The following is a 144,179-nucleotide window of genomic DNA, read 5'->3' on the forward strand; positions in this document are numbered from 1 at the left end:
GTGCTGTATGGATGATGTAACATGTATGTGGAGTGTGCTGTGCTGTGTGTGTGTGGAATTTATGAAGTGTGTAAGGTGTGTGGCATGTATAGGGTGTGTAGGTGTTTACAAAATCTGTATGTTGTGTACGTATGGTATTACGTGGTGTGTGTGGTGTGTAGGCTGTCTGTGGTGTGTATGAGATATATCTGTGGTGCGTAGTATGTGTGGAGAGGACATGGTGTACATGAAGTATGTGTGTGGGGTCTGTGTGGTGTACATGGGTTAAGTATGTGCTGTGTGTGAGGTGGGCATGGTGTATACGTGCTTTCTGGTGTGTGAGGTGCATATGATATGCGTGTTGTGTGTGGTGTGCACGGGGTATGTGTGTGAGGAAGGTATAATATGTGTATGGTGTGTGTGTGAGTTGGGTATGATATGTGCGTGGTGTGCATGATGTACGTGGGTTAGGTGTGTGGTGTGCCTGAGGTGGGCATGGTATATATGTGGTGTGTGGTGTGTAAGGCGGGTATGATATGTGTGCAGTGTACCTGCGGTGTGTGTGAGATGGATATGATATGTGTGTGCTTTGTTTGTGGTGTACAAAGGTTAGTGTGTGGGGTATGTGAAGTGGGCATGGTATATATGTGATGTGTGTTGCATATGGGTTAAGGGTGTCTGATGTGTGAGGTGGGTATGATATGTGCATAATGCGTGTAAGGTGGGCATGGTAGTATGTGTCGTGTGGGTGGTGTATATGCATTAAGTGTGTGGTCTGTGTGAGATGGACATGGTATATAAGTGGTGTGTGAGGTGGCTATGTGTGTTGTATGTGGTGTGTACGGGGTATGTGTGTTAGGTAGGGATGATGTATGTATGATGTGTGTGAGGTGGGCATGGTATGTATCTAGGGTATGGTGTAAGAGGTGGGTATGATATGTGTGTTGTGCGTGGTGTGTACGGCGTATGGGTGTGGTGTGTGTGAGGTGGGTATATGTGTGGTGTGTACGGTGTGTGTGTGGTGCGTATGGGTTAAGTGGCTGGTGTTTGTGAGGTGGGCACGGTACATACGTGGTGTCTGTGACGAGGCTGTCATACACATCTGGTGTGTGTGAGGTGGGTATATGTGTATGGTGTGTGTGAGGTGGACATGGTTATGGGGGTGGAATGTGTGTGGTGTATATGGCTTGAATGTGTGGGGTGTGTGAGGTGGGCACAGTGTATACGTGCTGTGTGGTGTGTGAGGTGGGTATGAGAAGTGTATGGTGTCTACGTGAGGTGGGTATGATACGTGTGTGGTGTGTGTGATGTACATGGGTTAAGTGTGTGGTGTGTCTGAGGAGGACACGTATACATGTGGTGTGTGGTGTGTGAGGTGGGTATGATGTGTGTGCGCCGTGTGTGGTATACATGGGTTAAGGGTGTGGTGTGTGTGAGGTGGGTATGATGTATATGTGGTATGTGATGTGTGTGAGGTGGTTATGATATTTGTATGGCGTACATGGGGTGTGTGTGAGGTGTGTGAGGTGGGTAGGATATGTGTGTGGTGTGTGTGTAGTGTATATGGGTTAAGGGTGTAGTGTGTGTGAGGTGGGTATGATGTATATGTGGCATGTGGTGTGTGTGAGGTGGTTATGATATTTGTATGGTGTATATAGGGTGTGTGTGAGGTGTGTGAGGTGGGTATGATATGTGTGTGGTGTGTGTGTAGTGTATAAGAGTTAAGTGTGTTGTGTGTGCGAGGTGGGTATGATGTGTGTGGTGTCTATGGGTTAAGTGTGTGTCGTGTCTGAGGTGAATATGATGTGTGTGTGCCGTGTGAGGTGGGTATGATATGTGTGTGATGTGTGTGTGGTGTATATGGGTATGTGTGGTGTGTATGAGGTGGGTATGATATGTGTGTGGTGTGTGTGAGGTGGGTATGATACGTGTTGTCTATATGGGTATGTGTGGTGCATGTGAGGTGGGTATGACATGTGTGTGGTGTGTGTGTAGTGTATATGGGTGTGTGAGAGGTGGGTGTGTATAATGTATATAGGTTAAGTGTGTGGTGTGTGTGAGGTGGGCATGGTATATATGTGGTGTGTGGCGTGTGAGAGGTGGGTATATTATGTGTGTGGTGTGTGTGGGGGGATATGATATGTGTATAGTGTGTGTGTGGTGTATATGGGTTAAATGTGTGGGATGTGGGAGGTGGGTATGTCTGTTGTGTGTGGTGTGTATGGGGTATGTGTGTGGTGTGTGTAAGTTGGGTATGATACGTGCCTGGGGTGTGAGATGGGTATGATACGTGTATGTTGTGTGTGAGGTGGGTATGGTATGTCTGTGGTGTAGGTGTGGTGTATATGGGCTAAATTTGTGGGGTGTGTGAGGTGGGCATGGTGTGTATGTAGTGTGTGGTGTCTGAGGTGGGTGTGATATGTGTGTTGTGTGTGGTGTATATGGGTTAAGTGTGTGGGGTGCGTGAGGTGGGTATGATATGTGTGCGTTGTGTGTCGTGTGTACGGGGTATGTGTGTGCTGTGTGTGAGGTTGGTATGGTAAGTGTGGTGTGTGTGGGGTATGTGTGTGAGGTGGGTATGGTATGTGTGTGGTGTGTGCGTGCTGTATATGGGTTAAGTGCGTGGGGTATGTGACATGGGCGTGGTTATACGTGGTGTTTAGCGTGTGAGGTGTGTATGATATGTGTGTTGTGTGTGGTGTGCATGTGGTATGTGTGTGGTGTGTGTGACGTGGGCATGGCATCTGTGTGGTGTGTGTGAGGTGGGCATAGTATGTGTGTGGTGTATGCTGTATATGGGTTAAGTGTGTGGGGTGTGTGAGGTGGGCATGGTATATATGTAGTAGTATGAGGTGTGTGAGGTGGGTATGATATGTCTGTTGTATGTGGTGTGTATGTGGTGTGTGTGGTGTGTGTGAGGTGGGCATGACATATATGTAGTAGTATGTGGTGTGTGTGAGGTGGGTAAGGTGTCGTGTGTACATGGTGTGTTTGAGGTGGGCATGGTACATATGTAGTAGTATGTGGTGTGTGTGAGGCAGGTATGATGTGTGTTGTGTGTGGTGTGTGAGGTGTGTGTGAGGTGGGCATGGTATATACGTAGTAGAATGTGGCGTGTGAGGTGGACATGGTATATATGTAGCAGTATGTGGTGTTTGTGAGTTGGGTATGATGTGTGTTGTGCGTGGTATCTGGTGTGTGTGGTGTGTGTGAAGTGGGCATGGTATATATGCAGTAGTATTTCATGTGTGAGGTGGGTATGATATGTGTGTTGTGTGGGGTGTGTATGGGGTGAGTGTGGTGTGTGTGAAGTGGGTATGGCACATATTTAGCAGTATGTGGTGTGTGAGGTGGGAATGATATGTGTGTTTTGTGTGGTGTGTATGGGGTGTGTACGGGGTGTGTGTGGTGTGTGTGAGGTGGGCGTGGTATGTGTGTGGTGCGTGCACGTGTGTACGTGTGTGTGTGTGTGTGTGTGTGTGTGTGTGTGTGGTGGCAGGGCATCCTTGAGGGTGAGTGTGTGCGATATACTGTGTATGATGTGTGGTTGTGGTGTATGTGATGCATGTCTGGTATGTGTGGAGTGTGATGTAGTGTGGAAGGGTTGAGTGTGTATGTTTCGTGTGTATGGTGTAGTGTGTGGTATGTATGGGGTGTGTGTGGTGTGTATCAGGTGTGTACGGCATATTTATATATGATATGTGGTGTGTGTGGTATCTGTGCAGTGTGAATAAGTTGTGTAGAAGGTGATGTGCTGTATGGATGATGTAACGTATGTGGAGTGCGGTGTGCTGTGTGTGTGGAATTTATGAAGTGTGTAAGGTGTGTGGCGTGTATAGGATGTGTAGGTGTTTACAAAATCTGTATGGTGTGTACGTATGGTATTACGTGGTGTGTGTGGTGTGTATGGTGTGTGTGGTGTGCATGAGGTATATCTGTGGTGTGTAGTATGTGTGTAGAGGGCATGGCATACATGAAGTATGTGTGTGGGGTCTGTGTGGTGTACATGGGTTAAGTATGTGCTGTGTGTGAGGTGGGCATGGTGTATACGTGCTTTGTGGTGTGTGAGGTGCATATGATATGCGTGTTGTGTGTGGTGTGTACAGGGTATGTGTGTGAGGGAGGTATGATATGCGCATGGTGTGTGTGTGAGTTGGGTATGATATGTGCGTGGCGTACATGATGTACGTGGGTTAAGTGTGTGGTGTGTCTGAGGTGGGCATGGTATACGTATGGTGTCTGGTGTGTAAGGTGGGTATATGTGTGTGGTGTACCTGGGGTGTGTGGGGTGTGTGTGAGGTGGATATGATGTGTGTGTGCTTTGTGTGTGGTGTATAAAGGTTAGTGTGTGGGGTGTGTGAGGTGGGCATGGTATATATGTGGTGTGTGTTCTATATGGGTTAAGGGTGTCTGGTGTGTGAGGTGGGTATGATATGTGTATAATGTGTGTAAGGTGGGCATGGTAGTATGTGTGTTGTGTGTGGTGCATATGCCTTAAGTGTGTGGTCTGTGTGAGATGGACATGGTATATATCTGTTGTGTGAGGTGGGTATGTGTGTTGTATGTGGTGTGTATGGGGTATGTGTGTAAGGTAGGGATGATGTATGTATGATGTGTGTGAGGTGGGCATGGTAAATATCTAGGGTATGGTGTATGAGGTGGGTGTGATACGTGTTGTGCGTGGTGTGTACGGCGTATGGGTGTCGTGTGTGTGAGGTGGGTATATGTTTGGTCTGTATGGTGTGTGTGTGGTGCGTATGGGTTAAGTGCCTGGTGTTTGTGAGGTGGGCACGGTATATATGTGGTGTCTGTGACGTGGTTGTTCTACACATGTGGTGTGTATGGGGTATGCGTGTGAGGTGAGTATGATATGTGTATGGTTTGTGTGAGGTGGACATGATATGTGGGTGGAATGTGTGTGGTGTATATGGGTTGAATGTGTGGGGTGTGTGAGCTGGGCACGGTGTATATGTGCTGTGTGGTGTGTGAGGTGGGTATGAGAAGTGTACAGTGTCTATGTGAGGTGGGTATGATATGTGTGTGGTATGCGTCATGTATATGGGTTAAAGGTGTGCTGTGTCTGAGGAGGACAGGTATATATGTGGTGTGTGGTGTGTGAGGTGGGTATGATATGTGTGTGCCGTGTGTGTGTGGTATATATGGGTTAAGGGTGTGGGGTATGTGAGGTGGGCGTGGTATATATGTGGTGTGAGAGGTGATATATGTTGTGTGGTGTGTATGGGGTATGTGTGTTAGATGGGTATGATACATGTATGGTGTGTGTGAGGTGGGTATGATATGTGTGCTGTGTGTGTGGTGTACATGGGTTAAGGGTGTGGGGTGTGTGAGGTGGGCATGGTATATATGTGGTGTGAGAGGTGAGTATTATGTGTTGTGTGGTGTCTATGGGGTATGTGTGTTAGATGGGTATGATATATGTATGGTGTGTGTGAGGTGGGTATGGTATGAGTGGTATGTGTGTGGTGTATATGGGTTAAGTGTGTAGGGTGTGTACGGTGGGCATGGTGTATATGTGGTGTGTGGTGTATGACTTGGGTATGATGTTTTTTGTGTGTGGTGTGTATGGTGTCTGTGTGTGAGGTGGCTATGGTAAGTGTATGGTGTGTGAGTGAGGTGGGGATATGTGTGTGTGCTCTGTGTGTGGTGTGTATGGGTTAAGTGGGGTGTGTGAGGTTGGCATGGCATATGTGTGGTGTACATGGGTTAAATGTGTGGGGTATGTGAGGTGGGCATGGTATGTATGTACTGTGTGGTGTGTGAGGTGGGTATGATATGTGTGTAGTGTGTGGTGTGTATGGGCTATGTGTGTGGTGTGTGTGAGGTGGGCATGGTATGTGTGTGGTGTGTGTGCTGTATATGGGTTAAGTGTGTGGTGTGTATGAGGTGGGCATAGTGTATACGTCCTCTGTGAGGTGGGTACGTGTGTTGTGTATGGTGTGTATGGAGTATGTGTATGAGGTGAGTATGTATGTATGTGCGGTGTGTGTGGTATACATGAGTTAGGTGTGTGGTGTGTGTGTGGTGTGTATGGGGCATGTGTGTGGTGTATGTGAGGTGGGCATGGCATGTGTATAGTATGTGAGAGGTGGGTATGATATGTGTGTGGTGTGCATGGGGTATGGGTGTGCTGTGTGTGAGGCAGGTATGGTATGTGTGTGGTACGTGTACGTATGCACACGCATGCATACCTGTGCACTGCAGATGACAGGCAGGCCAGCAGCCCGGGATACACAGCGGTGACCAGCTCAGCCAAGGTAGGGCTCGGGGTGGGAGTGGCCAGGCCCCTGGCAGCTCAGGATCTTGGATGCACTAAGAGCCTAGGAGGAGACAACAAGCTGTGTCACCATCTCCTCCCAAGTTTATCACTACCATGAACCTCTAAGATGCACTGAAACTGTTCCACTTCTGATTAGAACCAGAAACACTCCAGATGGGCTCAGCACAGCCAAAGGGCGGGGAACTGTCCTCAATGTTCTCCTTCACCATCTGCAGCCAGATCTACCACCAGCAGCCTTGCCAGGCAGTGCGTACCTTGTGAAAGGGGCCCGGCCCAGGGGCAGGTCCCGCCCTCCCCCGCCCCCCGTGCCCCCAACCCGGTGCCTGCGACCCAGGAGCAACGGGGTGTGAGGTCTTTTAATTGAGAAGTTTTTCTCTCTGGGCTTTATTATAAAGGAAAAGGGAAGGGGGCGAAGATCCAGGCTCAGGTTCTCCGGGGACAGCGAACCCAGAGGCGACCCAAACCCAGTTGCCACCCAGCACTGGGACTCGATGCCAGCGCCAAGGGAGGATGGAGGAATGCACCAGCCACCAGCGGCCCACCCAGCCGGGCGGCGGGACTCGAGTACCCTCCAAACCCCAGACACAGCCTCTAGCCGGCACCAGGTGGCCATTCGCTGCCAGGCTCCCCCACCCAACCCAGGGATGCGGGAGTCGCCGCCTAGTACCCGCTGCACGCCCCCTCCACCGCTCGTGGGAGCAGGAAGTGGCCCGTAGGAGAGGAGTGGGGCCGCTGGGCTGCTCCCCTAGATCCCAGCAACAACCACCCCGCAGCTCCGCCGAGTACACAAGGCAGCGCTCCGGAGAACTGGGGCCGCAACCTCCGGCCGCCCCCGACGCGTCCGGGTGCCTGCAGCACCGCGGGACACCCCACGCTGCCGCCGCCTGCGAGTCCGGCAGCCTGAGGCCCCCAGCTTACCTGGCCAGGGTGCGGAGCTGCTGCAGCGCGCTACCGTCGCGCGGAGTCGCCGCCCGCTCCGTCAGTAAAGCCGACCTCCTCAGCGAGGCCGCGCGAAGCCGTACAAACCGTCTGCAGCGGAGCGGCCGCCGGCGCGTCCCGGAAGCGGCGTGGGCGCAGGCGCGTCCCGGAAGTGCGGACGGCAAGCGCGCAGGGCCGCCTCTACCGGGCGCATGCGCACTGAACTGAGCCTGCGGGACATGCGCGGCCAACCGCTCGCGTTTCACGCCGCAGTGATCCAAGAGACGGTGGGGTGAAGCGGCCAGACTGGGCGGCCGTTCTGGCAGCCTCAGGTGAGTGCGCGTGTGCCAGGTGGACGAGGCCCTGCGGGCTTGCCGTAGGCCGCTTCCGGGACGCGCCCGTGGTTCTGCAGCTTCGCGGCTCCTTAGCAGTTGGTGTGTGATGCGGGCCCCTGTACATGGGGCCCGTCCTCCCTCTGTATCGTGGTGTGATGTGGACCTCTGGATACGGGGCCTGTCCTCCCTCTATATCCTGGTTTGATGTGGACCCCTGGACACGGGACCTGTCCTCCCTCTATATCCTGCTGTGATGTGGACCCCTGGACACGAGGCCTGTCCTCACTGTGTGTCGTGCTGTGATGTAGATATGTGTACACAGGGCGCAGCCTTCCTCCCTCTATTTCCTGGTGTGACGTGAACCCCTGGACATGGGGCCGGTCCTCCCTCTGTCTCCTGGTGGGATGTGGACCCCTGGATACGGGGCCTGTCCTCCCTCTATGTCCTGGTTTGATGTGGACCCCTGGACAAGGGACCTGTCCTCCCTCTTTATCCTGATGTGATGTGGACCCCTGGACACTGGGCCTGTCCTCACTGTGTGTCCTGCTGTGATGTGGATATGTGTACACAGGGCGCAGCCTTCCTCCCTCTATTTCCCGGTGTGACGTGGACCCCTGGACATGGGGCCGGTCCTCCCTCTGTGTCCTGATGTGATGTGGACGTGTGGACACACGGCTCACCCTTCCTCCCTCTATGTCATGGTGTGATGAGGACCCCTGGACATGGGGCCTGTCCTCCCTCTGTGTCCTGGTGTGAAGTGGAACCCTGGACACGGGGCCTGTCCTCCCTCTGTCTCCTGGTGTGATGTGGACGTGTGAACACAGGGCCGAGCCTTCCTCCCTCTATTTCCTGGAGTGACGTGGACCCCTGGAAATGGGGCCTGTCCTCCGTCTGTGTCCTTGTGTGATGTGGACCTCTGAACACGGGGCCTGTCCTTCCTGTGTTCTGGTGTTACGTGGACCCCTGGACACGGGGCCTGTCCTTCCTCTGTGTCCTGGTATGATGTGGACCCCTGGACACGGGGCCTGTCCTTCCTCTGTGTCTTGGTGTGACATGGACCGCTGGACACAGGGCCTGTCCTCCCTCTGCGTCCTGGTGTTATGTGGACGTGTGGACACAGGGCCCAGCCTTCGTCCCTCTATGTCCTCATGTGACGTGGACGCTTGGACACGGGGCCTGTCCTCCCTCTGTGTCCTGGTGTGATGTGGACCTGTGGACAGAGGGCCCACCCTTCCTCCCTCTATGTCCTGGTGTGATATGGACCCCTGAACACCTGGCCTGTCGTCCATCTGTGTCCTGGTGTGATGTGGACCCCTGGACACAGGGTCTGTCCTCCTTCTATGTCCTGGTGTAATGTGGACGTGTGGACACACGGCCCAGCCTTCCTCTCTCTATGTCCTGGTGTGACGTCGACCCCGGGACATGGGGCCTGTCCTCCTTCTGTGTCCTGTTGTGATGTGGACCCCTGGACACGGGGCCTGTCCTACCTCTGTGTCCTGGTGTGATATGGACGTGGGGACACAGGGCCCAGCCTTCCTCCCTCTATGTCATGGTGTGACAAGGACTCCTGGACATGGGGTCGGTCCTCCCTCTGTGTCCTGGTATGATGTGGACGTGTGGACACAGCGCCCAGCCTTCCTCCCACTGTGTCCCGGTGTGACGTGGACCCGTGGTCATGGGGCCTGTCCTCTCTCTGTGTCCTGGTGTGATGTGGACCCCTGGACACGGGGCCTGTCCTCCCTCTATGTCCTGGTGTGATGTGGACCCCTGGACATGGGGCCTGTCCTCCCTGTGTGTCCTGGTGTGATGTGGACCCCTGGACACGGTGCCTGTCCTCGCTCTGTGTCCTGGTGTCACGTGGACCCCTGTACATGGGGCCTGTCATCCCTCTGTGTCCTGGTGTGATGTGGACCCCTGGACACGGGGCCTGTCCTCCCTCTGTGTCCTGGTGTGATGTGGACCCCTGGACACAGGGCCTGTCCTCCCTCTATCTCCTGGTTTGATGTGGACCCCTGGACATGGTCCCTGTCCTCCCTCAGTGTCCTGGTGTGAAGTGGACGTGTGGACACAGGCCCCAGCCTTCCTCCATATGTGTCCCGTTGTGACCTGGAACCCGGGACACAGGGCCTGTCCTTCCTCTGTATCCTGGTGTGACATGAACCCTTGGACACATGGCCTGTCCTCCCTAGTGTCCTGGTGTGATGTGGACGTGTGGACACATGGCCCAGCCTTCCTCCCTCTGTTTCCTGGTGTTTTGTAGGCCCTTCGACACGGGGCTTGTCCTCCCTCTGTGTCCTGGTGTGACGTGGACTCCTGGACATGGGGCCTCTCCTCCCTCTGTGTCCTGGTGTGATGTGAACATGTGGACAGAGGGCCCACACTTCCTCCCTCTATGTCCTGGTGTAATGTGGACCCCTGAACACCTGGCCTGTCCTCCGTCTGTGTCCTGGTGTGATGTGGACCCCTGGACATGGGGCCTATCCTCCCTCTGTGTCCTGGTGTGAGGTGGACCCCTGGACACGGGGCCTGTCCTTCCTCTGTGTACTTGTGTGATGTGGACCCCTGGACACAGGGCCTGTCCTTCCTCTGTGTCCTGGTGTGACATTCATGCCAGGACACAGGGCCTGTCCTCCCTCTGTGTCCCTTTGTGATGTGGATGTGTGGACACAGGGCCCAGCCTTCCTCCCTCTATGTCCTGGTATGACGTGGACCCCAGGACACGGGGCCTGTCCTCCCTATGTGTCCTGGTTTGAGATGGACCCCTAGACACGGGGCCTGACTTCCTCTGTGTCCTGGTGTGATGTGGACCCCTGGACACGGGGCCTGTCCTTCTTCTTTGTCCTGGTGTGACATTCACACAAGAACACAGGGCCTGTCCTCCCTCTGTGTCCTGGTGTGAAATGGACGTGTGGACACAGGGCCCAGCTTTCCTCCCTCTATATCCTCGTGTGACGTGAACCTGTGGACATTTGGCCTGCCCTCCCTCTGTGTCCTGGTGTGATATGGACGTGTGGACAAAGAGCCGAGCCTTGCTCCCTCTATGTCCTGGTGTGACGTGGAACCCTGGACATGGGGCCTGTCCTCCCTCTGTGTCCTAGTGTGATTTGGACATGTGGACACCGGGCCCAGCCTTCTTCCCTCTGTGTCCTGGTGTGATGTGGACCCCTGAACACCTGCCCTGTCCTCTGTCTGTGTTTTGGTGTGATGTGGACCCCTGGACACGGGGCCTGTCCTCCCTCTGTGTCCTGGTGTGAGGTGGACCCCTGGACATGGGGCCTGTCCTTCCTCTGTGTCCTGGTGTGACATGCACCCCTGGACAAATGACTGGTCCTCCATCTGTCCCAGTGTGATGGGGACGTGTGGACACTGGGCCCAGCCTTCCTCCCTCTATGTCCTGGTGTGGTGTGGACGTGTGGACACAGGGCCCAGCCTTCCTCCCTCTTTGTAATGGTGTCACGTGTACCCCTGGACATGGTGCCTGTCCTTCCTCTGTGTCCTGGTGTTACATGGACCCCTGGACACATGGCCTGTCCTTCCTCTGTGTCCTGGTGTGATGTGCAAGTGTGGACACACGGCCCAGCCTTCCTCCCTCTGTATCCTGGTGATACGTGGAGCCTTGGACATGGGGCTTGTCCTCCCTCTGTATCCTGGTGTGATGTGGACCTCTGGACGTGGGGCCTGTCCGCTCTCTGTGTCCTGGTGTGATATGGACATGTGGACACAGGGCCCAGTCTTCCTCCCATTGCGTCCTGGTGTGATGTGGACCCCTGAACACCTGGCCTGTCCTCCGTCTGTGTCCTGGTGTGATGTTGACCCCTGGACATGGGGCCTGTCCTCCCTCTGTGTCCCGGTGTGATGTGGACATGTGGACACTGGTCCCAGCCTTCCTCCCTCTATGTCCTGGTGTGACGTGAACCCGTGGACATGGGGCCTGTCCTCCCTCTGTGTTCTGGTGTAATGTGGACGTGTGGACACAGGGCCCAGCCTTCCTCTCTCTATGTCCGGTGTGACTGGGAACCCTGGACAAGGGGCTTGTCCTCCCTCTGTGTCCTGGTGTGAGGTGGACCCCTGGACACGGGGCCAGACCTATATCTTTGTCCCGGTGTGATTTGGACCCCTGGACATGGGGCCTGTTCTCCCTCTGTGTCCTGGTGTGATGTGGACCCCTGGACACCGGGCCTGTCCTCCCTCTATGTCCTGATGTGACAGGGACGCCTGGACATGGGGCCTGTCCTCCCTCTGTGCCCTGGTGTGATGCGGACATGTGGACACAGGGCCCAGCCTTCCTCCCTCTATGTCATGGTGTGACGAGGACTCCTGGACATGGGGCCTGTCCTCCCTCTGTGTCCTGGTGTGAAGTGGAACCCTGGACACGGTGCCTGTCCTCCCTCTAAGTCCTGTTGTGACGTGGACCCCTGTACATGGGGCCTGTCGTCCTTCTGTGTCCTGCTGTGATGTGGACCCGTGGACACGGGGCCTGTCCTACCTCTGTATCCTGGTGTGACCTGGACCCCTGGACATGGAGCCTGTCCACCCTCTATGTCCTGGTGTGACATGGTCCACTGGACATGGGGCCTGTCTGGCCTCTGTGTTTTGGTGTGATGTGGACGTGTGGACACTGGGCCCAGCGTTCCTCCCTCTGTGTCCTGGTGTGATGTCGACCCCTGGACACGAGACCTGTCCTCTATCTGTGTTCTTGTGTGATGTGGACCTCTGGACACGGGGCCTGTCCTTCCTGTGTTCTGGTGTGGTGTGGACCCGTGGACACGGGGCCTATCCTTCCTCTGTGTCCTGGTGTAACTCTCACCCCTAGACACAGGGCCTGTTCTCTCTCTGTGTCCTGGTGTGATGTGGACGTGTGGACATAGGGCCCAGCCCTCCTCCCTCTATGTCCTGGTGTGTCGTTAAACCCTGGAAATGGGGCCTGTCCTCCCTCTGTGTCCTGGTGTGATGTGGACATGTGGACACAGGGCCCAGCCTTCCTCCTTCTATGTCCTGGTGTGACGTGGACCCCTCAACATGGGGCCTGTCCCTCTGTGTCCTGTTGTGATGTGGACCCCGGACACGGGACCTGTCCTCCCTCGATGTCCTGGTGTGACATGGACCCCTGGACATGGGGCCTGTCCTCCCTCTGTGTCCTGGTGTGATGTGGACATGTGGACACACACCCCAGCCCTCCTCCCTCTATATCCTGGTGTGACCTGGACCCCTGGACACGGGGCCTGCCCTTCCTCTGTGTCCTGATGTGCCATGGACCCCTGGACATATGGCCTGTCCTCCCTCTCTGTCCTGGTGTGATGTGGACGTGTGGACACACGGCTCAGCCTTCCTCCCTCTGTGTCCTGGTGTTACGTGGAGCCTTGGACACGGGGCTTGTCTTCCCTCTATATCCTGGTGTGACATGCACCCCTGGACATGGGGTCTGTCCTCCCTCTGTGTCCTGGTGTGATGTGGACCCCTCAACACTTGGCCTGTCCTCTGTCTGTGTCCTGGTGTGATGTGGACCCCTGGACACGGGGCCTATCCTCCCTCTGTGTCCTGGTGTGACATTCATCCCTGGACACAGGGCCTGTCCTCCCTCTGTGTCCCGGTGTGATGTGCACGTGTGGACACAGGGCCAAGCCTTCCTCCCTGTGTGTCCTGGTATGACGTGAACCCATGGACATGGGGCCTCTCCTCCCTCTGTGTTCTGGTGTGGTGTGGACGTGTGGACGCAGGGCCCAACCTTCCTCCCTCTATGTCCTGGTGTGACGGGGAACCCTGGACATGGGCCTGTCCTCTATCTGTGTCCTGGTGTGATGTGGACCCCTGGACACGGGGCCTGTCCTACCTCTATGTCCTGGTGTGACCTGGACCCCTGGACATGGGGCCTGTCCTCCCTCTGTGTCCTGGTGTGATATGGACACCTTGACATGGGGCCAGTCCGCTCTCTGTGTCCTGGTGTGATGTGGTCCAGTGGACATGGGGCCTGTCTGGCCTCTGTGTGTTGGTGTGTTGCGGACATGTGGGCACTCGGCCCAGCCTTCCTCCCTCTATTTCTTGGTGTGATGTGGACCCCTGGTCACGGGGCCTGTCCTCCGTCTGTGTCCTTGTGTAATGTGGACCTCTGGACACGGGGCCTGTCCTTCCTGTGTTCTGGTGTTTTGTGAACCCGTGGACATGAGGCCTGTCCTCCCTCTGTTTCCTGGTGTGATGTGGACGTGTGGACACAGGGCCCAGCCTTCGTCCCTCTATGTCCTCATGGGATGTGGACCCTTGCACACGGGGCCTGTCCTCCCTCTGTAGCCTGGTGTGATGTGGACCCTTGGACATGGGGCCTGTCCTCCCTGTTTGTCCTGGTGTGATGTGGACCCCTGGACATGGGGCCTGTCTTTCCTCTGTGTCTTGCTGTGACATGGACCCCTGGACACAGGGCCTGTCCTCCCTCTGTTTCCTCGTGTGATGGGGATATGTGCACACAGGGCCCGGCCTTCGTCCCTTTATGTCCTCATGTGACGTGGACCCTTGGACACGGGACCCGTCCTCCCTCTGTGTTCTGGTGTGATGTGGACATATGGACACAGGGCCCAGCCTTCCTCCGTCTATGTCCTGGTGTGACGTGGAACCATGGACATGGGGCCTGTCCTCCGTCTGTGTCCTGGTGTGATGTGGAACTGTGGTCACGGCACCCAGCCCCACCTCCCCCTCTGTGTCCTCGGCCGCTGGTTGTGGGCCGACTGCGGGCGGGGACCTCCAGGGGGCTGACTGATGTCTCGTCCATGCCTTGGCCCTGCCTCTCGTGTGAGCCGAGGGTTGTGAAAGGTGCTCGAGTTAAGTGGGCTGAGTGTGGGGCCCTGGAAATGCTGGGACTTCCCTGTTGACAGTGCCCTTGTGTGCTGCAAGGTGTGTTTGCCAACCCCTCCTGATGCCCGGCATGGAAGCTCTTGGTCGGGGTGCTACCTGTGATGCAAAGCCCTCTTCTCCACTGGAACATTCCATCACCCCGTGATTGAGTTTCAAATACTGAGGACGGGGAGCACCCCCTCCAATAGCAAGGAGGGACGCCAGGTGGAGATAAATGTTTATTTTATTTATTTATTTATTTATTTTGATATGGAGTCTTGCTCTGTCACCCAGGCTGGAGGGCAGTGGTGTGATCTTGGCTCACTGCAAACTTTGCCTCCCAAGCTCAAGAGATTCTCCTGCCTCAGGCTCCCAAGTATCTGGGATCACAACAGCTACCACCACTCCTGTCTAATTTTTTGTATTTTTAGTAGAGATGGGGTTTTACCATGTTGGCCAGGCTGGTCTCAAACTCCTGACCTCATGTGATCTGCCTGCCTCAGCCTCCCAAAGTGCTGGGATTACAGGTGTCAGCCACTGTGCCCGGCCTGAGCTGGCTTCTTTTAAACCATCACCAATTCCATTCCCCCTCTCCTTCCTGAGAAGCAAAAAGGATACGGACTGGTGTCTCCGAAGGTGGGTCTTACCCCTTTACTAGAGAAAAGAGACAACTTTGAGAGGCCGAGGCAGGCGGATTCCTTGAAATCAGGAGTTCAAGAGCAGTATGGCCATCAAGGTGAAACCTCGTCTCTGCTAAAAAAATACAAAATGTAGGCCAGGGTTGGTGACTGGTGCCTGTAATCCCAGCTACTCAGGAGGCTGAGGCAGGAGAATCGCTTCGACCCGGGAGGCAGAGGCTGCAGTGATGTGAGATCGTGCCACTGCACTCCAGCATGGGTGACAGAGAGACTCCATCTCAAAAATAAATAAATGAAGCTGGGCATGGTGCCTCACGCCTGTAATGCCAACACTTTGGGATCACAAGGTCAGCGGTTCAAGACCAGCCTGACCAACATGGTGAAACCACGTCTCTACTAAAAACATAAAAAATTAGCTGGGTGTGTTGGCGGGTGCCTGTAATCCCAGCTACTCGGGAGGCTGTGGCAGGAGAATCGCTTGAGCCCAGGAGGCAGAGGTTGCAATGAGCCGAGGTGATGGCATTGCACTCCAGCCTGGGTGACAGAGTGAGACTCTGTCTCAAAATAAATAAATAAATAAATAAATAGGACAGGCACAGTGGCTCAGTCCTGTAATCCCAGCACTTTGGGAGGGCGAAGCAGGCAAATCACTTCAGATCACGGGTTCAAGACCAGCCTAGCCAACAGGGTGAAACTCCATCCGTACCAGGTATATAAAAAATTAGCCAGGCATGGTGGCAGGCGCCTGTAATCTCAGCTACTGGGGAGGCTGAGGCAGGACGATCACTTGAACCCAGGAGGCAGAGGTTGCACTGAGCCGAGATGGTGCCACTGCACTCCAGCCTGGGAGACACAGCAAAACTCCATCTCAAAAACTAAATAAATAAAATAAAATAAAGCACTGAGCTGGAGTTAGGAAGTCAGGGATGAAGGGCAGAGTCAGGGATGAGGGCTCCTCATCCCGATCCCAGCTGCACTTGTCCACCTGCTAATCATTTATGCTCCAAATCCGCATGCTCAAAATCGTAACACAGGCCTTCGAATACCAAAATCACCTCTGATCAGACACACAGCAGGAAACTCACTTGACTTTGTATGGCATTCTCAAAACACATGCATGTGAGGAGACACCACTATTCAACATTAAAATAGATGACCATTTTCCACCGATCAAGTAAGCAGAGATTGAAATACTAGCACTGCAGGAGGCCTAGGCAGGCAGATCGCTTCAGCCCAGGAGTTCCAGACCAACCTGGGCAGTGTACCCAGCCCCTGTCTCTACAGAAAAGATAGAAATTAGCTGGGCATAGTGGCGTGCACTTGTAGTACCAGCTATAGCAATGTCACACCTCCTCCTGTACTCCCAGCTACTCTGGAGGCTGAGAGGGGAGGATCACTTGAGCCTGGGAGGTCAAGGCTACAGTGAGTTATGATCACACAACTGCACTCCAGCCTGGGCGACACAGTGGCATCTTGTCTGTAAAAAAAAAAAAAAAAAAAAAAACATGAAAAAACTTCATTGAGATACCATCTCACACCAGTTAGAACGGCGATCATTAAAAAATCTGGAGACAACAGATGCTGGAGAGGATGTGGAGAAATAGGAACACTTTTACACTGTTGGTGGGAGTGTAAATTAGTTCAACCATTGTGGAAGACAGTGTGGCGATTCCTCAAGGACCTAGAAATAGAAATTCCATTTGACCCAGCAATCCCATTACTGGGTATATATCCAAAGGATTATAAATCGTTCTACTATAAGGACACATGCACACGAATGTTCATTGCAATAGCAAAGACCTGGAACCAACCCAAATGCCCATCGATGATAGACTGGACAGGAAAAATGTGGCACATATACACCATGGAATATTATGCAGCCATCAAAAACAATGAGTTCGCGTCCTTTGTAGGGACATGGATGAACCTGGAAACCATCATTCTCAGCAAACTGACACAAGAACACAAAATCAAACATTGCATGTTCTCATTCATAGACAGGTGTTCAACAAAGGGAACACATGGACGCAGGGAGGGGAGCACTACACACTGGGGTCTGTTGGGGGGGAGTGGGGGGGACAGCAGGGGGTGGGGAATTGGGGAGAGATAGCATTGAGAGAAATGCCACATATAGGTGAAGGGGAGGAAGGCAGCAAATTACACTGCCACGTATGCACCTATGCAACAATCTTGCATGTTTCTAACATGTACCCCAAAACCTAAAATGCAATTAAAAAAAAAAATCAAGGAAAGGAAAAAAGGCCAGGCATAGTGGCTCACACCTGTAATTCCAGCACTTTGGGAGGCCGAGGTAGGCGGATCACATGAGGTCAGGAGTTCAAAACCAGCATGACCAACATGGTGAAACCCCATCGCTACTGAAAACACAAAAATTAGCTGGGCGTGGTGGTGAGCACCTGTAATCCCAGCTTCTCGGGAGGCTGAGGCAGGAGAGTCACTTGAACCCGGGAGGCGGAGGCTGCAGTGAGGTGAGATCGCACCACTGCACTCCAGCCTGGGTGACGGAGCAAGATCCCATCTCAAAAAGGAAAAAACAAGAAACTTCTATCTCCAATATTTACGGTTCCTGAAATTGCCTCCTGACATATTTTCAGTTCGGCCTAAAGGTTTCTCTGTACACAGTGAACTGTGAGGTAACAGAAAGTGTAAACAGACCAGAACCTACTCTTCTGCTGACCGCTGAGTTTCAGCCAAAGGCAGCCAAATGTTGAAACCGGGTTCAAATAAGGTAAATGCCAAGCTGCCACCAATGTGGCTGTTTCTGTGCCTGGCTTCTGCCTCCCCTCCCTCCCTCCCTTTTTTCCTTTCTCCCTTCTTCCTTCTTCCTTTTTCCTTTCCCTTCCCTTCCCTTCTTCCCTTCCCTCCCCTCCCATCCCCTCCCTTTCCCTCTCCCCCTTCCCTTCCCGGCTTCCCTTCCCTCCCCTTCCCTCCCCTCCCCTCCCCTTCCCCCTTCCCTCCCCTCCCCTCCCCTCTTCCCTCCCCTCCCCTTCCTTCTCCTCCCCTTTCCTCCCCTCCCTTCCCCTCCCCTCTCCTCCCCTCCCCTTCCCTCCACTTCCCTACCCTTCCCTACCCTCCCCTCTCCTTCCGCCTTCCCTCTCCTCCCCTTCTCCCCTTCCCTCCCCTCCCCTTCCTTCCCCTTCCCCTTTCCCTCCCCTTCCCCTTCCCTTCCCTCTTCTCCCCTTCCCTCCCCTCCCCTTCCCTCCTCTTCCCCCCTTCCCTCCCATCCTCTCCCCTCCCCTCTCCCCCCTTCCCCCTTCCCCTCCCGTTCCCTTCCCCCTCCCCTTCCCTCCCTTCCCCCCTTCCCTCCCCTCTCCTCTACTCACCTTTCCTTCCACCCTTCCCTTCCCTGTTCCCTTCTTTCCTTCCCTGCTTCCCTCCCCTCCCCTCCCCCTTCCCTCACCTTCCCTCCCCTCCCCTCTGCTCCCCTTTCCTTCCCCCTTCACTTCCCCATTCCCTTCTTTCCTTCGCTTCTTTCCTTTCCTTCTTCCCCTCCCTTCCCTTCCCCCTTCCATTTCTCCCTTTGCCCCTTCCCTCCCCCCTCTCCTTCCCTTCTCCCCCCAACTTTCTTTCCTTTCCTAAGATGGAGATTCTCTCTTGTCACCCAGGCTGGAGTGCAGTGGCACAATGTCAGCTCACGGCAACCTCCACCTCCCGGGTTCAATTAATTCTCCTGCCTCAGCCTCCCGAGTAGCTGGGATCACAGGCACGTGCCACCACACCCAGCTGATTTTTGTCTTTTTAGTAGAGACGGGGTTTCCTGATATTGGTCAGTCTGGTCTCGCAGTCCTGACCTCAGGTGATCCGCCTACCTCGGCCTCGCAAAGTGCTGGGATGACAGGCGTGGGCCACCATGCCTGGCCAAGAACAGATTTTAATCAGCAAGAGGGATGAGGGTCTAGTGTGCCCTGATCTCACCCTGGATTCATGCAGGGCTGAGTGGGAATTTCAAAGAAGGACGCTTGGCACAGTTGGCAAAGAAGGAGTTAAAGGTTTTCTTGGTGTAATTCCAGAGACAGGCATCTGGGAGCCAAAGACATCAAAGCATGCTCTGCTCTCAGGAGGCCCAACTCAGAGGAGAGGCTTTCAGACATGCCTCAGCTGAAAAACGTCTCCAAGGGTTGGAGGGAGGACTCGACTTTAGCACCTTTCTGTAAACGCTCTGGGAGAGGGTGGTGGGGTAGGTGGTGTCTTGGCCTTGGCTGGAACAAACAGCAAATTATTTTGGAAAGTCTCTGGCAAGAACTTCCATGGGGCCTGGGGCCACCCCAGCAGTAAGGCCTGACCTGAAGCTGTTCATGTTGCTTCACGTCCTTTTTTGTTTTTGAGATGGAGTCTCACTCTTGTTGCCCAGGCGGGAGTGCAGTGGTGTGACCTCAGCTCACTGTAACCTCCACTTCCCAGGTTCAAGCGATTCCCCTGCCTCAGCTGGGATGACGGGCACCTGACACCACGCATGGGCAATGTCTATTTTTAGTCGAGACGGGGTTTCACCATGCTGGCCAGGCTGGTCTGGAACTCCTGACCTCATGATCTGCCTGCTTCAGCCTCCCAAACTGCTGGGATGACAGGTGTGAGCCACTGCACCTGGTGGTTTATATCTTTTACTGGGGTGCAGGGAGGTGGAGATGAAATGCTCTGTGCTGGTGGAGGCTGAGGTCTGCTCGCAAAGGGCCTCGGGGGCACCTGGTGGACATTTAGAGGAGGGCAGAGTGTCGCAGGGACAGCAGAGGGCTCACCACGGACTCCATGAATTCAAGTCTGCCAAGACCAGGAGTGCGTGCAGTGGCTTCTGGGTGCGTTTGAAAGAATCCGCCCAGCCGGGCACGGTGGCTCGTGCCTGTAATCCCAGCACCTTGGGAGGCCGAGGAGGCCGGATCACCTGAGGTCAGGAGTTCGAGACCAGCCTGGCCAACATAGTGAAACCCCGTCTCTACTAAAAATACAACAATTAGCCAAGAGGTTGCAGTGAGCTGAGATCTTGTCACTGCACTGTAGCCTGGCCAACAGAGCAAGACTCTGTCTCAAAAAAAAAAAATTAAGAATTCACCCTATGGACATTGTCCTTAGACCCAGCAACCCCCACTGTGACCCCTGTGAGCCCCGAGAATCTGCGACAGGTCTCAGTTAATCTAGAAAGTTTTATTTCACCAAGAGTCATGACATGCACCCGTGACCCAGCCTCAGAAGGTCCTGACCACAGGTGCCCAGGGTGGTCGGGGCACATCTCAGTTTTATATGTTCTAGGGAGACAGGAGACATGAAGATGCAAGGTGAACATGATTTGGTCAGGAAAAGCGGGACAGCTGGAACAACAGAAGGAAGACTGGAAGCCGGAGGGAGAAACTCTTTTGAGTTTCTGATGAGCCTTTCCAAAGGAGGCAATCAAATATGCATCTGTCTCAGTGAGCAGAGATGAGAACAGAACAAGAGGCAGGTTGGCCCTAATCAATTGCCAGCTTGAATTTTATTTTTAACTTCATGATTTGGGGATTTGGAAACTTCTTTTTCTTTCATGCTTCCAAAACTACAGAGCCAGACTTGGTCTCAAAAAATAAAAAAATAAAAAACTATCTTGCCAACCTTTGACTGCCGTAAATACCACTGCAGTGCACACTTTGAAAAGGCAAGCTGACATTATATAATTTCACGTTGAATGATTAAAAACAAAAATGCCGCTGGGCGCGGTGGCTCATGCCTGTAATCCCAGCACTTTGAGAGGCTGAGGTGGGTGGATCACCTGAGGTCAGGAGTTCAAGACCAGCCTGGCCATCATGGTGAAACCCCATCTTTAAAAAAATGAAACAATAAAAATAAATAAATGCAAGTTGAATGCAAATTTCAGTAATTAAATTGCAACTGAATGATTAAAAATAAGTATTGAGTATGAACAGGTTACCTTTTCTGGAGAATAGGTGAGGTAAAAAAATAATTATTTTTCCTTTTTTACTTTACAAACATTTTTGTTTTTTGAGACGGAGTCTCGCTCTGTCACCCAGGCTGGAGTGCAGTGGCGTGATCTTGGCTCATTGCGACTTCCACCTCACAGGTCCCAGTTCAAGCAATTCTCCTGCCTCAGCCTCCAGAGGAGCTGGGATGACAGGCACGTGCCATGATGCCCAGTGAACGTTTTTGTATTTGTAGTAGACATGCTGGGGTTTCAGCATATTGGCCAGGCTGGTCTTGAACTCCTGACCTTGTGATCCACCTGCCTCAGCCTCTCAAAGTGCTGTGATTATAGGCGTGAGCTACCGCATCCGGCCCTTATAAACTTATCTTTACTGTTGAACTTTTTATTTTATTTCTTTATAGTTATTATTTTTTGTAGACACGGGACCTGACTATATTGCCCAGGCTGGTCTCTAAGTCTGGGGCTCAAGCCGTCCCCCACCTCAGCCTCCTAAAGTGCTGGGATTACAGACATGAGCCACGTCACTGCTCTGTTTGCTTGCATCAGCTTTTACATACAAATTAACTAAACATAACCTCAAGTGACACCAGCAGGAATTGTAGTCTCCGCTCTCTCTAGGCAGCCCCCAGGAACACATAGGGACTGCATGGTAACCCCCAGAGACCCCCACCCCTGGGTCCCACAGGGTGGGCCAAGCAGGGAGGGGAACCAGGGACCTGGTCAGTCCCACAGGAAAGGACCTGACTCCCTGAGACCAAAACTGCCTTTGCAAATTATTATTTTTTTTTAATTTTGAGACAGAGTCTCACTCTGTCACCCGGGCTGGAGTGCAGTGGCATGATCTCCGCTCACTGCAACCTCCACCTCCCAGGTTCAAGCAGTTCTCATGCCTCAGCCTCCCAAGTAGCTGGGATTACAGGCGCCCGCCACCGTGCCCGGCTAATTTTTGTATTTTTAGTAGAGACGGGGTTTCACCGTGTTGGCCAGGCTGGTCTCGAACTCCTGACCTCAGGTGATCCACCCGCCTCGGCCTCCCAGAGTGCTGGGATTACAGGCATGACCCACCACACCCAGCCCTGCAAAAATTTTAAGTGAGAAGTTTAGGGCAGTGAGAGAGATGTGACCTCACCCAGCCCCTCCTGCTTCTCACCTCCCAGCTGTCCTTTTTCACTCCTGGGTGTGCGCCACAATATCTTTGTAGTTTAGCTTTGAAACAAAGATGATAGCAGCCCTTTCCCCAAACAAAGGTCCTTCTTGCCTGGGGACGACACTGCCTTTACAGGAGGAACATATTGGCCACAAATAATTACAAATGATGGTTTAGGAGTTAGGTACCTGTAGCTGCATGATTCTGACCCTCAGCTGGGCCCGCATGGTAGCTGTCACCTGTAATGCCTGCACTGTGGGAGACCGAGGCAGGCGGATCACCTGAGGTTGGGAGTTCGAGACCAACCTGGGCAACATAGTAAAATCCCGTCTCCACTGAAAATACAAAAGTTAGCCAGGCATAGTGGTGGGGGCCTGTAATCCCAGCTACTTGAGAGGCTGAGGCAGGAGAATCCCTGCAACCTGGGAAGTGGAGGCTGCAGTGAGCCGAGATTGTGTCACTGTACTCCAGCCTGGGCAATGGAGAGAGACTCCATAGCAAAAAAAGAAAAAAAATAAATTTAAAAAGAGATTCTGGGCCAGGCATGGTAGTTCATGCCTGTCATCCCAGCACTTTGGGAGGCTGAGTCAAGTGGATCACAAGGTCAGGAGTTCGAGACCAGCCTGGTCAAGATGCTGAAACCCCATCTCTACTAAAAATACAAAAATTAGCTGGGTGTGGTGGCAGGCACCTGTAATCCCAGCTACTCGGGAGGCTGAGGCAGGAGAGTCGCTGGAACCCGGGAGGTGGAGGGTGCAGTGAGCGGATATTGGACCATTGCACTCCAGCCTGGGCTACACAGCAAGACTCCATCTCAAAAACATTTTTAATTTAATTTTTAAAAAGATTCTGGTCCAGGCGAGATGGCTCACACCTGTAACACCAGCAATTTGGGAGGCTGAGGCAGGTGGATCACGAGGTCAGGAGTTCGAGACCAGCCTGGTCAAGATGCTGAAACACCATCTCTACTAAAAATACAAAAATAAGCTGGGCGTGGTGGCTCACACCTGTAACCCCAGCTAGTCGGGAGGCTGAGGCAGGAGAGTCGCTGGAACCCGGAGGCAGAGGCTGCAGTGAGCAGAGATTTCACCATTGCACTCCGTCTCAAAAGTAAAATAAAATAAACACAAAATTAAAAAGATTGTAACTCCCCTCAAATTGCTCCTGGGGATCACATCACCATTGTGAAACGTTAGGTCGGTGCTGAGGTGTATCTCAGATCCTGAAGGGTGAGCTGGCAGGTCCCAGATGATAAATCAGCTGGCCTGGTCTTGTGCCCCACCCAGGAACTGACTCAGCCTCCAGGACAGCTTTGACTCCCTATGATTTCATGTCTGCCCCAACCAATCAGCACTTCCCATTGTCTGATCTGCTACCTACCAAATTATCCTTGAAAACTCCAATCCCAGGGTCTTCGGGGAGACGGATTTGAGTCATAGTGAAACTCTGGCCTCCTGCACAGGCAGCTCTGATTTCAGTTCTGTGGTCATGACAAATGAGCTCTGTCTGTCTAGGCGGCCAGTGAGGTGACAGGAGGACCCAGGAGCATTAAAAAAAACCCAGCTCCTTGGCCAGGCGCAGTGGCCCATGCCTGCCATCCCAGCACTTTGAGAGGCCAAGGCGGGTGGATCACCTGAGGTTGGGAGTTCGAGACCAGCCCGTCCAACATGGTGAAATGCTGTCTCTACTGAAAACACAAAAATTAGCCGGGAGTGGTGGCGGGCAACTTTCATCCCAGCTGCTCAGGAGGCTGAGGCAGGAGAATCACTTGAACCCAGGAGGTGAAGGTTGCAGTGAGCCAAGGTTGCTCCACTGCACTCCAGCCTGGGTGACAGAGCTAGACTCCAAAAGAAGAAAAGAAAAGAAAAGGGAGGAGGGGGAGGGGAGGGGAGGGCAGGGCCTAGCTGGTCAGGGGCCCAAGGATAGAGGCACGGCTCAGAGGGGTAGCAGGATCAGGAGGTGCCGGCCTTGGAAGGGAGCAGGTCAGATTCCATGGACGCCTCCGGAGTCCTGGTCCCATGCAGAAGCCATGTACCCCCTACAGGTGGTGGGAAGAAAGGAGATATTTTGCAAAGGCTGGGGCACGTCACCAGAGGTTCACAGGCGCAGGGGCGCTGGCTGACCCAGAAGAGGGGTCCCCGGACCCCGCAGGTGCACGTCTGGGCCGGAGCCTGCCCAGAACCATCTCCTCGCTGATTCTCAAGGTGCTGTGTGTCCCAGAGAACTGCTTGTAATCCCACAGAGCCTCACCATGGGGCCCACCTGAAAGCACTCCCCTGGGCTTCATGAGGTGCCATTTGAGAGCCTTGGGTCTCGTTAGGTTTTTTTATTTTTTTGAGGTGGAGTTTCGTTCTTGCCACCCAGGCTGGAGTGCAGTGGCATGATCTTGGCTCACTGCAACCTCCATGTCCCGGGTTCAAGCAATTCTCTGCCGCAGCCTCCCGAGTAGCTGGGATGACAAGTGCCCGCCACCGTGCCTGGCTAAATCTTTTGTATTTTTAGTAAGGATGTGTTTTCACCATCTTGGCCGGGCTGGTCTTGAACTGCTGACCTCGTGATCCACCCGTCTCAGCCTCCCAAAGTCCTGGGATTACAGACGTGAGCCACCAAGGCCAGCAATTTTTTTGTATTTTTAGTAGAGACAGGGTTTCTCCATGTTGGTCAGGCTGGTCTCGAACTCCCGACTTCAGGTGATCCATCTGTCTTGGCCTCCCAAAGTGCTGGGATTACAGGCGGGAGCCACTGTGCCTGGCTAATTTAGATTCTTAGAAAGAAATGCTTAGCAGGGAGGTAGGAACAGAAGCTGTGTCTGGAAGGAGAGTGTATCCTGGTCATGTGCACGGGCCCAGGGCTTCTCCCTAGGGAGGAGCAGGCAGAGCAGTATTGATGGGGGAGGACCCTGAGGGTCAGGGAAGGTGTCTCAGGCACAGCCATGTGCACCTGCTTAAGGGTAGGGTTTATGGTCCTTTGACCCAAGGGCAAAATGTAAGGTCACTCCGGATAAAGTAGCAATCTTTTTTCTTTTTTTTCTTTTTTTTTTTTTAGACGGAGTCTCACTCTGTCACCCAAGCCGGAGTGCAGTGGTGCAATCTTGGCTCACTGCCACCTCCACCTCCCTGGTTCTAACAAGTCTCCTGCCTCAGCCTCCTGAGTAGCTGGGATTACAGGCGTGTGCCACCAAGCCCAGCTAATTTTTGTGTTTTTAGTAGAGATGGGGTTTCTCCACGGTGGTCAAGCTGGTCTTGAACTCCTGACCTTGTGATCCGTCCGCCTCAGCCTTCCAAATTGCTGAGATTACAGCCGTGAGCCACCGTGCCTGGCCAGGCTTCTGCTTTTCAAAGTTTCCCACAAAGCAGCCAGCGCCAGCAATCTTCAGAAGGATGCACTGGCTCCTGTTCACCAAAGAATGCTCCACCGTCCTGCCGCCCTCTCCCCACCATCACTGCAGCTTCGCTCCAGCATCTGCTGACTGCTCAGAGTGATCGTAAGCAGAAAATACTGCGGGAACCTCAGCTTGGGGCCTCTGCTGCCTCCACTACAGGTGATGGCCCCGGTCCCACATCCATTCTTAATCTTTTTCTCATTGCTTTGTCTCCTCCAAACTCCGGGTACCCAAGGGGTGGGGGGTGGGGTCTGGTTCCCTGCACACCTCACTCCCACCCATCCTTGCTCACAGCAGGGAGGCCCTCTGTCCTCACTGCCCACCCTGAATCAGCCCCACCAAGCCCTGGGCTCCGGGACACTGCCTTGCTGGATGGCTGCCGGCTAACACCATCGCCGGCAGTATGGCCGGGCATCGTCCACTGGATGAGGCCCCACCGTGGGATGCTGCGTGGCACCCTGCGTGGAGTTCCCGTGAACTCAGACTGCCTCGATCCCCATGGCCAATAGAGGCCTCGCTTTCTTAGACCAGAAGCAGCTCAGTCACTGCGGACATTTGCCATTTTCCGCCTCCTCTAGCTTCCCCGGTCGGTGTGACAGACACCGAACCGGCCACATGGGCCTTGCTGTGACCTCATGGTGGGATGTCCACACGCAGCCTGCTTGGCTCACCCCACCAACCCCCACACCCCACGGGGACTGTCAAGACGCACATCAGGGATCCCTCTAAACCACCAGCAAAGCCCCACCCCCACCCCAAAGACCCACCACTAGCCAGTAACACCCTGGACCTAATGCGAGTGGGGCCCACAGGTCTCCCCCTCCCTCCCTCTCATTCCCTGTCTCTCTCCCTCTCTCTCTCCATCTGTCATTCCCTCTCTCTCTGTCTCTCATTCTCTCCCTCGCTCCCTCTCCCTCTCCCCATGGCCCAAGGGCTGGGGCTTCCCCCTGCCTCTGCCAAGGCCCTGCTCCTGCCGTCCTGGGTGTTTGCTGTGTCACCTCCTCTGTGCTCCCCCCACCCGCACACCCGACCTGACTCTCCTCCCTTACCTGGCTCTCCTGAGAGTAGACATTGTAGGAATTGGTGCCATGTGGGCCACAGAACAGCTCCCAGGGCGCCTGCCAGAAGAAACCCATTTCCAGTAAGAGGGTCACCTGGTCATCTGGGCACGCTGCGGTGAGGCCATCCTCCAGGATAGAGGGGCACCCTGCGGAACACAGAATCCACAGCCCAACCCCACCCCCAAATCCAAATCAATCCCCCAGAGTCCCAATTCTACAAGTAACCCCTTCAAAACCCAAAATCCACCATCAGCCCCCCAAACACCCAAATCCACAAACAACCCACACCCCTGAGCCCCCAAATCCACAACCATCCCCCCAAGCTGCCAAATCCACAACCAACCCCTCCAAGCCCCAAAATCCACCATCATCCCCAAATCCACAAACAACCCACACAAAAATGACATGGTGTAATCCCTAAATTTACAAAAATGACATGGTGTAATTCCTAAATTAAGATAAGCCTACCCACAGAATATAAGATATGTGGCTTGCAGAGTCGAGGCGCTTTCCAATGAGTGGTAACTTTTTTTTTCCTTTGGTGTGGTAGCTACTATAACCATATTTTCTCACCCCATGCCCTCCAAAAAAATAGGAATTCATTTTTTTTTTTTACACACAACCAAAACTGATGCTACTTTTGGCAGGGCAATCTGTGATGCATGAATCATTTGCTAAAACTTCAGCTGTAGTGTGGGTACAATGAGCATATTTGAAGAACACGTAGGACATCGTGTCTTTATACCTGTATGAATCTGACTAATCATGTAACAGATACTCAATAAAGACTCATGTTACTCGAAATTGCAACTCAGGACCAAGAACTCTTCAACCTTTAGCACAATGAACTTTGGGCTGTCTCCTGTTAGCACATGCCTGCTCCCCTGGCTGTGAACGGAAGCACTTGGGGAATGTCACTTCTCCAGTGCCCATCAAAGCCCGACTCTGATTAGGGCTCTGAGGCCACAGCAGACTTGTGTTTGAAAGTATATCTGCACTAATGAGAATTTTTTCCTCTTCAGTTAAGCTATCGTGAAACTATACGTTTGGCTTTAGAGAAAACTGACAGTATGCCAGGAGTGGAACACAGAAAATATGACAGTTTTAAAAATACTAATTACATGGATTTGAGATGACTCTATAAATATGAACATCAAAAAGAGATGAGATAAAAGTTAAAATATTCAAATGAGGACAGTGGGGAAAAGGAAATGTCAAAATGGCAAAGATAAGATATTGTAAGTGGTTAGCATGCATGATACACATTGTATATTTAGTAAAGGCATAAACAAATTGGGCTCTAAGCTATTCAGCATCCAAGCCAGGAAGAAAAAAAAGAAAAACTGGTATAACTTTAAGGCAAGATGTAAAAATAGGCTAGAGGAACAGAAAGTATTTATTCAGCCACTCTTCCATTTAATCATAATGTAAATTCTATGCAAAAGGTGTTGGCTTCCATTCTGAAGATTAGGAAACTGAACGTCTAAGCTGTGTTAAGAAATATTCTTAAAATGTTCTCAACCATTATGTATAAACCCACGTATCTAACACCAAGGATCATTCTGTTTCTATTACAGCACACTCCAAGTCCCATCTAAGAAAGCCTTGATTTAGGAAAATTAAGCAAAAATGTGTTGTGTGCTTAGAGCAAGATATTCTCCCCCTATTTCTCTTGGTGGATCCCTTCTTAGAGCAAAGACTGGGTATTCTCAGAAACCCCATCAGGCTGGTCATGTGCTCTAAAATCATTTCACCTTCCCAGGGTGGCAGGAACAGGTGAAGACACATTCTGTTCTAGTTACTCCTTCTTGACCCATGTGTGGCCGTGAATGGAGGGAAGAAAAGATAACAAATGATAGAACCCAAGGTATTTCTGTAGAAAGCTTAAGGCAATCAAATTTTAAAATTAATACACACTAGAGGAGGAGGATAATGAGTTGTATCTAAAGGTATCATGAAGAGACTTTCTCTTCAATTTCCTGGTAATTACTATCCTCACTGTCAGTGAGTTACCTTATATTAATTAATTGTATTTATTGTTGTTGGCAGTGACTATACAGTAAATCAAGTAATTAACAGCCTCCCAGATTACACACAGAAGAGAGGTAACAAGATGCCAAACAGATTAATTTCTTACCTGGTTTTCATTCAGCACTTCTCTTTTCAGTGATTTGGCCTTCGTGCTGTTCCTAATGTGGGAATTTGGACAGCATAGGTGAAGATTTGAGGTCCTTCAAGGAGTAGGATTTGGCAGCTGGAAGGTCCAATGGTCTCAGTAAGGAGGAGCTGAAGGCAGACACTGGGGGTAACAAACATGAAGCAACAGGTTGAAACAGGAAATGGGGAATGATCTTAACTAGTCTTGTTTCTTTTGTTAGAACGTCAACCTTATTTCATAGATCACTATCCATTATAGGAAGACCCTCCTCTTCCTACTGATTCAAACTGCTAATAAGAAATTGGAGTGTCCAGAATTTTTTGATTTCTTTTTTATCTTTGGAGTCGGGTTCTAGCTCTGTCGCTTAGGCTGGAGTGCAGTGGCATAATCATGACTCCCTGCAGCCCTGACTTCCTGAGTTCAAGCAACTCTCCAACCTCAGCCACCCGAGTAGCTGGGACCACAGACAAACAACACTATGCCTGGCTATTTTTTATTTTTTATTTTTTTGTAGAGACAGGATCTTGCTATGTTGTCCAGGCTGGTCTTGACACCTGGGCTCAAGCGATCCTACCACCTTGGTCTCCCAAAGTGCTGGGATTACAGGCATGAGCCACTGCACCCAGCCTGGATTTCTTAAAAACTAGAGTAACTGGGCCATACTGGAGGCATATGCGACTTTAAGAAGATGAGATTTGCCCATCTTCTGGAAAACTCTCTCCCTGTGGATACAGAAAATCTCCATGGTCATCTTCTAATTAGTTGAGTTTCCTCGGTCATATAGTGAGGTCCCAGCTTGTGACAACTCTGCTTAAGCGTCTATCACTTCACTTTAGGTGCTGCTTAAATTTAGACTGACTATTGAAAGGGAGAAAATATCAGAATTCTCAGCTCACTACAGAATTCCCCAAATAGATGAAGGGGGTTCAGTTATTGTGTGGTTAAACAAATTGCCCATTAAATGGAAACATAGGGTTCCATAAAGAAAATAAACATTTCATCTGGTGGTTTGCATGAGTTTCACATAATATTTTTCCCAAAAGTGTGGTTCTCTGCCAGCATGTGTGTATATGTGTTATAAAATCCCTGGAAGCCTATCTTTGAATAGTTTCTAGTTTCTATCACAGACACACACACACACACACACACACACACACACACACACACTCATCTAGTTTTTTCAGAATATCTTCATCTAGCGCTACCATGGACTTGATGTCCCTAGCATTCTTCTTGTCTTGCTTTTAAAAGCCAAACCAAAAGAGACATCTCATCAACCCCAGACCAAATGCACCTGGTACTTTCCAGGCAAAGCTGGGTTTGGGAATCACCCTGGGGAAGAGACAAACTGTGAAAGTCTGGGATTTGCAAATTGCTGAGTCCAGAGCCTTGGCTGGGGATGGTAGATCTCAATCAGTGACAAGGTACAGCTCATAAGTACGCATGTGCTCGCCATATGCCAAATGTTTTCTGACTCAGATACCTCTCTGTGAGTCTGCGAGGCTCTAATGGTTGACAACAACTGATACAGACAAATCGGCTTAGAAAAAGGGAATGACAGCTCTTAATGACCCTATTCCAGGGCCTTGTTGAAAGGCATCTAATCATCCTGCTAGTGTGTGAGAAGAGGCTGTGATGAGTGGCACATGTGATATCTGCCATGTGGCAACTGCTTGCAGCCAATAGGAGGAGGTGGTGATAGAGGTGGAGGCTTGTTTAGAACAGATGGGGCATGATAGATACATGAGAAAAGCATGCTGTGGAGAAGTGGGTGGGGTGGGTCAGGAGTACAATGGCCCCGGAGTGGAGGCTCATATGCCAGGTGCTGCCTTGCTTTCTAATACTTCAAGTCTTTCTATCCAATCACCAAAACATTTACAGCCTAATGATTATATGGCTGTCAAGCTGTTTTCCCTGGTCTGTGTGACAGACTTGGCTGGGTCATCTGAGCACTTAGGTGTCTCATCCATAGTGAGGGAATTTGTGGACAGTGTCTGGCCTCTTTCCTATGAACATGTTTAGGAGAGTAGAGACTGGGGAGGGGGTTCATGCTGACCATGAGGGCTGACCCTAATTATGCCCCATCACCAAGCTGGACTCGTTCATCTGGCTTCCCTCTTCAACCTTTCCTCTCTCCCTTTCCATTCTGTGCCACATTGCTCCATCCGCATTTCAATGCCAGACCCCTCCCCTAAGGAATAAATCCCCCATGGCAGTCCTGGGCTTCTGATCTCCAGAAGCAGGCCAGAAAGTGAAGTGAGACTAATTTCTGGACCATGAATGATCAAGGTCATGTACGTCCTGGAGATGGAATATTTTGATGCCTGGGAAATGCATTCACGTAACAAATAACATGTTCAAAAACACTTCAAAAAGCTTAATTGTTGTTTTTGGAAAACCTCAAATCATTCTTTAAATATTGGCCTTTATGACATAAGAGATGTTGTTTGAGATCAACTATCTTCTATTCATTCTCATTCCCTCCCCTTTCTATTTTCCCTTCTCATATCCCTGTCTCCTGTCCTCTCCTCTCCCTTCTCCTCCCCTCCCCTCTCTCCTTCCTTCCCCTTCCCTTTCCTCTTCTCTCTCTTCTCCTTTCTTCTCTCCTTTTCTCCTCTCCTCCTCTGTCTTCTACCCCTCGCAAATCAAACCTTTCCTTCAGTGAAGGCCAAGTTCTGAACAGCCTGCTCTAACTGGCATGGACCGGGACACTCTGAGTTCCAATCTGTGGCTTAGCACCAAGGTTGCCTGGATACATCTCCTGCTGACAACTGGCCCCTGGCTTCGACTGCTTATGCACATAAACCATGCAGTGAGCATCTCTGTTCAGAGGGGCACTGGGCCAGAACCAACTTCCACAATCTCCTTTTGAACCACCTGGGTGGTGGTGGGAAGGGGAGCTTGTTTTAAAGGAAAAGAGACCTAAATTTTTATGCTGTGCTACAGGTAAGATTTTGCAGTGATAAAGAAGACACTACAGAGTGATAAATAGAATCAAATTTCCTGTTGACCAAAGCTCCGGAACTGACTTCATACCAATATATAAATGAGTCAAGGGAAATGCAGTCAGACTCTTAAGAGGAAAATAATTTCTATTCTTTGCCCTGTGAATTTTCACCTGTACCTGTGATTTATATTAAGAAAAGAAAATGTTGTGGAGTGTGTGTGTGTGTGTGTGTGTGTGTGTGTGTGTGTGTGTGTGAGGGTGAAGGGCGTATGTGAAGGGAGGTGAGAAGAGAGAAAGGGAGAATCAACATAGGATATTTTGACAAAAGCCCAGGCAAAGTAAAGAACTGGAGTCTCGTAAATCTGTTTTAGTTCTTTGTAAATTCTGGATATCAGCCCTTTGTCAGATGGGTAGATTGCAAACATTTTTTCCCATTCTGTTGGTTGCCGATTCACTCTAATGACTGTTTCTTTTGCCGTGCAGAAGCTGTGGAGTTTGATTAGATCCCATTTGTCTATTTTGGCTTTTGTTGTCGATGCTTTTGGCGTTTTGGTCATGAAGTCCTTGCCTACACCGATGTACTGAATGGTTTTACCTAGATTTTCTTCTAGGGTTTTTATGGTGTTAGGTCAATAAAAAAGCAAACAAGCCCATTCAAAATTGGGCACAGGATATGAACAGACACTGTACAAAAGAAGACATATATGAGGCAATCATACATATTAAAAAATGCTCATCATCACTGGTCATTAGAGAAATGCAGATCAAAACTCCATTGGGATACCATCTCACACCAGTTAGAATGGCGATCATTAAAAAATCTGGAGACAACAGATGCTGGAGAGGAAGTGGAGAAATAGGAACACTTTTACACTGTTGGTGGGAGTGTAAATTAGTTCAATCATTGTGGAAGACAGTGTGGCGATTCCTCAGGGATCTAGAAATAGGAATTCCATTTGACCCAGCAATCCCATTACTGGGGTATATATCCAAAGGATTATAAATCGTTCTACTATAAGGACACATGCACATGAATGTTCGTAGCAGCACTGTTTACAATAGCAAAGACCTGGAACCAACCCAAATGCCCATTGATGATAGACTGGACAGGGAAAATGCAGCACATATGCACCATGGAATACTATACAGCCATAAAAAACGATGGGTTCGTGTCCTTTGTAGGGACATGGATGAACCTGGAAACCATCATTCTCAGCAAACTGACAGAAGAACAGAAAATCAAACACCACATGTTCTCACTCATAGTTGGGTGTTGAACAATGAGAACATATGGACACAGGGAGGGGAGCACCACACACTGGGGTCTGTCGGGGGGAACTAGGGGAGGGATAGCGAGGGGTGGGGAATTGGGGAGAGATAGCATTGGGAGGAATGCCGGATGTAGGTGATGGGAGGAAGGCAGCAAATCAGACTGCAATGTGTGTACCTATGCAACAATCTTGCATGTTCCTCACATGTACCCCAAAACCTAAAATGCAGTAAAAAATTGAACAAATAAATAATAATCATAAAATAAATTAAAAGAACTAGAGTCTCTGTGCATGAAGACACCAGGTAGATAGAGATGGTGCTTAGAGTTTGCAGAAGCCATAATTCCATGGACTTCCCAGACATCCCCTCCTGGATCTGTTTGGCAATGACTTCTTCCACCACCCCATTCTCAGTTACATCCAGAATCCACTTGCGCCTAGAAACCTTAACTCAACCTCTGTGTTCCATTGTGTCAGAGAGACTGTGGTTGGGGATGAGAAGGACAAGGGAGAGATGGCTATGGCTGGAATGGTCTGCAGTGGTGAGAGTAAGATCAGTCTATGCAGGACACTCGGCCAGTGATGCATAAACAATTCTAGCAATCATGTTCTGGAGAAGGGAAGCCATGGGAGAGTGCTGAGAAACAAGACATAGGGCCAAGATGAAGTGAGATTCGTCTTAGTTTTGAGGAATATCCTCACATCCTGCCTGCATGTAATGTGTTAGAGTGGAAGAAAGCTCAGGGATCATCTAGCAGGGTGGGTTGCACACCTGGAAACTCATCAGAGTTATGTGAGAAGCTTGTTATAAATGGAGATTCCTGGGCCGTAGCCTCAGATATTTTGATACCATGTCTTAGGAGGGCACTGGGAATGTTATTTTTTACATGTCTTTTAGGGGGTGTACCCTTTAGACCTTCCAAAGATAAGGAAACTAGCCCCAGATGGGAATTGTTCAAGGTTCCATAAAAGTTTAGCAAGAAAGTTTTTTGTTAATGTTTCTCCCCCTCCACCTATCTCATGCATCAATAATAGACCTTGGTAGAATCCAAAGGAGAAAAAGGCAACCTTAGTCTCTATGGGAAAATTTCCCTGTTTGACTTCATACTAAAGAACTCATCACCAGGGTCAAAGAAGAAGTCCTCAGACACAAGAGGTAGGCAGCTAGAGCACCCATCTAGAAGGGATGTACCCATGTTTCCTTAATCCTTATCATTTGGACCTGTTGAAATCCCAACTCTTTATAAGGATTTCAGTGTCTCCACCTGCTTCCAAGTGTGTTGGAACTCAGACTGTGGACAGAACACAAGTTTGGTATTACAGAACCTAAGCTCTGAACCCAGCTCTCCAACTCCTCAAAACTGGGTGACTTGGACAAATCATTTGCCCCTTTTAAGCACAGCCCTTCATTTATCATTAACAGGGCTGTGATTTGATACAAAGAAACATGCACCAATGGTTTGCTCAGACATCATCTGGTCATAAGGATGGAGCAAGGAAGGAGTGCTGCTGATATTGGTAAAAGCCATCTCAGTTTTCTTCTCTGCTGTACACACCTCTTCTCTCCCAGTAATTCCCTCCTTGGGAAATAATCTCCACACTTAGGTGGTGCAGGTGCAAATTATGGGCACAGGAGGGTACGCACCACAAGTCATACTGTGAAGTCCATGGGCTGACTTTCTGATTCGGCACGAGCATGGTACTATCTTACAGCCATAGGTTGTGAAGTCTGGTGGGGGGCAACTGAGGTCATCTAGTGATTCCATCTTTCTTTTCCTTTTCTGAAGCCCAGAAATGTGAGCCCTACTCAATGCCACATCACTAAAACTCCTCCCTTCTCCCAACGTCAATCCCAATTCTCTTCCTCCCTTCCTTGCCTGCCCCATCTCTTTCCTCTGTGGACTCTTGCACATTCTTGTCAGGCACACACCACCAGGATGTTCTTTACATGCAGCTTTTTCATTCCTACACATGTTGTCCCTCTGATGAGGCCGTCAGCAAGGCAGGGACTGTGCCATTTGTGTGTCTGCTGTATGAAAGGCTTCACACACAGTAGATGCTGAATAAAGACATATTAGCTTAAAAATGCAGTGGTGAATATTTCTTTTGGCAAAGAAAGAAAAGTGCTGTAGCAAGCATGTGGAGCATTAAGAGAGGTGTGCATGTGTATTAAACTCTTTAAGTGACATCAGCATGCTTCTCCCCTGCCGTGCTTACCCCTGCCAGTCCCCTTGAAATGTCATCCTCCACCCTACATTTCACCTTGCAGCTCATTAACCGCTTTTCCATTCCCTCCCTCACGCCGTCTTCGCCCTGTCTTGCTTCTCAGTACTCTCCCATGGCTTTCCTTCTCCAGAACACGACTGCTAGAGTTGTTTATGCATCACTGGCCGAGTGTCCTGCATAGACTGGTCTTACTCTCACCGCTGCATACCATTCCAGCCATAGCCATCTCTCCCTTGTCCTTCTCATCCCCAACCACAGTCTCTCTGACACAATGGAACACTAAGGTTGAGCTAAGCTTTCTAGGCACAAGTGGATTCTGGACGATTCTATTCTCTGGGTGTCCTCATCTAGAAGAGTAGTAGGAGAACAAGAAAACAGCAAATTTAAAGACAAAAATTCCCTGGGACACAGTTTTTTTTTCTTTTTAAGTTTCACGCTTAGTGAGATAGTATTACTTCCTGGCATTGGGCCATCGCTTGTAAACCAAATTGGCTGAACCCATATTGCTTTTTGTGTTTATTTCCTCTTGTATTCCCATACCCTTTGGCAAAGTCTTGCATGAATGTTTCAGCCTGGTTGCAACTGTACCGTAAAGTATTATGGATTCAGTTAAACAACAGCTGGGTTGCGAGGGAGAAGTACTGCCCCATCTCCACTCCCACCTCTAGCAGAGGTCAGAATGATGAGGTCATAATCAATGAAACACTCCAAGAAGCTCAGATTCTGCAGTAAGAGGCAAAGTTGAATACCTAGTTGTCCTCACCCCAAAGAGATTATTTTGCAGCTGTTTGCCTTGGAGGTCACGAAGTATATTTTCATTAATAAGATATAAAATCATGGCCCTTCCTTCTAGAAAATCCCAGAGGAAGGAAGTGAAGATAATCTGAGCTCTTCTGCCTACTGAGGAGACACTGGCATGTCAGGACATGGATTGTGACCTTGAAAGAGTAGAGAAGAAGTTCTTGTAGTTGATAGATGCGGCCTGGGTCACCGGGATTGAGCCTTTCACAGAGCATAATGCAGGTGAGCAGGTAACTCACCTGAGGTCAACACACCTGTGCTGTTCCTAAGCCACAGTCTGGAAAGCCCTGAAATCCACACTGAGACAGCCATGCTACCACCCTACCCAAGACATGTTCCAGATTTCTCAAAGAAAGAGAGACCTTTTAGAAATAAAAATGAATCTCTCTGATGAGAAGACAGAGTAGTTAGGAGGAGGCTGGCTTTCTTCCCCAAGTCAGGGGAATAATGATGGCTGTGATGCAGACCAGGTATGCTCAAACCCACATCAGGCCCGGAAAGCAACAGCCAGAAGCTGGTACAGCTCATGATCAGGATTATTGGAATGGTCACTATCAGAGGAAAGATGGGATTTGGTGGTATGCAATTGATGATTAGAAATCCTATAACTGGCCGGGCATGGTGGCTCTCGCCTGTAATCCCAGGACTTTGGGAGGCTGAGGCGGGCAGATCATGAGGTCAAGAGATCAAGACCATCCTGGCCAACATGGTAAAACCCCATCTCTACTAAAAATACAAAAATTATCTTGGTGTGGTGGCGTGCACCTGTAGTCACAGCTACTCAGGAGGGTGAGGCGGGAGAATTGCTTGAACCTGGGAGGCAGAGGTTGCAGTGAGCCAAAATCATGCTACTGCACTCCAGCCTGGTGACAGAGTGAGATTCTGTCTCAAAAAACAAACAAAAAAGAAATACTGTAACTTTGACTCTTCCATAGTTTTCCACGTACTCTGTGGCAGTAAAGCAAACTGGTAGTTCTACGATTCTTTTCCATGATTCTCCTTGGTCCTGAGAAGGTGGTTGTCCCAGCAGAGGGAAGTTCTTTGAGGAAGGCCAGTGAATCACCAGTCATAGGCAGTGCAGTCTCTCTGCTGTTGGCCATCACCTGTGATGGCGTTTGTGAGTATGTGTGCATGTGAATGCCCAAGCACGTGCCTCTCTCACATGCATGCACCTGTGCCCACATGGCGGGTGCTCCTGGCTGCGGTGCCAGGTGCAGTGTCTGCCATGCACAGATAATGAGGCACATGGGCCTGCCTTCTGCTCAGGGTGTTTTTCCTCCTTTATCATTCACATTAAACGTTACAGGCACTTGACTTCATGACTTCTTCATTCTGCATATTAAGCAGCTGACACAGGCAGCCCTCTCCAGATAGCAGTCTGTACAAGCCTGCAGCATTATTTAATGTTCCGTCTTGAGAAATATGAGACAGAAAGGGTCTTTCATGTCATGCCAGGGAGCCCCTTAGACCTCAATAGGAGTCCTCCCATCTCAAAGCTGCTCTTTTGTCCGGGAGTTGGGAGGGATAAAAAAGAAAGAATCGGGACCTAAATTTCTTGCCACTTCCACACAGTGGCACAACCAGCTACTCAGCTGCTATCAGCTGCTATCTTTGCTGGTTCTCTTAATAAGACCTGAACTGCATGTTACCTAGGAAGGTCAGGAATGCTTTTCAAAGCAATTCTCATCCTGCTGTTGGATGTGACAGCACCAACATAGATGAAAGGCAACAAAGCCTCCATCAGGAAAGCTGCTCTTTGCCAATCGCAGGTTGGGAACTGATTCTGGGAAAACAGAATTCCTTCCCTCATCTTTCTCTCTTTCCCTTCCTCCCTCCTTCTTTCCTGTTCTCATCTCCTCCCTTATCTGCACCCCATTTGACTCTCACTTTCTCCCCTTAGTATCTCTTCTCCTGTTCTCTGACCAGGATTGCCTCTACACTTGCTGATGAGGAATTCTGGACATTCTACACTCTGAGTTGAGAAATGAAAGAAGGGCCAATTTCACATCTCAAAGGCAAAGAAAGGTGCTCAAAGTAACAAAGGGCCACTCTTGCCAGATGTTCGTCCTTTGGTGTGGATGTTTTCCCATCTGACCTGCCATTCCCCCTCTACCTTAGCCTGCCTGCATCCTTAGGCTGCCTGGTCCTCACTCTCCTGCCTAGTTCCATGACTGCTCAGTTTGTGTTTTTACAAATGTCAAGTGTGATTGAGAGGCTTGGGGACCAGCTGCTGGGGAGGCATTCTTGCTTTGCATTCCCACTTCCCTTCTCTCCTGGCCCAGCAAGCAGATATGAAAACAACAGTGCCCTAGGTTTACACAGAACCTCTCATTCAGGAAATCTCAAAACACTGTTGCCAGCTAGTCTGATTACATTCATTTTTTCTGGTGGAGGAAATTATCTTTTCTGGAAGTGAAAATTGCCAGAGACTGTTCTAACTGCCCCTGGAAGAGCTGCAGGGTGGGCCCAGACACTGTTTCCACTGGCATCCTGGGTCTCTTTGGGCTGGCCCTGTGCTACCTTTGCAGGTATGGATTCAGATAATGGGGACCATAGGAAAAAAGGTTCTTCCAAAGCCAGGATCTCAGCCCTGAAACCACAGGATGAGGCAGCGCACGGCATCTCCCTACATAGTAGTTCCTTGTTTTTCTAGTTAAGCAAAAGATTAATTTATGAGCAATTAGAAACTTCAAGGCCACTATTCTCACAAGATTCCATTCAGCTAAACTCCATAATCCTGAGAGAGAGGTCTTCCCTCTCATGAGCACTCAGTGTCTCCCCGGATTGTTATTCTCTTGTTACTCTGGACAGCCCAGGGGCAATGCCAGAGTCTTTCTGTTCCTTTTACAGGAGCATAAACACTCCTTAGATTGCTTCCCTGTGGCCAGCCCTACCACTTCAAGCTGAGAGGATAAAGGCCTATGCATTTTGGGTGAAGCGAACCTTGTATGTTTGCACTCATAAGTGGGAGCTAAGCTATGAGGATCCAAAGGCATAAGAATGATACAATGGACTTTGGGGACTTTGGGGACTTGGGGGAGAGGATGGGAGCGGGTGAGAGATAAGATTACAAATTGGATTCAGTGTATACTGCTCAGGTGATGGGTGCGCCAAAATCTCAGAAATTACCACTTAAGAACTTACTTATGTTATCAAACACAGCCTGTTCCCAAAAACTTACAGAAATAAAAAGGATTAAGGAAAAAAAAAAAAAGCCAAGGAATAAGGAGGAAGAGAAATAGAAGAAAGAGGAGAGGGAAGAGAGAGGAGGTTGGAAGAGAAGGCAGCAGAAGGGGAAGGGAGTGAGGAAGAGGAAGGGCCTCCAGTGAGAAGCAGGTGGAGAGGAAGTGGGAGGGAGAGGCAGGGTCCCTGTATTTCCAAGGATCATGCTTGATCCTATGCCAAGAGTTTTAGACAGTCTATTTGTTTGCCAGGGCTGCACCAAGTACAACAGACTGGGTGGCTTAACAGAAATTTATTCTCTTATAATTCTGGCAGCTGGAATTCGGAGACTAAGGTGTCAGCAGGGTTGGTTTCTATTGAGGTCTCTCTTTGTGGCTTGCTGGCAGAATCTTCTCTCTTATTCCCATGGTCTTCCTCTGTGTGTTTCTGAGGCCAAATTTCCTCTTCTACTAAACACACCAGTTCTTTTGGCTCAGGGCCCACCCTAATGACCTTATTTTAACTTAATTGCCTCTGTAAAGACCTATGTCCAAATCATGATCACATCCCGAGGAGGGTTTAGAATGTCAATATACACATTTTTGGGGGGTTAGAATGACAACATACATTTTTTAGAGGGAAACACAATTTATTCTGTAATAGACATATTATTTCTAATACTTATACCTCTCAGGGGTATAAACTGTCATCCTCATTTTAAAGACAAAGAAAATGGCAAACAGGAGAAGTTGGACATGGTGGCATACACCTGTACTGTACGTACACCTAGCTACTTGAGAGGCTGAGGTGGGAGGATCGCTTGAGCCCAGGAGTTCGAGGTTACAGTGAGCTATGGTCATGCCACTGTACTCCAACCTGGGCAACAGATCAAGACTCTGTCTCTAAGAAATAAATGAATAAATAATATATTAATCAATTCAAAATAAGATAAATTAGCATGCCCAAGGTTTTTCAGTTAGTAAGCAACAGAGAATCACTTTAACCCAGGAGGCAGAGGCTGCAGTGAGCTGAGATTGTGCCATGGCACTGCAGCTTGTGCAACTGAGACTCTGTCTCAAAAATAAAAAATAAAATAAAGGATAATCAAAGGTATCTCCTAAGTCTAAAGATTGATTTCAGGGTGCCATGGCATAGTTGAGGTTCAAAATGAGATAAATCCTAGAGAAACCCAAGGGTTATCATCCCTAGCATCCTATCTCAAAGAAGTCCTCTAACCATGCTGTGCATATAATGTTCCAGAGTCCAGAGTAACTCTAGTTCCTAATGTTCTCTACAGGATGATCTGGGCCCATCCCAGGCACTGGCCATGACCCACTACAGAAAACTGGTAACATCTCCAGCTACAGAAAACTAGTAACCTGCAACTCAGATGCCTTTAGGGCTCCTGTGATTCACTCCCAGTGTTAGGTTGCTTAGAAAGGTATTTTAAAAACCTTTCCATTTAAAAGGACCTTTGAACAAGGTCCTTGGGTAAATATAATCAGGAGGTGGCATGATAAAGTGGTTTCTTAAGTGGGCAGCCCAAAGCAGAGCCAAAGGGCAGCCAGGAGTCTGAAAGAGCTTCTGGAACAGTCACTTTCAAGAGAAATGCAGTTTGGTGCAATCTTAAGTGGCAGAATCTCACCTCACACTTACTCCACTGAGCACAGCTCAGTGTCTGGGGGACATTTTCTACCTTATGTAGAAATGTACTCTAATGGTACATTCTCCCTAACACACTTCTGAGGTTTGGTAAAGTGGGACATGACCAGATAGAATGATACTTAGGTAAGGGATTATACATGCACGGTGACAATAAAATAGTTATCCATGTGTTTATCTCTGTGTTTGTTAAGAATATGCATCTCTTACAAGAACTGAATGTGAATATACTCTGGAACTACAAATCAGACACATCATTAACCCAGTAATAGTTGTAACATTTGCAGATCAAAGAGTGAGCCTTCCACTTCTGCTTCTTTCAACGTGAACTTCAGAGAGTCACTTAATCTTTCAGAGTAGCCACTTTTCATTTACAAAAGTGGGGTTAATGACCCTTCCCTCAAAGGGTTTTGGTGATGAATAACAGAGATGATGTACTTGTACTTGGCAAGTAACTTTTCAATAAGTTAGCTTCATTTCATGCAACGGGAATGATGGAAACAGATATTGTCAGTGTTTTGCAGAAACTTGACTATGCGAAAGCCTGGAAATATGGGGATTCTACACCTGAAGGTTTAGCCTCTGGAAAGGGGAGTGGAGACCACAGCTGTAGTTGTATTTGCTCACATGGATTTTGATCCTTCCATTGATGATGTCTGAGGAGCAGGGCAGAAAATGAGGTCTTCACAGCATCAGCAGCAGAGGGGCCCTGGTGGCCACGGAGAGCGAGAACAAAGAGAGGCAAACAGAACCGGGTCCCAAAAAAGCCTGTGGGCTCTGGCAGTGGCTAACTTGGTAACTGCATCTTGACAGCTTAGGACACAGTCTTTCTGCAAACCCACCCAGACTCGTGCCTGTTCTAGTAGGTAGGCTGGGGCCACAGCGATAGAATCCCATGTTTGGAAGAGGTGTCAGACCTTGAATGTTATTTTTTATATACCACCTCTTTGACATCTTTTTCTTTTTTTTTCTTTTTATTTTTTTTTTGAGGCAGAGTCTTGCTCTGTTGCCCAGGCTGGAGTACAGTGGAGTGATCTCAGCTCACTGCAACCTCTGCCTCCTGAGTTCAAGAGATTCTCCTGCCTCAGCCTACTAAGTACCTGGGACTACAGGTGCCCACCACCATGCCTAGTTAATTTTTGTATTTTTAGTAGAGATGGGGCTTCACCATGGAACTAAGCTGTCATCTTCAGGGCCAAGGGGTGAGAAAAGTGCAAGAAATAAGCAGCAGCACACACAGAAGAGAATCTCAGGGTCTCCCACTGGGCTTGAGTGGACTAGAGGGATTTCCAGGACCGCCATGCTGGAAGAGTACTGTGTGTATGAGCACATTGCAAATCTCTACTGACAGTGGACATGATGCTGCCCACAGCGCTGCTCTCTTGCATAAGGCCGAGACCAGGAAAGCTGTTCTAGTGACTTAGAGCTCCATCTTGACCCAGGAACTTGGTCCTCCCAAGGCTGGGGGTGTCCCTGTGACCCTTTCCTCAGCCAGTAGACTCAAAACCACATACTACCATCACCTGTGGCCCTATGCAGTAGAACACATGGGAAATGTCTGCTTTCTAGTTCCAAAGCTCTCATTATTTCTCCATAAACCCCTGCTCTTTCACTTCTGGCATTTCAGGTGACTTCACTCCCTGAGGCCCAGGATATTTATGCCATCTACATCCTTTTCCCTTATCCCAGCCACCTCTAAGGAGATGGCTCTGATCAATAAATTTGCCATGCGATATAAAAGACTAATAAGTTTAATAACTTGCCTCTCCCAGGAGGATTTGCATTTTAACAGGGGAATAGCAGCCTAAGCTATAGGAATTAGGCTGTAATGGTACAATTTCAGGCACCATTAAGCAGCTGAAAGAGGTGTTTTTTGGGAGGCAGAAGGACCTCCCCAGGACTTTAGGGACAACCCTGCTGGAGGCTGCCTCCTCCAAGGTCGGTGAGCTGGTCAAGAGGGAGACAGAGCAAGCATACCCGTGCCCTGAGCCCTTCTTACAGCTTCATTCTCAGCACACTCCCATCGGCTCATCTTTCCAGGGTGGTGTGCTCCTTCCATCCCCTTACTCTCTCATTTGCCTTTTGTTTTGGTCTGCAAACATTGACCAGGCCCTACCATGTGACTGGAGACATTCTATGTGCATTGAAATTTCCAGAGACCCAGCCATAACTTAGGGGCTGATAAAGTTTGACTGTTTGTCCCCTGATATCTCATGTTGAATTGTAATCCCCAGTGTTGGAAGTGGGGCCTGGTGGGAGGTGACTAGATCTTGGGGGTGGATCCCTCATGACTTGGTGCTGTCCTCATGACAGTGAGTGAGTACTTGTGATATCTGGTTGCTAGAACATGTGTGGCACCTCCCACTTTCTGCTGTCTCTCTGTGTCTCTCACTCCTGTTCTTGCCACGTGATGCACCTGCTACCACTTCACCTTCTGCCATGAGTAAAAGCTCCCCGATGCCTCCCCAGAAAACAAGCCGATGCTGGTGTCATGCTTCATGTGTAGGCTGCAGAATCATAAGCCAATTAAACCTCTTCTCCCTCCTAAAGTACCCAGTCTCCAGTATTTGCTATGGCAATGCAAAAACACCCTAACATACGGGTCAAGAGCACAGCTCTGCAGTCAAGCTGCCTGGACTCCTGGCTGATTCTGCTCCTTGTGACTGTGACCCTCCCCCAAGATCTTTCTCTGTAAAATAAGAACAATAACATTATTTACCCTAAAAATGAAACACGATTCTATGAGCAAAGTTATATAACCATTACTTGGTAAAATATTGGATATTATCATTAGCTCTGTATTAGTATCTGTAGATTTCAAGAGCCCACTACTCAGAAGCAGAGATGCAAATGCAAATAACTCCAAGGCACATAAGAATTTCCTCTCTGTCTTCCAGGCTAACCAGAGACCAAAGCCATGCTGCTGGAGTAGTTAAATCTGATGAGGGGCAGCAGTAGGAAACGTCCACAGGAACAGCAAATCTAGTGTCAGCAGAGCAAAAGCAGAGAGCAGGATGGAGGTATATTTCACACGACCTTGAATTCCAGGGAGTGTTCAAGGTCTTCTTAAACAGTTACCACCCCTGTGCTTTGAGAAAACAATTCCGGCAAAGTAGGAGATGAACACATGAATAAGAGAGCGGTGAGGTAATTGTTAGCAAATCGTAGGCCAGACACGGGCCACTTGATGGATGCAGGGATGGAAATGTGGGCAGATGAGCAAAGTGGGACTTTCTCATGAGGCTGCAGCTCCCTCTCCCATACTGTTTGAAACATTGTCCCAAAAATGCATTCATATTTAAAGACCATATTTAAAGTACACAGATGTGGTACCTATTTAAGGAAACCTTGAGTGCTTCTTGTAATTCAGGATCCTGCAAAATCTACCTCCAGTCTGCTTTCTGCTTTTGCTCTGTTGACTACTTCAGCAGCATGGCTTTGTTCTCTGGATAGCCTGGAAGAAGGAGAGGAAATTTCTACATGCCTTGGAGTTCTGTGCATGTCTGTCTCTGTTGCTTCTGGGCTATGGGCTCTTAGAATCTACAGATACTAATATTATAATAATATCCAACATTTACCAAACAATAACTTTACACATAGGATCTCATTTAATCTTTAAAGGTAAGTAATGTCATTACCCTTATTTTACAGAGAAGGATCTTGTGTGAGGGTCACACAGCCATAGGGAGCAGAATCTGCAGGGAACCCAGGCAGCTTGATCTCAGGACTGTGTGGAACTGAGTGCTAACGTGTGAGGGAGCTGTCTCCACTGAAAACATTTTAAAAGGACTTCCTTGTGTTCTCGAGAAGTCCCCATTCCCTCCACTCATGCAGCCCAGTTTGTATTGAGTTTTTCCTTTTCCTCACTCTTGATCTTTCCCATTGTTTGCAAGCTTCTCTCTGAAGTAACTTTTGGGCCAAAGTATGTATTTTTCAAGAGCTACCTGAAAATATACTTGTATGTGTTCCTTAGTCCCACTCAGTATGCCTTCTTCCACCCCAATTAACCTTCCCTTGGAGTTGGAGGCAACTCTACAAAGAGCATCTGCCTCTATTCCTAAAACTGGGTCCATCAGCTCCCACCATGCTTTTCTGAGTTCATGGGACCCTGCAAGGCCTTAGGAGCCAAGGGAGGGGTGTGGGGCAGCCCATGGGGTATATATAACAGCAGGGGCACCAACAGGATTTGGGACAGCAGTGACCCCCCATCCCCTTCCCAGTGCTGCTCTCACAAGCAAGATGATGGGTTGGAGAGATCCAAGTGGAGACTGAGATAAGGAAGTCTCCATTCAGCACAGAACACTCCTCAAATATTTCATAGTGTCATGGAAAATAAGGGCAGAGGGAAGTATTAAGGAGAGGCAGAAATCCAATGGGTTGCTCAAACCATCCCAGAGTGAGGACCACTCAAGGGCAAATGCTGGGGCTTGTGCATATTTCTGTCTCCACATCCTAGTACCTCAATGCCTTGCACAGGACAGGAATCCAAATGAGATCACTGGAAAGTAGGGGTGGGGTGGGAAAATATCAGTAACGTACATCCCCAGTGCTTTGCAGGGTCATTTAAAACTTTCATACCCTCACCCAGTGTCTAGGCCAATTCTGACCAGAAGAAGCAATCAATTAATCACCTGGGCCTGCCAGGGAATGAGATCTAGAATATTCTTATCAATATGAGCCAGGTTTCTGATCTATCTGGGGGGAGTCCTAGGCACTGGGTTGTTCAAACCCCCTAAGATTCTTGCTGTCTTTCCTTTCTGGGCTCACTTAGTCCCTGTGACTGGCAGCTTATTTTGTTTGCTGTCTGGCTATTTGGGTCCCCAGAGGGCCTGGAGGCCTTGCTATAAACCCTAGCCTTCTTGCTGGACCATGAATCTTTTTCTAAATAAAAAAATAGACTTGACCCTGTCTCTCATCATCTGAGCCACGAAAACAAACACCAGGCTCATCTGGCAGAGGACTAGCTTCCAATTCCAATGGCTGGATGCCTCCTACAGGCTCTGTTTTAGTCTTTATGGATATTGATGACAGCCCAAGTCAAGCCAAGGTCACTAAGTGTTGTGCATTTAACGATACATAATCCTACCTGGGTCCCAGCCCAGCTCACCTTCAGGGTCCTGCAGTGAGGCATGGAGCAGGCAGGGAGGGTTCTGGGAGGTGTGAGCCCCCACTCCCTCTAGTCCCCGAGAATCAGTGACAGCCTCTCAGCAGGGAGCAGTAATGGAGTTTTTATTACTTATGCTTCATTGCATTTGATCCTAATGCCAGGAGGTTATTGTTCTGATTTTTTTTCAGGTCAATGCTAATTAACTTTATTAATGCATTTTGGGGAAGGAGAAGCAATGGAGCTAAGTTGTGCTCACATTTGTTTGGCCCTTACCATCAAGTGACTTTGGACTTGCATTGTCCATTTAGAATCTGGAGCTAAGGGGCAGTGACCTTCTAGATGGTCCAGAAATGGAGAGTGGAACCCACAGGTTCAGGAGAGGGCTGTCTCCCACGGGAAGGAAGGAGGGAGGGGAGAAAGCAACACAAAAGAGAAAAAGGCAAAACCCCCTTGGTGAAATAGAAGGGAAAGCAAAGCACCACGCTGGAAGGAGCCTGGGTTCAAATCCCACTTCCACCCTATAAGCACCGTGTGTGCCTTTGGCCAATCACCGAGTTTTAGTTGCTTCCTCCATAAAATACTTGCCTCAAATTGTTGTTAGAAAGACAGGCATTCATGAAAGTGCAAAAATATAGTACTTAGCTTGCAGTAAGTTCTCAACATATGTTAGCTGAATTTTAATGGGACCTATAGGTCTGAGGTGTGGGCACCTAGGTTCATTCACTCTTTCTTTACATAAACATTTGCTTAGTATCTACCACGGACCAGGCACAGTAGTAACTGATGCAGCATAAGCCACAAAATCATCGATCCTAAGGTGCCCTTATACTCCAGAGAGTGCTGAGTACTAGCCCAGGATAATCTCATAAAAAGGACTTTTTACATTTTTATTGCTATTAGGCTTTACTTAATCACTATCTTCCCAGGTATATTTTTTTATCCCATAGGCTAGAGACCATAGCTTACACCCCACTATGTCACCACCTTGAGCCTCTGGTCTGCATGTAATGTATAATACACCCTCGATAAAAATGGACAGACTCCCTTCTACTAACTCCAGTCCCAAAACAGAGACATAGCTTCTGGCCAAGGAACCCAAATGACTTAAAATCCCTTATGAAGTGCCTGTATACCCAGCTACTGGGGAGGTTGAGGTGGGAGGAGCACCTGAGCTCAGGAGTTCGAGGCTGTGGTGAGCTAGGATCACACCACTGCACTCCAGCCTCAGTGACAAAATGAAATGTCATCTCTAAAATAAAAAGATCCCTCATGAAAGGCTCTTTCTTTGGAGGATGGCCTCTCCCATTTTGACCAAGTTCATTTCCCTGCAGTCAACCCACAGAAGCCCAGAACCAGTCCTGCTATCTCCAGAGAAGACGGCGTGGAGGTCAACTGAAGTTCAGAATCCTCATGTTCTCTCAGATGGGATCAAGACTGAGGTCAAGGCCTAGGTTTTAGAAGTCAGGGTCCACCATTTCAGAAGGGACTTGAGCTGCATGGGTTTGAGAGCCTTTGAGTTCTCCCAGACCATGCACCACCTGTGCCTTAGAGCAATTCCCTGAGAGATACTCGTGAGCTTCGTCAACAACCAAGCTGGGCTGGAGAGGATCTAAAATTCTTCTCTGCCTTGAGAGAGGAAAAGAGGGGCCTTGGAGGGCAGAAGTGATGGCTGTGAGAGAGGGAGGTCCCTGGTAAGAACAGAGTGCACCTCACTACAGGGCAACATCAAAACCAGGCACCTGTGGCTGCTGGACTCCGAGGACTAAGAGCTCTATGTCACTGTACATTTCCTTTTCCAGTTAAAACAAAGGATAACAAAGCTCAGGATTTCAGAAGTTACAGGACATTTCAGTAGGCACTTTCTCAGTATTTCACACAAAGTCTTTGCTCTCTCTTACCCACACACCCTCCTTCACACACAAATGCAGCCACTAGATCCCCCCATACAATTCCGCACAAACTATCCTCAACCCCAAATCTCATAGAGCATGAGACCTGCATGAGAGTGTGAGACCGATGTGCACACACACATCTCAGGCACACCCACAGGCAGAGCCTGGTGAGGAAATAGCCTTCAGGGGGCTCTGGTGCATTATTTCCATTTTTTTGGACAAATATATAAATAATAAAATCATAATAAAAACTCCATTACAGTTCACCTGCTGACAGAGAATGACTCATCCCTGTAATTCCTCTTCCCTTTCCTGAGAGGGTCCATAGATCACTGAACAGAATAAATGTCCTCCTCTGTGATGGAGCATTTGCACAGCTGAGGACTAACTGTGCACTGAAATGCCAGCCCTGCCAAGTGGCCAGCTACAATGGTGAGAAAGCGCATGGGCCTGTGGTCAGATGCCTGGGTTCAAATCCTGCCTCTGCCATTTCCACCTTCCTTAACCTTAGATAAAGCACTTGGCCTCTGTTCCCTGGGGTAGGAAATAGGAGTAAGATCTTGCCTCCTGAGGATTCAATGAGGTCATCTTTGTCAGTGCAAGTCTCCCGCATGCTAAACAAACTAACCTTCTAATCCTTTCCCTGTGCCTCTGAATAGTAACATTATTAACTTGGGGTCCTTTACTTGATTTCAACAGTTCTCCTTAAAATTGTAGTATTTCTGTTATTTGCTTAAAGCAACTAAAGATGAATTCTTTTGAATTATGTCAAACAGCTAAAAACACCATAGGGCATCTGAAAATTTAATCTAAGAAGATTAAAAAGCTCTGAAATCAACCTGTCACGGTGGCTCACACCTGCAATCCCAGCACTTTGGGAGACCAAGGCAGGTGGATCACAAGGTCAGGAGTTCAAAACCAGCCTGGCCAACCTGGTGAAACCCCGTCTCTACTATAAATACAAAAAATTAGCTGGGCATGGCAGCAAGTGCCTGTAATCCCAGCTACTTAGGAGGCTGAGGCAGAAAAATTGCTTGAATACGGGAGGTGGAGGTTGCAGTGAGCTGAGATCATACCACTGCACACCAGCCTGGGTGATAGAGTGAGATTCTATCTCAAAAAAAAAAAAAAAAGACTCTGAAATTGTATGGATCTAGATAATAATTCCTAATACTTGTATAGCAACTTTGCTTTTAAGACAGCTGCTCATGTCGTAGGTCCTCAAGACCCACAGTGAGGTGGGAAAGGTTTAGGCAGCCAAGCCAGAGAACTCACTCTACCCAGTCAGTGCCCCTAACAGACTGCAGAATCTGTCCTAGGGTGTCTGAGCCAGGGCAGAGTCGAGTCTGTCTCCTAGATTCATTCTGATTCCAGTAGACAATGCTTGCAGCAGGTGGATGGACTGCATTGGCCTTGTTTGGGCACTGCAGTGTCCTGTAGCACATGGGTCTACAGTGCTGCCCATCTCTGGGCACCAGCAGCTACAGTGCAGCAGGTTTGCTCACAGGAGGAGCCTGGAACACACCACCTACTGCCCTGTGGCTTCAGACGTCCACACACTTGCCAGGCAACTCACATGTGTCACTCTGAGTTCTTCTCCTTTAAATTCTACAACTCCCCCTACAACCCTGCCACACATGCCCTTTCTGTCTCTGTCTTTTCAGAAGTGGAATCTTGGATTAAGAATATGTTTAAGGCTTTGGATGGAAATATCTCAATTGCTTCTCCTAACTATCAGTGTATGAGTCTATCTCTCTCACACTCTCACCAGCACTGAGTGCCATTTGTGTGTGTTGGGGAAATGGAGTAGAAGTTGAAGAATCTTAATTAGGGTGCCAGCAGGGAACACAGCTGGGTGTGGCTTTCTGAACCCAGAGAGGAACATGGAAATGGAGACACGAACATGATCTCCTGACATGAAAGGACAAGATGTCACCAAAGTGCTGCATTTTTCTAGACCGATGATGTTATAAATGTAATTTGATGTAGAATTGCTGCTTTCAACTACAAGGATCATCATTTCACAATCAAAAGCTTTATGTATTGCTCAAATAATAGTAATAATAATAATAATTGTAATTTGGTGAAACCTAGATTATTCTCCTGGATTGGAGAGTTGGGGAGTGTGTACATAGGCTGAAAATAGCAAAATATATTCCCCCCCAGCTTCTCTGTCCCCCAAGCAGAGAATGATCACACTGGGGAAGTTGAGGCAATGCTGTTGTTTTCAAGTTTCTCTTCCTTTTGCTCTGTCTTTCAGGACCCTTTTAATACAGAAACATTTTGATTAGCTAGAAAGTGAAGAGATGTGTTTTCTGGTGATGTAATTTGCTGATTAATCAAGCATTTATTTTATTATTTAATATATGCTGGTAACATGTTTATGCTACGTCAGGTGCTGTGCTAATCACATTGCAAATATTAACCCATTTCAGCCTCATAGAAGACCTATGAATAGGTCCTGTTATATCCTATTTTAAAAAAGGTAAATCCAGGTACCTCTGTTTAGCTTCTCAACCAGAGGCCACATGGCTCATAAGAGTGAGTTGGGAGTTAAACCCAGTCTCCCAGACCCATGGCCCATGTGCTTAACATGATTCACAGGGCTTTGGCTAACATGTTTTGTTTTAGCATGAAATCACATTATTGGAAAGCTTTAAAAAATTTTATATATGCTTCAGGTAGTGAAGTAGGATGAGGAGAACAGAATGTGGGTGGCATGGCTTGAGAATCCCATAGGATGCTGAAGTCCGTCTGATGAATTCTGGGTCTCCATGAATTGGCCTGTAAATTGGCCAAAAATTGGTTCAGGAGCCTGGGAAAGGCATGCCCTAAGACAAGAACCCTACCCCTCCCACTGAAAATTTTTTTTTTCTATTTTCTTCTAAACTGCAACTGTGAATTTGCTTTTTAAGTTTTTAAGTCAGAAACATCTCCCAAAATTTCTGATCCACTAACATACTGACATTAACTAGGTAACCTTGCACAGCTTACTTATCTTTTGCCAAAATCTTCACTTTTCTCTTTAAAATAGGTTGTTGCAGTTTTGGTTTATTTGTTTGCTTTTGGATTACAGATGTGAGCCACCATGCCCCACTAGTTGTTACAGTTTTAATGATTAAAGATATGTTGACTTTTCCTGCAAAGGTCCAAACAGTAAATGTAAGGTTCTGCAGACCAAGTGGTAAAATCGAGGGTATCATATCAGTATTATTAACATAACAAGAGAGAAAACAAGTTTGTTGTTCACAAACTAGTTCGCAAAATATTAAATAATATATATTAAAATGATAGCATTTGTGTATCATTTATAAAAATACATGTCTACAATAAGAACATTGAATTATTTGCAAGGGGGATTGCATGTCCTTGAATTGGGGTTTCAAATTGAGTTTTTTCTGCCATCAAATCAGTTTCAAATGTTCATGTTAACGTTGACAGGCTATACAAAATCAGGTAAAGTGTTATATTTGGTCTTCAGGCCTAGTTTTCTGAACGCTGGTTTGCTGGACCTCACTTAAACAAATGGCAGCCCTATGAGAGGAGGGATAGTTTCAAACACCTTCTAAGACTCCCTTCTCAGTGATCAAGTCCCATACCTGGCTCCAATACTCTGTGATGTGGGTTTTTAAAAGTATACCTGTGTCTCACTTTCTCTCTTCTAGAAAATGAAGACTAAAGTGTTCTTCAGGTTCCTATAACTCTGCCAGGCTAATGGTAAGAAGTGGGAATGGTACTGGAAATGCAAAGAGGAGGACAAATTGTGTTAAAGTAAGTATCTGTTGAGAAAGCATTTATAAACTGCTTATCTAATAGATTTGTATCCACAATATATAAAGAACTCTCAAAATTCAACAATACAAATACAAATAACCCAATGTTTAAAATAAGCAAAAGATTTTAACAGACACATTACTGAATAAGCTATACAGAATGACAAGGAAGCACTTGAAAAAGCATTCAGTTTCCTAACATTAGGAAAATGCAAATTGAAATGTCAGTGAGATATTGCTGCAAACCATCAGAAAAGCTAAAATTAAAAACAAATGAAACAAGTGCAAAAAACTAACAAATGTTGTGGAAGATGCAGAGAGCTGAAGCTCTCATATCTTTCTGATGGGATTAGAAATTGGTAGAGCCACTGTGGACAATAGTTTATCAGTTTCTCATAAAGTTAAACAAATGCTTACCATGTGACCCAGCCAATACGTTACCTATCTATCCAAGACAAAGGGAAACTGATGCTTACACAAACATTTGAAAATGAATAATTATAGTAGTTTTATTTATATATGTCTCAAACAGGAAGCAACTCTATGTCCATCAGCTAGTGAATGGTTAAACTGACATGTCCACACAACTGAATAGCACTCAGCAATAAAAATGAACAAATAATTGATACAAGCAATGATATGGATGAAATGGAAATACATTTTGCTAAATGAAAGAAGCTAGACTCGATAGCCTGAATATTGAGTACATTCATATGGAATTCTGGAAAAGGCAAAATTGTAGAGGAAAACAAAAAACTCAGTGTTTGCTGTGGGCTAGGATTGGAGGAGGGATTGATCAGAAAAGGGTGGCAGAAATTTTCTAGATCTTGACTGTGATGGTCGTTACATGACAGTGTGTGTTTTTCCAAACTCACAGAACTATACACAAAAAAGTGTGAATTTTACTGCATGTAAGTTTAACCTCAATTAAGTTGACTCCAAATAAAGTAAACAGATATCATGTAGTGATGACAGGCTCTGTCAGGAATAGTGATGGGGACATTGGGTCTGGGTAACTTGGAGAATGCAAGCCGTCAGTCTAAGCATTTCTTCTGGAAGAGCATTTATCTGCTCACCTCTTTTCTTCTCTTGGCCCTATTCCTCTTTACTGATCCTTAGCCCCAGCTCTGCAGAACAACTCCAGATTACCTGTATGCAGTGCTACCTGACACCTCAATCCCCTTCTAGGGTTTGGGCCACTTGGAAGAGAGGCCTCCCCATACCTGCTCCAAGCCCCAGAACGGGATCCTTTGTGCCTAGGGAGAGGGGAACCAGATTACAGATTGAGCTGGCCAGCGTGAATCACACTGGCTCCCAGAAGGCGTGGGTGATGGAAATGGAAGTCAGTGCATAAAAGTCACAGAAAGCATGAGGTCGTATCCTGTCTAGGCCAGGGATCTGAAGAGCCCAGCTGATATTTGAGCTGCATTTTGTAGACCTACCTGGAATTTCCAATGAACATCTACATTTCCAATGAAATGACTGCCTGAGAACCAAGTCAGGAAGGCTCTCTCACCATGACTGGCAACCCTTCCAACAGAGGGGTTGAGGGAGTGGGAATGGTCCGGAATAGTCTTGGGGAGCCCCCCTCTGCCTCCAGGAAGCTGAAGAAACTATTCATTGTGTGTGTGTGTGTGTGTGTGTGTGTGTCAGAGTCTCCTCTGTCACCCACACTGGAGTCCAGTGGTGCAATCTCTGCTCACTGAAACCTCCGCCTCCCAGATTGAAGCGATTCTCCAGCCTCAATCACAAAGTAGCTGGGCATACAGGCATGGGCCACCACACCAGGCAAATTTTTATATTTTTAGTAGAGATGGGTTTCACCATTTTGACCAGGTTGTTCTCAAACTCCTGAGCTCAGGCGACCTGCCCATCTTGGCCTTCCAAAGTGTTGGGATTACAGACGTGGGCTACTATGCCCATCCCCTGTAGAAACCATTGTAAGTCTGGGAGTCCAACCTTTTAGGGGATGCATGGTTAACAATTAGGTGTTCAGACACAGGGCATGTTCTGTTAACGTTCTAGACTAAGTCAGTCTGAGACCCTCAGAAGGAGCAGGTGAGACACTGATATGAAGCAGGCCTCCCTAGGAGGACAGAGCTTCAGTGACAGCACTTGCCGTGTGCTCAGGCAGCCTGCCCCGGCCCATTGCCCCACCTCTACCTCTTCCCATTCATGTCACCATAGGCCCACTCACAAACTTTTCTGTGCCTCAGTTTCCCCATTTCTAAAACGGAATTACTAAGAGCACCTCCCTCAAATAGTTTTTGTGAGAAATAAATGACTAGCAAGATGAAAAGCTCTTAGAATGGCATCTGGCACATAGTAGACACTCAAGAAAAGAGCTTCTGCTGCCATTTACTGCTCACATTTCAGATTTCAGAATCTGAAATCTGGGCAGCACTTAGGCTTTGGAAGCAGCATTGTGGGGAAGGCAGGTGGAGATGGGGGCATTTTGGGAAGTGCATCCTATCTGATCTCCTTCATAGAACTCGAAGCCAAGTGTAGTGGTGTTTTTTGTAACCTGGGTTGGTGGTCCCTTGAGTTCTCCTGACCACGGGTGCCTATTCCTAGACAGAGTGACAGGACAGAGGCTGACAAAACGTCTGATCATGAGAGACCCCTCTCCCTGCTCAGTGGCTTCATGCAGCCCCCGTGCCAGCATCTGAGCTTGCTTCCATAACTCTGGTTTTCTGATACACCCTCGGCCTTTTGGGAATTTATACAATCTGGTCAAAGTGAACATCAAGTCAGTTCCAGACCCCACTCAGAGTGCTTGCTTGCCTTGTGTTGCAAGTGTTTCAAAGTCCTCCTGAAGGCTGCATGTCCCTATACCAAAAATGAGAAAAGAGAAGCAGCATCACACACACACAAACACACACACACACACACACACACACACACACACAGACATGGCTAAACGTGGTCTCCTGACCTCTACTTCAGTGTTCAGAATACCCATTTGTCAATCAGTGAAGGATTACAGTCTCAGACCACTGGCCACCGCCACCTACAACTGATGGCTCGTTCCTGTTCATGTCCACTGGAAAACATCAGCATGTTGGGGCCCTCTACTGTTGCTTTCCTCATCTGATCTACTTCCCTGCCTCACTACACGTCTCACTCCAATCCCTTCTGTCGAGCCCAATGGGGACTTCAGTACCACAGCTCTAAACTGGGCTGAGACGGTATTTCCTCATAAATTATTGCCCTAATGCACCCACATATTTCTTGGTTCTCTTATTTCTGCAGCTCATACACTTGTGCAATGCATAGCAAATCTTCAGGAACTGGCCGTGCTGGGGAAGTTGTCAGTTGATTCTTGCTGACCTTGACCTTGGCCTTAACCCTCCTCCCAGTCTTCCCCAAGGCAAGGATTGAGCCATTCACACTTGGTAAATTTTCTTTATTGACCCTAATCCCTGCCCCACTCCATTCTTTTGCTCCGCTTTGATGCCAAAATTTTGTAAAGAGTAGATTCACTTTTTAATGATTGTCCACGGAATACTATGTAGCCATAAAAAGGAATGAAGTCATGTCCTTTTCAAGGACATAGATGGAGCTGGAAGCCATTATACTCAGCAAACTAACACAGGAGCAAAAAACAAACACCTCATGTTCTTACTTATAAAGCCCTGTACATTGCATTTGGAATTCCAAATAAGTGGGAGCTGAGTAAGTGGAATTACAAATAAATGGGAGCTGAACAATGAGAACACATGTACACAGGGAGGGGAACAACATATACTGGGGCCCATTGGGGGCAGGAGGGAGAGCATCAGGATAAATAGCTAATGCATGTGGGGCTGAATACATAGGTGATGGATTGGTAGGCACAGCAAATCACCATGGGACACGTTTACCTATGTAACAAACCTGCACATCCTGTACATGTATCCTGTAACTTAAAACAATTTTTTTAAAAAAAAGATTCACAGGCTGCCTCTGACTGATCATTTTTCATTCTACACATGAGCCAACTCCAGTTGATTTTCTGCCATCACCCTCACTTCATGTCTTTGAATCAAGATCGCCAATGGCCTCCATGTTGCCAAATCTACTGGACACTTTTCTCACTTAGCTTTACTTAACATTTTTGTAATATCTAGCATCATCAATCACTCTTCCTCCTTTAAACTCTCTTCCCTTGGCTTCTATGGATGTCACGTCACAGCCCCCTAGATTTTTGTTTTACATTTTGCTGCTCACTCTCAGCCTCCTTTGAGGCCATGCTCCCCAAGTTCTAACTCAAGTGTCCAGAAGAGAACTGCTGGGGCCACTTCTCTCCCATGTCTCCCTGTGTTCTCAACTGTTCTCTTGGCTTTAAGTGCCTTCTGGAAACCAACAGCTTCCATGTTTATATCTCCAAGGCAAACCACACCTCAGCCTTGTATATTTAGTTTTCTACTTGACATCTCTAGTTGGATACAGGGCTCGTTAGGCTTAACATGTCCAAAACCAAACTCTTGAAGTCCCCCTCAGCCAGCTCCTCCTCCAGTACCCGCCATCTCAGTAAATGGGACAACTTCCCATTAAGCTGCTCAGGCCAGAAGCCTGAGCATCATTCTGGATTTCCTCCATCCTTATTTGCTGGACCCAACCTATCTCCATATCACTCTCACCATTTGCTAAGATTATTGTAATATCTCTCCAACAGGTCTTCCAATATTCTCTATGAGTGCTGTCAAATCCATCCCTTACCTTAGAAGACACTTTTGGAAATATCAATCATATTTCTATTGTATTTCTGAAAAAAACTAACCTGAGGACCCACTTTTGACCTCATTCTGTCCCACCTTCCTCTTGCTCATGGGTTCTGCCCATGTTGTCTTCTTGCCATCTCTCTAATGTACCCATCCTTTCCTTAGGCCTTTTACATCTATAGTTTTTTCTGCCTAGAAATGGCTTTCATGGCCCTTCATGGGCTGCCTTTTCTTATTTCAGGAAAAGGTTACATGTTATCTCTTCAGAAAGTTCCTTTTGGCTCACTTTACCTACATAAGTAACATTAACTCTATTCAGTTTCCCTATAGGAACCCAGTTTGTTCTCTTCACAGTAGTACTCCACTTAAAACTCTTTTATTTGTTTATTTGCTTATTTATCCTATGGGGGTAGACACTTCGTTTAAATTGCTGGGTCTAACGCAGTATATAGTATACACATGTGCTTAACAATATGTGTTGGATAGGAATGAATGAACAACTGCTTTCCCGAGAGCAACCTTACTGTAGTACATGTGTTATCATGCTTTTGTGACTAACTCACTCTTGGGTTTGGTGGCCCAATTAGGAACACCAGTTTCCTCCAGGGAGCCTATGTCCTTTGCTCAATTTATGCTACAACATGACAGAGTTCTCAGGTAGATATGCAAATGGCACCCTAATGAAAAATGCAATGTTGACTTACTCTTTTATTACTAATATCAAGAAAAAGAAAGGAAAAAAGAAGCAATCAATCTAAAAATATTTATTGAGCCAGTGCCAGACACTGTGCCATCTGCTTATCTAAGACTATAGCAGGGAATGAGACACAGCTCTACCACCATGTGTCTTACAGTCCAGCTCATATATGCAAAATGCTTAAGTGATTGCAAGCCCCTTTGCCATCCCTTTCTTTTCACTTTTTCTTGATTTTTGAAATATTTATATAGGTGAAAATATTTCCTCTGTACTCTTTTTATGCTATGTGGTTTCTCACTCAAAGGAAAACCTGTCTGGCAGCCAAAATATGTTGAACTGCTATCAGACTTGGGTCCCAGCATGTCTTTTAAATCTTCTTTCTCAGTGTGTTTTGCGGTTCCAATGTAGAGCTGGGTGTTAATCCAAAATCCTTCATTAGTTCACTATGGAAACTTAATTGTTTGTACAGGAGATAAAAGAAATTGAAAGCAGAAGGATACCCACCAGATATCAATCTGAACTCTCCTTTATGAGGTGACTCTTTGGATATATGGGGGTGAGGGAGCTGCTTGAGGAGACAGTCTGTCCTTTATAGGAGCTCAAGTGCTGAGCTGTGAGCTCCATCATTCATTCAGAGCTGCTGGGCAGGTATGTTTATGTCTGCTGCAGCAGAACTTATAAATGCCATTTTTTCCCCCAGGTGCTCTGTCTTGGGGAGTTAGGGCTTTATTTATGAGTTTCTGTTGTGCTGCTCTCTTTTTGTCAGGGCTGCCCTGCCCAGCGAGGAGGCAGCCTAGTCAGTGTCTGCATGCAGAGGCTTTGCTGAGCTGCTGTGGGCTCTGCCCAGCTGCCATGTGAACTTCCCTGCAGTCCTGTTTACACAGGTATAGTTAGAACTGCCTCAATAATGGTGATCCACCTCTATAATGGTGGACTCTCTCTGTAAAGGTGGGACACCTTGGCAATGGCAGACTATGTCCATAGTGGTGGACTGCCTTGGTAATGGTGAATGCCCCTCTGCCCGAGAGCTGGACCATCCCAGGTTCAGCTGTGCTTGCTGTGAATCTCTCAATCCAGAGTGTTTCAGGTTGCTGTTTTTTTGTGGGAGTGGCACCAGCTGAGCCTGATCACCTGGCTCCCAGCCTCAGAGCTTCCCCCCCTTTTTTTTTTAATTGAATGGGTGACTCTGTGTCTCAGGTGTTCCAATCGGCTGTTGAAAAGACACCGGGATCTGTGTGATTTCCCGTGCAGTGACCCACTGCATTGGCTGAAACAGCCGCGCTGAGATTCGTGGCACTTTTTTGCCTGGGAATCTCCTGGCCTGCTCCCTGTTTCATTCCCCTTTTTTATCATTTGAATGGGTGACTCTGTCTATCAGGAGCTCCAATCACCAGCTAAAATGGTGCCCAGACCCATGTATTTTGTGCAGAGAACTGTAGCACTGGCCAAAACAGTGGGGCAGGCCAAAATAGCTGTGCTGGTGACCCATGGGGATCCTCCACCTGGGAATCTTCTCAAACTGATAAGCAACTTCAGCAAAATCTCAGGATACAAAATCAATGTGCAAAAATCACCAGCATTCCTATACACCAATAACAGACTTAAAGAGAGCCAAATCAAGAACGACCTGCCATTCACAATTGCTGCAAAGACAATAAAATACCTAGGAATACAACTAACAAGGAATGTAAAGGACTTCTTCAAGGAGAACTACAAACCACTTCTCAACAAAATAAGAGAGGACACAAACAGATGGAGACACTCTTAGCTCATTGCTTCTGGTTTCTTCAGTCCTTCTGTTTATAAAGCCAACCTCCTCTGCTCAGCTCACTGGAAAACTTACTCCGTTCTGTGAAATGAAGTGTTGCCCAATTCTAGAATCAAAATAAAGCTAATTTAGGTCTTTAAATTTGTTATTTTATCCTTTGGCACTTTTATGTGTTTGAAAGAGAAAATACACACACACACACACACACACACACACACACACACACACAGAGTCAAAGAAATGATCCAAACATCCTCAGAATAGAAAGAAAGAAAGGAAGAAAGAAACTTTTAACATACAAATATTGAAATCCTATTATTTGAATGCTGATTAGGTTAAAAGGCCACATTGGAGCACCACTCACCACACATTGCCCTTTCTAAATCCTGACCTTCTCAGGAATCAAAACTAACATTTGTTGAGAGACCTTTACTAAATAAACTTGTTTTATTTTTCACATCAACTGTACAAAGTGTGCCCTCATGACAGAAGAGGAAGATGAGACATAGAAAAGGTCAGTAATTTGGTCACTGAGTAAGTAATAAACCTCCATTTGAAACCCTGGCAAACCTTCACATTTAAACTATTCTGTTTCTCATTAAGATGCCACTGATAACTTAAGGGGCTTCATGACATCTTACAACAGATGCTTTTACTTTAGTAGGGCTGATAAAACACAGTGGGTTAAAATATGGGCTCCCACCAGCTCTGTGGCCTTAGGCAAGGGGGTTACCCTCCAGTTCCTGGGCATCTTACATGCCAACTGGTAAATCTTGAGACTACTCCCTCCCCACCCCTAGGTGTTGCAGAATCAAATGAGATGATAGCTCTCTCTCTCTCTCTGTGTGTGTGTGTGTGTGTGTGTGTGTCCTCAATGTGCCCTCCAGACCTGCTCTTAATGCACCTTCACCTTGCCATGCTATGGGGCTCGATCAAGGAGCTCCTTGCCTTTGGCTGGTGGGTGGGCTCAGCTCTTGGTGGCACAGGATTGCACAGGTCAGGCCAGAGGAGAGCAAGGTTGCAGGGTTGATCCTCCTGGCTTCTGCCTCACCAGGTTGAGGAAAGGGCCTGTGGTCTCCCTTCCAGAGGCTTCTGGCAACTACTACAATGCTATTCCAGTTCTCCTATCCCATCCTACACCATGCCACTTCTCCTGGGTGTGGTAACTGGGTCTAGGCGCTAGACCATCCCTTGCTGACTTCTCTAAATTCTGGCACCATCTCTGGAAACAGCTTTATTCAAACCCTCCATTCAGTGCTTCCTGGTGAACCCCAGAATAAGTTGTACAAAATACTTGGCACTACTAGATGTACACTAAACAATGAAAAGTAGATGCTACTAAAATTCTCATCAATAAGGCATGTTCCTGTGCTTCATTTTGTGGGGTCCTTCTAACTCTCCTGTGATAGAGGGAGTGGGAATTGATACTACAGTCTCCTAGGTGAGGAAATGAAGGGTCAAAGAGGTTAAATGATGTGCCCAAGGTCCCCAGCCAGGAGCAGATGGGTCAGGGTGAGGGCCCAGGAGTTCCGTGTCCTTGGCCAGTGGATTCCCCGCAGGGATTCCCCTGATGGTGTAGAAAACATCCTGACTCCAGAGCCCTCTCTAACAGTTGTCCTCGGTGGGAACCACAACATCATCCACTGCAGGTGCCTTGAACTTTGACACAAGTCCCATCCCTGCCGGCCAGCCAGGCCACACAGTAAGGGCCCCTATGAGGTGGCCAGGTTCATGATGCTGGGCACCTCAACCATCTTACGCTGGCCCCTCTTCCCTTGTGTGTTCCTTCTTCTAATAACAGTGCTTTGTGTGGCTTCTTATGTCAGGGTTCTGGTTCATTAGTAATTCTGAGTCCTGCCCTAGGGACAAAGAAGCCAAAAGTTTGACACAACTCATAGGAATGAGAGGCACACGCTACCCCAACACTGTCACTAGGCCTTGCTGCTACCAGGGAGATCATTTGCAAACTATTTTACCTTAAAATCAGCCTCCTCTGATTTCAAGTGTTTTTCCAGCAGTTTTGCAAAACTTCCTGCCTTCAGTCAACTCCTCCATTTCCCACAGGCTCTGTCCTGAGGAGTGCCCCATGCAATCACTTTCTCTTATAAACAGACTAAGTACGACTGGAATCAGGGAGGCTCTAGGACTCCCACATGCACAAATTTCCCCAGAATCATCTCCCTTCATCATCCTGGGGCCCCGATCACCCACATGCACCTCAAACCTAGTGCAGAGACATGCCCAGCTCACCCAGCTAGCTCATAAAAGCGTCCCCCTGAAAACCTGGGCACTTTCTCCTACTCCCCACCTGCCATGCCATTTAAACCCACCCTCCCAAATCAACTATTAAAATCTGACATAAAGTATATGGACAAGCATTCAAAATAAAGCACTAAGTTTTATTTATTTATTTTTTTAGAAAAAGGAGACGCAAAGCAGCCACTCTCTGGGTGTTTTTAGTTTGTTTGTTTTTTTTTTGACTGATTCTCACTGTATTGTCCAGGATGGAGTGCAGTGGCATCTCGGCTTACTGCAACCTCTGCCTCTGGGGTTCAAGCCTTTCTCCTGCCTCAGCCTCCCGAGTAGCTGGGACTACAGGCACGCACCACCACACCCAGCTAATTTTTTGTATTTTTAGTAGAGACAGGTTTCACCATGTTAGCCAGGATGGTCTCGATCTCCTGACCTCATGACCTGCCTGCCTCAGCCTCCCAAAGTGCTGGGATTACAGGTGTGAGTCACCACACTTGGCCTCACTCTGTTTTATACACATGCATTCCAATTCTTGAAGGCTGGCTGGGGGAAACGATTCGTCCCACGTAAACAAACCAGAGATCAGGATCTTCAGAGGGAAACGGGGCCAAAGCACTGAACCTCTAGAATCCTCAGTTCCCTTAATTCTTCAGAAACATGTGGAACAGGCCTACAGCCAATCTATGTATTTATTTTACTTTATTATTATTGGTTTTTGCACACACAGGGCAGTAGACGCTTTGATATTGAATGTATTCAAGAAGATACCTTTGCTCTCTCACAGTCGGACTCACCCATCTCTAGAATGCCCTCTGTGGTTCCCTCAAGGTGGAGGAAACGTGTCCCTTCTCCCTTCCCGTTTTGCTTAACATTTGTATATATCTTTTTGTTTTGTTTTCTTTTTGAGACAGACTCTGTCTTGTCCCCCAGGCTGGAGTGCAATGGCGAGATCTTGGCTCACTGCAACCTCTGCCTCCCAGATTCAGGTGATTCACCTGTCTCAGCCTCCTGAGTAGCTGGGATTACAGGCTAATTTTTAGCACCTGTGTATTTCCATATGCAGCCTGACTGGGTATGTCCTTATTCCCCTCTGCAGAGCACTGTGACCTCTAGGACAGCAAGGAACAAGGACCGAGTATTCTTTGCTCTCTGTATCTCAGCACCTTGCATGGTGCTCCTGGAAGGTAATAAGTTCCCAATAAATTCTGGCTCAACCAAAATCAAAACAACCCAACCACCACCACCACCAGTACCAAATAAGCAATAAACCCCAGATTTTACAGTCCAGTGACTTCCCCTCTGAGCTTCGATATTTTTGCATTAAAGTAAAAAGGTTGACCAAACTGATTTCTAAGGTCATGTTCAGCTTGTAGGTGGGAAGTAAACAGGCCCTGGTGGGGTCACTGGGGTTCCTTCTGCAATATGTACCTTTGGGGAATCCCCCCAGATGGCACCCTGGCTCTGTCAGGTTTCAGACCTCAGAGTCTGAAACTTCTGGGACTATTTTCAACATCTAGTGTTGAGAACTGCTAGAAAATGACTTTTCCAAGGGAGTGTGGTAAAACACTGAATAGTCCTGACCCTCTGTGAGAGGTCAGGTGCCCTTGGCATGGGGTAGTAGACAGTCCAGCTGCCATCAGCCAGGGCAGTCTGTGATACTGGGAGGGTTTTGAGGGTGATGCTTGCTGGAGCAATGGAGGTGGGGATTGTCTTCACAAAAAGAAGCTTTAATGGATGACCCACAGTGATGGGCAGCAGAACTCTACAGTCTCTTTTTATTTGAGACAAAGTCTCACTCTGTCACCCAGGCTGGAGCACCATGGTGTGATCTCAGCTCACTGCATCCTCTACCTCCAGGGTTCAAGTGATTCTCCTGCCTCAGCCTCCTGAGTAGCTGGGACTACATGCACATACCACCATACCCAGCTAATTTTTGTATTTTTGGTAGAGGTGGGGTTTCATCATGTTGGCCAGGTGATCTTGAACTCCTGACCTCAAATGATCCACCCCTCTTGGCCTCCCAAAGTGCTGGGATTATGGGTGTGAGCCACTGTGCCCAGACAAGTCTCTCATTTTTAGAGTGAAACAGACCCAGAGCCTGGAATAGTTTGGGAGCTTAGTTGCAAAGGAACTGAGCCTGAGCGCTGGCACTGAGACTCAAATGCAGGCTCTCACAGGGCCCCATTCTGGGCTCCTGTGACCAAATTACAGTAGAAGGGAGCTCTCAGATCCTCAGGTGTGCAAGTGGGGATGCTGAAGTTTCCAGAGGCTACACAACTGAATGAAGCTGCATGTAAGTCTTATTCTAGAATTCTTGGTAACCAGGTCAGTTCTTCCATCAGCATGTGAAATGTGTGCACATTGGCATGCAGAACTTATTGGAAAGCATTTACACAATGACTGGTGGATTTTATGTTTTGTTTTCCTGATTGCTTTTTGTGGTGTGGGAGGGGCCTAAAGTGAGGGTCAAGTTTCCATCCGCGGCCAAAGCTCTACCCAAGTAAAAACCCTTTTGAGTCAGCAGTCTTCTACACAGGAGCTGATTCAAGCAAGGTTAACTGACCAGAGGGCTTGGAGTCACATATGGGAGAGGCACCCTCATTGGGCAATGTCAACTGCCAGCTTTTGGGTGGTGAGCTGGCTTAGGGGCTGCTTGGTGGATAGGGGAGACAGAGCTCTACCTCGCTCCCAAAAATCCTGGACCTAGAAGGACGTAGAACCAGCTCACAGTCAGTGTCATCTCCATAACAAGGGCTCCTATATCAGTGACGGCTAATTTTGTGTGGGTCAGGAGTGCTGGTGACACCACCAGGGAAGTGGGGAGAATGCAGATCTGTCTGCAGTCAGCAGGAAGGCCGCTCAGAAGGCAGCTTCCACAGGCTGCTGCAGAGCTTCGAAGAACAGCCTCCATCCCCTGTAAGAAACCCTCTGCCATCACTTCTAGCAACACTTCCTGTTTTTCTCTCTCCCCTCGGGTGGGATGCTGTGGCCTCCCAGCCAGGGAAGTAGGTGACAAAGACCCTGCTCAAGTCCAGGCCTTGCCCAATCAGACCCCTAAACAGCAAATGCCAGCCCAGAAAAAAGCAGGGAAGGCAAGTTTCAGGGTTTGTGGGATTTTGAAAAGGCAGAAGGAGCCCTCTACTCATTCTTTATTTGTTTAGCAAAAACTGTATGATGGAACTCCTTCCCCCAAAGTATATACACCCATTAGAGTGTGTACATGCATGAGTACATACACACATTAGAATGTGAACTACCTATATATACACACATTCACTTAGTTATATGTATTAGATCCACACACTGTCTATTCTTCAGAACGCATTTTGAAGAATGTATTATTGGCCTCATTTTGAAGTTGTGGAAACTGAGATGCCCAGAGGTGAAGGAGGTTAAGTCTCACGACCAAAGTAAGAGAGACAGAGACAGAGATGGGAGACTAGAAAAGGCCCCCACGCTGTACCCAGATCTTGGCAGAGGCCGGGGGCATGGAATGGTGAACTCTGGTCAGTCATTTCAGCCAACTAGAAAACAGTCGTCAGGGATCCCGATGTTTGGGGCAGGAAGAAGAAGTGCAGGAAGGCATTGTGACGGGTTCCAGCGCTGCACGCTCCTTCCCCACCACGGAGCCAAGTGGCAGTTTCCACAGCAGCCGGCAGGGGCCAGTGCACCTTGCCTTTTTGAAGCCTCCGGGTGCCCGGGCAGTGTTCGGGAAAGAAAACCAGGAGGCTCCGCCCGCAGCATCTAGGAACAGGCCAGGAGTAGAGCCAGCACGTAGTAGGAGCTCCAGGCACGTCTGGGGCACAGAGGGCTTGACTGATACATTTGAATTCCATTTTAGAGACTGGAAGGGAAGAAGGGGGCATCTCAGCCCCTGCCAGCACCTTCCACCTTGGGGCCCTATCAATGAACACAGCTTAGCACCTACTACGTTGCAGGTGCCCTGGAGAACTCTGGACAACTCGGCTCCCTTCTCACCCCGTTTTCCTCGTTGGCGAGTCTGCCTCTTCCTTCCCTCTCTTCCTCTCACCACACACAACCAGCTGCAGAGCGAGGGTGGGCGCTCGCTGTCTCCCTGGAGAACCAGCTCCTCGCAAATTTGAGGGGCATGGGGGCCCGCGAGGCGAAGTCGGGAGAGGCCAGGGGTGCCCGGGAAGAATCACGAGAAAGCCTGGTGAATGGCTGATGCAGGGACTCCGCGAGCCAGCACTGCCCTCAGGGTCACGGCTGTCTCCCTCTGCGGGATTTACCTGACCCCTGAGATCCAGTCACCTGCCAAACCCCCACCCACCTGCGTGCTTAGGGGCATGCACGTGTCCCTTCGCCGAACGCACCAACGAGCCCCGCGCCTGATATGGCCGGTGGGGACCCTGGCGTAGGAGGGAGGAGGGAGTCAGGGCTCTGGCCGACTGCAGAGTCAGAGGATCCCCACATGCTTCCCGAGAGACCCTCTGCAAGGCCAGGTGAAGGCGCGCTATGGCGTCTCTGTGCCAAGCAGGGGCGCAGGCTCAACCCACATCACAAGTTCAGCCGCGTTTCCTCCCGCAAGGTCACGCTCAAACACTCGCGCAGAGAAAGGAGGAGCTGAAACTTGCGCCACTGTCCTGATTCCAAACTAACTGTACCCTCACCAGGGCGCCTCACCCCAGTGTCACCGCTGCCGGCCCCCATACGCTCCCAGAAGGGGTGGCTCTGCCCCACGCAGGTCACACACGCGAGAGACACAGGCAAGTTGCTAACTTTTGTCAGATTATTTCTCGGGAGCTGAGGTGCCTAACGGGGTTGGGACGGATTCGGAGTTTCGAGTTGCCACTAACACCACTCAGGCCGTGCTCCCCTTGGCCCACCCACGTCCCCCACTGTCCACCACGCCGCGTTCCCGCTCTCTCGTCCCGGGTGCCAATTTCACCCCCGGGTCTGGAGCAGCACGCGCTGAAGGTGACCCTGGGGTCGAGAGCCACCTCCCGGGTCTGCGCCTGCTCGCAGCAGACTGGGGGACTTGATCCGGATACTGTCCCACAGCCGCTGGTCCAGATCACTGGCGCCCTCTGGGGTGTCCCAGCCTGTGACCCCAGATCCGCTCGAGAGCGCCTGAGCCCAGCCACCCAGCGAGGTCTCCCCGGCTGTGGCCACCGGTGGGAATCCCAGCCCGGCGCCGGGTGCAATGTCACTGGGGCTGCTTTCGGGAACCGCTGCCCGGGACTTGGCGTAGGTTCCCCGCAGAGCTCCAGGCAGCTCCTCCAGAGAGGGCCGAAGACCCCTAAGCCCGAACCTCCACCCTGACCTTCTTTCTCTCCCAGAGCCCCGGGTGGTTGCCGTGGCTAAAAAGAGGTTTCCCTACGAGTGCCTTCCACTAGAATCCTAGGGGCTTCAGTCCCACCTCCACTGTCACACCCTCTGAGTCCCCTCCACACCCCTTCAGTTCCGGGTCCAGACAATCAACCCTCCACTCCGAGAACCCACAGGAAACTGCGGAGCCCCAACTCCAGCGGACGCAGCCCCCGCGCACCCCGAGCAGGGTTCGCCTCCGCACGTGCACTCACCAAGGCTGGAGACACGCTGGAGTTTCCGGGATTCGGGCATGAGGGGGTTCCGAGGAGAAGAAAGGGGTGTGGGTGTCCCGGACACTCTCCCCCTTTCAGGCTCACATCGCCTCTTCCTTCTCGCTCCGCTCCTCTTCTTCCTCCTCCTCCCTTTGGTCTAGGGCTCTTTGTCTTTCCAAAGTGTCAAAACTGTCTGGCATAGTGGGCTCCGCCAGCCGAGTCTGGAGGCGGTAAAGCGAGGAGGCGGGGTGAGGGTGGGAGCGGGCTCGGGAACACCTTCCCCCGAGTGTAACCTGAGTGAAAGACGGCGCGACTGGGGAGGGACTGCCTTCCCTGGCCGGCTGAGCCGGGAGCCGATGCATGCCAGAGCCCGGCCGCCGCCTCCCCGACGCGCGGCCCTCCCCTGCCTCCGCCCAGCGCCCTCCACTCCTGGCCCAGAGCCTGCATTCACCCCCTCCCGCCCCGGCTCGGCTCTGCTTTCCCCTGGCTCCGGGCTTCCTGCGAGCCAAATTTAGCTCTGCTAAGCCACGTGGACCGCAGCGGGCTCGGCACAGGCCAGGCCCGGGAGACGCCTGAGGCGGCAGCGCCGCGGGGACCTAATTGGCGCCCCTAGAGGAGCTCCCCGCTCCCCGGATGGCGGGGCTAAGGAAGAGCGCCCCGGAGGGCCGGGAGCCACTGGGGTCCCTTTCAGAAAGAAGACTGGCACGCACCGAGAGGATGGCAGCGCCCAGAAGAGCTGGAGTCGGGAGCACGGTGAGGAGAAAGGGCCGATCCCCTGCTGGCGACCCACTTCCTCTAAGGGCGTGGGACTCGAGGTGGGATTTAGGGAGGGGGAAGGGAGGAGCGCGGCTGGGCTGGGGGACACTGGCGTCCAGAACCGCGTTCAGAGCCACAGAGCCAAGCACCGCTGTCGGCCCTGGCCCAGCCCTTGCCCTGGCTCGCCTGCCGCCGCTTTTTCCTCCTAGATGCAGAAGCTGGTGCTTGGGGTTTGCAGATTAGACTTGCAGTTATTTAGCCTTCCCTCTTTTACAGGGAAGCAGGAGTGGTGGAGACTTATCTTGTTGAATGGCAGAGTGCAGGGTTTGGATGCTAAATGAAGTACACAAGTCATGTACATCCTTTTAAGGTTTTTTGGTTCTGAGCGCCTTAGTGAGACTATCTCTTTCGCAGCTTCTCCGAGGAATGTTAGAGGAAAGAGGCACAGTTTGGCCTTAGGGTCATTGCATCCTTCCACCGCCCCATGCTCCAGCTGGAGAGAGATCAGCCTTTTGCAGTGGAGGGGAGGAGAGCTCCCCAGCCTTTGATTAATCAGAGGGCTGCTGTAGTACAAGGGTTCAGGCCAGGGCACACAGGGTCACAGTTCTTGGTTCAAATCCTGCACTGCCGCACAATGGAGGTATGAGCTTGGGCTGGTGACTGAACCTCTCAGCCTAGGTGGCTGTGTGCCTCTGTTTCCTCACCTGTGATAACCGACCTAAGAAGTGTCTATCTGATGAGGCTGTCGTGATGAGTAAGTGAATTCCTACATGTAGAACCTTTGAAACTGTCTTGTTGTTTTTGTTGTTTGAGACGGAGACTTGCTCTGTCACCCAGGCTGGAGTGCAGTGGCGCAATCTCGGATCACTGGAACCTCTGCCTCCCGGGTTCAAACGATTCTCCTGCCTCAGTCTCCTGAGTAGCTGGGACTACAGGTTCACGTCACTGTGCCCAGCTAATTTTTGTACTTCTGTAGAGACGGGGTTTCACCATGTTGGCCAGGACGGTCTCCATCTCTTGACCTTGTGATCCATATGACTCAGCCTCCCAAAGTGCTGGGATTGCAGCCCTGAGCCACCGCCCGGCAGGAACTGTCTTTGACATGTACTAAATTATATGTGTAGATGGTGGGTTTCTCCAGTGCCAGGTTCCTGCCCACAGCAGAAAAATGGCCTGCCCTAGAGGTTGGGGGCTAGGGTGTTGGGGAAGGCTTCAGGGACTTGGGAGAGAAAAGGAGAGATATTCAGAGATGAGAAAAGTAGAAGAGAAACTAACTTTTAAAAGAGGGAGGAGAGAGAATGAGAAAAATAACTACTAGAACAGGAAGGAAAAGATGAGTAGTCTTTTAGGTGCTTTGGAACCTGCTCTGAGACATCTTGCCTGACACCCTTAGTTTCTGATATAATTCTAGAGAAGGGGTGAGCCCTTTTGTCTGCCTGGACACATCCTGTGGCCTTTGCTCTTTCTGAAACTCAGATCAAGGTGTGCACTGCACCTGGTATTCTCCAGATTGCTTGTGTGCATGGGGGGGAGGGGGCAGAGATTTCTACTTGCATCAGCTACTGTCCTGTCAGCAGCAGCAGCGTCTTTCAGCAAGAACGAGCTTCTAACATGCACCGGACTTTCAGCACCAGAGTTGTGGCTGCGAATATCATCTGGGCCAATAAAGAGTTTTTGGATGAAATGGCAAAAGTGTTGTTTATTATATGGATCAAATAATGTATGGGAACATATTTGAAAAATAGGAAAGACTATACTCATATAAGATTGCACCACTATATCTGAGCCAATTTTGTGGAAAGAGGATCAGATTTGGCAAGTAAGGAGCCCCGGGTCATCCATCTGTTCCACTTTGCAGCCAAGAACAAAAAGCAGCTCAGTTTTGGCCGAGTTCTTACTGTACGTATTGTATATGCAATACTGGTGGTGGAGTAGGTTTGTTTAGACCAGGATCACCACAAACACATGAGTAATGCATTGAGCTGACGTTCTGATCACTAGGGACAGAAGGTTTTCAGCTACATTAATACATTGTGAGACCACTGTCTCATGTGCATGTGGTCCATCATTGACCGAAATGTCAGGCAGTGCATGACTATATATGTGGATAGTGTAGATTGTATGTGTTCTGCTAAACATTTCTGCTAACTCAAATGCCCACCAAGGTTCTCAGGATTAAAGGGAGGCTTCAGGACCATGTCTTGGAAATTCCCCTGGATGACTCTATAGTGAAATGGAAATTCCTTATTAATTGGCATTGTGGTGAAACACATAAATCATCACCTTATTTGAATAAAACATTGTACATCAGATGCATCTTTAGCCAATCTCTGAAAAGTTAACCTGGGCAAGGCATTTTCTGAAAGCCCCACTTCCTTTCTGTTACATTTCTTTCCAGGTAACAGGGAAAGCCTCTCCCTCTCCCTTTTTTTTTCAGAGTTGTGACATTCCATGCCAGTAGCACTCTTACCCCCTAGGACTCTTTCCAGGGGCTGTGTGTCAGAAGTGTATGGATGCACTCCTCTTTGTCACCCTGAGTGTATCTCCCATCACCCCCTGCTGGAGAACAAGGAGTCATCATCATTACTGGGAGTGTCTGCACAGTGGGTCCCCAGAGAGCACTGACATTGATTTAATGCATGGTGCCACCTCCTACCTTTGCAGAGCACCAGCAAAGCACTCAGTAATGATGGTTAAGGAAATTGATTTCATCCTTTCCCTACCCCCTTTCTTGGCACAGCAGAGAGAAAAGATCCTAATGGGTTCTGATCCCATCTGGGTGATTGTGCAGAAAAGAAAAGGGCTGCCTCACTTGTCAGAGATGAGTTCAGAAGTGCTGGGCACAGCACGAGGTGTTTTATGTTTGTTTTAGACAGTGTTTTCCTTAGGGCTCTTGGGACTGTGAGGAGCTTGCTCAAGTTTCCTTAGGAAAAAACGTGTTTTACTGTAGAGATGTGCAGACCAAAGCTGAAAACAGAAGCTGGAAGGAGAGCGAGCCTGTGTTTGTGTCTCTGTCTCCCTCATGGCCCCAGCACTGTCCACCCTCCCCCTCTGTGCTCTGCTCTCTCCCTGCCCACAGGCTTTCTTTGTTACATCCTGGGGTCTGCTTTAAAGTTTTCTGCATGTTTTTGGCCCCAGCCTTTCTGCATCATGGCAATTATAGAAACGATCTTTTCAGCTTCACTTCCCACTGTGGTTCCACCAGGTGTTTCAGTTTTTCCAGAAGGGGAATCTGATTGACAGGCCTCATTTACCAGGTGATGAATCACCAATCTGACACTGAATAGACTGCCCAGGCAGCCTGAGCCCTGCCCCCATGAATAACTGTGCAGAAGGACAGTCCTCCAGGAGATGTTGCATTAGAGGGAATGTGGAAGACATTCTCTGAGAATCTTGGCAGGCATTTGAGTTAGCAGAGCTCTCTGGAAGAACCCATGTAACCTGCACTTCACATGTACAGTCGTGCACTGCATAATGATGTTTTGGTCAACAAAGGAATGTGTATATGACAGTAGTCCCCTCTGATGGCACTGATAAATTCCTGTCACCTAGTAATGTAGCCTGCATTATATCAGCTCAACACATTACTCATGTGTTTGTGGTGATGCTTTTTTTTGAGACAGAATTTCACTCTCATCGCTGAGGCTGGAGTGCAGTGGCATGATCTCAGCTCATCAGTACCTCTGCCTCCTGGATTGAAGCATTTCTCCTGCCTCAGCATCCCACGTAGCTGGAATTACAGGCATGCACCACCACACCTGGGTTTGTATTTTTAGTAGAGACAGGGGTTTCTCCATGTTGGTCAGGCTGGTCTCAAACTCCTGACCTCAGGTGATCTACCCACCTCGGCCTTCCAAAGTCCTAGGATTACAGGTGTGAGCCACCACACATGGTTGCCATACTATAATTTTAATCATTATTTTAGAGTGTGCTTCTTCTGCTTATAAAAACTAAGCATTTACTATAAAACAGTATTAATTCTGTGTCATACTGGCAGTGGCCTCATTCATCTCATTTTTTCCTGACTGTATCATTTTCTCTTGTGCTTGATTTAATTTCATGTTGTTTTGTTCATCATGGTTCCTAAGCATACAGAATCCATGGATAATGTTGCCAAAGAGAGGCCACATTGAGTAATTTTACTTATCCGTTCTCACACTGCTAAGAATGACATACCTGAGATTGGGTAGTTTATAAAGGAAAGAGGTTTAATGGACTCACAGATCAGCACTGTGAGGAGGCCTCAGGAAACCTAAAATCACTGCCAAAAGGGAAGCAAAACAAATCCTTCTTCACGTGGCAGCAGGAGAGCGAAAAATGAGTGCCCACTGAAGGGACAAACCTTTTATAAAACCATAGATCTTGTGAGAACTAACTCACTATCATAAGAACAGGATGGGGGAAACGGCCCCCATAATTCAATATTCTCCACCTGGTTCTTCCCATGACACATACGGATCATGGGAACTACAACTCAAGATGAGATTTGGGTGGGGACACAGCCAGACCATATCAGTGAATGACCTAGAAATGAAATTAAAAGTGAATAAAGAACACGAATGCTACTAGATCAGCATTCTAATGTTCTGAAAGATTCTGGGTTCTAGAATCAATGGACGGCTGAGTTCCAGAATGTCAGGGTGGCCAAACTATAGAATCCTTGTGTGTCTGAACTCGAGAGTCATTCAATGTCCACATTCCAGAATGCAGGGTGTCTGAATTCAAGAAGCACCAAATGTCTGCATTCCAGAATCGGAATGTGGCGGAATTCTAGAATGCACAGCACGGCGGCATTCTAAAGTCCTAAAATGCCTGCTAGCCGGAAGTTAAGGTGTCTGACATCCAGAATGCTACCTGGTCAGCATTCTACCGTTTTGAAAGATTCTGGGTTGTAGAATCAATGGACGGCTGAGTTCTGGAATGTCAGGGAGGCCAAACTCTAGAATCCTTATGTGTCTGAACTCGAGAGTCATTCAATGTCCACATTCCATAACTCAGGGTGTCTGAAATCAAGAAGCACCAAATGACTGCATTCCAGAATCGGAATGTGGCGGAATTCGAGAATGCACAGCACGGCGGAATTCTAAAGTCCGAAAATGCCTGCTAGCCGGCAGCTAAGGTGTCTGACGTCCAGTATGCTACTAGGTCAGCATTCTACCGTTCTGAAAGATTCTGGGTTCTCGAATCAATGGACGGCTGAGTTCCAGAATGTCAGGTTGGCCAAACTCTAGAATCCTTGGGTGTCTGAACTCGAGAGTCATTCAACGTCCACATTCCGGAATGCAGGGTGTCTGAATTCCAGAAGCACCAAATGTCTGCATTCCAGAATCGGAATGTGGCGGAATTCTAGAATGCAAAGCACGGCGGAATTCTAAAGTCCTAAAATACCCTGCTAGCCGGAAGTCAAGGTGTCTGACGTCCAGAATGCTACAATGTCAGCATTCTACCGTTCTGAAAGATTCTGGGTTCTCGAATCAATGGATGGCTGAGTTCCGGAATGTCAGGGTGGACAAACTCTAGAATCCTTGCGTGTTGGAACTCGAGAGTCTTTCAATGTCCACATTCCGGAACTCAGGGTGTCTGAAATCCAGAAGCAGCAAATGACTGCATTCCAGAATCGGAATGTGGCGGAATTCTAGAATGCACAGCACGGCAAAAGTCTAAAGTCCTAAAATGCCTGCTAGCCGGAAGTTAAGGTGTCTGACGTCCAGAATGCTACTAGGTCAGCATTCTACCGTTCTGAAAGATTCTGGGTTCTCGAATCAATGGACGGCTGAGTTCCGGAATGTCAGGGTGACCAAACACTAGAATCCTTGTGTGTCTGAACTCGAGAGTCATTCAATGTCCACATTCCGGAACTCAGGGTGTCTGAATTCCAGAAGCACCAAATGTCTGCATTCCAGAATCGGAATGTGGTGGAATTCTAGAATGCACAGCACGGCGGAATTCTAAAGTCCTAAAATGCCTGCTAGCCGGAAGTCAAACTGTCTGTCGTCCAGAATGCTACTAGGTCAGCATTCTACCGTTCTGAAAGATTCTGGGTTCTCGAATCAATGGACGGCTGAGTTCCGGAATATCAGGGTGGCCAAACTCTAGAATACTTGTGTGTCTAAACTCGAGAGTCATTCAATGTCCACATTCTGAAACGCAGGGTGTCTGAATTCCAGAAGCACCAAATGTCTGCATTCCAGAATCGGAATGCAGCGGAATTCTGGAATGCACAGCACGGCGGAATTCTAAAGTCCTAAAATGCCTGCTAGCCGGAAGTTAAGGTGTCTGACGTCCAGAATGCTACTATGTCAGCATTCTACCGTTCTGAAAGATTCTGGGTTCTAGAATCAATGGACGGCTGAGTTCTGGAACGTCAGGGCGGCCAAACTCTAGAATCCTTGTGTGTCTGAACTCGAGTGTCATTCAATGTCCACATTCCGGATCTCAGGGTGTCTGAATTCCAGAAGCACCAAATGTCTGCATTCCAGAATCGGAATGTGGCGGAATTCTAGAATGCACAGCACGGTGGAATTCTAAAGTCCAAAATGCCTGCTGGCCGGAAGTTAATGTGTCTGACGTCCAGAATGCTACTAGGTCAGCATTCTACCGTTCTGAAAGATTCTGGGTTCTCGAATCAATGGACAGCTGAGTTCCGGAATGTCAGGGCGGCTGAACTCTAGAATCCTTGCGTGTCTGAACTTGAGAGTCATTCAATGTCCACATTCCGGAACTCAAGGTGTCTGAATTCCAAAAGCACCAAATGTCTGCATTTCAGAATCGGAATGTGACAGAATTCTAGAATGCACAGCACGGTGGAATTCTAAAGTCGAAAAATGTCTGCCAGCCGGAAATTAAGGTGTCTGACGTCCAGAATGCTACTAGGTCAGCATTGTACTATTCTGAAAGATTCTGGGTTCTCGAATCAATGGATGGCTGAGTTCCGGAATGTCAGGGCGGCCAAACTCTAGAATCCTTCCGTGTCTGAACTCGAGAGTCATTCAATGTCCACATTCCGGAACTCAGGGTGTCTGAATTCCAGAGGCACCAAATGTCTGTATTTTGGAATCGGAATGTGGCAGAATTCCAGAATGCACAGCATGGCGGAATTCTAAAGTCCTAAAATGCCTGGTAGCCGGAAGTTAAGGTGTCTGACGTCCAGAATGCTACTACGTCAGCATTCTACCGTTCTGAAAGATTCTGGGTTCTCGAATCAATGGACAGCAGAGTTCCGGAATGTCAGGTCGGCCGAACTCTAGAATCCTTGCGTGTCTGAACACGAGAGCCCTTCAATATCCACATTCCAGAACTCAGGGTGTCTGAATTCTAGAAGCACGAAACGTCTGCATTCCAGAATCGGAATGTGGCGGAAATCTATAATGCACAGCACGGCGGAATTCTAAAGTCCTAAAATGCCTGCTAGCCGGAAGTTAATGTGTCTGACGTCCAGAATGCTACTAGGTCAGCATTCTAACTTTCTGAAAGATGCTGGGTTCTAGAATCAATGGACGGCTGAGTTCCGGAATGTCAGGCTGGCCAAACTCTAGAATCCTTGCGTGTGTGAACTCGAGAGTCATTCAATGTCCACATTCCGGAACTCAGGGTGTCTGAATTCCAGAAGCACCAAATGTCTGCATTCCAGAATTTAAATGTGGCAGATTTCTAGAATGCACAGCACGGTGGAATTCTAAAATCCCAAAATGCCTGCTAATCCGAAGTTAAGGTGTCTGACGTCCAGAATGCAACTAGGTCAGCATTCTACCATTATGATAGATTCTGGGTTCTCGAATCAATGGACGGCTGAGTTCCAGAATGTCAGGTTGGCCAAACTCTAGAATCCTTGCGTGTCTGAACTCGAGAGTTATTCAATGACCAGATTCCAGAACTCAGGGTGACTGAAATGCCGAAGCACCAAATGTCTGCATTCCAGAATCGGAATGTGGTGGAATTCTAGAATGCACAGCACAGCGGAATTCTAAAGTCCCAAAATGCCTGCTAGATGGAAGTTAAGGTGTCTGACGTCCAGAATGCTACCAGGTCACCATTCTACCGTTCTGAAAGATTCTGGGTTCTAGAATCAATGGACGGCTGAGTTCAGGAATGTCAGGGTGGCCAAACTCTAGAATCTTTGCGTGTCTGAACTCGAGAGTCATTCAATGTCTACATTCCGTAACTCAGGGCTTCTGAATTCCAGAAGCACCAAATGTCTGCATTCCATAATCGGAATGTGGTGGAATTCTAGAATGCACTGCACGGTGGAATTCTAAATTCCTAAAATGCCTGCTGGCCGGAAGTTAATGTGTCTGACGTCCAGAATGCTAGTAGGTCAGCATTCTACCGGTCTGAAAGATTCTGAGTTCTTGAATCAATGGACGGCTGAGTTCCGAAACGTCAGGGTGGCCAAACTCTAGAATCCTTGCATGTGTGAACTCGAGAGTCATTCAATGTCCACATTCCGGAACACAGGGTGTCTGAATTCCAGAAGCACCAAATGTCTGCATTCCAGAATCGGAATGTGGTGGAATTCTAGAATGCACAGCACGGCAGAATTCTAAAGTCCTAAAATGCCCTGCTAGCCGGAAGTTAAGTGTCTGACATCCAGAATGCTACTAGGTCAGCATTGAACCATTCTGAATGATTCTGGGTTCTCAAATCAATTGACGGCTGAGTTCCGGAATGTCAGGGTGGCCAAACTCTAGAATCCTTGTGTGTCTGAACTCGAGAGTCATTCAATGTCCACATTCTGGAACTCAGGATGTCTGAGTTCAAGAAGCACCAAATGTCTGCATTCCAGAATCGGAATGTGGCGAAATTATAGAATGCACAGCACGGTGGAATTCTAAAGTCCTTAAATGCCTGCTAGCTGGAAGTAAAGGTTTCTGACGTCCAGAATGGTACTAGGTCAGCATTCTACCATTCTGAAAGATTCTGGGTTCTCGAATCAATGGACGGCTGAGTTCTGTATTGTCACGGTGGCCAAACTCTAGAATCCTTGCCTGTGTGAGCTCAAGAGCCATTCAATGTCCACATTCCGGAACTCAGGGTGTCTGAATTCCAGAAGCACCAAACGACTGCATTCCAGATTCGGAATGTGACGGAATTCAACAATGCACAGCACGGCGGAATTCTACAGTCCTAAAATGCCCTGCTAGCCGGAAGTTAAGGTGTCTGACGTCCAGAATACTACTAGGTCAGCATTCTACCGTTCTGAAAGATTCTGGGTTTTCGGATCAGTGGACGGCTGAGTTCCGGAATATCAGGGTGGCCAAACTCTAGAATCCTTGCGTGTCTGAACTCGAGTGTCATTCAATGTCCATATTCCGGAAAGCAGGGTGTCTGAATTCCAGAAGTACCAAATCTCTGCATTCCAGAATCGAAATGTGGCGGAATTCTAGAATGCACAGCACGGCGGAATTCTAAAGTCCCAAAATGCCTGCTAGACGGAAGTTAAGATGTCTGACGTCCAGAATGCTACTAGGTCAGCATTCTACCGTTCTGAAAGATTCTGGGTTCTAGAATCAATGGACGACTGAGTTCCGGAATGTCAGGGTGGCCAAGTCTAGAATCTTTACGTGTCTGAACTCGAGAGTCATTCAATGTCTACGTTCCGGAACACAGGGTGTTTGAATTCCAGAAGCACCAAATGTCTGCATTCCAGAATCGGAATGTGGTGGAATTATAGAATGCACAGCACGGTGGAATTCTAAAGCCCTTAAATGCCTGCTGGCCGGAAGTTAAGGTGTCTGACGTCCAGAATGCTAGAAGGTCAGCATTCTACCGTTCGGAAAGATTCTGAGTTCTCGAATCAATGGACGGCTGATTTCCGGAACGTCAGGGTGGCCAAACTAAAGAATCCTTGCAAGTGTGAACTCGAGAGTCATTCAATGTCCACCTTCCGGAATTCAGGGTGTCTGAATTCCAGAAGCACCAAATGTCTGCATTCCAGAATCGGAATGAGGTGGAATTCTTGAATGCCCAGCACGGCGGAATTCTAAAGTCCCAAAATGCCTGCTAGATGGAAGTTAAGGTGTCTGACGTCCAGAATGCTACTAGGTCAGCATTCTACCGTTCTGAAAGATTCTGGGTTCTAGAATCAATGGACGGCTGAGTTCAGGAATGTCATGGTGGCCAAACAATAGAATCTTTGTGTGTCTGAACTCGAGAGTCATTCAATGTCCACATTGCGGAACTCAGGGTGTCTGAATTCGAGAAGCACCAAATGTCTGCATTCCAGAATCGGAATGTGGCGGAATTCTAGAATGCACAGCACGGTGGAATTCTAAAGACCTAAAATGCCTGCTGGCCGGAAGTTAAGGTGTCTGACGTCCAGAATGCTACTAGGTCAGCATTCTACCATTCTGAAAGATTCTGGGTTCTCGAATCAATGGACGGCTGAGTTCCAGAATGTCAGGGCAGCTGAACTCTAGAATCCTTGCGTGTCTGAACTCGAGAGTCATTCAATGTCCACATTCCGGAACTCAGGGTGTCTGAATTCCAAAAGCACCATATGTCTGCATTTCAGAATCGGAATGTGGCAGAATTCTAGAATGCACAGCACGGTGGAATTCTAAAGTTGAAAAATGTCTGCCAGCCGGAAATTAAGGTGTCTGACGTCCAGAACGCTACTAGGTCAGCATTGTACCGTTCTGAAAGATTCTGGGTTCTCGAATCAATGGATGGCAGAGTTCCGGAATGACAGAGCGGCCAAACTCTAGAATCCTTGCGTGTCTGAACTCAAGAGTCATTCAATATCCACATTCGGGAACTCCGGGTGTCTGAATTCCAGAGGCACCAAATGTCTGCTTTTCGGAATCGGAATGTGGCAGAATTCTAGAATGCAAAGCATGGCGGAGTTCTAAAGTCCTAAAATGCCTGGTAGACGGAAGTTAAGTTGTCTGACGTCCAGAATGCTACTACGTCAGTATTCTACCATTCTGAAAGATTCTGGGTTCTCGAATCAATGGACGGCTGAGTTCCGGAATGTCAGGTCCGACGAACTGTATAATCCTTGCGTGTCTGAACACGAGAGTCATTCAATGTCCACATTCCAGAACTCAGGGTGTCTGAATTCTAGAAGCACTAAATGTCTGCATTCCAGAATCGGAATGTGGCGGAATTCTATAACGCACAGCACGGCGGAATTCTAAAGTCCTAAAATGCCTGCTAGCCGGAAGTTAAGGTGTCTGACGTCCAGAATGCTACTAGGTCAGCATTCTAACTTTCTGAAAGATTCTGGGTTCTCGAATCAATGGATGGCTGAGTCCCGGAATGTCAGGGTTGCCAAACTCTAGAATCCTTTCGTGTCTGAACTGGAGAGTCATTCAATGCCCACATATCGGAACTCAGCGTGTCTGAATTCCAGAAGCACCAAATGTCTGCATTCCAGAATCGGAATATGGCGGAATTCTAGAATGCACATCACGGCAGAATTCTAAAGTCCGAAAATGCCTGCCAGACGGAAGTTAAGCTGTCTGACGTCCAGAATGCTACTAAGTCAGCATTCTTCCGTTCTGAAAGATTCTGGGTTCTGTAATCAATGGACGGCTGAGTTCCGGAATGTCAGGGTGGCCAAACTCTAGAATCCTTGTGTGTCTAAACTGGAGAGTCATTCAATGTCTACATTCCAGAACTCAGAGTGTCTGAATTCCAGAAGCACCAAATGTCTGCAATCCAGAATCGGAATGTGTCGGAATTCTACAATGCACAGCACGGCGGAATTCTAAAGTCCCAAAATGCCTGCATTCCGGAAGTTAAGGTGTCTGACGTCCAGAATGCTACCAGGTCGGCATTCTACCATTCTGAAAATTCTGGGTTCTAGAATCAATGGACGGCTGAGTTCCGGAATGTCAGGGCGGCCGACCTCTAAAATCCTTGCGTGTCTGAACTCGAGGGTCATTCAATGTCCACATTCCGGATCTCAGGGTGTCTGAATTCCAGAAGCACCAAATGTCTGCATTTTGGAATCGGAATGTGGCAGAATTCTAGAATGCACAGCACGGTGGAATTCTAAAGTCCTAAAATGCCTGCCGGCCGGAAGTTAAGGTGTCTGACGTCCAGAATGCTACTAGGTCAGCATTCTACCATTCTGAAAGATGCTGGGTTCTAGAATCAATGGACTGCGGAGTTCTGGAATGTCAGGGTGGTCAAACTCTAAAATCCTTGCATGTCTGAACTCGAGAGTCATTCAATGGCCACATTCCGCAACTCAGGGTGTCTGAATTCCAGAAGCACCAAATGTCTGCATTCCAGAATCGGAATGTGGCGGAATTCTAGAATGCAAAGCACGGAGGAATTCTAAAGTCCTAAAATACCCTGCTAGCCGGAAGTCAAGGTGTCCGACGTCCAGAATGCTACTAGGTCAGCATTCTAACGTCCTGAAAGATTCTGGGTTTTAGAATCAATGGACGGCTGATTTCCATAGTGTCAGGGCAGCCGAACTGTAGAATCCTTGCGTGTGTGAAATTAAGAGTCATTCAATGTCCACATTCCAGATGTCAGGGTGTCTGAATTCCAGAAGCACTAAATGTCTGCATTCCAGAATCGGAATGTGGCGGAATTCTAGAATGCACAGCACGGCGAAAGTCTAAAGTCCTAAAATGTCTGCTAGCCGGAAGTTAAGGTATCTGAAGTCCAGAATGCTACCAGGTCAGCTTTCTATCATTCTGAAAGATGCTGGGTTCTAGAATCAACGGACGGCTGGGTTCCGGAATATCAGGGTGGCCTAACACTAGAATCTTTGCATGTCTGAACTCGAGAGTCATTCAATGTCCACATTCTGGAACTCAGGGTGTCTGAATTCCAGAAGCACCAAATGTCTGCATTCCAGAAACGAAATGTGGCTGAATTCTAGAATGCACAGCACGGCAGAATTCTAAAGTCCTAAAATGCCTGCTAGCCGGAAGTTAAGGTGTCTGACGTCCAGAATGCTACTAGGTCAGCATTCTACCGTTCTGAAAGAATCTGGGTTCTCGAATCAATGGACGGCTGAGTTCCGAAATGTCAGGGTGGCCAAACTCTAGAATCCTTGCGTGTGTTAACTCGAAAGACTTTCAATGTCCACATTCCAGAACTCAGGGTGTCTGAATTCCAGAAGCACCAAATGTCTGCATTCCAGAATCGGAATGTGGTGGAATTCTTGAATGCACCGCACGGTAGAATTCTAAAGTCCCAAAATGCATGCCAGCCGGAAGTTAAGGTGTCTGACGTACAGAATGCTACTAGGTAAGCATTCTACCGTTCTGAAAGATTCTGGGTTCTCGAATCAATGGATGGCTGAGTTCGCGAATGTCAGGGTGCCCAAACTTCAGAATCATTGCGTGTCTGAACTCGAGATCCATTCAATGTCCACATTCCGGAACGCAGGGTGTGTGAATTCCGGAAGCACCAAATGTCTGCATTCCAGAATCAGAATGTGGCGGAATTCTAGAATGCACAGCACGGCGGAATTCTAAATTCCTAAAATGCCTGCTAGCCGGAAGTTAAGGTGTCTGACGTCGAGAATGCTACTAGGTCAGCATTCTACAGTTCTGAAAGATTCTGGGTTCTCGAATCAATGGATGGCTGAGTTCTGGAATATCAGGGCGGTCAGACTCTAGAATCCTTGCATGTCTGGACTCGAGAGTCATTCAATGTCCATATTCCGGTACTCAGGGTGTCTGAATTCCAAAAGCACCAAATGTCTGCAGTCCGTAATCGGAATTTGGCAGAATTCTAGAATGCACAGCACGGCGGAATTCTAAAGTCCTAAAATGCCTGCTAGCCGGAAGTTAAGGTGTCTGACGTCCAGAATGCTACTAGGTCAGCATTCTACCATTTTGAAAGATTCTGGGTTCTCGAATCAATGGACGGCTGAGTTCCGGAATGTCATGGCGGCCGAACTCTATAATCCTTGCGTGTCTGAACTCTAGAGTCCTTCAATGTCGACATTCCAGAACTCAGCGTGTCTGAATTCCAGAAGCATTAAATGTGTGCATTCCAGAATTGGAATGCGGCGGAATTCTAGAATGCACAGCACTGCGGAATTCTAAAGTCCTAAAATGCCTGCTAGCCGGAAGTTAAGATGTCTGACGTCCCGAATGCTGCTAGGTCAGCTTTCTACCATTCTGAAAGATGCTGGGTTCTAGAATCAATGGTCGGCTGAGTTCCGGAATGTCAGGGTGGCCAAACACTAGAATCTTTGCATGTCTGAACTCGAGAGTCATTCAATGTCCACAGTACGAAACACAGGGTGTCTGAATTCCAGAAGCACCAAATGTCTGCATTCCAGAATCGGAATGTGGTGGAATTCTACAATGCACAGCACGTTGGAATTCTAAAGTCCTAAAATGCCTGCAAGCCGAAAGTTAAGGTGTCTGACGTCCAGAATGCTACTAGGTCAGCATTCTGCTGTCCTTAAAGATTCTGGGTTCCAGAATCAATGGACGGCTGAGTTCCGGAATGTCAGGGTGGCCAAATTCCAGAATCTTTGCGTGTCTGAATTCGAGAGTCATTCAATGTCCACATTCCGGAACTCAGGGTGTCTGAATTCCAGAAGCACCAAATGTCTGTATTCCAGAATCAGAATGTGGCGGAATTCTAGAATGCACAGTACGGTGGAATTCTGAACACCGAAAATGCCTGCTAGCCGGAAGTAAATGTGTCTGACGTCCAGAATGCTACTAGGTCAGCATTCTGCCGTTCTAAAAGTTTCTGGGTTCTCGAATCAATGGAAGGTTGAGTTCCGGAATGTCAGGTCGGCCGAACTCTAGAATCCTTGCGTGTGTGAACTTGAGAGTCATTCAATGTCCACATTCCAGATGTCAGGGTGTCTGAATTCCAGCAGCACTAAATGTCTGCATTCCAGAATCGGAATGTGGCGGAATTCTAGAATGCACAGCATGGCGGAATTCTAAAGTCCTAAAATGCCTGCTAGCCGGTAGTTAAGTTGTCTGACGTCAAGAATGCTACTAGGTCAGCATTCTAACATTCTGAAAGATGCTGGGTTCTAGAATCAATGTACGGCTGAGTTCCGGAATGTCAGGGTGGCCAAACACTAGAATCTTTGCATGTCTGAACTCGAGTGTCATTCAATGTCCACATTCCGGAACTCAGGGTGTCTGATTTCCAGAAGCACCAAATGTCTGCATTCCAGAATCGGAAAGTGGCAGATTTCTAGAATGCACAGCACGTCGGAATTCTAAAGTCCTAAAATGCCTGCTAGCCGGAAGTTAAGGTGTCTGACGTCCAGAATGCTACTGGGTCAGCATTCTACCATTCTGAAAGTTGCTGGGTTCTAGAATCAATGGACGGCTGACTTCCGGAATATCAGGTTGGCCAAACTCTAGAATCCTTGCATGTCTGAACTCGAGAGTCATTCAATGTCCACCTTCCGGAACTCAGGTTGTCTGAATTCCAGAAGCACCAAATGTCTGCATTCCAGCATCGGAATGTGTCGGAATTCTACAATGCACAGCACGGCGGAATTCTAAAGTCCTAAAATGCCTGCTAGCCAGACGTTAAGGTGTCTGACGTCCAGAATGCTACTAGGTCAGCATTCTACCATTCTGAAAGATTCTGGGTTCTAGAATCAATGGACGGCTGAGTTCTGGAATATCAGGGTGGCCAAACCTCTAGAATCTTTGCGTGTCACAACTCGAGAGTCATTCAATATCCACATTCCGGAACGCAGGGTGTCTGAATTCCAGAAGCACCAAATGTCTGCATTCCAGAATCGGAATGGGGCGGAATTCTAGGATGCAAAGCACGGCGGAATTCTAAAGTCCTAAAATACCCTGCTAGCCGGAAGTTAAGGTGTCTGACGTCCAGAATGCTACTAGGTCAGCATTCTACCGTTCTGAAAGATTCTGGGTTCCCGAATCAATGGACGGCTGAGTTCCGGAATGTCAGGGTTGCCAAACTGTAGAATGCTTGCATGTCTGAATTCGAGAGACATTCAATGTCCACATTCCGGAACTCAGGTTGTCTGAATTACAGAAGCACCATTTGTCTTTTTTCCGGAATCGGAATGTGGCAGAATTCTAGAATACACAGCACGGCGGAATTCTAAAGTCCTAAAATGCTTGCTAGCCGGAAGTTAAGGTGTCTGACGTCCAGAATGCTACTAGGTCAGCATTCTACCGTTCTGAAAGATTCTGGGTTCTCGAATCAATGGACGGCTGAGTCCCGTAATGTCAGGGTTGCCAAACTCTAGAATCATTGCGTGTCTGAACTGGAGAGTCATTCAGTGTCCACATATCGGAACTCAGCGTGTCTGAATTCCAGAAGCACCAAATGTCTGCATTCCAGAATCGGAATATGGCGGAATTCTAGAATGCACATCACGGCAGAATTCTAAAGTCCTAAAATGCCTGCTAGAGGGAAGTTAAGCTGTCTGACGTCCAGAATGCTACTAAGTCAGCATTCTACCGTTCTGAAAGATTCTGGGTTCTAGAATCAATGGACGGCTGAGTTCCGGAATGTCAGGTTGGCCAAACTCTAGAATCCTTGTGTGTCTAAACTGGAGAGTCATTCAATGTCCACATTCCGGATCTCAGGGTGTCTGAATTCCAGAATCACCAAATGTCTGCATTTTGGAATCGGAATGTGGCAGAATTCTAGAATGCACAGCACTGCGGAATTCTAAAGTCCTAAAATGCCTGCTAGCCGGAAGTTAAACTGTCTGACGTCCAGAATGCTACTAGGTCAGCATTCTACCATTCTGAAAGATGCTGGGTTCTGGAATCAATGGACTGCGGAGTTCTGGAATGTCAGGGTGGTCAAACTCTAAAATCCTTGCATGTCTGAACTCGAGAGTCATTCAATGGCCACATTCCGCAACTCAGGGTGTCTGAATTCCAGAAGCACCAAATGTCTGCATTCCAGAATCGGAATGTGGCGGAATTCTAGAATGCAAAGCACGGCGGAATTCTAAAGTCCTAAAATACCCTGCTAGCCGGAAGTCAAGGTGTCCGACGTCCAGAATGCTACTAGGTCAGCATTCTAACGTCCTGAAAGAGTCTGGGTTTTAGAATCAATGGACGGCTGATTTCCATAGTGTCAGGGCAGCCGAACTGTAGAATCCTTGCGTGTGTGAAATTAAGAGTCATTCAATGTCCACATTCCAGATGTCAGGGTGTCTGAATTCCAGAAGCACTAAATGTCTGCATTCCAGAATCGGAATGTGGCGGAATTTTAGAATGCACAGCACGGCGAAAGTCTAAAGTCCTAAAATGTCTGCTAGCCGGAAGTTAAGGTATCTGAAGTCCAGAATGCTACCAGGTCAGCTTTCTATCATTCTGAAAGATGCTGGGTTCTAGAATCAACGGACGGCTGGGTTCCGGAATATCAGGGTGGCCTAACACTAGAATCTTTGCATGTCTGAACTCGAGAGTCATTCAATGTCCACATTCTGGAACTCAGGGTGTCTGAATTCCAGAAGAACCAAATGTCTGCATTCCAGAAACGAAATGTGGCTGAATTCTAGAATGCACAGCACGGCAGAATACTAAAGTCCTAAAATGCCTGCTAGCCGGAAGTTAAGGTGTCTGACGTCCAGAATGCTACTAGGTCAGCATTCTACCATTCTGAAAGAATCTGGGTTCTCGAATCAATGGACGGCTGAGTTCCGAAATGTCAGGGTGGCCAAACTCTAGAATCCTTGCGTGTGTTAACTCGAAAGACATTCAATGTCCACATTCCAGAACTCAGGGTGTCTGAATTCCAGAAGCACCAAATGTCTGCATTCCAGAATCGGAATGTGGCGGAATTCTTGAATGCACCGCACGGTAGAATTCTAAAGTCCCAAAATGCATGCCAGCCGGAAGTTAAGGTGTCTGACGTACAGAATGCTACTAGGTTAGCATTCTACCGTTCTGAAAGATTCTGGGTTCTCGAATCAATGGATGGCTGAGTTCCCGAATGTCAGGGTGCCCAAACTTCAGAATCATTGCGTGTCTGAACTCGAGATCCATTCAATGTCCACATTCCGGAACGCAGGGTGTGTGAATTCCAGAAGCACCAAATGTCTGCATTCCAGAATCAGAATGTGGCGGAATTCTAGAATGCACAGCACGGCGGAATTCTAAATTCCTAAAATGCCTGCTAGCCGGAAGTTAAGGTGTCTGACGTCGAGAATGCTACTAGGTCAGCATTCTACAGTTCTGAAAGATTCTGGGTTCTCGAATCAATGGATGGCTGAGTTCTGGAATATCAGGGCGGTCAGACTCTAGTATCCTTGCATGTCTGGACTCGAGAGTCATTCAATGTCCATATTCCGGTACTCAGGGTGTCTGAATTCCAAAAGCACCAAATGTCTGTAGTCCGTAATCGGAATGTGGCAGAATTCTAGAATGCACAGCACGGCGGAATTTTAAAGTCCTGAAATGCCTGCTACCCAGAAGTTAAGGTGTCTGACGTCCAGAATGCTACTAGGTCAGCATTCTACCATTCTGAAAGATTCTGGGTTCTAGAATCAATGGACGGCTGAGTTCCGGAATGTCAGGGTGGCTGAACTCTATAATACTTGCGTGTCTGAAATCGAGAGTCATTCAATGTCCACATTCCAGAACTCAGGTTGTCTGAATTCCAGAAGCACTAAATTTGTGCACTCCAGAATCGGAATGTGGCGGAATTCTAGAAAGCACAGCACTGCAGAATTCTAAAGTCCTTAAATGCCTGCTAGCCGGAAGTTAAGGTGTCTGACGTCCAGAATGCTACTAGGTCAGCATTCTACCGTTCTGAAAGGTGCTGGGTTCTAGAATCAATGGACGGCTGAGTTCTGGAATGTCAGGGTGGCCAAACACTAGAATCTTTGCATGTCTGAACTCGAGAGTCATTCAATGTCCACATTCCGGAACTCAGGGTGTCTGAATTCCAGAAGCACCAAATGTCTGCATTCCAGAATCGGAATGTGGCGGATTTCTAGAATGCACAGCACGTCGGATTTCTAGAGTCCTAAAATGCCTGGTAGCCGGAAGTTAAGGTGTCTGACGTCCAGAATGCTGCTAAGTCACAATTCTACCATTCTCAAAGATTCTGGGTTCTAGAATCAATGGACGGCTGTGTTCCGGAATGTCAGGGTGGCCAAACTCTAGAATCCTTATGTGTCTAAACTCGAGAGTTATTCAATGTCCACATTCCGGAACTCAGGGTGTCTGAATTCCAGAAGCAGCAAATGTCTGCATTCCAGAATCGGAATGTGGCGGAATTCTTGAATGCACAGCACGGCAGAATTATAAAGTCCTAAAATGCCTGCTAGCCGGAAGTTAAGGTGTCTGACGTCCAGAATGCTACTAGGTCAGCATTCTACCTTTCTGAAAGATTCTGTGTTCTAGAATCAATTTACGGCTGAGTTCCGGAATGTCAGGGTGGCCAAACCTCTAGAATCTTTGCGTGTCTGAACTCGAGAGTCATTCAATATCCACATTCCGGAACACAGGGTGTCTGAATTCCGGAAGCACCAAATGTCTGCATTCCAGAATCGGAATATGGCGGAATTCTAGAATGCACAGCACGGCGGAATTCTAAAGTCCTAAAATACCCTGCTAGCCAGAAGTTAAGGTGTGTGACCTCCAGAATGCAACTTGGTCAGCATTCTACCGTTCTGTAAGATTCTGGGTTCCCGAATCAATGGACGGCTGAGTTCCGGAATTTCAGGTTTGCCAAACTGTAGAATGCCTGCATGTCTGAACTCGAGAGTCATTCAATGTCCATATTCCGGAACTCAGGGTGTCTGAATTCCAGAAGCACCATATGTCTTTTTTCGGAATCGGAATGTGGCAGAATTCTAGAATACACAGCACAGCGGAATTCTAAAGTCCTAAAATGCCTGCTAGCCGGAAGATAAGGTGTCTGACGTCCAGAATGCTACTAGGTCAGCATTCTACTGTTCTGAAAGATTCTGGGTTCTCGAATCAATGGACGGCTGAGTCCCGGAATGTCAGGGTGGCCAAACTCTAGAATCCTTGCGTGTCTGAACTGGAGAGTCATTCAATGTCCACATATCGGAACTCAGCGTGTCTGAATTCCAGAAGCACCAAATGTCTGCATTCCAGAATCGGAATATGGCGGAATTTTAGAATGCACAGCACGGCAGAATTCTAAAGTCCTAAAATGCCTGCTAGCTGGAAATTTAGGTGTCTGACGTCCAGAATGCTACTAGGTCAGCATTCTACCGTTCTGAAAGATTCTGGGTTCTCGAGTCAATGGGCGGCTGAGTTCAGGAATGTCAGGTCGGCCAAACTCTAGAATCCTTGTGTGTCTGAACTCGAGAGTAATTAAATGTTCACAATCCGGAACTCAGGGTGTCTGAATTCCAGAAGCACCAAATGTCAACCTTCCAGAATAGGAATGTGGCTGATTTCTAGAATGCACAGCACGGCAGAATTCTAAAGTCCTAAAGTGCCTGCTAGCCGGAAGTTAAGCTGTCTGACGTCCAGAATGCTACTAGGTCAGCATTCTACCGATCTCAAAGATTCTGGGTTCTAGAATCAATGGACGGCTGAGTTCCAGAATGTCAGGGGGGCCAAATTCCAGAATCCTTGCGTGTCTGATCTCGAGAGTCATTCAATGTCCACATTCTGGAACTCAGGGTGTCTGAAATCCAGAAGTACTAAATGTCTGCATTCCAGAATCGGAATTTGTCGGAATTCTACAATGCACAGCACGGCAGAATTCTAAAGTCCTAAAATGCCTGTTAGCCGAATGTTAATGTGTCTGACGCCCAGAATGCTACTAGGTCAGCATTCTACCGTTCTGAAAGATTCTGGGTTCTAGAATCAATGGACGGCTGAGCTCCAGAATTTCAGGGGGGACAAATTCCGGAATCCTTGCCTGTCTGAACTCGAGAGTCATTCAATGTCCACATTCGGGAACTCAGGGTGTCTGAATTCCAGAAGCACCAAATATCTGCATTCCAGAATCGGAATGTGGCGGAATATTAGAATGCACAGCACGGCGGAATTCTAAAGTTTTAAAATGCCTGCTAGCCGGAAGTTAAGGTGTCTGACGTCCAGAATGCTACTAGGTCAGCATTTTACATTCTGAAAGTTTTGGGTTCTCGAAACAATGGACGGCTGAGTTCCCGGAATGTCAGGTTGTCGAAACTCTAGAATCCTTGCGTGTCTGAACTCGAGAGTCATTCAATGTCCACATTCCAGAACTCAGGGTGTGTGAATTCCAGAAGCACCTAATGTCTGCGTTCCAGCATCGGAATGTGGCGGAATTCTAGAATGCACAGCACGGTGGAATTCTGAAGACCCAAAATGCCTGATAGCCGGAAGTTAAGGTGTCTGACGTCCAGAATGCTACTAGGTCAGCATTCTGCCGTTCTGAAAGTTTCTGGGTTCTCAAATCAATGGACGGTTGAGTTCCGGAATGTCAGGTCGGCCGAACTCTAGAATCCTTGCGTGTGTGAACTTGAGAGTCATTCAATGTCCACATTCCAGATGTCAGGGTGTCTGAATTCCAGCAGCACTAAATGTCTGCATTCCAGAATCGGAATGTGGCGGAATTCTAGAATGCACAGCACGGCGGAATTCTAAGGTCCTAAAATGACTGCTAGCCCGAAGTTAAGGTGTCTGACGTCAAGAATGCTACTATGTTAGCATTCTACCATTCTGAAAGATTCTAGGTTCTAGAATCAATGTATGGCTGAGTTCCGGAATGTTAGGGTGGCCAAACACTAGAATCTTTGCATGTCTGAACTCGAGAGTCATTCAATGTCCACATTGCTTAACTCAGGGTGTATGAATTCCAGAAGCACCAAATGTCTGCATTCCAGAATCGGAATGTGGCGGAATTCTAGAATGCACAGCACTGTGGAATTCAAAGTCCTAAAATTGCTGCTAGCCGGAAGTTAAGGTGTCTGACGTCCAGAATGCTACTGGGTCAGCATTCTACCATTCTGAAAGATTCTGGGTTCTCGAATCAATGGACGGCTGAGTTCCGGAATGTCAGGGCGGCCGAACCCTAGAATCCTTGCGTGTCTGAACTCGAGAGTCATTCAATTTCCACATAACAGATCTCAGGCTGTCTGAATTCCAGAAGCACCAAATGTCTGCATTGAAGAATCGGAATGTGGCGGATTTCTACAATGCACAGCACGTCGGAATTCTAGTGTCCTAAAATGCCTGCTAGCCGGAAGTTAAGGTGTCTGACGTCCAGAATGCAACTGGGTCAGCATTCTACCATTCTGAAAGTTGCTGGGTCCTAGGATCAATGGACGGCTGACTTTCGGAATATCAGGGTCGCCAAACTCTAGAATCCTTGCATGTCTGAACTCGAGAGTCATTCAATGTCCACATTCCGGAACTCAGGGTGTCTGAATTCCAGAAGCACCAAATGTCTGCATTCCAGAATTGGAATGTGGCGGAATTCTTGAATGCACAGCACGGCGGAATTCTAAAGTCCTAAAATGCCTGCTAGCCGGAAGTTAAGGTGTCTGACGTCCAGAATGCTACTAGGTCAGCATTCTACCGTTCTGAAAGGTTCTGGGTTCTAGAATCAATGGACGGCTGAGTTCTGGAATGTCAGGGTGGCCAATCCTCTAGAATCTTTGCATGTCTGATCTCAAGAGTCATTCAATATCCACATTCCGGAACGCAGGGTGTCTGAATTCCAGAAGCAACAAATGTCTGCATTCCAGTATCGGAATGTAGCGGAATTCTAGAATGCACAGCATGGCTGAATTCTAAAGTCCTAAAATGCCCCGGTAGCCGGAAGTTAAGGTGTCTGATGTCCACAATGCTACTAGGCCAGCATTCTACCGTTCTGAAAGATTCTGGGTTCTCGACTCAATAGACGGCTGAGTCCCGGAATGTTAGCGTTGCCAAACTCTAGAATGCTTGTGTGTCTGAACTCAAGAGTCATTCAATGTCCACATTCCGGAACTCAGGGTGTCTGAATTCCAGAAGCACCAAATGTCTGCATTCCAGAATCAGAATGTGGCGGAATTCTAGAATGCACAGCACGGCGGAATTCTAAAGTCCTTAAATGCCTGCTAGCCGGAAGTTAAGGTGTCTGACATCGAGAATGTTACTAGGTCAGCATTCTACCGTTCTGAAAGATTCTGGGTTCTCGAAACAATGGACGGCTGAGTTTCGGAATGTCAGCGTGGCCAAACTCTAGAATCCTTGCGTGTCTGAACTCGAGACTCATTCAATGTCCACATTACAGAACTCAGGGTGTCTGAATTCCAGAAGCACCAAATGTCTGCATTCCAGAATCAGAATGTGGCGGAATTCTAGAATGAACAGCACGGCGGAATTCTAAAGACCTAAAATGCCTGCTAGCTGAAAGTTAAGCTGTCTGACGTTCAGACTGCTACTAGGTCAGAATTCTACCGTTCTGAAAGATTCTGGGTTCTAGAATCAATGGACGGCTGAGTTCTGGAATGTCAGGGTGGCCAATCTCTAGAATCCTTGTGTGTCTGAACTCGAGAGTCATTCAATGTCCACATTCCAGAACGCAGGGTGTCTGAATTCCAGAAGCACCAAATGTCTGCATTCCAGAATCGGAATATGGCTGAATTCTAGAATGCACAGCACGGCAGAATTCTAAAGTACTAAAGTGCCTACTATCCGGAAGTTAATGTGTCTGACGTCCAGAATGCTGCTAGGTCAGCATTCTAACGTCCTGAAAGATTCTGGGTTCTAGAATCAATGGACGGCTGATTTCCGGAGTGTCACGGCAGCCGAACTCTAGAATCCTTGCGTGTGTGAGCTTAAGAGTCATTCAATGTCCACATTGCAGATGTCAGGGTGTCTGAATTCCAGAAGCACTAAATGTCTGCATTCCAGAATCGAAATGTGGCGGAATTCTAGAATGCACAGCACGGCAAAATTCTAAAGTCCTAAAATGCCTGCTAGCCAGAAGTTAAGGTGTCTGAAGTCCAGAATGCTACCAGGTAAGCTTTCTACCATTCTGAAAGATGCTGGGTTATAGAATCAATGGATGGCTGAGTTCCGGAATATCAGCGTGGCCTAACACTAGAATCTTTGCATGTCTGAACTCGAGAGTCATTCAATGTCCACATTCTGGAACTCAGGGTGTCTGAATTCCAGAAGCACCAAATGTCTGCATTCCAGAAACGAAATGTGGCTGAATTCTAGAATGCACAGTACGGCAGAATTCTAAATTCCCAAAATGCCTGCTAGACGGAAGTTAAGGTGTCTGACGTACAGATGCTACTAGGTCAGCATTCTACCGTTCTGAAAGATTCTGGGTTCTCGAATCAATGGATGGCTGAGTTCCGGAATGTCAAGGTGCCCAAACTTCAGAATCATTGCGTGTCTGAACTCGAGATCCAATCAATGTCCACATTCCGGAACGCAGGGTGTCTGAACTCCAGAAGCACCAAATGTCTGCATTCCAGAATCAGAATGTGGCGGAATTCTAGAATGCACAGCACGGCGCAATTCTAAAGTCCTAAAATGCCTGCTAGCCGGAAGTTAAGGTGTCTGACGTCGACAATGCTACTAGGTCAGCATTCTACAGTTCTGAAAGATTCTGGGTTCTCGAATCAATGGATGGCTTAGTTCCGGAATGTCAGGGCGGTCAGACTCTAGAATCCTTCCATGTCTGGGCTCGAGAGTCATTCAATGTCCACATTCCCGAACTCAGGTTGTCTGAATTCCAGAAACACCAAATGTCTGCATTCCAGAATCGGAATGTGGCGGATTTCTAGAATGCACAGCACGTCGTAATTCTAGAGTCCTAAAATGCCTGCTAGCCGGAAGTTAAGGTGTGTGACGTCCAGAATGCTACTGGGTCAGCATTCTACCATTCTGAAAGTTGCTGGGTTCTAGAATCAATGGACGGCAGACTTCCGGAATATCAGGGTGGCCAAACCGTAGAATCCTTGCATGTCTGAACTCGAGAGTCATTCAATGTCCACATTCCGGAACTCAGGTTGTCTGAATTCCAGAAGCACCAAATGTCTGCATTCCAGAATCGGAATGTGTCGGAATTCTACAATGCACAGCACGGCGGAATTCTAAAGTCCTAAAATGCCTGCAAGCCGGAAGTTAAGGTGTCTGACGTCCAGAATGCTGCTAAGTCAGAATTCTACCATTCTCAAAGATTCTGGGTTCTAGAATCAATGGACGGCTGAGTTCCGGAATGTCAGGGTGGCCAAACTCTAGAATCCTTGCGTGTCTGGACTCTAGAGTCATTCAATGTCCACATTCCGGAACTCAGGGTGTCTGAATTCCAGAAGCACCAAATGTCTGCATTCCAGAATCGGAATGTGGCGGAATTCTAGAATGCACAGCACGGTGGAATTCTAAAGTCCTAAAAGACCCTGCTAGCCGGAAGTTAAGGTGTCTGACGTCCAGAATGCTACTAGGTCAGCATTCTACCGTTCTGTAAGATTCTGGGTTCCCGAATCAATGGACGGCTGAGTTCCGGAATGTCAGGGATGCCAAACTGTAGAATGCTTGCATGTCTGAACTCGAGAGTCATTCAATTTCCATATTCCGGAACTCAGGGTGTCTCAATTCCAGAAGCACCATATGTCTTTTTTCCGGAATCGGAATGTGGCAGAATTCTAGAATACACAGCACAGCGGAATTCTAAAGTCCTAAAATGCCTGCTAGCCGGAAGTTAAGGTTTCTGACGTCCAGAATGCTACTAGGTCAGCATTCTACCGTTCTGAAAGATTCTGGGTTCTCGAATCAATGGACGGCTGAGTTCTGGAATGTCAGGGCGGCCGAACTCTAGATTCCTTGCGTGTCTGAACTCGAGAGTCATTCAATGTCCACATTCCGGAACTCAGGGTGTCTGAATTCCAGAAGTACTAAATGTCTGCATTCCAGAATCGGAATGTGGCGGAATTCTAGAATGCACAGCACGGTGGAAATCTAAAGTCCTAAAATGCTTGCTAGCCGGAAGTTAAGGTGTGTGACGTCCAGAATGCTACTAGGTCAGCATTCTACCGTTCTGAAAGATTCTGGGTTCCCGAATCAATGGACGGCTGAGTCCCGGAATGTCAGGGTTTCCAAACTCTAGAATCCTTGCGTGTCTGAACTGGAGAGTCATTCAGTGTCCACATATCGGAACTCAGCGTGTCTGAATTCCAGAAGCACCAAATGTCTGCATTCCAGAAATGGAATATGGCGGAATTCTGGAATGCACATCACGGCAGAATTCTAAAGTCCGAAAATGCCTGCTAGACTGAAGTTAAGCTGTCTGACGTCCAGAATGCTACTAAGTCAGCATTCTACCGTTCTGAAAGATTCTGGGTTCTCAAATCAATGGACGGCTGAGTTCCGGAATGTCAGGTCGGCCGAACTCTAGAATCCTTGCGTGTCTGAACACGAGAGTCATTCAATGTCCACATTCCAGAACTCAGGGTGTCTGTATTCAAGAAGCACTAAATGTCTGCATTCCAGAATCGGAATGTGGCGGAATTCTATAATGCACAGCACGGCGGAATTCTAAAGTCCTAAAATGCCTGCTAGCCGGAAGTTAAGGTTTCTCACGTCCAGAATGCTACTAGGTCAGAATTCTAACTTTCTGAAAGATGATGGGTTCTAGAATCAATGGACGGCTGAGTTCCGGAATGTCAGGGTGGCCAAACTCTAGAATCCTTGTGTGTTTGAACTCGAGAATCATTCAATGTCCACCTTCCGGAACTCAGGTTGTCTGAATTCCAGAAGCACCAAATGTCTGCATTCCAGCATCGGAATGTGTCGGAATTCTTCAATGCACAGCACGGCGGAATTCTAAAGTCCTAAAATGCCTGCTAGCCGGAAGTTAAGGTGTCTGACGTCCAGAATGTTACTAGGTCAGTATTCTACCATTCTGAAAGATTCTGGATTCTAGAATTAATGGACAGCTGAGTTCCGGAATATCAGGGTGGTCAAACCTCTAGAATCTTTGCCTGTCAGAACTCGAGAGTCATTCAATATCCGCATTCTGGAACGCAGGGTGTCTGAATTCCAGAAGCACCAAATGTCTGCATTCCAGAATCGGAATGGGGCGGAATTCTAGAATGCACAACACGGCGGAATTCTAAAGTCCTAAAATGCCTGCTAGCCGGAAGATAAGGTGTCTGACGTCCAGAATGCTACTAGGTCAGCATTCTACTGTTCTGAAAGATTCTGGGTTCTCGAATCAATGGACTGCTGAGTCCCGGAATGTCAGGGTTTCCAAACTCTAGAATCCTTGCGTGTCTGAACTGGAGAGTCATTCAATGTCCACATATCGGAACTCAGCGTGTCTGAATTCCAGAAGCACCAAATGTCTGCATTCCAGAATCGGAATATGGCGGAATTCTAGAATGCACAGCACGGCAGAATTCTAAAGTCCTAAAATGCCTGCTACCTGGAAATTTAGGTGTCTGAAGTCCAGAATGCTACTAGGTCAGCATTCTACCGTTCTGAAAGATTCTGGGTTCCCGAATCAATGGACGGCTGAGTTCCGGAATGTCAGGGTTGCCAAACTGTAGAATGCTTGCATGTCTGAGTTCGAGAGACATTCAATGTCCACATTCCGGAACTCAGGGTGTCTGAATTCCAGAAGCACCATTTGTCTTTTTTCCGGAATCGGAATGTGGCAGAATTCTAGAATACACAGCACGGCGGAATTCTAAAGTCCTAAAATGCTTGCTAGCCGGAAGTTAAGGTGTCTGACGTCCAGAATGCTACTAGGTCAGCATTCTACCGGTCTGAAAGATTCTGGGTTCTCGAATCAATGGACGGCTGAGTCCCGTAATATCAGGGTTTCCAAACTCTAGAATCCTTGCGTGTCTGAACTGGAGAGTCATTCAGTGTCCACATATCGGAACTCAGCGTGTCTGAATTCCAGAAGCACCAAATGTCTGCATTCCAGAATCGGAATATGGCGGAATTCTAGAATGCACATCACGGCAGAATTCTAAAGTCCTAAAATGCCTGCTAGACGGAAGTTAAGCTGTCTGACGTCCAGAATGCAACTAAGTCAGCATTCTACCGTTCTGAAAGATTCTGGGTTCTAGAATCAATGGACGGCTGAGTTCCGGAATGTCAGGGTGGCCAAACTCTAGAATCCTTGTGTGTCTAAACTGGAGAGTCATTCAATGTCCACATGCCAGAACTCAGGGTGTCTGAATTCCAGAATCACCAAATGTCTGCAATCCAGAATCGGAATGTGTCGGAATTCTAGAATGCACAGCACGGCGGAATTCTAAAGTCCCAAAATGCCTGCATTCCGGAAGTTAAGGTGTCTGACGTCCAGAATGCTACCAGGTCTGCATTCTACCGTTCTGAAAATTCTGGGTTCTAGAATCAATGGACGGCTGAGTTACGGAATGTCAGGGCGGCCGAACTCTAGAATTCTTGCGTGTCTGAACTCGAGGGACATTCAATGTCCACATTCCGGATCTCAGGGTGTCTGAATTCCAGAAGCACCAAATGTCTGCATTTTGGAATCGGAATGTGGCAGAATTCTAGAATGCACAGCACTGCGGAATTCTAAAGTCCTAAAATGCCTGCTAGCCGGAAGTCAAACTGTCTGTCGTCCAGAATGCTACTAGGTCAGCATTCTACCATTCTGAAAGATGCTGGGTTGTAGAATCAATGGACTGCGGAGTTCTGGAATGTCAGAGTGGTCAAACACTAAAATCCTTGCATGTCTGAACTCGAGAGTCATTCAATGGCCACATTCCGGAACTCAGGGTGTCTGAATTCCAGAAGCACCAAATGTCTGCATTCCAGAATCGGAATGTGGCGGAATTCTGAGATGCAGAGTACGGCGGAATTCTACAGCCCTAAAATGCCTGGTAACCGGAAGTTAAGGTGTCTGACGTCCAGAATGCTACTAGGTCAGCATTCTACCGTTCTGAAAGATTCTGGGTTCTAGAATCAATGGACGGCTGAGTTCCGGAATGTCAGGGTGGCCAAACCTCTAGAATCTTTGCGTGTCTGAACTCGAGAGTCATTCAATATCCACATTCCGGAATGCAGGGTGTCTGAATTCCAGAAGCACCAAATGTCTGCATTCCAGAATCGGAATGTGGCGGAATCTTAGAATGCACAGCACGGCGGAATTCTAAAGTCCTAAAATACCCTGCTAGCCGGAAGTTAAGGTGTCTGACGTCCAGAATGCTACTAGGTCAGCATTCTACCGTTCTGTAAGATTCTGGGTTCCTGAATCAATGGACGGCTGAGTTCTGGAATGTCAGGGTTGCCAAACTGTAAAATGCTTGCATGTCTGAACTCGAGAGTCATTCAATGTCCATATTCCGGAACTCAGGGTGTCTGAATTCCAGAGGCACCATATGTCTTTTTTCGGAATCGGAATGTGGCAGAATTCTAGAATACACAGCACAGCGGAATTCTAAAGTCCTAAAATGCCTGCTAGCCGGAAGATAAGGTGTCTGACGTCCAGAATGCTACTAGGTCAGCATTCTACTGTTCTGAAAGATTCTGGTTTCTCGAATCAATGGACGGCTGAGTCCCGGAATGTCAGGGTTTCCAAACTCTAGAATCCTTTTGTGTCTGAACTGGAGAGTCATTCAATGTCCACATATCGGAACTCAGCGTTTCTGAATTCCAGAAGCACCGAATATCTGCATTCCAGAATCGGAATATGGCGGAATTCTAGAATGCACAGCACGGCAGAATTCTAAAGTCCTAAAATGCCTGCCAGACGGAAGTTAAGCTGTATGACGTCCAGAATGCTACTAAGTCAGCATTCTACCGTTCTGAAAGATTCTGAGTTCTAGAATCAATGGACGGCTGAGTTCCGGAATGTCAGGGTGGCCAAACTCTAGAATCCTTGTGTGTCTAAACTCGAGAGTCATTCAATGTCCACATGCCAGAACTCAGGGTGTCTGAATTCCAGAAGCACCAAATGTCTGCATTCCAGAATCGGAATGTGTCGGAATTCTACAATGCACAGCACGGCGGAATTCTAAATCCCAAAATGCCTGCATTCCGGAAGTTAAGGTGTCTGACGTCCAGAATGCTACCAGGTCTGCATTCTACCGTTCTGAAAATTCTGGGTTCTAGAATCAATGGACGGCTGAGTTCCGGAATGTCAGGGCGGCCGACCTCTAGAATCCTTGGGTGTCTGAACTCGAGGGTCATTCAATGTCCACATTCCGGATCTCAGGGTGTCTGAATTCCAGAAGCACCAAATGTCTGCATTTTGGAATCGGAATGTGGCAGAATTCTAGAATGTGCAGCACTGTGGAATTCTAAACTCCTAAAATGCCTGCAAGCCGGAAGTTAAGGTGTCTGACGTCCAGAAGGCTACTAGGTCAGCATTCTACCGATCTCAAAGATTCTGGGTTCTAGAATCAATGGACGGCTGAGTTCCAGAATGTCAGGGGGGCCAAATTCCAGAATCCTTGCGTGTCTGATCTCGAGAGTCATTCAATGTCCACATTCTGGAACTCTGGGTGTCTGAATTCCAGAAGTACTAAATGTCTGCATTCCAGAATCGGAATGTGTCGGAATTCTACAATGCACAGCACGGCGGAATTCTAAAGTCCTAAAATGCCTGTTAGCCGAATGTTAATGTGTCTGACGCCCAGAATGCTACTAGGTCAGCATTCTACCGTTCTGAAAGATTCTGGGTTCTAGAATCAATGGACGGCTGAGCTCCAGAATTTCAGGGGGGACAAATTCCGAAATCCTTGCCTGTCTGAACTCGAGAGTCATTCAATGTCCACATTCGGGAACTCAGGGTGTCTGAATTCCAGAAGCACCAAATATCTGCATTCCAGAATCGGAATGTGGCGGAATATTAGAATGCACAGCACGGCGGAATTCTAAAGTTTTAAAATGCCTGCTAGCCGGAAGTTAAGGTGTCTGACGTCCAGAATGCTACTAGGTCAGCATTCTACATTCTGAAAGTTTTGGGTTCTCGAAACAATGGACGGCTGAGTCCCGGAATGTCAGGTTGTCGAAACTCTAGAATCCTTGCGTGTCTGAACTCGAGAGTCAATCAATGTCCACATTCCGGAACTCAGGGTGTCTGAATTCCAGCAGCACTAAATGTCTGCATTCCAGAATCGGAATGTGGCGGAATTCTAGAATGCACAGCACGGCGGAATTCTAAGGTCCTAAAATGACTGCTAGCCGGAAGTTAAGGTGTCTGACGTCAAGAATGCCACTATGTCAGCATTCTACCATTCTGAAAGATGCTGGGTTCTAGGATCAATGGACGGCTGAGTTCCGGAATGTCAGGGTGGCCAAACACTAGAATCTTTGCATGTCTGATCTCGAGAGTCATTCAATGTCCACATTGCTTAACTCAGGGTGTCTGAATTCCAGAAGCACCAAATGTCTGCATTCCAGAATCGGAATGTGGAGGAATTCTAGAATGCACAGCACGGTGGAATTCAAAGTCCTAAAATTCCTGCTAGCCGGAAGTTAAGGTGTCTGACGTCCAGAATGCTAATGGGTCAGCATTCTACCGTTCTGAAAGATTCTGCGTTCTCGAATCAATGGACGGGTGAATTCCGGAATGTCAGGGCGGCCGAACTGTAGAATCCTTGCGTGTCTGAACTCGAGAGTCATTAATTTCCACATAACAGATCTCAGGCTGTCTGAAATCCAGAAGCACCAAATGTCTGCATTCCAGAATCGCAATGTGGCGGATTTCTACAATGCACAGCATGTCGGAATTCTAGAGTCCTAAAATGCCTGCTAGCCGGAAGTTAAGGTGTCTGACGTCCAGAATGCAACTGGGTCAGCATTCTACCATTCTGAAAGTTGCTGGGTCCTAGGATCAATGGACGGCAGACTTTCGGAATATCAGGGTGGCCAAACTCTAGAATCCTTGCATGTCTGAACTCGAGAGTCATTCAATGGCCACATTCCGGAACTCAGGGTGTCTGAATTCCAGAAGCACCAAATGTCTGCATTCCAGAATTGGAATGTGGCGGAATTCTTGAATGCACAGCACGGCGGAATTCTAAAGTCCTAAAATGCCTGCTAGCTGGAAGTTAAGGTGTCTGACGTCCAGAATGCTACTAGGTCAGCATTCTACCGTTCTGAAAGGTTCTGGGTTCTAGAATCAATGGACGGCTGAGTTCTGGAATGTCAGGTTGGCTAAACCTCTAGAATCTTTGCGTGTCTGAACTCGAGAGTCATTCAATATCCACATTCCGGAACGCAGGGTGTCTGAATTCCAGAAGCAACAAATGTCTGCATTCCAGTATCGGAATGTAGCGGAATTCTAGAATGCACAGCACGGCTGAATTCTAAAGTCCTAAAATGCCCTGGTAGCGGGAAGTTAAGGTGTCTGATGTCCACAATGCTACTAGGCCAGCATTCTACCGTCTGAAAGATTCTGGTTTCTCGAATCAATGGATGGCTGAGTCCCGGAATGTCAGGGTTGCCAAACTCTAGAATCCTTGTGTGTCTGAACTCAAGAGTCATTCAATGTCCACATTCCGGAACTCAGGGTGTCTGAATTCCAGAAGCACCAAATGTCTGCATTCCAGAATCAGAATGTGGCGGAATTCTAGAATGCACAGCACGGCGGAATTCTAAAGTCCTAAAATGCCTGCTAGCCGGAATTTAAGGTGTCTGACATCGAGAATGTTACTAGGTCAGCATTCTACCGTTCTGAAAGATTCTGGGTTCTCGAAACAATGGACGGCTGAGTTTCGGAATGTCAGCGTGGCCAAACTCTAGAATCCTTGCGTGTCTGAAGTCGAGACTCATTCAATATCCACATTACGGAACTCAGGGTGTCTGAATTCCAGAAGCACCAAATGTCTGCATTCCAGAATCAGAATGTGGCGGAATTCTAGAATGCACAGCACGGCGGAATTCTAAAGTCCTAAAATGCCTGCTAGCTGAAAGTTAAGCTGTCTGACGTTCAGACTGCTACTAGGTCAGCATTCTACTGTTCTGAAAGATTCTGGGTGCTAGAATCAATGGACGACTGAGTTCTGGAATGTCAGGGTGGCCAAACTCTAGAATCCTTGTGTGTCTGAACTCGAGAGTCATTCAATGTCCACATTCCGGAACGCAGGGTGTCTGAATTCCAGAAGCACCAAATGTCTGCATTCCAGAATCGGAATATGGCTGAATTCTAGAATGCACAGCACGGCAGAATTCTAAAGTACTAAAGTGCCTACTATCCGGAAGTTAAGGTGTCTGACGTCCAGAATGCTGCTAGGTCAGCATTCTAACGTCCTGAAAGATTCTGGGTTCTAGAATCAATGGACGGCTGATTTCCGGAGTGTCAGGGCAGCCGAACTCTAGAATCCTTGCGTGTGTGAACTTAAGAGTCATTCAATGTCCACATTGCAGATGTCAGGGTGTCTGAATTCCAGAAGCACTAAATGTCTGCATTCCAGAATCGGAATGTGGCGGAATTCTAGAATGCACAGCACGGCGAAAGTCTAAAGTCCTAAAATGCCTGCTAGCCGGAAGTTAAGGTGTCTGAAGTCCAGAATGCTACCAGGTAAGCTTTCTACCATTCTGAAAGATGCTGGGTTCTAGAATCAATGGATGGCTGAATTCCGGAATATCAGGGTGGCCTAACACTAGAATCTTTGCATGTCTGAACTCGAGAGTCATTCAATGTCCACATTCTGGAACTCAGGGTGTCTGAATTCCAGAAGCACCAAATGTCTGCATTCCAGAAACGAAATGTGGCTGAATTCTAGAATGCACAGCATGGCAGAATTCTAAAGTCTTAAATGCCTGCTAGCCAGAAGTTAAGGTGTCTGACCTCCAGAATGCTACTAGGTCAGCATTCTACCGTTCTGAAAGATTCTGGGTTCTCGAATCAATGGACGGCTGAGTTCCAAAATGTCAGGGTGGCCAAACTCTAGAATCCTTGCGTGTGTGAACTCGAAAGACATTCAATGTCCACATTCCAGAACTGAGGGTGTCAGAATTCCAGAAGCACCAAATGTCTGCATTCCAGAATCGGAATGTGGCGGAATTCTAGAATGCACAGCACGGCAGAATTCTAAAGTCCTAAAATGCCTGCTAGCTGGAAATTTAGGTGTCTGAAGTCCAGAATGCTACTAGGTCAGCATTCTACCGTTCTGAAAGATTCTGGGTTCCCGAATCAATGGACGGCTGAGTTCCGGAATGTCAGGGTTGCCAAACTGTAGAATGCTTGCATGTCTGAATTCGAGAGACATTCAATGTCCACATTCCGGAACTCAGGGTGTCTGAATTCCAGAAGCACCATTTGTCTTTTTTCCGGAATCGGAATGTGGCAGAATTCTAGAATACACAGCATGGCGGAATTCTAAAGTCCTAAAATGCTTGCTAGCCGGAAGTTAAGGTGTCTGACGTCCAGAATGCTACTAGGTCAGCATTCTACCGGTCTGAAAGATTCTGGGTTCTCGAATCAATGGACGGCCGAGTCCTGTAATATCAGGGTTGCCAAACTCTAGAATCCTTGCGTGTCTGAACTGGAGAGTCATTCAGTGTCCACATATCGGAACTCAGCGTGTCTGAATTCCAGAAGCACCAAATGTCTGCATTCCAGAATCGGAATATGGCGGAATTCTAGAATGCACATCACGGCAGAATTCTAAAGTCCTAAAATGCCTGCTAGACGGAAGTTAAGCTGTCTGACGTCCAGAATGCAACTAAGTCAGCATTCTACCGTTCTGAAAGATTCTGGGTTCTAGAATCAATGGACGGCTGAGTTCCGGAATGTCAGGGTGGCCAAACTCTAGAATCCTTGTGTGTCTAAACTGGAGAGTCATTCAATGTCCACATTCCAGAACTCAGGGTGTCTGAATTCCAGAAGCACCAAATGTCTGCAATCCAGAATCGGAATGTGTCGGAATTCTAGAATGCACAGCACGGCGGAATTCTAAAGTCCCAAAATGCCTGCATTCCGGAAGTTAAGGTGTCTGACGTCCAGAATGCTACCAGGTCTGCATTCTACCGTTCTGAAAATTCTGGGTTCTAGAATCAATGGACGGCTGAGTTACGGAATGTCAGGGCGGCCGACCTCTAGAATTCTTGCGTGTCTGAACTCGAGGGTCATTCAATGTCCACATTCCGGATCTCAGGGTGTCTGAATTCCAGAAGCACCAAATGTCTGCATTTTGGAATCGGAATGTGGCAGAATTCTAGAATGCACAGCACTGCGGAATTCTAAAGTCCTAAAATGCCTGCTAGCCGGAAGTCAAACTGTCTGTCGTCCAGAATGCTACTAGGTCAGCATTCTACCATTCTGAAAGATGCTGGGTTGTAGAATCAATGGACTGCGGAGTTCTGGAATGTCAGAGTGGTCAAACACTAAAATCCTTGCATGTCTGAACTCGAGAGTCATTCAATGGCCACATTCCGGAACTCAGGGTGTCTGAATTCCAGAAGCACCAAATGTCTGCATTCCAGAATTGGAATGTGGCGGAATTCTTGAATGCACAGCACGGCGGAATTCTAAAGTCCTAAAATGCCTGCTAGCTGGAAGTTAAGGTGTCTGACGTCCAGAATGCTACTAGGTCAGCATTCTACCGTTCTGAAAGGTTCTGGGTTCTAGAATCAATGGACGGCTGAGTTCTGGAATGTCAGGTTGGCTAAACCTCTAGAATCTTTGCGTGTCTGAACTCGAGAGTCATTCAATATCCACATTCCGGAACGCAGGGTGTCTGAATTCCAGAAGCAACAAATGTCTGCATTCCAGTATCGGAATGTAGCGGAATTCTAGAATGCACAGCACGGCTGAATTCTAAAGTCCTAAAATGCCCTGGTAGCGGGAAGTTAAGGTGTCTGATGTCCACAATGCTACTAGGCCAGCATTCTACCGTCTGAAAGATTCTGGTTTCTCGAATCAATGGATGGCTGAGTCCCGGAATGTCAGGGTTGCCAAACTCTAGAATCCTTGTGTGTCTGAACTCAAGAGTCATTCAATGTCCACATTCCGGAACTCAGGGTGTCTGAATTCCAGAAGCACCAAATGTCTGCATTCCAGAATCGGAATGTGGCGGAATTCTGAAATGCAGAGCACGGCGGAATTCTACAGCCCTAAAATGCCTGGTAACCGGAAGTTAAGGTGTCTGACGTCCAGAATGCTACTAGGTCAGCATTCTACCGTTCTGAAAGATTCTGGGTTCTCGAATCAATGGATGGCTGAGTTCCGGAATGTCAGGGCGGTCAGCCTCTAGAATCCTTGCGTGTCTGGACTCTAGAGTCATTCAATGTCCATATTCCGGTACTCAGGGTGTCTGAATTCCAGAAGAAGCAAATGTGTGCATTCCAGAATCGGAATGTGGCAGAATTCTAGAATGAACAGCATGGTGGAATTCTAAAGTCCTAAAACAAACGGTAGCCAGAAGTTAAGGTGTCTGACATCCAGTATGCTACTACGTCAGCATTCTACCATTTTGAAAGATGCTGGGTTCTAGAATCAATGGACGGTTGAGTTCCGGAATATCAGGGCGGCCGAACTCTAGAATTCTTGCGTGTCTGAACTTGAGAGTCATTCAATGTCCACCTTCCAGATCTCAGGGTGTCTGAATTCCAGAAGCACTAAATGTCTGCATTCCAGAATCGGAACGTGGCGGAATTCTAGAATGCACAGCCGGCGGAATTCTAAAGTCCTAAAATGCCTGCCAGCCGGAAGTTAAGGTGTCTCACCTGCAGAATGCTACTAGGTCCGCATTCTAGAGTTCTGAAAGATTCTGCGTTCTCGAATCAATGGACGGCTGAGTTCCGGAATGTCAGGGTGGACAAGCTCTAGTATCCTTGCGTGTCTGAACTCGAGAGTCATTCAATGTCCACATTCCGGAACTCAGGCTGTCTGAATTCCAGAAGAAGAAAATGTGTGCATTCCAGAGGCGGAATGTGGCAGAATTCTAGAATGCACAGCACGGCGGAATTCTAAAGCCCTAAAATGACTGCTAGCCGGAAGTTAAGGTGTCTGACGTCCAGAATGCTACTAGGTCAGCATTCTACCGGTCTGAAAGATTCTGGGTTCTAGAATCAATGGACGGGTGAGTTCCGGAATGTCAGGGTGGCCAAACCTCTAGAATCTTTGCGTGTCTGAACTCGAGAGTCATTCAATATCCACATTCCGGAATGCAGGGTGTCTGAATTCCAGAAGAACCAAATGTCTGCATTCCAGAATCGGAATGTGGCGGAATTCTAGAATGCACAGCACGGCGGAATTCTAAAGTCCTAAAATACCCTGCTAGCCGGAAGTTAAGGTGTCTGACGTCCAGAATGCTACTAGGTCAGCATTCTACCGTTCTGTAAGATTCTGGGTTCCTGAATCAATGGACGGCTGAGTTCTGGAATGTCAGGGTTGCCAAACTGTAAAATGCTTGCATGTCTGAACTCGAGAGTCATTCAATGTCCATATTCCGGAACTCAGGGTGTCTGAATTCCAGAGGCACCATATGTCTTTTTTCGGAATCGGAATGTGGCAGAATTCTAGAATACACAGCACAGCGGAATTCTAAAGTCCTAAAATGCCTGCTAGCCGGAAGATAAGGTGTCTGACGTCCAGAATGCTACTAGGTCAGCATTCTACTGTTCTGAAATATTCTGGTTTCTCGAATCAATGGACGGCTGAGTCCCGGAATGTCAGGGTTTCCAAACTCTAGAATCCTTTTGTGTCTGAACTGGAGAGTCATTCAATGTCCACATATCGGAACTCAGCGTTTCTGAATTCCAGAAGCACCGAATGTCTGCATTCCAGAATCGGAATATGGCGGAATTCTAGAATGCACAGCACGGCAGAATTCTAAAGTCCTAAAATGCCTGCCAGACGGAAGTTAAGCTGTATGACGTCCAGAATGCTACTAAGTCAGCATTCTACCGTTCTGAAAGATTCTGAGTTCTAGAATCAATGGACGGCTGAGTTCCGGAATGTCCGGGTGGCCAAACTCTAGAATCCTTGTGTGTCTAAACTCGAGAGTCATTCAATGTCCACATGCCAGAACTCAGGGTGTCTGAATTCCAGAAGCACCAAATGTCTGCATTCCAGAATCGGAATGTGTCGGAATTCTACAATGCACAGCACGGCGGAATTCTAAATCCCAAAATGCCTGCATTCCGGAAGTTAAGGTGTCTGACGTCCAGAATGCTACCAGGTCTGCATTCTACCGTTCTGAAAATTCTGGGTTCTAGAATCAATGGACGGCTGAGTTCCGGAATGTCAGGGCGGCCGACCTCTAGAATCCTTGGGTGTCTGAACTCGAGGGTCATTCAATGTCCACATTCCGGATCTCAGGGTGTCTGAATTCCAGAAGCACCAAATGTCTGCATTTTGGAATCGGAATGTGGCAGAATTCTAGAATGCGCAGCACTGTGGAATTCTAAACTCCTAAAATGCCTGCAAGCCGGAAGTTAAGGTGTCTGACGTCCAGAAGGCTACTAGGTCAGCATTCTTCCGATCTCAAAGATTCTGGGTTCTAGAATCAATGGACGGCTGAGTTCCAGAATGTCAGGGGGGCCAAATTCCAGAATCCTTGCGTGTCTGATCTCGAGAGTCATTCAATGTCCACATTCTGGAACTCTGGGTGTCTGAATTCCAGAAGTACTAAATGTCTGCATTCCAGAATCGGAATGTGTCGGAATTCTACAATGCACAGCACGGCGGAATTCTAAAGTCCTAAAATGCCTGTTAGCCGAATGTTAATGTGTCTGACGCCCAGAATGCTACTAGGTCAGCATTCTACCGTTCTGAAAGATTCTGGGTTCTAGAATCAATGGACGGCTGAGCTCCAGAATTTCAGGGGGGACAAATTCCGAAATCCTTGCCTGTCTGAACTCGAGAGTCATTCAATGTCCATATTCGGGAACTCAGGGTGTCTGAATTCCAGAAGCACCAAATATCTGCATTCCAGAATCGGAATGTGGCGGAATATTAGAATGCACAGCACGGCGGAATTCTAAAGTTTTAAAATGCCTGCTAGCCGGAAGTTAAGGTGTCTGACGTCCAGAATGCTACTAGGTCAGCATTCTACATTCTGAAAGTTTTGGGTTCTCGAAACAATGGACGGCTGAGTCCCGGAATGTCAGGTTGTCGAAACTCTAGAATCCTTGCGTGTCTGAACTCGAGAGTCAATCAATGTCCACATTCCGGAACTCAGGGTGTCTGAATTCCAGCAGCACTAAATGTCTGCATTCCAGAATCGGAATGTGGCGGAATTCTAGAATGCACAGCACGGCGGAATTCTAAGGTCCTAAAATGACTGCTAGCCGGAAGTTAAGGTGTCTGACGTCAAGAATGCTACTATGTCAGCATTCTACCATTCTGAAAGATGCTGGGTTCTAGAATCAATGGACGGCTGAGTTCCGGAATGTCAGGGTGGCCAAACACTAGAATCTTTGCATGTCTGAACTCGAGAGTCATTCAATGTCCACATTCCAGAACTCAGGGTGTCTGAATTCCAGAAGCACCAAATGTCTGCATTCCAGAATCGGAATGTGGAGGAATTCTAGAATGCACAGCACGGTGGAATTCAAAGTCCTAAAATTCCTGCTAGCCGGAAGTTAAGGTGTCTGACGTCCAGAATGCTAATGGGTCAGCATTCTACCGTTCTGAAAGATTCTGCGTTCTCGAATCAATGGATGGGTGAATTCCGGAATATCAGGGCGGCCGAACTGTAGAATCCTTGCGTGTCTGAACTCGAGAGTCATTAATTTCCACATAACAGATCTCAGGCTGTCTGAAATCCAGAAGCACCAAATGTCTGCATTCCAGAATCGCAATGTGGCGGATTTCTACAATGCACAGCATGTCGGAATTCTAGAGTCCTAAAATGCCTGCTAGCCGGAAGTTAAGGTGTCTGACGTCCAGAATGCAACTGGGTCAGCATTCTACCATTCTGAAAGTTGCTGGGTCCTAGGATCAATGGACGGCAGACTTTCGGAATATCAGGGTGGCCAAACTCTAGAATCCTTGCATGTCTGAACTCGAGAGTCATTCAATGTCCACATTCCGGAACTCAGGGTGTCTGAATTCCAGAATCACCAAATGTCTGCATTCCAGAATTGGAATGTGGCGGAATTCTTGAATGCACAGCACGGCGGAATTCTAAAGTCCTAAAATGCCTGCTAGCTGGAAGTTAAGGTGTCTGACGTCCAGAATGCTACTAGGTCAGCATTCTACCGTTCTGAAAGGTTCTGGGTTCTAGAATCAATGGACGGCTGAGTTCTGGAATGTCAGGTTGGCTAAACCTCTAGAATCTTTGCGTGTCTGAACTCGAGAGTCATTCAATATCCACATTCCGGAACGCAGGGTGTCTGAATTCCAGAAGCAACAAATGTCTGCATTCCAGTATCGGAATGTAGCGGAATTCTAGAATGCACAGCACGGCTGAATTCTAAAGTCCTAAAATGCCCTGGTAGCGGGAAGTTAAGGTGTCTGATGTCCACAATGCTACTAGGCCAGCATTCTACCGTCTGAAAGATTCTGGTTTCTCGAATCAATGGATGGCTGAGTCCCGGAATGTCAGGGTTGCCAAACTCTAGAATCCTTGTGTGTCTGAACTCAAGAGTCATTCAATGTCCACATTCCGGAACTCAGGGTGTCTGAATTCCAGAAGCACCAAATGTCTGCATTCCAGAATCAGAATGTGGCGGAATTCTAGAATGCACAGCACGGCGGAATTCTAAAGTCCTAAAATGCCTGCTAGCCGGAATTTAAGGTGTCTGACATCGAGAATGTTACTAGGTCAGCATTCTACCGTTCTGAAAGATTCTGGGTTCTCGAAACAATGGACGGCTGAGTTTCGGAATGTCAGCGTGGCCAAACTCTAGAATCCTTGCGTGTCTGAAGTCGAGACTCATTCAATATCCACATTACGGAACTCAGGGTGTCTGAATTCCAGAAGCACCAAATGTCTGCATTCCAGAATCAGAATGTGGCGGAATTCTAGAATGCACAGCACGGCGGAATTCTAAAGTCCTAAAATGCCTGCTAGCTGAAAGTTAAGCTGTCTGACGTTCAGACTGCTACTAGGTCAGCATTCTACTGTTCTGAAAGATTCTGGGTGCTAGAATCAATGGACGACTGAGTTCTGGAATGTCAGGGTGGCCAAACTCTAGAATCCTTGTGTGTCTGAACTCGAGAGTCATTCAATGTCCACATTCCGGAACGCAGGGTGTCTGAATTCCAGAAGCACCAAATGTCTGCATTCCAGAATCGGAATATGGCTGAATTCTAGAATGCACAGCACGGCAGAATTCTAAAGTACTAAAGTGCCTACTATCCGGAAGTTAAGGTGTCTGACGTCCAGAATGCTGCTAGGTCAGCATTCTAACGTCCTGAAAGATTCTGGGTTCTAGAATCAATGGACGGCTGATTTCCGGAGTGTCAGGGCAGCCGAACTCTAGAATCCTTGCGTGTGTGAACTTAAGAGTCATTCAATGTCCACATTGCAGATGTCAGGGTGTCTGAATTCCAGAAGCACTAAATGTCTGCATTCCAGAATCGGAATGTGGCGGAATTCTAGAATGCACAGCACGGCGAAAGTCTAAAGTCCTAAAATGCCTGCTAGCCGGAAGTTAAGGTGTCTGAAGTCCAGAATGCTACCAGGTAAGCTTTCTACCATTCTGAAAGATGCTGGGTTCTAGAATCAATGGATGGCTGAATTCCGGAATATCAGGGTGGCCTAACACTAGAATCTTTGCATGTCTGAACTCGAGAGTCATTCAATGTCCACATTCTGGAACTCAGGGTGTCTGAATTCCAGAAGCACCAAATGTCTGCATTCCAGAAACGAAATGTGGCTGAATTCTAGAATGCACAGCATGGCAGAATTCTAAAGTCTTAAATGCCTGCTAGCCAGAAGTTAAGGTGTCTGACCTCCAGAATGCTACTAGGTCAGCATTCTACCGTTCTGAAAGATTCTGGGTTCTCGAATCAATGGACGGCTGAGTTCCAAAATGTCAGGGTGGCCAAACTCTAGAATCCTTGCGTGTGTGAACTCGAAAGACATTCAATGTCCACATTCCAGAACTGAGGGTGTCAGAATTCCAGAAGCACCAAATGTCTGCATTCCAGAATCGGAATGTGGCGGAATTCTAGAATGCACAGCACGGCAGAATTCTAAAGTCCTAAAATGCCTGCTAGCTGGAAATTTAGGTGTCTGAAGTCCAGAATGCTACTAGGTCAGCATTCTACCGTTCTGAAAGATTCTGGGTTCCCGAATCAATGGACGGCTGAGTTCCGGAATGTCAGGGTTGCCAAACTGTAGAATGCTTGCATGTCTGAATTCGAGAGACATTCAATGTCCACATTCCGGAACTCAGGGTGTCTGAATTCCAGAAGCACCATTTGTCTTTCTTCCGGAATCGGAATGTGGCAGAATTCTAGAATACACAGCATGGCGGAATTCTAAAGTCCTAAAATGCTTGCTAGCCGGAAGTTAAGGTGTCTGACGTCCAGAATGCTACTAGGTCAGCATTCCAGCGGTCTGAAAGATTCTGGGTTCTCGAATCAATGGACGGCTGAGTCCCGTAATATCAGGGTTGCCAAACTCTAGAATCCTTGGGTGTCTGAACTGGAGAGTCATTCAGTGTCCACATATCGGAACTCAGCGTGTCTGAATTCCAGAAGCACCAAATGTCTGCATTCCAGAATCGGAATGTGGCGGAATTCTAGAATGCACATCACGGCAGAATTCTAAAGTCCTAAAATGCCTGCTAGACGGAAGTTAAGCTGTCTGACGTCCAGAATGCAACTAAGTCAGCATTCTACCGTTCTGAAAGATTCTGGGTTCTAGAATCAATGGACGGCTGAGTTCCGGAATGTCAGGGTGGCCAAACTCTAGAATCCTTGTGTGTCTAAACTGGAGAGTCATTCAATGTCCACATTCCAGAACTCAGGGTGTCTGAATTCCAGAAGCACCAAATGTCAGCAATCCAGAATCGGAATGTGTCGGAATTCTAGAATGCACAGCACGGTGGAATTCAAAGTCCCAAAATGCCTGCATTCCGGAAGTTAAGGTGTCTGACGTCCAGAATGCTACCAGGTCTGCATTCTACCGTTCTGAAAATTCTGGGTTCTAGAATCAATGGACGGCTGAGTTACGGAATGTCAGGGCGGCCGACCTCTAGAATTCTTGCGTGTCTGAACTCGAGGGTCATTCAATGTCCACATTCCGGATCTCAGGGTGTCTGAATTCCAGAAGCACCAAATGTCTGCATTTTGGAATCGGAATGTGGCAGAATTCTAGAATGCACAGCACTGCGGAATTCTAAAGTCCTAAAATGCCTGCTAGCCGGAAGTCAAACTGTCTGTCGTCCAGAATGCTACTAGGTCAGCATTCTACCATTCTGAAAGATGCTGGGTTGTAGAATCAATGGACTGCGGAGTTCTGGAATGTCAGAGTGGTCAAACACTAAAATCCTTGCATGTCTGAACTCGAGAGTCATTCAATGGCCACATTCCGGAACTCAGGGTGTCTGAATTCCAGAAGCACCAAATGTCTGCATTCCAGAATTGGAATGTGGCGGAATTCTTGAATGCACAGCACGGCGGAATTCTAAAGTCCTAAAATGCCTGCTAGCTGGAAGTTAAGGTGTCTGACGTCCAGAATGCTACTAGGTCAGCATTCTACCGTTCTGAAAGGTTCTGGGTTCTAGAATCAATGGACGGCTGAGTTCTGGAATGTCAGGTTGGCTAAACCTCTAGAATCTTTGCGTGTCTGAACTCGAGAGTCATTCAATATCCACATTCCGGAACGCAGGGTGTCTGAATTCCAGAAGCAACAAATGTCTGCATTCCAGTATCGGAATGTAGCGGAATTCTAGAATGCACAGCACGGCTGAATTCTAAAGTCCTAAAATGCCCTGGTAGCGGGAAGTTAAGGTGTCTGATGTCCACAATGCTACTAGGCCAGCATTCTACCGTCTGAAAGATTCTGGTTTCTCGAATCAATGGATGGCTGAGTCCCGGAATGTCAGGGTTGCCAAACTCTAGAATCCTTGTGTGTCTGAACTCAAGAGTCATTCAATGTCCACATTCCGGAACTCAGGGTGTCTGAATTCCAGAAGCACCAAATGTCTGCATTCCAGAATCAGAATGTGGCGGAATTCTAGAATGCACAGCACGGCGGAATTCTAAAGTCCTAAAATGCCTGCTAGCCGGAATTTAAGGTGTCTGACATCGAGAATGTTACTAGGTCAGCATTCTACCGTTCTGAAAGATTCTGGGTTCTCGAAACAATGGACGGCTGAGTTTCGGAATGTCAGCGTGGCCAAACTCTAGAATCCTTGCGTGTCTGAAGTCGAGACTCATTCAATATCCACATTACGGAACTCAGGGTGTCTGAATTCCAGAAGCACCAAATGTCTGCATTCCAGAATCAGAATGTGGCGGAATTCTAGAATGCACAGCACGGCGGAATTCTAAAGTCCTAAAATGCCTGCTAGCTGAAAGTTAAGCTGTCTGACGTTCAGACTGCTACTAGGTCAGCATTCTACTGTTCTGAAAGATTCTGGGTGCTAGAATCAATGGACGACTGAGTTCTGGAATGTCAGGGTGGCCAAACTCTAGAATCCTTGTGTGTCTGAACTCGAGAGTCATTCAATGTCCACATTCCGGAACGCAGGGTGTCTGAATTCCAGAAGCACCAAATGTCTGCATTCCAGAATCGGAATATGGCTGAATTCTAGAATGCACAGCACGGCAGAATTCTAAAGTACTAAAGTGCCTACTATCCGGAAGTTAAGGTGTCTGACGTCCAGAATGCTGCTAGGTCAGCATTCTAACGTCCTGAAAGATTCTGGGTTCTAGAATCAATGGACGGCTGATTTCCGGAGTGTCAGGGCAGCCGAACTCTAGAATCCTTGCGTGTGTGAACTTAAGAGTCATTCAATGTCCACATTGCAGATGTCAGGGTGTCTGAATTCCAGAAGCACTAAATGTCTGCATTCCAGAATCGGAATGTGGCGGAATTCTAGAATGCACAGCACGGCGAAAGTCTAAAGTCCTAAAATGCCTGCTAGCCGGAAGTTAAGGTGTCTGAAGTCCAGAATGCTACCAGGTAAGCTTTCTACCATTCTGAAAGATGCTGGGTTCTAGAATCAATGGATGGCTGAATTCCGGAATATCAGGGTGGCCTAACACTAGAATCTTTGCATGTCTGAACTCGAGAGTCATTCAATGTCCACATTCTGGAACTCAGGGTGTCTGAATTCCAGAAGCACCAAATGTCTGCATTCCAGAAACGAAATGTGGCTGAATTCTAGAATGCACAGCATGGCAGAATTCTAAAGTCTTAAATGCCTGCTAGCCAGAAGTTAAGGTGTCTGACCTCCAGAATGCTACTAGGTCAGCATTCTACCGTTCTGAAAGATTCTGGGTTCTCGAATCAATGGACGGCTGAGTTCCAAAATGTCAGGGTGGCCAAACTCTAGAATCCTTGCGTGTGTGAACTCGAAAGACATTCAATGTCCACATTCCAGAACTGAGGGTGTCAGAATTCCAGAAGCACCAAATGTCTGCATTCCAGAATCGGAATGTGGCGGAATTCTAGAATGCACAGCACGGCAGAATTCTAAAGTCCTAAAATGCCTGCTAGCTGGAAATTTAGGTGTCTGAAGTCCAGAATGCTACTAGGTCAGCATTCTACCGTTCTGAAAGATTCTGGGTTCCCGAATCAATGGACGGCTGAGTTCCGGAATGTCAGGGTTGCCAAACTGTAGAATGCTTGCATGTCTGAATTCGAGAGACATTCAATGTCCACATTCCGGAACTCAGGGTGTCTGAATTCCAGAAGCACCATTTGTCTTTCTTCCGGAATCGGAATGTGGCAGAATTCTAGAATACACAGCATGGCGGAATTCTAAAGTCCTAAAATGCTTGCTAGCCGGAAGTTAAGGTGTCTGACGTCCAGAATGCTACTAGGTCAGCATTCTACCGGTCTGAAAGATTCTGGGTTCTCGAATCAATGGACAGCTGAGTCCCGTAATATCAGGGTTGCCAAACTCTAGAATCCTTGCGTGTCTGAACTGGAGAGTCATTCAGTGTCCACATATCGGAACTCAGCGTGTCTGAATTCCAGAAGCACCAAATGTCTGCATTCCAGAATCGGAATATGGCGGAATTCTAGAATGCACATCACGGCAGAATTCTAAAGTCCTAAAATGCCTGCTAGACGGAAGTTAAGCTGTCTGACGTCCAGAATGCAACTAAGTCAGCATTCTACCGTTCTGAAAGATTCTGGGTTCTAGAATCAATGGACGGCTGAGTTCCGGAATGTCAGGGTGGCCAAACTCTAGAATCCTTGTGTGTCTAAACTGGAGAGTCATTCAATGTCCACATTCCAGAACTCAGGGTGTCTGAATTCCAGAAGCACCAAATGTCTGCAATCCAGAATCGGAATGTGTCGGAATTCTAGAATGCACAGCACGGCGGAATTCTAAAGTCCCAAAATGCCTGCATTCCGGAAGTTAAGGTGTCTGACGTCCAGAATGCTACCAGGTCTGCATTCTACCGTTCTGAAAATTCTGGGTTCTAGAATCAATGGACGGCTGAGTTACGGAATGTCAGGGCGGCCGACCTCTAGAATTCTTGCGTGTCTGAACTCGAGGGTCATTCAATGTCCACATTCCGGATCTCAGGGTGTCTGAATTCCAGAAGCACCAAATGTCTGCATTTTGGAATCGGAATGTGGCAGAATTCTAGAATGCACAGCACTGCGGGATTCTAAAGTCCTAAAATGCCTGCTAGCCGGAAGTCAAACTGTCTGTCGTCCAGAATGCTACTAGGTCAGCATTCTACCATTCTGAAAGATGCTGGGTTGTAGAATCAATGGACTGCGGAGTTCTGGAATGTCAGAGTGGTCAAACACTAAAATCCTTGCATGTCTGATCTCGAGAGTCATTCAATGGCCACATTCCGGAACTCAGGGTGTCTGAATTCCAGAAGCACCAAATGTCTGCATTCCAGAATCGGAATGTGGCGGAATTCTGAAATGCAGAGCACGGCGGAATTCTACAGCCCTAAAATGCCTGGTAACCGGAAGTTAAGGTGTCTGACGTCCAGAATGCTACTAGGTCAGCATTCTACCGTTCTGAAAGATTCTGGGTTCTCGAATCAATGGATGGCTGAGTTCCGGAATGTCAGGGCGGTCAGCCTCTAGAATCCTTGCGTGTCTGGACTCTAGAGTCATTCAATGTCCATATTCCGGTACTCAGGGTGTCTGAATTCCAGAAGAAGCAAATGTGTGCATTCCAGAATCGGAATGTGGCAGAATTCTAGAATGAACAGCATGGTGGAATTCTAAAGTCCTAAAACAAACGGTAGCCAGAAGTTAAGGTGTCTGACATCCAGTATGCTACTACGTCAGCATTCTACCATTTTGAAAGATGCTGGGTTCTAGAATCAATGGACGGTTGAGTTCCGGAATATCAGGGCGGCCGAACTCTAGAATTCTTGCGTGTCTGAACTTGAGAGTCATTCAATGTCCACCTTCCAGATCTCAGGGTGTCTGAATTCCAGAAGCACTAAATGTCTGCATTCCAGAATCGGAACGTGGCGGAATTCTAGAATGCACAGCCGGCGGAATTCTAAAGTCCTAAAATGCCTGCCAGCCGGAAGTTAAGGTGTCTCACCTGCAGAATGCTACTAGGTCCGCATTCTAGAGTTCTGAAAGATTCTGCGTTCTCGAATCAATGGACGGCTGAGTTCCGGAATGTCAGGGTGGACAAGCTCTAGTATCCTTGCGTGTCTGAACTCGAGAGTCATTCAATGTCCACATTCCGGAACTCAGGCTGTCTGAATTCCAGAAGAAGAAAATGTGTGCATTCCAGAGGCGGAATGTGGCAGAATTCTAGAATGCACAGCACGGCGGAATTCTAAAGCCCTAAAATGACTGCTAGCCGGAAGTTAAGGTGTCTGACGTCCAGAATGCTACTAGGTCAGCATTCTACCGTTCTGAAAGATTCTGGGTTCTAGAATCAATGGACGGCTGAGTTCCGGAATGTCAGGGTGGCCAAACCTCTAGAATCTTTGCGTGTCTGAACTCGAGAGTCATTCAATATCCACATTCCGGAATGCAGGGTGTCTGAATTCCAGAAGCACCAAATGTCTGCATTCCAGAATCGGAATGTGGCGGAATTCTAGAATGCACAGCACGGCGGAATTCTAAAGTCCTAAAATACCCTGCTAGCCGGAAGTTAAGGTGTCTGACGTCCAGAATGCTACTAGGTCAGCATTCTACCGTTCTGTAAGATTCTGGGTTCCTGAATCAATGGACGGCTGAGTTCTGGAATGTCAGGGTTGCCAAACTGTAAAATGCTTGCATGTCTGAACTCGAGAGTCATTCAATGTCCATATTCCGGAACTCAGGGTGTCTGAATTCCAGAGGCACCATATGTCTTTTTTCGGAATCGGAATGTGGCAGAATTCTAGAATACACAGCACAGCGGAATTCTAAAGTCCTAAAATGCCTGCTAGCCGGAAGATAAGGTGTCTGACGTCCAGAATGCTACTAGGTCAGCATTCTACTGTTCTGAAAGATTCTGGTTTCTCGAATCAATGTACGGCTGAGTCCCGGAATGTCAGGGTTTCCAAACTCTAGAATCCTTTTGTGTCTGAACTGGAGAGTCATTCAATGTCCACATATCGGAACTCAGCGTTTCTGAATTCCAGAAGCACCGAATGTCTGCATTCCAGAATCGGAATATGGCGGAATTCTAGAATGCACAGCACGGCAGAATTCTAAAGTCCTAAAATGCCTGCCAGACGGAAGTTAAGCTGTATGACGTCCAGAATGCTACTAAGTCAGCATTCTACCGTTCTGAAAGATTCTGAGTTCTAGAATCAATGGACGGCTGAGTTCCGGAATGTCAGGGTGGCCAAACTCTAGAATCCTTGTGTGTCTAAACTCGAGAGTCATTCAATGTCCACATGCCAGAACTCAGGGTGTCTGAATTCCAGAAGCACCAAATGTCTGCATTCCAGAATCGGAATGTGTCGGAATTCTACAATGCACAGCACGGCGGAATTCTAAATCCCAAAATGCCTGCATTCCGGAAGTTAAGGTGTCTGACGTCCAGAATGCTACCAGGTCTGCATTCTACCGTTCTGAAAATTCTGGGTTCTAGAATCAATGGACGGCTGAGTTCCGGAATGTCAGGGCGGCCGACCTCTAGAATCCTTGGGTGTCTGAACTCGAGGGTCATTCAATGTCCACATTTCGGATCTCAGGGTGTCTGAATTCCAGAAGCACCAAATGTCTGCATTTTGGAATCGGAATGTGGCAGAATTCTAGAATGCGCAGCACTGTGGAATTCTAAACTCCTAAAATGCCTGCAAGCCGGAAGTTAAGGTGTCTGACGTCCAGAATGCTACTAGGTCAGCATTCTACCGTTCTGAAAGATTCTGGGTTCTAGAATCAATGGACGGCTGAGTTCCAGAATGTCAGGGGGGCCAAATTCCAGAATCCTTGCGTGTCTGATCTCGAGAGTCATTCAATGTCCACATTCTGGAACTCTGGGTGTCTGAATTCCAGAAGTAATAAATGTCTGCATTCCAGAATCGGAATGTGGCGGAATTCTACAATGCACAGCACGGCGGAATTCTAAAGTCCTAAAATGCCTGTTAGCCGAATGTTAATGTGTCTGACGCCAGAATGCTACTAGGTCAGCATTCTACCGTTCTGAAAGATTCTGGGTTCTAGAATCAATGGACGGCTGAGCTCCAGAATTTCAGGGGGGACAAATTCCAAAATCCTTGCCTGTCTGAACTCGAGAGTCATTCAATGTCCACATTCGGGAACTCAGGGTGTCTGAATTCCAGAAGCACCAAATGTCTGCATTCCAGAATCGGAATATGGCTGAATTCTAGAATGCACAGCACGGCAGAATTCTAAAGTACTAAAGTGCCTACTATCCGGAAGTTAAGGTGTCTGACGTCCAGAATGCTGCTAGGTCAGCATTCTAACGTCCCGAAAGATTCTGGGTTCTAGAATCAATGGACGGCTGATTTCCGGAGTGTCAGGGCAGCCGAACTCTAGAATCCTTGCGTGTGTGAACTTAAGAGTCATTCAATGTCCACATTGCAGATGTCAGGGTGTCTGAATTCCAGAAGCACTAAATGTCTGCATTCCAGAATCGGAATGTGGCGGAATTCTAGAATGCACAGCACGGCGGAATTGTAAAGTCCTAAAATGCCTGCTAGCCGGAAGTTAAGGTGTCTGAAGTCCAGAATGCTACCAGGTAAGCTTTCTACCATTCTGAAAGATGATGGGTTCTAGAATCAATGGATGGCTGAATTCCGGAATATCAGGGTGGCCTAACACTAGAATCTTTGCATGTTTGAACTCGAGAGTCATTCAATGTCCACATTCTGGAACTCAGGGTGTCTGAATTCCAGAAGCACCAAATGTCTGCATTCCAGAAACGAAATGTGGCTGAATTCTAGAATGCACAGCATGGCAGAATTCTAAAGTCTTAAATGCCTGCTAGCCAGAAGTTAAGGTGTCTGACCTCCAGAATGCTACTAGGTCAGCATTCTACCGTTCTGAAAGATTCTGGGTTCTCGAATCAATGGACGGCTGAGTTCCAAAATGTCAGGGTGGCCAAACTCTAGAATCCTTGCGTGTGTGAACTCGAAAGACATTCAATGTCCACATTCCAGAACTGAGGGTGTCAGAATTCCAGAAGCACCAAATGTCTGCATTCCAGAATCGGAATGTGGCGGAATTCTTGAATGCACAGCACGGCAGAATTCTAAAGTCCAAAAATGCCTGCTAGCCGGAAGTTAAAATGTCTGACGTACAGAATGCTACTGGGTCAGCATTCTACCGTTCTGTAAGATTCTGGGTTCCCGAATCAATGGACGGCTGAGTTCCGGAATGTCAGGGATGCCAAACTGTAGAATGCTTGCATGTCTGAACTCGAGAGTCATTCAATTTCCATATTCCGGAACTCAGGGTGTCTGAATTCCAGAAGCACCATATGTCTTTTTTCCGGAATTGGAATGTGGCAGAATTCTAGAATACACAGCACAGCGGAATTCTAAAGTCCTAAAATGCCTGCTAGCCGGAAGTTAATGTTTCTGACCTCCAGAATGCTACTAGGTCAGCATTCTACTGTTCTGAAAGATTCTGGGTTCTCGAATCAATGGACGGCTGAGTTCTGGAATGTCAGGGTGGCCGAACTCTAGAATCCTTGCGTGTCTGAACTCGAGAGTCATTCAATGTCCACATTCCAGAACTCAGGGTGTCTGAATTCCAGAAGTACTAAATGTCTGCATTCCAGAATCGGAATGAGGCGGAATTCTAGAATGCACAGCACGGTGGAAATCTGAAGTCCTAAAATGCTTGCTAGCCGGAAGTTAATGTGTCTGACGTCCAGAATGCTACTAGGTCAGCATTCTACCGTTCTGAAAGATTCTGGGATCTCGAATCAATGGCCGGCTGAGTCCCGGAATGTCAGGGTTTCCAAACTCTAGAATCCTTGCGTGTCTGAACTCGAGAGTCATTCAATGTCCACATATCGGAACTCAGCGTGTCTGAATTCCAGAAGCACCAAATGTCTGCATTCCAGAATCGGAATATGGCGGAATTCTAGAATGCACAGCATGGCAGATTTCTAAAGTCCTAAAATGCCTGCTAGCCGGATGTTAACGTGTCTGACGTCCAGAATGCTACTAGGTCAGCATTCTACCATTCTGAAAGGTTCTGGGTTCTCGAATCAATGGATGGCTGAGTTCCGGAATGTCAGGGTGCCCAAACTCCAAAATCCTTGTGTGTCTGAACTCGAGAGTCATTCAATGTCCACATTCCAGAACGCAGGGTGTCTGAATTCCAGAAGCACCAAATGTCTGCATTCCAGAATCGGAATATAGCAGAATTCTAGAATGCACAGCACGGCTGAATTCTAAAGTCCTAAAATGCCCTGGTAGCCGGAAGTTAAGGTGTCTGACGTCCACAATGCTACTAGGTCAGCATTCTACCGTTCTGAAAGATTCTGAGTTCTCAAATCATTGGACGGTTGAGTCCCGGAATGTCAGGGTTGCCAAACTCTAGAATCCTTGTGTGTCTGAACTCAAGAGTCATTCAATGTACACATTACGGAACTCAGGGTGTCTGAATTCCAGAAGCACCAAATGTGTGCATTCCAGAATCCGAATGTGGCGGAATTCTAGAATGCACAGCACGGCGGAATTCTAAAGTCCTAAAATGCCTGCTAGCCGGAAGTTAAGGTGTCTGACATCCAGAATGCTACTAGGTTAGCATTCTAACGTCCTGAAAGATTCTGGGTTCTAGAATCAATGGACAGCTGATTTCCGGAGTGTCAGGGCAGCCGAACTCTAGAATCCTTGCGTGTGTGAACTTAAGAGTCATTCAATGTCCACATTCCAGTTGTCAGGGTGTCTGAATTCCAGAAGCACTAAATGTCTGCATTCCAGATTCGGAATGTGGCGGAATTCTAGAATGCACAGCACGGCGAAAGTCTAAAGTCCTAAAATGCCTGCTAGCCGGAAATTAAGTTGTCTGAAGTCCAGAATGCTACCAGGTCAGCTTTCTACCATTCTGAAAGATGCTGGTTTCTAGAATTAATGGACGGCTGAGTTCCGGAATATCAGGGTGGCCTAACACTAGAATCTTTGCATGTCTGAACTCGAGAGTCATTCAATGTCCACATTGTGGAACTCAAGGTGTCTGAATTCCAGAAGCACCAAATGTCTGCATTCAAGAAACGAAATGTGGCTGAATTCTAGAATGCACAGCACGGCAGAATTCTAAAGTCCTAAAATGCCTGCTAGCTGGAAGTTAAGGTGTCTGACGTCCAGAATGCTACTAGGTCAGCATTCTACCGTTCTGAAAGATTCTGGGTTCTCGTATCAATGGACGGCTGAGTTCTGAAATGTCAGGGTGGCCAAACTCTAGAATACTTGCATGTGTGAACTCGAAAGACATTCAATGTCCACATTCCAGAACTCAGGGTGTCTGAATTCCAGAAGCACCAAATGTCTGCGTTCCAGCATCGGAATGTGGCAGAGTGCTAGAATGCACAGCACGGCAGAATTCTAAAGTCCTGAAATGCCTGTTAGCCGGAAGTTAAGGTGTCTGACGTCCAGAATGCTACTAGGTCAGCATTCTCCTGTTCTGAAAGATTCTGGGATCTAGAATCAATGGACGGCTGAGTTCTGGAATGTCAGGGCGGCCGAACTCTTCAATCCTTGCATGCCTGAACTCGAGAGTCATTCAATGTCCACATTCCAGAACTCAGGGTGTCTGAATTCCAGAAGAACTAAATGTCTGCATTCCAGAATCGGAATGTGGCAGAATTCTAGAATGCACAGCACGGTGGAATTCTAAAGTCCTAAAATGCCTGCTAGCGAAAAGTTAAGGTGTCTGACGTCCAGAATGCTACTAGGTCAGCATTCTACTGTTCTGAAAGATTCTGGGTTCTCGAATCAATGGACGGCTGAGTTCCGGAATGTCCCGGTGGCCAAACTCTAGAATCCTTGCGTCTCTGAACTCGAGAGTCATTCAATGTCCACATTCCAGAACTCAGGGTGTCTGAATTCCAGAAGCACCAAATGTCTGCATTCCAGAATCGGAATGTGGCGGAATTCTAGAATGCACAGCATGGCAGAATTATAAAGTCCTAAAATGCCTGCTAGCCAGAAGTTAAGTTGTGTGATGTCCAGAAGGATACTAGGTCAGCATTCTACTGTTCTGAAAGTTTCTGGGTTCTCGAATCAATGGACGGCTTAGTTCCGGAATGTCAGGGCGGCCGAACTCTAGAATCCTTGCGTGTCTTAACTTGAGTGTCATTGAATGTCCACATTCCAGAACTCCGGGTGTCTGAATTCCAGAAGTACTAAATGTCAGCATTCCAGAATCGGAATGTGTCGGAATTCTACAATGCACAGCACGGCGGAATTCTAAAGTCCTAAAATGCCTGCTAGCCGTAAGTTAAGATGTCTGACGTCCAGAATGCTACTAGGTCAGCATTCTACCATTCTGAAAGTTTTGGGTTCTCGAATCAATGGACGGCTGAGTTCCGGAATGTCAGGTTGTCGAAACTCTAGAATCCTTGCGTGTCTGAGCTCGAGAGTCATTCAATGTCCACATTCCGGAACTGTGGGTGTCTGAATTCCAGAAGCACCAAATGTCTGCATTCCAGTATCGGAATGTGGTGGAATTCTAGAATGCACAGCACGACAGAATTCTAAAGTCCTAAAATGCCTGCTATCCGGACGTTAAGGTGTCTGACGTCCAGAATACTACTAGATCAGCATTCTACCGTTCTGAAAAAATCTGGGTTCTCGAATCAATGGATGGCTGAGTTCCAGAATGTCAGGGTGGCCAAACACCAGAATCTTTGTGTGTGTGAACTCGAGAGTCATTCAATGGCCACATTCCGGAACTCAGGGTGTCTGAATTCCAGAAGCACCAAATGTCTGGATTCCAGAATCAGAATGTGGCGGAATTCTAGAATGCACAGCACGGCAGACTTCTAAAGACCCAAAATGCCTTCTAGCCGGAAGTTAAGGTGTCTGACGTCCAGAATGCTACTAGGTCAGCATTCCACCGTTCTGAAAGATTCTGGGTTCTACAATTAATGGACGGCCGAGTTCCGGAATGTCAGTGTGGCCAAAGTCTAGAATCTTTGCGTGTCTGAACTCGAGAGTCATTCAATATCTACATTCCAGAACACAGGGTGTCTGAATTCCAGAAGCACCAAATGTCTGCATTCCAAAATTGGAATGTGGTGGAATTCTAGAGTGCACAGCACGGCAGAATTCTAAAGTCCTAAAATGTCTGCTAGCCGGAAGTTAAGGTGTCTGACGTCCAGAATGCTTCTAGGTCAGCATTGAACCGTTCTGAAAGATTCTGGGTTCTCAAATCAATGGACGGATGAGTTCCGGAATGTCAGGGTGACCAAATTCTAGAATCCTTGTGTGTTTGAACTCGAGAGTCATTCAATGTCCACATTCTGGATCTCAGGATGTCTGAATTCCAGAAGCACCAAATGTCTGCATTCCGGAATCGGAATGTGGCGGAAATATAGAATGCACAGCACGGTGGAATTCTAAAGTCCTTAAATGCCTGCTAGCCGGAAGTTAAGGTGTCTGACGTCCAGAATGCTACCAGGTCAGCATTCTACCGTTATGAAAGATTCTGCGGTCTCGAATCAATGGACGGCTGAGTTCCGGAATGTCAGGGGGGCCAAACTCTATAATCCTTGTGTGTCTGAATTCGAGAGTCATTCAATGTCCACATTCCGGAACTCAGGGTGTCTGAATTCCAGAAGCACCAAATGTCTGCATTCCAGCATCGGAATGTGGCGGAATTCTATAATACACAGCACGACAGAATTCTAAAGTCCTAAAATACCTGCTAGCCGGAAGTTAAGGTGTCTGACGTCCAGAATGCTACTAGGTCAGCATTCTACCGTTCTGAAAGATTCTGGGTTCTAGAATCAATGGACGGCTGAGTTCCAGAATGTCAGGTTGGCCAAACTCTAGAATCCTTGTGTGTCTGAAGTCGAGTGTCATTCAATGTCTACATTCCGGAACTCAGGGTGTCTGAATTCCAGAAGCACCAAATGTCTGCATTCCAGAATCGGAATGTGGCGTAATTCTAGGATGCACAGCACGGCGGAATTCTAAAGTCCTAAAATGCCTGCTAGTCAGACGTTAAGGTGTCTGACGTCCAGAATGCTACTAGGTCAGCATTCTACCGTTCTGAAAGATTCTGTGTTCTAGAATCAATGGACGGCTGAGTTGCAGAATGTCAGGTGGGCCAAATTCCAGAATCCTTGCGTGTCTGATCTCGAGAGTCATTCAATGTCCACATTCCGGAACTCAGGGTGTCTGAATTCCAGAAGCACAAATTTCTGCATTCCAGAAACAGAATGTGGCGGAATTCTAGAATGCACAGCACGGCGGATTTCTAAAGTCCTAAAATGCCTGCTAGCTGGAAGTTAAGGTGTCTGACGTCCAGAATGCTACTAGGTCAGCATTCTACCGTTCTGAAAGATTCTGGGTTCTAGAATCAATGGACGGCTGAGCTCCAGAATTTCAGGGGGGACAAATTCCGGAATCCTTGCGTGTCTGAACTTGAGAGTCATTCAATGCCCACATTCGGGAACTCAGGGTGTCTGAATTCCAGAAGCACCAAATGTCTGCATTCCAGAATCGGAATGTAGCGGAATATTAGAATGCACAGCACGGCGGAATTCTAAAGTTCTAAAATGCCTGCTAGCCGGAAGTTAAGGTGTCTGACGTCCAGAATGCTACTAGGTCAGCATTCTACATTCTGAAAGTTTTGGGTTCTCGAAATAATGGACGGCTGAGTTCCGGAATGTCAGGTTGTCGAACCTCTAGAATCCTTGTGTGTCTGAACTCGAGAGTCATTCAATGTCCACATTCCGGAACTCAGGGTGTCTGAATTCCAGAAGCACCAAATGTCTGCATTCCAGATTTGGAATGTGGCGGAATTCTAGAATGCACAGCACGGCGGAATTGTAAAGTCCTAAAATGCCTGCTAGCCGGAAGTTAAGGTGTCTGACGTCCAGAATGCTACTAGGTCAGCATTCGACCGTTCTTAAAGATTCTGCGTTCTAGAATCAATGGACGGGTGAGTTCTGGGATGTCAGGGTGGCCTATCTCTAGATTCCTTGCGTGTCTGAACTCGAGAGTCATTCAATGTCCACATTCCAGAACTCAGGGTGTCTGAATTCCAGAGGCACCTAATGTCTGCATTCCAGCATCGGAATGTGGCGGAATTCTAGAATGCACAGCAAGGCGGAATTCTAAAGTCCTAAAATGCCTGCTAGCCGGAAGTTAAGGTGTTTGACGTCCAGAATGCTACTAGGTCAGCATTCTGCCATTCTGAAAGTTTTGGGTTCTCGAATCAATGGACGGCTGAGTTCCGGAATGTCAGGTTGTCGAAACTCTAGTATACTTGCGTGTCTGAGCTCGAGAGTCATTCAATGTCCACATTCCGGAACTCCGGGTGTCTGAATTCCAGAAGCACCAAATGTCTGCATTCCAGCATCGGAATGTGGCGGAATTCTATAATGCACAGCACGACAGAATTCTAAAGTCCTAAAATGCCTGCTAGCCGGAAGTTAAGGTGTCTGACGTCCAGAATGCTACTAGGTCAGCATTCTACCGTTCTGAAAGATTCTGGGTTCTAGAATCAATGGACGGCTGAGTTCCAGAATGTCAGGTTGGCCAAACTCTAGAATCCTTGTGTGTCTGAAGTCGAGTGTCATTCAATGTCTACATTCCGGAACTCATGGTGTCTGATTTCCAGAAGCACCAAATGTCTGCATTCCAGAATCGGAATGTGGCGTAATTCTAGGATGCACAGCACGGCGGAATTCTAAAGTCCTAAAATGCCTGCTAGCCAGACGTTAAGGTGTCTGACGTCCAGAATGCTACTAGGTCAGCATTCTACCGTTCTGAAAGATTCTGTGTGCTAGAATCAATGGACGGCTGAGTTGCAGAATGTCAGGGGGGCCAAATTCCAGAATCCTTGCATGTCTGATCTCGAGAGTCATTCAATGTCCACATTCCGGAACTCAGGGTGTCTGAATTCCAGAAGCACCAAATGTCTGCATTCCAGATACAGAATGTGGCGGAATTCTAGAATGCACAGCACGGCGGATTTCTAAAGTACTAAAATGCCTGCTAGCTGGAAGTTAAGGTGTCTGACGTCCAGAATGCTACTAGGTCAGCATTCTACCGTTCTGAAAGATTCTGGGTTCTAGAATCAATGGACGGCTGAGCTCCAGAATTTCAGGGGGGACAAATTCCGGAATCCTTGAGTGTCTGAACTTGAGAGTCATTCAATGTCCACATTCGGGAACTCAGGGTGTCTGAATTCCAGAAGCACCAAATGTCTGCATTCCAGAATCGGAATGTAGCGGAATATTAGAATGCACAGCACGGCGGAATTCTAAAGTTCTAAAATGCCTGCTAGCCGGAAGTTAAGGTGTCTGACGTCCAGAATGCTACTAGGTCAGCATTCTACATTCTGAAAGTTTTGGGTTCTCGGAATAATGGACAGCTGAGTTCCGGAATGTCAGGTTGTCGAAACTCTAGAATCCTTGTGTGTCTGAACTCGAGAGTCATTCAATGTCCACATTCCGGAACTCAGGGTGTCTGAATTCCAGAAGCACCAAATGTCTGCATTCCAGATTTGGAATGTGGCGGAATTCTAGAATGCACAGCACGGCGGAATTGTAAAGTCCTAAAATGCCTGCTAGCCGGAAGTTAAGGTGTCTGACGTCCAGAATGCTACTAGGTCAGCATTCGACCGTTCTGAAAGATTCTGCGTTCTAGAATCAATGGACGGGTGAGTTCTGGGATGTCAGGGTGGCCTAACTCTAGATTCCTTGCGTGTCTGAACTCGAGAGTCATTCAATGTCCACATTCCAGAACTCAGGGTGTCTGAATTCCAGAAGCACCTAATGTCTGCATTCCAGCATCGGAATGTGGCGGAATTCTAGAATGCACAGCAAGGCGGAATTCTAAAGTCCTAAAATGCCTGCTAGCCGGAAGTTAAGGTGTTTGACGTCCAGAATGCTACTAGGTCAGCATTCTGCCATTCTGAAAGTTTTGGGTTCTCGAATCAATGGACGGCTGAGTTCCGGAATGTCAGGTTGTCGAAACTCTAGTATACTTGCGTGTCTGAGCTCGAGAGTCATTCAATGTCCACATTCCGGAACTCCGGGTGTCTGAATTCCAGAAGCACCAAATGTCTGCATTCCAGCATCGGAATGTGGCGGAATTCTATAATGCACAGCACGACAGAATTCTAAAGTCCTAAAATGCCTGCTAGCCGGAAGTTAAGGTGTCTGACGTCCAGAAAGCTACTAGGTCAGCATTCTACCGTTCTGAAAGATTCTGGGTTCTAGAATCAATGGACGGCTGAGTTCCAGAATGTCAGGTTGGCCAAACTCTAGAATCCTTGTGTGTCTGAAGTCGAGTGTCATTCAATGTCTACATTCCGGAACTCAGGGTGTCTGAATTCCAGAAGCACCAAATGCCTGCATTCCAGAATCGGAATGTGGCATAATTCTAGGATGCACAGCACGGCGGAATTCTAAAGTCCTAAAATGCCTGCTAGCCAGACGTTAAGGTGTCTGAGGTCCAGAATGCTACTAGGTCAGCATTCTACCGTTCTGAAAGATTCTGTGTTCTAGAATCAATGGACGGCTGAGTTGCAGAATGTCAGGGGGGCCAAATTCCAGAATCCTTGCGTGTCTGATCTCGAGAGTCATTCAATGTCCACATTCCGGAACTCAGGGTGTCTGAATTCCAGAAGCACCAAATGTCTGCATTCCAGAAACAGAATATGGCGGAATTCTAGAATGCACAGCACGGCGGATTTCTAAAGTCCTAAAATGCCTGCTAGCTGGAAGTTAAGGTGTCTGACGTCCAGAATGCTACTAGGTCAGCATTCTACCGTTCTGAAAGATTCTGGGTTCTAGAATCAATGGACGGCTGAGCTCCAGAATTTCAGGGGGGACAAATTCCGGAATCCTTGCGTGTCTGAAGTCGAGAATCATTCAATGTCCACATTCGGGAACTCAGGGTGTCTGAATTCCAGAAGCACCAAATGTCTGCATTCCAGAATCGGAATGTAGCGGAATATTAGAATGCACAGCACGGCGGAATTCTAAAGTTCTAAAATGCCTGCTAGCCGGAAGTTAAGGTGTCTGACGTCCAGAATGCTACTAGGTCAGCATTCTACATTCTGAAAGTTTTGGGTTCTCGAAATAATGGACGGCTGAGTTCTGGAATGTCAGGTTGTCGAAACTCTAGAATCCTTGTGTGTCTGAACTCGAGAGTCATTCAATGTCCACATTCCGGAACTCAGGGTGTCTGAATTCTAGAAGCACCAAATGTCTGCATTCCAGATATGGAATGTGGCGGAATTCTAGAATGCACAGCACGGCGGAATTGTAAAGTCCTAAAATGCCTGCTAGCCGGAAGTTAAGGTGTCTGACGTCCAGAATGCTACTAGGTCAGCATTCGACCGTTCTGAAAGATTCTGCGTTCTAGAATCAATGGACGGGTGAGTTCTGGGATGTCAGGGTGGCCTAACTCTAGATTCCTTGTGTGTCTGAACTCGAGAGTCATTCAATGTCCACATTCCAGAACTCAGGGTGTCTGAATTCCAGAAGCACCTAATGTCTGCATTCCAGCATCGGAATGTGGCTTAATTCTAGAATGCACAGCAAGGCGGAATTCTAAAGTCCTAAAATGCCTGCTAGCCGGAAGTTAAGGTGTTTGACGTCCAGAATGCTACTAGGTCAGCATTCTGCCATTCTGAAAGTTTTGGGTTCTCGAATCAATGGACGGCTGAGTTCCGGAATGTCAGGTTGTCGAAACTCTAGTATACTTGCGTGTCTGAGCTCGAGAGTCATTCAATGTCCACATTCCGGCACTCCGGGTGTCTGAATTCCAGAAGCACCAAATGTCTGCATTCCAGCATCGGAATGTGGTGGAATTCTATAATGCACAGCACGACAGAATTCTAAAGTCCTAAAATGCCTGCTAGCCGGAAGTTAAGGAGTCTGACGTCCAGAATGCTACTAGGTCAGCATTCTACCGTTCTGAAAGATTCTGGGTTCTAGAATCAATGGACGGCTGAGTTCCAGAATGTCAGGTTGGCCAAACTCTAGAATCCTTGTGTGTCTGAAGTCGAGTGTCATTCAATGTCTACATTCCGGAACTCATGGTGTCTGATTTCCAGAAGCACCAAATGTCTGCATTCCAGAATCGGAATGTGGCGTAATTCTAGGATGCACAGCACGGCGGATTTCTAAAGTCCTAAAATGCCTGCTAGCCAGACGTTAAGGTGTCTGACGTCCAGAATGCTACTAGGTCAGCATTCTACCGTTCTGAAAGATTCTGTGTGCTAGAATCAATGGACGGCTGAGTTGCAGAATGTCAGGGGGGCCAAATTCCAGAATCCTTGCATGTCTGATCTCGAGAGTCATTCAATGTCCACATTCCGGAACTCAGGGTGTCTGAATTCCAGAAGCACCAAATGTCTGCATTCCAGAAACAGAATGTGGCGGAATTCTAGAATGCACAGCACGGCGGATTTCTAAAGTCCTAAAATGCCTGCTAGCTGGAAGTTAAGGTGTCTGACGTCCAGAATGCTACTAGGTCAGCATTCTACCGTTCTGAAAGATTCTGGGTTCTAGAATCAATGGACGGCTGAGCTCCAGAATTTCAGGGGGGACAAATTCCGGAATCCTTGAGTGTCTGAACTTGAGAGTCATTCAATGTCCACATTCGGGAACTCAGGGTGTCTGAATTCCAGAAGCACCAAATGTCTGCATTCCAGAATCGGAATGTAGCGGAATATTAGAATGCACAGCACGGCGGAATTCTAAAGTTCTAAAATGCCTGCTAGCCGGAAGTTAAGGTGTCTGACGTCCAGAATGCTACTAGGTCAGCATTCTACATTCTGAAAGTTTTGGGTTCTCGAAATAATGGACGGCTGAGTTCCGGAATGTCAGGTTGTCGAAACTCTAGAATCCTTGTGTGTCTGAACTCGAGAGTCATTCAATGTCCACATTCCGGAACTCAGGGTGTCTGAATTCCAGAAGCACCAAATGTCTGCATTCCAGCATCGGAATGTGGCGGAATTCTAGAATGCACAGCACGAAGGAATTGTAAAGTCCTAAAATGCCTGCTAGCCGGAAGTTAAGGTGTCTGACGTCCAGAATGCTACTAGGTCAGCATTCGACCGTTCTGAAAGATTCTGCGTTCTACAATCAATGGACGGGTGAGTTCTGGGATGTCAGGGTGGCCTAACTCTAGATTCCTTGCGTGTCTGAACTCGAGAGTCATTCAATGTCCACATTCCAGAACTCAGGGTGTCTGAATTCCAGAAGCACCTAATGTCTGCATTCCAGCATCGGAATGTGGCGGAATTCTAGAATGCACAGCAAGGCGGAATTCTAAAGTCCTAAAATGCCTGCTAGCCGGAAGTTAAGGTGTTTGACGTCCAGAATGCTACTAGGTCAGCATTCTGCCATTCTGAAAGTTTTGGGTTCTCGAATCAATGGACGGCTGAGTTCCGGAATGTCAGGTTGTCGAAACTCTAGTATACTTGCGTGTCTGAGCTCGAGAGTCATTCAATGTCCACATTCCGGAACTCCGGGTATCTGAATTCCAGAAGCACCAAATGTCTGCATTCCAGCATCGGAATGTGGCGGAATTCTATAATGCACAGCACGACAGAATTCTAAAGTCCTAAAATGCCTGCTAGCCGGAAGTTAAGGTGTCTGACGTCCAGAATGCTACTAGGTCAGCATTCTACCGTTCTGAAAGATTCTGGGTTCTAGAATCAATGGACGGCTGAGTTCCAGAATGTCAGGTTGGCCAAACTCTAGAATCCTTGTGTGTCTGAAGTCGAGTGTCATTCAATGTCTACATTCCGGAACTCAGGGTGTCTGAATTCCAGAAGCACCAAATGCCTGCATTCCAGAATCGGAATGTGGCATAATTCTAGGATGCACAGCACGGCGGAATTCTAAAGTCCTAAAATGCCTGCTAGCCAGACGTTAAGGTGTCTGAGGTCCAGAATGCTACTAGGTCAGCATTCTACCGTGCTGAAAGATTCTGTGTTCTAGAATCAATGGACGGCTGAGTTGCAGAATGTCAGGGGGGCCAAATTCCAGAATCCTTGCGTGTCTGATCTCGAGAGTCATTCAATGTCCACATTCCGGAACTCAGGGTGTCTGAATTCCAGAAGCAACAAATGTCTGCATTCCAGAAACTGAATATGGCGGAATTCTAGAATGCACAGCACGGCGGATTTCTAAAGTCCTAAAATGCCTGCTAGCTGGAAGTTAAGGTGTCTGACGTCCAGAATGCTACTAGGTCATCATTCTACCGTTCTGAAAGATTCTGGGTTCTAGAATCAATGGACGGCTGAGCTCCAGAATTTCAGGGGGGACAAATTCCGGAATCCTTGCGTGTCTGAACTCGAGAGTCATTCAATGTCCACATTCGGGAACTCAGGGTGTCTGAATTCCAGAAGCAACAAATGTCTGCATTCCAGAATCGGAATGTAGCGGAATATTAGAATGCACAGCACGGCGGAATTCTAAAGTTCTAAAATGCCTGCTAGCCGGAAGTTAAGGTGTCTGACGTCCAGAATGCTACTAGGTCAGCATTCTACCTTCTGAAAGTTTTGGGTTCTCGAAATAATGGACGGCTGAGTTCCGGAATGTCAGGTTGTCGAAACTCTAGAATCCTTGTGTGTCTGAACTCGAGAGTCATTCAATGTCCACATTCCGGAACTCAGGGTGTCTGAATTCCAGAAGCAACAAATGTTTGCATTCCAGATTTGGAATGTGGCGGAATTCTAGAATGCACAGCACGGCGGAATTGTAAAGTCCTAAAATGCCTGCTAGCCAGACGTTAAGGTGTCTGACGTCCAGAATGCTACTAGGTCAGCATTCGACCGTTCTGAAAGATTCTGCGTTCTAGAATCAATGGACGGGTGAGTTCTGGGATGTCAGGGTGGCCTAACTCTAGATTCCTTGCGTGTCTGAACTCGAGAGTCATTCAATGTCCACATTCCAGAACTCAGGGTGTCTGAATTCCAGAAGCACCTAATGTCTGCATTCCAGCATCGGAATGTGGCGGAATTCTAGAATGCACAGCAAGGCGGAATTCTAAAGTCCTAAAATGCCTGCTAGCCGGAAGTTAAGGTGTTTGACGTCCAGAATGCTACTAGGTCAGCATTCTGCCATTCTGAAAGTTTTGGGTTCTCGAATCAATGGACAGCTGAGTTCCGGAATGTCAGGTTGTCGAAACTCTAGTATACTTGCGTGTCTGAGCTCGAGAGTCATTCAATGTCCACATTCCGGAACTCCGGGTGTCTGAATTCCAGAAGCACCAAATGTTTGCATTCCAGCATCGGAATGTGGCGGAATTCTATAATGCACAGCACGACAGAATTCTAAAGTCCTAAAATGCCTGCTAGCCGGAAGTTAAGGTGTCTGACGTCCAGAATGCTACTAGGTCAGCATTCTACCGTTCTGAAAGATTCTGGGTTCTAGAATCAATGGACGGCTGAGTTCCAGAATGTCAGGTTGACCAAACTCTAGAATCCTTGTGTGTCTGAAGTCGAGTGTCATTCAATGTCTACATTCCGGAACTCAGGGTTTCTGAATTCCAGAAGCACCAAATGACTGCATTCCAGAATCGGAATGTGGCGTAATTCTAGGATGCACAGCACGGCGGAATTCTAAAGTCCTAAAATACCTGCTAGCCAGACGTTAAGGTGTCTGACGTCCAGAATGCTACTAGGTCAGCATTCTACCGTTCTGAAAGATTCTGTGTTCTAGAATCAATGGACGGCTGAGTTGCAGAATGTCAGGAGGGCCAAATTCCAGAATCCTTGCGTGTCTGATCTCGAGAGTCATTCAATGTCCACATTCCGGAACTCAGGGTGTCTGAATTCCAGAAGCACCAAATGTCTGCATTCCAGAAACAGAATGTGGCGGAATTCTAGAATGCACAGCACGGCGGATTTCTAAAGTCCTAAAATGCCTGCTAGCTGGAAGTTAAGGTGTCTGACGTCCAGAATGCTACTAGGTCAGCATTCTACCGTTCTGAAAGATTCTGGGTTCTAGAATCAATGGACGGCTGAGCTCCAGAATTTCAGGGGGGACAAATTCCGGAATCCTTGCGTGTCTGAACTCGAGAGTCATTCAATGTCCACATTCGGGAACTCAGGGTGTCTGAATTCCAGAAGCACCAAATGTCTGCATTCCAGAATCGGAATGTAGCGGAATATTAGAATGCACAGCACGGCGGAATTCTAAAGTTCTAAAATGCCTGCTAGCCGGAAGTTAAGGTGTCTGACGTCCAGAATGCTACTAGGTCAGCATTCTACATTCTGAAAGTTTTGGGTTCTCGAAATAATGGACGGCTGAGTTCTGGAATGTCAGGTTGTCGAAACTCTAGAATCCTTGTGTGTCTGAACTCGAGAGTCATTCAATGTCCACATTCCGGAACTCAGGGTGTCTGAATTCCAGAAGCACCAAATGTCTGCATTCCAGATTTGGAATGTGGTGGAATTCTAGAATGCACAGCACGGCGGAATTGTAAAGTCCTAAAATGCCTGCTAGCCAGACGTTAAGGTGTCTGACGTCCAGAATGCTACTAGGTCAGCATTCGACCGTTCTGAAAGATTCTGCGTTCTAGAATCAATGGACGGGTGAGTTCTGGGATGTCAGGGTGGCCTAACTCTAGATTCCTTGCATGTCTGAACTCGAGAGTCATTCAATGTCCACATTCCAGAACTCAGGGTGTCTGAATTCCAGAAGCACCTAATGTCTGCATTCCAGCATCGGAATGTGGCGGAATTCTAGAATGCACAGCAAGGCGGAATTCTAAAGTCCTAAAATGCCTGCTAGCCGGAAGTTAAGGTGTTTGACGTCCAGAATGCTACTAGGTCAGCATTCTGCCATTCTGAAAGTTTTGGGTTCTCGAATTAATGGACGGCTGAGGTCCGGAATGTCAGGTTGTCGAAACTCTAGTATACTTGCGTGTCTGAGCTCGAGAGTCATTCAATGTCCACATTCCGGAACTCCGGGTGTCTGAATTCCAGAAGCACCAAATGTCTGCATTCCAGCATCGGAATGTGGCGGAATTCTATAATGCACAGCACGACAGAATTCTAAAGTCCTAAAATGCCTGCTAGCCGGAAGTTAAGGTGTCTGACGTCCAGAATGCTACTAGGTCAGCATTCTACCGTTCTGAAAGATTCTGGGTTCTAGAATCAAAGGACGGCTGAGTTCCAGAATGTCAGGTTGGCCAAACTCTAGAATCCTTGTGTGTCTGAAGTCGAGTGTCATTCAATGTCTACATTCCGGAACTCAGGGTGTCTGAATTCCAGAAGCACCAAATGTCTGCATTCCAGAATCGTAATGTGGCGTAATTCTAGGATGCACAGCACGGCGGAATTCTAAAGTCCTAAAATGCCTGCTAGCCAGACGTTAAGGTGTCTGACGTCCAGAATGCTACTAGGTCAGCATTCTACCGTTCTGAAAGATTCTGTGTTCTAGAATCAATGGACGGCTGAGTTGCAGAATGTCAGGGGGCCAAATTGCAGAATCCTTGCGTGTCTGATCTCGAGAGTCATTCAATGTCCACATTCCGGAACTCAGGGTGTCTGAATTCCAGAAGCACCAAATGTCTGCATTCCAGAAACAGAATGTGGCAGAATTCTAGAATGCACAGCATGGCGGATTTCTAAAGTCCTAAAATGCCTGCTAGCTGGAAGTTAAGGTGTCTGACGTCCAGAATGCTTCTAGGTCAGCATTCTACCGTTCTGAAAGATTTTGTGTTCTAGAATCAATGGACGGCTGAGCTCCAGAATTTCAGGGGGGACAAATTCCGGAATCCTTGCGTGTCTGAACTCGAGAGTCATTCAATGTCCACATTCGGGAACTCAGGGTGTCTGAATTCCAGAAGCACCAAATGTCTGCATTCCAGAATCGGAATGTAGCGGAGTATTAGAATGCACAGTACGGCGGAATTCTAAAGTTCTAAAATGCCTGCTAGCTGGAAGTTAAGGTGTCTGACGTCCAGAATGCTACTAGGTCAGCATTCTACATTCTGAAAGTTTTGGGTTCTCGAAATAATGGACGGCTGAGTTCCGGAATGTCAGGTTGTCGAAACTCTAGAATCCTTGTGTGTCTGAACTCGAGAGTCATTCAATGTCCACATTCCGGAACTCAGGGTGTCTGAATTCCAGAAGCACCAAATGTCTGCATTCCAGATTTGGAATGTGGCGGAATTCTAGAATGCACAGCACGGCGGAATTGTAAAGTCCTAAAATGCCTGCTAGCCGGAAGTTAAGGTGTCTGACGTCCAGAATGCTACTAGGTCAGCATTCGACCGTTCTGAAAGATTCTGCATTCTAGAATCAATGGACGGGTGAGTTCTGGGATGTCAGTGTGGCCTAACTCTAGATTCCTTGCGTGTCTGAACTCGAGAGTCATTCAATGTCCACATTCCAGAACTCAGGGTGTCTGAATTCCAGAAGCACCTAATGTCTGCATTCCAGCATCGGAATGTGGCGGAATTCTAGAATGCACAGCAAGGCGGAATTCTAAAGTCCTAAAATGCCTGCTAGCCGGAAGTTAAGGTGTTTGACGTCCAGAATGCTACTAGGTCAGCATTCTGCCATTCTGAAAGTTTTGGGTTCTCGAATCAATGGACGGCTGAGTTCCGGAATGTCAGGTTGTCGAAACTCTAGTATACTTGCGTGTCTGAGCTCGAGAGTCATTCAATGTCCACATTCCGGAACTCCGGGTGTCTGAATTCCAGAAGCACCAAATGTCTGCATTCCAGCATCGGAATGTGGCGGAATTCTATAATGCACAGCACGACAGAATTCTAAAGTCCTAAAATGCCTGCTAGCCGGAAGTTAAGGTGTCTGACGTCCAGAATGCTACTAGGTCAGCATTCTACCGTTCTGAAAGATTCTGGGTTCTAGAATCAATGGACGGGTGAGTTCTGGGATGTCAGGGTGGCCTAACTCTAGATTCCTTGCGTGTCTGAACTCGAGAGTCATTCAATGTCCACATTCCAGAACTCAGGGTGTCTGAATTCCAGAAGCACCTAATGTCTGCATTCCAGCATCGGAATGTGGCGGAATTCTAGAATGCACAGCAAGGCGGAATTCTAAAGTCCTAAAATGCCTGCTAGCCGGAAGTTAAGGTGTTTGACGTCCAGAATGCTACTAGGTCAGCATTCTGCCATTCTGAAAGTTTTGGGTTCTCGAATCAATGGACGACTGAGTTCCGGAATGTCAGGTTGTCGAAACTCTAGTATACTTGCGTGTCTGAGCTCGAGAGTCATTCAATGTCCACATTCCGGAACTCCGGGTGTCTGAATTCCAGAAGAACCAAATGTCTGCATTCCAGCATCGGAATGTGGCGGAATTCTATAATGCACAGCACGACAGAATTCTACAGTCCTAAAATGCCTGCTAGCCGGAAGTTAAGGTGTCTGACGTCCAGAAAGCTACTAGGTCAGCATTCTACCGTTCTGAAAGATTCTGGGTTCTAGAATCAATGGACGGCTGAGTTCCAGAATGTCAGGTTGGCCAAACTCTAGAATCCTTGTGTGTCTGAAGTCGAGTGTCATTCAATGTCTACATTCCGGAACTCAGGGTGTCTGAATTCCAGAAGCACCAAATGTCTGCATTCCAGAATCGTAATGTGGCGTAATTCTAGGATGCACAGCACGGCGGAATTCTAAAGTCCTAAAATGCCTGCTAGCCGGAAGTTAAGGTGTCTGACGTCCAGAATGCTACTAGGTCAGCATTCGACCGTTCTGAAAGATTCTGCATTCTAGAATCAATGGACGGGTGAGTTCTGGGATGTCCGGGTGGCCTAACTCTAGATTCCTTGCGTGTCTGAACTCGAGAGTCATTCAATGTCCACATTCCAGAACTCAGGGTGTCTGAATTCCAGAAGCACCTAATGTCTGCATTCCAGCATCGGAATGTGGCGGAATTCTAGAATGCACAGCAAGGCGGAATTCTAAAGTCCTAAAATGCCTGCTAGCCGGAAGTTAAGGTGTTTGACGTCCAGAATGCTACTAGGTCAGCATTCTGCCATTCTGAAAGTTTTGGGTTCTCGAATCAATGGACGGCTGAGTTCCGGAATGTCAGGTTGTCGAAACTCTAGTATACTTGCGTGTCTGAGCTCGAGAGTCATTCAATGTCCACATTCCGGAACTCCGGGTGTCTGAATTCCAGAAGCACCAAATGTCTGCATTCCAGCATCGGAATGTGGCGGAATTCTATAATGCACAGCACGACAGAATTCTAAAGTCCTAAAATGCCTGCTAGCCGGAAGTTAAGGTGTCTGACGTCCAGAATGCTACTAGGTCAGCATTCTACCGTTCTGAAAGATTCTGGGTTCTAGAATCAATGGACGGCTGAGTTGCAGAATGTCAGGGGGCCAAATTCCAGAATCCTTGCGTGTCTGATCTCGAGAGTCATTCAATATCCACATTCCGGAACTCAGGGTGTCTTAATTCCAGAAGCACCAAATGTCTGCATTCCAGAAACAGAATGTGGCGGAATTCTAGAATGCACAGCACGGCGGATTTCTAAAGTCCTAAAATGCCTGCTAGCTGGAAGTTAAGGTGTCTGACGTCCAGAATGCTACTAGGTCAGCATTCTACCGTTCTGAAAGATTCTGGGTTCCAGAATCAATGGACGGTTGAGCTCCAGAATTTCAGGGGGAACAAATTCCGGAATCCTTGCGTGTCTGAACTCGAGAGTCATTCAATGTCCACATTCGGGAACTCAGGGTGTCTGAATTCCAGAAGCACCAAATGTCTGCATTCCAGAATCGGAATGTAGCGGAGTATTAGAATGCACAGCACGGCGGAATTCTAAAGTTCTAAAATGCCTGCTAGCTGGAAGTTAAGGTGTCTGACGTCCAGAATGCTACTAGGTCAGCATTCTACATTCTGAAAGTTTTGGGTTCTCGAAATAATGGACGGCTGAGTTCCGGAATGTCAGGTTGTCGAAACTCTAGAATCCTTGTGTGTCTGAACTCGAGAGTCATTCAATGTCCACATTCCGGAACTCAGGGTGTCTGAATTCCAGAAGCACCAAATGTCTGCATTCCAGATTTGGAATGTGGCGGAATTCTAGAATGCACAGCACGGCGGAATTGTAAAGTCCTAAAATGCCTGCTAGCCGGAAGTTAAGGTGTCTGACGTCCAGAATGCTACTAGGTCAGCATTCGACCGTTCTGAAAGATTCTGCATTCTAGAATCAATGGACGGGTGAGTTCTGGGATGTCAGGGTGGCCTAACTCTAGATTCCTTGCGTGTCTGAACTCGAGAGTCATTCAATGTCCACATTCCAGAACTCAGGGTGTCTGAATTCCAGAAGCACCTAATGTCTGCATTCCAGCATCGGAATGTGGCGGAATTCTAGAATGCACAGCAAGGCGGAATTCTAAAGTCCTAAAATGCCTGCTAGCCGAAAGTTAAGGTGTTTGACGTCCAGAATGCTACTAGGTCAGCATTCTGCCATTCTGAAAGTTTTGGGTTCTCGAATCAATGGACGGCTGAGTTCCGGAATGTCAGGTTGTCGAAACTCTAGTATACTTGCGTGTCTGAGCTCGAGAGTCATTCAATGTCCACATTCCGGAACTCCGGGTGTCTGAATTCCAGAAGCACCAAATGTCTGCATTCCAGCATCGGAATGTGGCGGAATTCTATAATGCACAGCACGACAGAATTCTAAAGTCCTAAAATGCCTGCTAGCCGGAAGTTAAGGTGTCTGACGTCCAGAATGCTACTAGGTCAGCATTCTACCGTTCTGAAAGATTCTGGGTTCTAGAATCAATGGACGGCTGAGTTCCAGAATGTCAGGTTGGCCAAACTCTAGAATCCTTGTGTGTCTGAAGTCGAGTGTCATTCAATGTCTACATTCAGGAACTCAGGGTGTCTGAATTCCAGAAGCACCAAATGTCTGCATTCCAGAATCGGAATGTGGCGTAATTCTAGCATGCACAGCACGGCGGAATTCTAAAGTCCTAAAATGCCTGCTAGCCAGACGTTAAGGTGTCTGACGTCCAGAATGCTACTAGGTAAGCATTCGACCGTTCTGAAAGATTCTGCGTTCTAGAATCAATGGACGGGTGAGTTCTGGGATGTCAGGGTGGCCTAACTCTAGATTCCTTGCGTGTCTGAACTCGAGAGTCATTCAATGTCCACATTCCAGAACTCAGGGTGTCTGAATTCCAGAAGCACCTAATGTCTGCATTCCAGCATCGGAATGTGGCGGAATTCTAGAATGCACAGCAAGGCGGAATTCTAAAGTCCTAAAATGCCTGCTAGCCGGAAGTTAAGGTGTTTGAAGTCCAGAATGCTACTAGGTCAGCATTCTGCCATTCTGAAAGTTTTGGGTTCTCGAATCAATGGACGGCTGAGTTCCGGAATGTCAGGTTGTCGAAACTCTAGTATACTTGCGTGTCTGAGCTCGAGAGTCATTCAATGTCCACATTCCGGAACTCCGGGTGTCTGAATTCCAGAAGCACCAAATGTCTGCATTCCAGCATCGGAATGTGGCGGAATTCTATAATGCACAGCACGACAGAATTCTAAAGTCCTAAAATGCCTGCTAGCCGGAAGTTAAGGTGTCTGACGTCCAGAATGCTACTAGGTCAGCATTCTACCGTTCTGAAAGATTCTGGGTTCTAGAATCAATGGACGGCTGAGTTCCAGAATGTCAGGTTGGCCAAACTCTAGAATCCTTGTGTGTCTGAAGTCGAGTGTCATTCAATGTCTACATTCCGGAACTCAGGGTGTCTGAATTCCAGAAGCACCAAATGTCTGCATTCCAGAATCGGAATGTGGCGTAATTCTAGCATGCACAGCACGGCGGAATTCTAAAGTCCCAAAATGATTGCTAGCCAGACGTTAAGGTGTCTGACGTCCAGAATGCTACTAGGTCAGCATTCTACCGTTCTGAAAGATTCTGTGTTCTAGAATCAATGGACGGCTGAGTTGCAGAATGTCAGGGGGGCCAAATTCCAGAATCCTTGCGTGTCTGATCTCGAGAGTCATTCAATGTCCACATTCCGGAACTCAGGGTGTCTGAATTCCAGAAGCACCAAATGTCTGCATTCCAGAATCGGAATGTAGCGGAATATTAGAATGCACAGCACGGCGGAATTCTAAAGTCCTAAAATGCCTGCTAGCCGGAAGTTAAGTTGTCTGACGTCCAGAATGCTACTAGGTCAGCATTCTACATTCTGAAAGTTTTGGGTTCTCGAAATAATGGACGGCTGAGTTCCGGAATGTCAGGTTTTCGAAACTCTAGAATCCTTGTGTGTCTGAACTCGAGAGTCATTCAATGTCCACATTCCGGAACTCAGGGTGTCTGAATTCCAGAAGCACCAAATGTCTGCATTCCAGATTTGGAATGTGGCGGAATTCTAGAATGCACAGCACGAAGGAATTGTAAAGTCCTAAAATGCCTGCTAGCCGGAAGTTAAGGTGTCTGACGTCCAGAATGCTACTAGGTCAGCATTCGACCGTTCTGAAAGATTCTGCGTTCTAGAATCAATGGACGGGTGAGTTCTGGAATGTCAGGGTGGCCTAACTCTAGATTCCTTGCGTGTCTGAACTCGAGAGTCATTGAATTTCCACATTCCAGAACTCAGGGTGTCTGAATTCCAGAAGCACCTAATGTCTGCATTCCAGCATCGGAATGTGGCGGAATTCTAGAATGCACAGCAAGGCGGAATTCTAAAGTCCTAAAATGCCTGCTAGCCGGAAGTTAAGGTGTTTGACGTCCAGAATGCTACTAGGTCAGCATTCTGCCATTCTGAAAGTTTTGGGTTCTCGAATCAATGGACAGCTGAGTTCCGGAATGTCAGGTTGTCGAAACTCTAGTATACTTGCGTGTCTGAGCTCGAGAGTCATTCAATGTCCACATTCCGGAACTCCGGGTGTCTGAATTCCAGAAGCACCAAATGTTTGCATTCCAGCATCGGAATGTGGCGGAATTCTATAATGCACAGCACGACAGAATTCTAAAGTCCTAAAATGCCTGCTAGCCGGAAGTTAAGGTGTCTGACGTCCAGAATGCTACTAGGTCAGCATTCTACCGTTCTGAAAGATTCTGGGTTCTAGAATCAATGGACGGGTGAGTTCTGGAATGTCAGGTTGACCAAACTCTAGAATCCTTGTGTGTCTGAAGTCGAGTGTCATTCAATGTCTACATTCCGGAACTCAGGGTTTCTGAATTCCAGAAGCACCAAATGACTGCATTCCAGAATCGGAATGTGGCGTAATTCTAGGATGCACAGCACGGCGGAATTCTAAAGTCCTAAAATACCTGCTAGCCAGACGTTAAGGTGTCTGACGTCCAGAATGCTACTAGGTCAGCATTCTACCGTTCTGAAAGATTCTGTGTTCTAGAATCAATGGACGGCTGAGTTGCAGAATGTCAGGAGGGCCAAATTCCAGAATCCTTGCGTGTCTGATCTCGAGAGTCATTCAATGTCCACATTCCAGAACTCAGGGTGTCTGAATTCCAGAAGCACCAAATGTCTGCATTCCAGAAACAGAATGTGGCGGAATTCTAGAATGCACAGCACGGCGGATTTCTAAAGTCCTAAAATGCCTACTAGACGGAAGTTAAGGTGTCTGACGTCCAGAATGCTACTAGGTCAGCATTCTACCGTTCTGAAAGATTCTGGGTTCTAGAATCAATGGACGGCTGAGCTCCAGAATTTCAGGGGGGACAAATTCCGGAATCCTTGCGTGTCTGAACTCGAGAGTCATTCAATGTCCACATTCGGGAACTCAGGGTGTCTGAATTCCAGAAGCACCAAATGTCTGCATTCCAGAATCGGAATGTAGCGGAATATTAGAATGCACAGCACGGCGGAATTCTAAAGTTCTAAAATGCCTGCTAGCCGGAAGTTAAGGTGTCTGACGTCCAGAATGCTACTAGGTCAGCATTCTACATTCTGAAAGTTTTGGGTTTTTGAAATAATGGACGGCTGAGTTCCGGAATGTCAGGTTGTCGAAACTCTAGAATCCTTGTGTGTCTGAACTCGAGAGTCATTCAATGTCCACATTCCGGAACTCAGGGTGTCTGAATTCCAGAAGCACCAAATGTCTGCATTCCAGATTTGGAATGTGGCGGAATTCTAGAATGCACAGCACGGCGGAATTGTAAAGTCCTAAAATGCCTGCTAGCCGGAAGTTAAGGTGTCTGACGTCCAGAATGCTACTAGGTCAGCATTCGACCGTTCTTAAAGATTCTGCGTTCTAGAATCAATGGACGGGTGAGTTCTGGGATGTCAGTGTGGCCTATCTCTAGATTCCTTGCATGTCTGAACTCGAGAGTCATTCAATGTCCACATTCCAGAACTCAGGGTGTCTGAATTCCAGAAGCACCTAATGTCTGCATTCCAGCATCGGAATGTGGCGGAATTCTAGAATGCACAGCAAGGCGGAATTCTAAAGTCCTAAAATGCCTGCTAGCCGGAAGTTAAGGTGTTTGACGTCCAGAATGCTACTAGGTCAGCATTCTGCCATTCTGAAAGTTTTGGGTTCTCGAATCAATGGACGGCTGAGTTCCGGAATGTCAGGTTGTCGAAACTCTAGTATACTTGCGTGTCTGAGCTCGAGAGTCATTCAATGTCCACATTCCGGAACTCCGGGTGTCTGAATTCCAGAAGCACCAAATGTCTGCATTCCAGCATCGGAATGTGGCGGAATTCTATAATGTACAGCACGACAGAATTCTAAAGTCCTAAAATGCCTGCTAGCCGGAAGTTAAGGTGTCTGACGTCGAGAATGCTACTAGGTCAGCATTCTACCGTTCTGAAAGATTCTGGGTTCTAGAATCAATGGACGGCTGAGTTCCAGAATGTCAGGTTGGCCAAACTCTAGAATCCTTGTGTGTCTGAAGTCGAGTGTCATTCAATGTCTACATTCCGGAACTCAGGGTGTCTGAATTCCAGAAGCACCAAATGTCTGCATTCCAGAATCGGAATGTGGCGTAATTCTAGGATGCACAGCACGGCGGAATTCTAAAGTCCTAAAATGCATGCTAGCCAGACGTTAAGGTGTCTGACGTCCAGAATGGTACTAGGTCAGCATTCTACCGTTCTGAAAGATTCTGTGTTCTAGAATCAATGGACGGCTGAGTTGCAGAATGTCAGGGGGCCAAATTCCAGAATCCTTGCGTGTCTGATCTCGAGAGTCATTCAATGTCCACATTCCGGAACTCAGGGTGTCTGAATTCCAGAAGCACCAAATGTCTGCATTCCAGAAACAGAATGTGGCGGAATTCTAGAATGCACAGCATGGCGGATTTCTAAAGTCCTAAAATGCCTGCTAGCTGGAAGTTAAGGTGTCTGACGTCCAGAATGCTACTAGGTCAGCATTCTACCGTTCTGAAAGATTCTGGGTTCTAGAATCAATGGACGGCTGAGCTCCAGAATTTCAGGGGGGACAAATTCCGGAATCCTTGCGTGTCTGAACTCGAGAGTCATTCAATGTCCACATTCGGGAACTCAGGGTGTCTGAATTCCAGAAGCACCAAATGTCTGCATTCCAGAATCGGAATGTAGCGGAGTATAAGAATGCACAGCACGGCGGAATTCTAAAGTTCTAAAATGCCTGCTAGCCGGAAGTTAAGGTGTCTGACGTCCAGAATGCTACTAGGTCAGCATTCTGCCATTCTGAAAGTTTTGGGTTCTCGAAATAATGGACGGCTGAGTTCCGGAATGTCAGGTTGTCGAAACTCTAGAATCCTTGTGTGTCTGAACTCGAGAGTCATTCAATGTCCACATTCCGGAACTCAGGGTGTCTGAATTCCAGAAGCACCAAATGTCTGCATTCCAGATTTGGAATGTGGCGGAATTCTAGAATGCACAGCACGGCGGAATTGTAAAGTCCTAAAATGCCTGCTAGCCGGAAGTTAAGGTGTCTGACGTCCAGAATGCTACTAGGTCAGCATTCGACCGTTCTTAAAGATTCTGCGTTCTAGAATCAATCGACGGGTGAGTTCTGGGATGTCAGGGTGGCCTATCTCTAGATTCCTTGCGTGTCTGAACTCGAGAGTCATTCAATGTCCACATTCCAGAACTCAGGGTGTCTGAATTCCAGAAGCACCAAATGTCTGCATTCCAGAATCGGAATGTGGCGGAATTCTAGAATGCACAGCAAGGCGGAATTCTAAAGTCCTAAAATGCCTGCTAGCCGGAAGTTAAGGTGTTTGACGTCCAGAATGCTACTAGGTCAGCATTCTGCCATTCTGAAAGTTTTGGGTTCTCGAATCAATGGACGGCTGAGTTCCGGAATGTCAGGTTGTCGAAACTCTAGTATACTTGCGTGTCTGAGCTCGAGAGTCATTCAATGTCCACATTCCGGAACTCCGGGTGTCTGAAATCCAGAAGCACCAAATGTCTGCATTCCAGCATCGGAATGTGGTGGAATTCTATAATGCACAGCACGACAGAATTCTAAAGTCCTAAAATGCCTGCTAGCCGGAAGTTAAGGTGTCTGACGTCCAGAATGCTACTAGGTCAGCATTCTACCGTTCTGAAAGATTCTGGGTTCTAGAATCAATGGACGGCTGAGTTCCAGAATGTCAGGTTGGCCAAACTCTAGAATCCTTGTGTGTCTGAAGTCGAGTGTCATTCAATGTCTACATTCCGGAACTCATGGTGTCTGATTTCCAGAAGCACCAAATGTCTGCATTCCAGAATCGGAATGTGGTGTAATTCTAGGATGCACAGCACGGTGGAATTCTAAAGTCCTAAAATGCCTGCTAGCCAGACGTTAAGGTGTCTGACGTCCAGAATGCTACTAGGTCAGCATTCTACCGTTCTGAAAGATTCTGTGTGCTAGAATCAATGGACGGCTGAGTTGCAGAATGTCAGGGGGGCCAAATTCCAGAATCCTTGCATGTCTGATCTCGAGAGTCATTCAATGTCCACATTCCGGAACTCAGGGTGTCTGAATTCCAGAAGCACCAAATGTCTGCATTCCAGATACAGAATGTGGCGGAATTCTAGAATGCACAGCACGGCGGATTTCTAAAGTCCTAAAATGCCTGCTAGCTGGAAGTTAAGGTGTCTGACGTCCAGAATGCTACTAGGTCAGCATTCTACCGTTCTGAATGATTCTGGGTTCTAGAATCAATGGACGGCTGAGCTCCAGAATTTCAGGGGGGACAAATTCCGGAATCCTTGAGTGTCTGAACTTGAGAGTCATTCAATGTCCACATTCGGGAACTCAGGGTGTCTGAATTCCAGAAGCACCAAATGTCTGCATTCCAGAAACAGAATATGGCGGAATTCTAGAATGCACAGCACGGCGGATTTCTAAAGTCCTAAAATGCCTGCTAGCCGGAAGTTAAGGTGTTTGACGTCCAGAATGCTACTAGGTCAGCATTCTGCCATTCTGAAAGTTTTGGGTTCTCGAATCAATGGACGGCTGAGTTCCGGAATGTCAGGTTGTCGAAACTCTAGTATACTTGCGTGTCTGAGCTCGAGAGTCATTCAATGTCCACATTCCGGAACTCCGGGTGTCT

The 144,179-nt window shown here is 47.6% G+C and overlaps 1 long non-coding RNA gene across 1 annotated transcript; it reads right to left on the reverse strand.

Moving 5' to 3' along the window:
* Window positions 1-23,939: 23,939 nt before the first annotated feature.
* On the reverse strand, window positions 23,940-66,727 carry LOC135276084 (uncharacterized). The gene is made up of 3 exons (XR_010343661.1): window positions 66,473-66,727; window positions 28,647-28,808; window positions 23,940-24,104 (listed from the first exon to the last, which is right to left on the reverse strand). It is a non-coding gene; the product is annotated as an uncharacterized LOC135276084 (long non-coding RNA).
* Between the last annotated feature and the right edge of the window lie 77,452 nt (window positions 66,728-144,179).

Source organism: Aotus nancymaae, unplaced genomic scaffold (assembly GCF_030222135.1).
Source record: "Aotus nancymaae isolate 86718 unplaced genomic scaffold, 86718_ANA_hifiasm-v0.15.2.pri h1tg000020l, whole genome shotgun sequence".
NCBI lineage: Eukaryota > Metazoa > Chordata > Mammalia > Primates > Aotidae > Aotus > Aotus nancymaae.